The 144179-nt window shown below is 39.6% G+C and overlaps 4 protein-coding genes, 1 long non-coding RNA gene and 2 other non-coding genes across 8 annotated transcripts in view; 1 reads left to right on the top strand and 6 right to left on the bottom strand.

The window, feature by feature from the left end:
* Positions 1-2393: 2393 nt before the first annotated feature.
* On the bottom strand, positions 2394-2819 carry LOC143861317 (uncharacterized). The gene has a single exon (XM_077372255.1). The coding sequence runs from the start codon at positions 2817-2819 to the stop codon at positions 2394-2396; it is 426 nt and encodes a 141-aa protein (XP_077228370.1).
* Positions 2820-22608: 19789 nt separating this feature from the next.
* LOC143862737 (U6 spliceosomal RNA) lies at positions 22609-22711 on the bottom strand. Its single transcript, XR_013240455.1, has one exon. It is a non-coding gene; the product is annotated as a U6 spliceosomal RNA (small nuclear RNA).
* A 5266-nt stretch (positions 22712-27977) lies between these two features.
* Positions 27978-115098, bottom strand: LOC143860068 (uncharacterized). The gene is made up of 17 exons (XM_077370579.1): positions 114902-115098; positions 114488-114617; positions 100300-100344; positions 98170-98210; positions 97915-97996; positions 97406-97450; positions 84462-84518; positions 63827-63886; positions 63613-63740; positions 56556-56838; positions 56400-56466; positions 55522-55592; positions 55286-55375; positions 41321-41429; positions 35849-35940; positions 28429-28534; positions 27978-28289 (listed from the first exon to the last, which is right to left on the bottom strand). Exons 2-17 carry the CDS (start codon positions 114602-114604, stop codon positions 28207-28209), a joined length of 1476 nt encoding a protein of 491 aa, XP_077226694.1. The 5' UTR covers positions 114605-114617; positions 114902-115098; the 3' UTR covers positions 27978-28206.
* LOC143862537 (uncharacterized) lies at positions 77829-80804 on the bottom strand. Its single transcript, XM_077373611.1, has 4 exons — positions 80649-80804; positions 78655-80462; positions 78360-78564; positions 77829-78260 (listed from the first exon to the last, which is right to left on the bottom strand). Exons 2-4 carry the CDS (start codon positions 80459-80461, stop codon positions 77966-77968), a joined length of 2307 nt encoding a protein of 768 aa, XP_077229726.1. The 5' UTR covers position 80462; positions 80649-80804; the 3' UTR covers positions 77829-77965.
* TRNAM-CAU (transfer RNA methionine (anticodon CAU)) lies at positions 91035-91108 on the bottom strand. Its single transcript has one exon. It is a non-coding gene; the product is annotated as a tRNA-Met (tRNA).
* Positions 115099-132292: 17194 nt separating the features above from the next.
* On the bottom strand, positions 132293-134119 carry LOC143861741 (uncharacterized). Its single transcript, XR_013240008.1, has 2 exons — positions 133813-134119; positions 132293-132792 (listed from the first exon to the last, which is right to left on the bottom strand). It is a non-coding gene; the product is annotated as an uncharacterized LOC143861741 (long non-coding RNA).
* Positions 134120-137192: 3073 nt separating this feature from the next.
* LOC143860935 (Basic-leucine zipper (bZIP) transcription factor family protein) overlaps positions 137193-144179 on the top strand; it is a 29772-nt gene continuing 22785 nt past the window's right edge. Inside the window, exons 1-2 of one of the 2 annotated variants that reach the window (XM_077371796.1) lie at positions 137193-137922; positions 138058-138151. In XM_077371796.1, the coding sequence (XP_077227911.1) occupies positions 137487-137922; positions 138058-138151 (530 nt within the window). In that variant the 5' untranslated portion in view covers positions 137193-137486. Of the gene's footprint in view, positions 138152-144179 lie in introns of both variants that reach the window. The other variant, XM_077371795.1, reaches the window with a different exon arrangement.

Genomic DNA, 144179 nt, shown 5'->3' on the forward strand with positions numbered 1-144179 from the left:
GAATAGTTACTTCCGGGCAGAGGTGAGTGCGGGTAGTGATGCTGCCGAGGCGTCCACCACATTCCTTCCGGGCCAGGCCGTCGAGGTCACTGCTAGGGCTCGGATGGACGCCGATCCTAAATATAATATCCAGGCTCTTTACGAAGAGAATATCCTTGATGAGTCCAGGGGACAGTAGAGATAGGTATTGTATTCCCCAAAGGTTCAGGCTGAGGGCCGCGATAGAGGGAGATAGGGCCTGCAACGACAGTACCGACGTCTGTATATATGATGAGTCGTTAAGAGCCGGGCTCAGGTTCCCTTTGCATCCATTCTTCGCCACAGTCCTTCAATATTACGGCCTGGCTCCGGCTCAGGTCGCGCCGAACTCATGGAGGACGCTGGTCGGGTTCATATACCTTGTCCAGGGTCGGCTCCAAAGGAGCTTATCCATACCGCTGTTTTAGATGTGTGCGCACCTGAAGAGGCATAAGGATGGAGGTTGGATTTACATCAGCCAACGCCCTGAGGTGAAAATGATTACTGGCATTCCATCCTCCATAAACCTATGGAAGAACAGGTTCTTCTATGTCGAGGACGACGAGCCCACTGAGCCCTGACTGGTTCCATTGAAGTGGGACACCCCGATACACTCGCGTTGAGCCGCAAGCCGCTCTTGGAAGGCGAGGATAAGAGAACGTTTGCTCTAGTCTGCGAGGAGTTGCATCGGGAGGGTCTGATTCATTGTGCGGACTTTTCTAAGGAAGAGGTCCTGGTCGGGCTCGGCATGAGTACTGCGACCTCGGCACGTATGTTGCTAGTCTTGCTTTTGGGCTCCTCTTTTCTTTCTTTGTCTCTGACCGGTTTTTATTTGTCCTGTTGAAGTTCAGAAATGCAGACGAAGTCAAAGCTGGAGAAGGTGAGGCAGGGGGCCTTTGGTAGGGGCCAGGGCCAGAAGAGGAAAGGCCCCGAGATTTCAAGTCCCGCGCCGACTAAGGACGCTCCGCCCCCCAAGGGCAAGCCCACAGTGAAGTTGGTCGGCTCCTACAGCCGGGGAGCGGGGACCTCTAAGTCAGGGGAGCAGCTACCGGAGCCTGTCCCACCCCCGCGAGGTCCGGGGACATCGTCTTCCGGCCTAACTGGGCCGTTCAGAAGAGCGACACCGGCCTGGGTGACAGTCGGGTGGTGGCTATGGAGATCATTACCAAAGGCCTACTGAACCAGGACCAGCTCCGGGTTTTGGACGAGCCTCCAGATGCGGCCGATGAGGCCATTTTCTCCTCGCTTTATCAGATCAGATTGTATTATCACGACTTCCACGAGAAGAGTCGGAAGTTCTCTGCCGCGATCACTCAGTCCGAGGAGGAGAACGACAAGCTGATGCAAGAGGTTGCCGAGCTCCATAGGTCCATCAGGGATAGGGACGAGGAGATAAAGAGGCTCAAGGCAGAGATGGCCGCCCAGAAACAAAAGGCCACCGAAGCCCTCAATGCACAGAGGGAGAGAGCCCGGAAGAGGCAGATAAGGGCCGTGGCAGAGGGCGAGTAGAAGAAAGAGGACGAACTCATCAGTTTGTCCACCGAATCTCACAAGTTGGGATTCATGGATTGCCTTGAGCAGGTCAAGGGATCCAACCCGAATGTTGCTCTGACGGGCATCGTCCTACCCGATCTACCGGTGGGCAGGGATGATGACGAGCAGGACGCCCCTGCAGCAGCTGATGCCCCAGGGGGTGGGGGTCACGGGGTGTCTTGAGCTTACCACTCTTCCCCTGGCATCGTTTCAAAATTCTCTTTGTAGTGGTCCTTGGAGACCCAACTTTTTGTAATGACCCTTGAGGCCCAACTTTTTATGAATAGAAGTTACATTTTGCTGTCTACTGTTTCTGCTTGTGTGCCTTTGACTAGTATCGATTAACTCAACACTGTGTGCCTTTGACTAGTATCAATTAACCCAACACTGTGTGCCTTTGCCCGGGCCCGTTCTCGACCAGGAGTGCGCTCCCGGTCTTTGTGGAGACGAGCCGGGGCGAACCAAGCAGCGAGTACCCAAGTTTTAGTGAACTGGGTTTCTGAGACGGTTTGGTTTTTCTGCCCGGGCCCGTTCCCGACCAAGAGTACGCTCCCGGTCTTTGTGGAGACGAGCCGGGCGAGCCAAGCAGCGAGTACCCAAGTTTTAGTGAACTGGGTTTCTGAGACGGTTTGGTTTTTCTGCCCGGGCCCGTTCCTGACCAGGAGTGCGCTCCCGGTCTTTGTGGAGACAAGCCGGGGCGAACCAAGCAGCGAGTACCCGAGTTTTAGTGAACTGGGTTTCTGAGACGGAGTGTTCGGAGATTTACAAAGAAACAGTATCATCTTTATCATTCACATTCGAGCGTACTCACAACGGCATTGGCTTTTGCACCAAGTGGCCAGCTATTGATAGTATTTTCGGAGGTTCTTTGAGTTCCAAGCGTGGGGTAGTTGGTGCTCCCCAAGTGTCTCCAGCTTGTAACTCCCCGGGCGAATTATCTCTTTCACTCGGTACGGCCCCTCCCAGGTCGGGGAGAGTTTGCCTACCTTCTTCAGTTGTGAGATAGCAGCCTTTCTCAGGACTAAGTCTCCTGCTCGAAATTCTCTTGGGCGTATCTTCAGGTCGTGATAGTGGGACACTTTCTGTTTGTAGGCCGCGACCCTGATTCGAGATTCTTCTCGGGCTTCCTCTAGCAAGTCGAGGTTTGCGCGGAGCCCATCTCCATTGATCTGCTCATTGAAGTTGATGACTCTGGGAGATGGGACGCCAACATCGACGGGTATTACTGCCTCAGTTCCAAAAGATAAGTTGAATGGCGATTCCCCCATAGCAGTGCGCGGGGTGGTACGATACTCCCAGAGGACATGATAAAGTTCATCTGTCCATCGGCCTGCCTTTTCGTCCAGCCTCTTTTTTATTCCCTGGAGTAGGATTCTGTTCGTTACTTCGATCTGCCCATTCGTCTGAGGGTGTGCCACTGAAGTGAATCTCTGTTCGATCTTCAAGTCAGAGCAGAAATTTCGAAAGTTCCGGTAATCAAACTGTCTGCCATTGTCCGTTATCAAGACGCGGGGTATCCCGAATATGCAAACGACTGACTTCCAGAAGAAGGTCTGCACGTTTTGCTCCGGGATCTGGGCCAGAGGTTCAGCCTCCACCCACTTGGCAAAATAGTCAATGGCTACCACGACGAACTCACATCTCCCGGAGGCTGGCGGAAAGGGGCCCAAGATGTCCATCCCCCATATTGCGAAAGGGAGCGGGCTGATGATCAGGGCCATGGACACAGCAGGTTGATGGATGGTGGGAGAGAACTTTTGGCATCTCTCGCACCTTTTGACCAGGTCCAGAGCGTCTTGCCTCAAGGTTGGCCAGTACAGGCCTCTCAGCAATACTTTCATGGCCAGGGCCTTGCCCCCCAGGTGTTCCCCGCAAATTCCTTCGTGCGTCTCTTGCAAAGCGTATGCGGCGTTGCTTGGCTGGAGGCACTTTAGGTATGGAAGGGTGTACGGTCTTTTGTACAGGCTCTCACCATCGAGGAAAAACCGGGCTGCTCTCTATATCACTTTGCGGGCTTCCTTCTTGGCTTCAGGAAGCTTTCCGCTACGTAGGTACTCAATGATTTCGTCCATCCAGCACCGTTCGTGCTCGACCTGCTTTACTTCGACGGCCTCATTTTCGATACTGGGTTTCTGCAGAAATTCCATACATATACTCCCGAGAGTGGTGTAACCGGATGCAGCCAGCTTAAACAGGACATCCGCTTTTGCATTTTCCGCTCTAGGGATTATGATGACCTCGAAGTTTTTGAACTTGCTGGCTAACTGGCGAACCTTGGAGAGGTACTTGATCATGCGCTCGTCGCGGGCCTCATAGACTCCCTGGATCTGGTTTGCGACCAGCTGGGAGTCGCAATACGCCTTCAGCCTTTGGGCGCTGGTCTGGACTGCTAGGTTCATTCTGGCGATGAGAGCCTCATATTCTACCTCATTGTTGGACGCACAGAATCCGAACCTTAGCGCATAATCCAGAACAAAGTTATCGGGCCCAGTGAGAATCAAACCGGCCCCACAACCAACCTTGTTTGAAGATCCGTCCACATATACTTCCCAGAGCGGTTCGTCGGACGATGGGTTCTATTCTGCCGGTACAGGGATGTCTTCTGTTCTTCATGGTTCAGTCTCAGCTTCCGCTCGCTTCCCAGTTGTAGTTGCATTCTCTGCAACCGGGGTTTGGGCGACTTCCGATTCGATGCTTTGCTGGTGGATGGTGCACTCGACCACGAAGTCTGCCAGCACTTGGGCTTTTATTGCCGGCCGAGGCAGGTACTGGATATCAAATTCGCTCAGCTACACGGCCCATTTCACAAGTCGCCCTAAGGTGTCTGGTCTGTGGAGAACTTGTCTGAGCGGCTGATCAGTCAGGACCTTTATTGTGTGAGCTTGAAAATACGGCCTCAGTTTTCTGGCCGCCATGATCAGGGCGTATGCCAATTTCTCAACCCGCTGGTACCTGATTTCAGCGTCGTGTAGGACCTTGCTGACATAGTAGATCGGTTTCTGTTGGTGTTGCTCTTCTCGAATCAGCACGGCTGCCAGTGCCATGGGGCTTACAGACAGGTACAGAAGCAGCTCCTCCCCCGGCTCTGGCTTTGTCAACAGCGGTGGGGAGGACAAGTACTGCTTCAACTCCTTGAACGCGACTTGGCACTCCTCTATCCAGGGTGTTGTCTTGATTCCTTTGACGGTGTTGAAGAAAGACAGGCATCTCTCTGCGGACTTTGAGATGAAGCGCCTCAGTGCGGCTACCATTCCGGTTAGCCACTGTACTTCTCTAATGGTCCTCGGTAGAGTGAGCTCCACCATGGCTTTGATCTTTTCTGGATTGGCCTCTATCCCTCTTTGGCTGACCATGAATCCTAAGAATTTTCCCGAACTGACACTGAAGGTGCACTTCGTGGGGTTGAGCTTCATGTTACGCTCCCTTAGGACTTGGAATGTCTCTTTCAGGTCGGAGACATGATCTTGTGCACTTTGGCTTTTGACCAGCATATCATCTATATAGACTTCCATGTTACGGCCGATCTGTTTCTCGAAGAGCTTGTTCAGGAGCCTCTGATATGTGACCTCGGCATTCTTTAGGCCGAAAGGCATGACACGGTAGCAATACGTCCCCTGGTCTGTTATGAAGGAAGTCTTTGGGAGAGGGTAGCTGTCCTTGGGACAAGCCTTGTTCAGGTCGGTCAAGTCGACGCAAGTCCTCCACTTCCCATTGGCTTTCTTTACTAGGACCACGTTCGCCAGCCAGTCTGGATATTGAATTTCTCGAATGAAGTCAGTCCTCAAGAGCCTCTCCACTTCTTCCTTGATCGCCTGCCGCATTTCCAGAGCAAAATGTCTCCTTTTTGTTTCACCGGTCTGCAACTGAGATCAACACCGAGTCTGTGCGTGCTGACCTCCGGATCTATGCCTGGCATGTCTGCGGGAGCCCATGTAAAGCCGTCTGCATTGTCTTGGAGAAACTGGGTGAGGTTCTGCCGGGTGCTACTGTCCAGAGAGGAGCTGATTTGGACGACCTTATCACTATCGCCTTCACACAGAGGGATGGAGATGAGGTCTTCGGCAGGCTGATTCACCCGGGCTTCATCTCTCAGATCAAGTAGCTCAATCAGCAGCGACTCTAAGGCGTTTTTGCCTTTGAGTGCCATGGCATAACACTCCCTGGACTGTGGTTGATCTCCTCTGACTTCACCCACGCCTTTTGGTGTTATAAACTTCATTTTCTGGTGATATGCTGAGGCGACGGCGCGGATGAGGTTCTGGTCGGGTCGTCCCAAGATAGCGTTGTAGACCGAGGTGGCCCTTACTACCAGGAAGTTGACCATTGCGAAGGCTTGACAGGGCAGCTCCCCGACGAGGACTGGGAGTTTCAATCTGTCTTTCTACTTTCACGATCTCTCATGAGAAACCGAACAGGTCGAAGTTTGCTGGCCTCAAGCGGTCGTCTCCTATCATCATTTGCTTAAAAGCATGATAGTACAGGATATCGGCCGAACTCCCGTTGTCGACAAGGATCTTCTTCAACTCCTAGTTCGCGACGAGCATGGTTACGACCAGTGCGTCGTCATGAGGTAGTATAAAGTTGTCGAGATCCGCATCTGAAAAGGCGATTTCGTTCTCCGTCTTCATATTTTTGCTGCATGTGTGCACGACATTGACTCGGCGTGCGTAGGCTTTTCGGGCAGCAGATGATGTGCCCCCGGCGGCCGGTCCGCCCATAATTGTGTTGATGACCCCCTTGGGCTGGGATCGGTGTATCTTCGGCTGTGGACTCGATGGTGGGGGAGATTGATTCCGCGCAGGGGGCGGCTGTGACCGCCGAGGGCTCTGGCCCTGGAGACTCTTCTCCCTGCGCTCTCTTCTGTGACCATCATCTTTGACATATTTTTTCAAGTATCCCCGACCGATCAGCAGCTCGATTTCTTCCTTGAGCTGCCAGCATTTGTCTGTGTCATGCCCGTGGTCTCTGTGGAACCGGCAGTACTTCGACTTGTCTCTCTTGTTTTCCTTGGAGATCATCATGGTCGGCCACCTTACGAATTCTTCTCATCTGATCGCTGCCAGTATGTGTCTCCGGGAGGTGTTGAGAGGGGTAAAGTTTTCCTCCCTCCTCTGGGGGGACCTCTCTCTTCTGAGGGCCTTATCATCCCTACGCTGCTTGGTAGGGTTCTTTTCCTCGGAGGTTCTCCTCCGGTTTGAGTCTAAGGCTACCAGAGTCTCCTCCATGGCTATGTATTCCTTGGCTCCGGCCATCAGATCAGCAAGTGAGTGCGCGTTCTGGCGAGCCACTGATCGGCGGAAGTCGAGGGATTTGGCGCCTGCGAGGAGTGCATTCATGGCGGCTGAAGGATTCAAATTTGGCACTTGGAGAGCCTCCCTGTTGAAACGGATGACGAATGTTTTCAGAGGTTCATTATCCTCCTACCGCAAGGCCATCAGGGATGCTGTTGTTTTCCTCGGCCTCCGGCTGCTCATAAAATGGCTGACCAGATCGTCCCCAAAGTCTTCAAAGTTGCTGATGGAGTTCGGCTTGATCCTCGAGTACAGTCCCGGGCTGCACCGGTCAGTATAGTCGGGAATGCTCTGCAGAGGAATCCGTCAAAGGCGTCGTGGAGGAGCATCATAGTCCTGAACGTCTCTAGGTGGTCTATAGGGTCGGTGGTTCCGTCGTATTGCGGAACCGTCGGCATTTTGAACCCTCTGGGTGCTGGCGCGTTCATAACATTATCGGTGAACGGAGGTATGCTCGAGTACGTCTTCGCAGCGGGCCGGACTTGATCCTTTGCCAGCTCTTCTATGCAGTGGTCTATCTCTTCTATCCTCCGTAGCATTGGACCAGCCCTCTGGTCTGCTCGGCCTATTGATTTGTTTTTTTCTACTGAGGGGCTCGCGGCAGAGCCGGAATGACTTTTTGGACTCCTTCCATGATGCCGGGATCTTTCCCGCGGCACACGGTCTTCCTTGGCTTGGCACTTTCGCACGGAGCGAGATCATGACCTCTGGCGGCGGCGAGGCTCTGTGTGGGCATGCCCGGTTCTGGAATGATGGACTCGCCTTGTGGAGTGGTGGGTCCGGTTTCCACTAGGGCGCGCTGTCTCTTCCCTGTGCGCACTTGACCTTTCCTGTACAGGTCGTGGGGCCTCTGGGGGATGCTGGGGAGGCGCTTGGATCAGATGTTGATATTGACCGACAAGAGCGGTCATCTGTTGAAAGAGAGCTTGAACTTGATCCGGAGTGGGAGTGGGATTGAGATGTTCCGAATGAGCCGGGCTCTGCTCTGCTGTTGCAGAGGGAGCTACCACCTGCGAGGCGATTCGGTCACTTTGAATCCCACGAGGTACCACAGCGCGGGTAGCTCGGGCAGTTGGTACTCGAGTACTCTTCCGCCCTGCCATTTTGTATAGGGGATTTGAACAGCTTTTAGTTCAGGGTCCCACAGATCGCGCCAATCTGTTAGGCCTAAAATTGGTAACAAATACGGCAGTGACGTAAGAGCTAATCTGGCGGGCCCAAGGAGCTGAGCGGAAGGAACTGAAGTCCTGCACAAGAGCGCACGAGGTCAGAAGACCAACCCAGAGTCGCGCTCCGGACGGGCCCTTCGACACTCGAGTTAGTATGAGCAGAAGTGCAGAGCCAAAACTTTAAGAGTGGTGGTTCAGAAGTTTATTACCCCTGTTATGGGCCTTGAAAGGCCTTTTATAGAGGGGGACCTGAGGTGGTTGGATTACCTACCACATGACAGGTGTCGGCCCTTTTGTGGGTTTAGGTTTACCTGCTCTTGGCAGATTTACCAGACTACCCCTGGGCAGGTGTCGAGTTCGTGGTGGGCCCTTCTGGGGCCACGTGTCGACAGCTCATTAGTTGTTGTTTTTTCATACCCCATCAGAGGGCTCACTAGAAGAAAGATAAAAAAAAATCGTAGTACGAGCCATCATTAAATAACTAGGCAAAACTTGGATCAATACTGGAATCAAATGGAGAAAATCCAAGAACGAGATTAGAACTCTAAGATAATAGCTCCTCTACAACATGATAATGGTTGCACTCGTTTTTTTTCAAATCAATCATGTTTAGGGCTTTGCAAGAAAAGCTAAGTTGTTGATTTTTTAGGCCTTAATCTTACTGTTTGGTATGAGACTATGACCATGGGCCGATAGCCTTGTGGCCCTTCAAATAATAGAAGCAAATCCCCATGACCTAATTTTGGTTATAATATTAATCTTGATAGTTTATGTATCCAAAGTCTACAAGGGCAGTTGGGACATATGGAAAAGCTCATAAATATCAGCAAAAACAAAAAACCAATCCAACGAACAATTTTGCATGCTTACCAAACATGTCCTAAATTTTCAACAAAAGCAAAGAAGATTTCAAATTTTGCAAAACAAAATCATAGAAAATGAGTAAGTCAATTGTTAGAGAACTTATTTTCGAGGGTACAATTGGGAGAGTCGCAGTCAATTCTCTGGTTGTATGGGATCATCTTTGTTTATGGATTGTGGCACATCATGACGGAAAGTGTGCCCAGTACGACCCGTCAACTACGCCCAATTAATTTAGCTTAGTTTGTCCAGGCTATTAGATGGATCTGGTCTCCTGTTTCAACGTAGAATCAATCAAACACTATTTTTGCACGAATCCGTCTATTTGTTTTAATTACACGTGTCTTGGTAGAGTAGTGGTCAAGTGGTCTCCTAGTAAAATAGGAATGTAGTGGTTCGGCTCTGTTTGGTTGCACAAAAACCTGGTTTTTTGTAGCGGCTGGTTTTACTTGAGTTTTGGGTGCCACATCATTAATACTAGTTGCAGCCCCGTGCCTTGCACAGGTATGAAAAATAACATTTCACCTCAAAACTTCGATATAAACAATGTTACATGGGAATGAAAAACAATGTTTCATTTAATACGAATGAAAAGAAATTCTTTCTTACAAACAAATTAAAAACCATTACTTTAGAGTTTACCTGATCCATGCGATATTTTAATTCAAAGAATGCATTAGCAAGTCCTACGTGTTAGGTACCCACTTTCATAAGGGGCTCTTGTCATATTTTCTTCAAAGTAAAGTCTAATCCTAACTGCCACTGCAGCCGCTGATGGCTCTTCACAAATCTGTCCATTTTTTATGGGCCCTTGTAGACACCCCCATTTTGCTACGCTTTAAAAAATAAAAGATTCGGTAGTATCATCGAGTTTTGAATCCGTATTCAGCATTAGATTAGGCATCCATGCATTTTAGGGTAGATTTCATTTCATTATGAGAGTTTTGAAGTTGATTCGCGATCCTGAAGGTCTCTAGGGGGTTCCTTTGGCCTCTAGAAGATGAAAGTTCAAGTTTCCAAGCAAATGAAAAAACCTGTTATTTTTAGAATTTTCAGGGTTTCCCTCATTTTTGCCTATTTTGCATTGCAGGGGTATTTTGATCATTCCCGATGTGTCTCGTTTGACCCCCGAGTTATATTTGAGAAATTTTGAGTGATTTTACAAATTTTGAAAAAGCTGCTATTTTTAGAAACTCATGGGGCTTCCACATTTTCATCATCTTATGGATATTTCAATCATTTCTCATATGTCCAAAACCATCTCGAGGGTACGGCTGATGGATTAGGAGTAATTTCGTAAGATTTGGGAAACCTGCTAAATTTATATCTCTCAAGATTTTCTCTTAGTCTTGCACTTCGGGGGTATTTTAGACATTTCCAAACATATCATATTTGTTCCCTAAGTTGTGTCTAAAAAATCTTGAGTCCGTTCATAAATTTTTGAAAATCTGCTATTTTTAGAATTTCTCAGGGTTTTCCCTATTCTCGCCAAATTCTAGCACCTCGGGGTAATTTGGTATTTTTCTGTGTAATTCTTTTGATCCCCGAAATATGTCTGAGAGATTATGAATGATTTCCTGAATTTTGGAAAACCTGCTAAATTTAGAATTTCTCAGGAGTTTCGCTTAATTTGGAAATTCTAAGTGTTGAGGGCATTTTGCGTATTTTCAGGGGATACCAAATGATCCTGTTTAATATTGCTCACCGAAAGGACCCAATTTTAAAAGTTTCTATTTTTGAAGTTTGACCACAAAGACTTTCCATTTTTAATTTTTCCCTTTAGGGGTGAACCAATCTGAGGGTATTTTGGTCGCATTTGGATGTCTAACAGTCAAATAGGGGCATTTTGGTCCGAAAAGTTATTTTCCAAAAAAGATGGTCCGATCATGTGTGAGGGATGCACCATAAATGTCAAATGGGTTGGGTCCATATATAGAATGTTAAATTTAGAAAGATTTTATTGATTTTTTACGGAAAAACCCGAAACCCGTGGAAAATGGCCCATTGGGCTAAAGCCCGCAAAGATGGAGCTCATGTAGGTTCACCCATATGGGTCAACCACCATGACGGGCGGCCCACATGGTTGACCCACATGAGTTGAGCACCCAACCTTCATGATGTCACAATGGTGACATCATATTTGTTAAAAGAAAAATAAAAAGAATAAAAAATGAAAAGAATGAAAGAAGGAAAAGATGAATGATTGCTTAAAAATATTTTCTTCCAAAGAAGCAATGTGGAATGAGATAGCATGTCTTGATTGACAAGAAATTAAGATTAGAATCAAATCCAATTTGGAAACAAGAAAGAAAGAAAGCAAGAGGGGAAAATTAGAAACAAGCCAAAAAGGGAGCTCTCACATTGGAAATTACTATTTCTCTCTTAACCCTAACATTTTTTGTATAAAAATCAAATGAAACAATCCTAGATTGAATGGAAAAAAATCAAAATTCGTCCTTTTTCTCTCTCCTCCCAAGAAAAAAAAAAAAAAAAACATCTTCTCTCTTGAAGTGTGTTCATATCTCTCAAGGGTTCTTCACAAAAGGGATTCTTGAAATCCCTTTTCTTCTTCAACAAATCACACATCAAAGATCTTTGAGGTGTTCTTTGGGTCTTCTTCATCATATAAAAGAGTGCGACAAAGCGTATACCTCGGATCTACGCACCCTAGAGACAAGAAGCGCGATCAACAGTAGGATCTTTATCTCTGTAATATCAAAAATAGAAAAGCATGCTAGGGTTTTACTTTTGATAGATCAAATCAATGAATTTTTCCTTGAAATTCCAGTATGTTATAATATAGATTATAAGTTTTCAAAATTCAAAATTTCACCAAAAAATTAAATTTCCTCCATTTAATAATGATTTTCTTTCGTTTTTTATTCAATATGGATTTAAATCGGATTATCAAAGCAAGTGTTAGAAAACGTGGATTTCTTTAAAAACTGATATTTTTTGGGATTTCTATAAAATAAAATACTACTGGAAACTTAATTTCCAATCGCGGTTTGGCCGTTTTAATTTTCATTCTATTTTTCAAACAATAACCCCGAAAGGGGTTATTTCTTGATGAACGAATCCAAAAGTATATCAAACCATGTCCAAAATTTATGAAATCTTATTTCCAAACCAATGTTTTCATTTTCAGAACACCCAAAACTTTTCGGATTTTTTTGAATTTGTTTAAACTGGTTTTAAATTATTTTAAATTTCAGCCATTTGTAATAAATATCAAAATATTTTAAAAATTGATGAAACTCTCCAGAATTAATTTTCAATAATGAATTGAATTTCTCATCAAATTGTTTTTTCGAAAAAAGATTTTTTTATTTTTTTTCTAATCGCTTCTTCGTTTTACGTGCCATAATTCTTTTTCGTATTAAATTAGTAAATTTTTAAAATTTTTCTTTACAAACCAGTAACTTAGGTTACTGGAATGTTAGATAAAAAATTTCAATTGGTTTTGTAAAATTTTAATATGGTTTTGTAATTTATTTTAATAAATGCGTTTCAATTCCTAGGAAACAAATTCCCCTTTTCTATTTAAAAATTGATTTTATGGAGGAGATTTAATTTTTAAGTTTTGAAATTTTGATAGAAAATTTTATAAGCTATTATATATCTACTGAAATTTTTTATTTGATTTTAAGATACTATTAGGGTTGCTTTTTAAGTAATTCTTTGGTGTCATCTGATTTTTGTGTGAGTTTAAATGGGCATCAAATCATAATAAAAATCTATGAAAGTCATACAGTAGTCTAAGATCATGATTATCTTTATATTTTAAGAGTTTAAGTTGATTTGAAATTTATATGCTATAGGTTACTGTGTTAATCTATAATCTGATTTGAATTTTGAAAAATCAAAAATTGATATCTAATCTTAATGCTAATTCATGCAAATTTTTCAGTAATATTTAAACATCTATATATTTATTCTGTAAAATTTTGGAGTAATTTAAAATTCATATGATATAGGTTACTGTATTAATCTATAATCTGATTTGAATTTTGAAAAATCAGAAATTGATATAAAATCTTAATGATAATTCATGAAATTTTTCCAGTAAGCCACAATCATCCATATCTTATTACTGGAAAAGTTTCAACTGAGTTGGAGTTTGATTGCTTAGGGTTACTGTCTAATCCTAGCAATCTGGTCTTAATGATATTAAATCACAATTTAATAGCAAATCAATACAAAAGTCAGTAAAAATCTCCAAAAAATCTTAACTTTTCATCATAAATTCAATCCCTAAATTTTTTGAAACAGAAACCTTAGGGTTCATAGATTGCCTTTGTAAATTGGCTATGCTGTGATAATTTAACTGCCGAGATCGTAACCATAATCGTATACTAATTTGGAGTGCGTAAATTATAGTATGTTATTGGCTCCGAGGTCCACTGTCCACGAAAATCCTGAGAAACATGCCAGGCAATAAGATACTATAACTTACGTGTTAAATTATACAAGGGTTGAGAGCACGATTCCCTTCCATGGTTGCGATTCGAGGCTGAAACTTGCGAACTATAGAGCCTTTGGTATTCCTTAGATGTTTAGGAATCGAAAATTCTCAAAAATCAAAAATCATTAAGTTCAACAAATCAAATTAACTCGATCCGCGTTTTAGGAGCCGTTGGATTACGGTCTCCTATCGTAGGAACCTTTAGGGCCCCTTAGGAACACTTACGTCACGTTGTGTCCTAAGTTTTAGGGAGTCCTAGAGTTAAGAGTCCAGCCTCATCACGGGTGTTTGCTATGGATAGCAACCGTGCCATAGATCTAGTTACACTAGTCACCCAATTTTTCCCTAGGACAAACCTAGTTACCTAGGATGTAGGTTAATCTGCATTAGTCTAAGGGACGTCTTGCACTTAGATATGACCATATAGCATCTTAGATGAAGTCCTATGATAATAAAATCTTCAACTTGAATTAAATAATTTCTCTTAAACTGTTAAAACAATCAATCCAGTATAGGTAGGTGTCCTAGATGAGTTAGGCATAAGTAGCTTAATTCAGGTGCACCGAACTACGATCGACTCTGATTCCAGTGAGGCTGGGATACATAGGCAACTTGGATACTTGAGTGGCATACCAAGCCCGAGTTGGCTCCACACATAAGTGGTGGGGTTTTGTACATTAATCCTTAAATTAAAAGTAATTATAGCACTTAGGATTTTCCATGAAATTAGAATTTTAGAAGAACTTTTACTTAGATTGAATTCAAACAAATCAAGAAAATCAAGATACACATTTAGGAATTACACTGAAATTAGATCTTAGGATGCATGTCATGTAGTTCGCACATTAATATAGAGTTAAATGAGCAATTTAAAAGAAATTCAAAAGAGTTAACTTTTGGAATTGAAGACCGATTATCGGGCAGGAATGGTGCATGTGGTGGTAACTCCCCATACATTCCATTCTCATAACCATGTAACGAGTCTAGATTTCTGGTCAATTATGGGTCCTAGATCCCTCATCTAGGTGGTGACTCTGTCACTCTCTTTTGCGTGGAATTCGGATTGCCATAGTGATCCCAAGTTCACGGAAAAGATGAATTAAATCACACCTTGCTAGGCTCGGCGGCTTACCCCTGCCCTTATGGGTACTAGGTTGCACGTTTGTTTGCACCCTATGGCTTGGTTGCTGCTTGCTTGGTTGGGTAATTAAAATCAATAATAAAAAGCACACGCCATTCGCGTGGGTTCGAGAGACCAAGAGAGAGTGTGGCGGCTCGCAGGCCACACCCCTCTCACGGGATCGGGTCCCACAGCCCTCACATAGATAGAGTGTACACAAAAAATCAGCTCCATAGGACCATCCCAACCATACGATTTGTGGAGGTAAAATGGACGTTTATAAACCTTCACAAATCTGTCCATTTTTTGCCTCCACGGTTCAAAGGGTTAGGATGATCCTGTGAAGTTGATTTTTTGGCCACACCCTATCTATGTGAGGGCCCATCAAATGAATGCTTTGGATCACCCAAACAATGTGGGCCCCAGTGTATTTTAAGCTAGTGTGTAGATAACTTATCTACACTAGTGTGTAGAAACCGTTTTCTTTATATATATGGCGACGTTTCTGAGCTCGAGCTCAGGCTGAGCTAGAGCTCATAATACACCATCTCCCATAGTTGTTTGACTCATCCAACCCATTCATTCTACAGGACCTCACATAGATAGGATGTTCCTAACAAACCATCTCCATACCATAAGCATAACCATTCAATCTATAGAAGAAGATCTTCTAGCCATCCATTTTAAACCCCACAAATCATAAACCTAACCATAACCTACAATCCTAAGCATAACCATAAACCACAATCCTAGTCATAACCTATAGAATGAATGGGTTGGATGAATCAAACAACTATGGGAGATATGGTTTTTGAACTCTAGCTCAGGCTGAGTTCGAGCTCAGAAACCTTTTTCTATATATATATAGGGAAAACAGTTCGTGAGCTAGAGCTCATATAAGTTTATATGAGCTAGAGTGCCACAAACACATGGGTCCCACATTTTTTGTGGTGATCCGAACCATTCATTTGGAAGGCTCCATCATAGATAGGGTGTGTACCGAATCAGGTCCATTGGATCATCCTAACCCCTCCAAAAGTGGAGGTTTAAAATGGATGGTTAGAAAATGGGCTTCTATAGATCCAATGGTTAGGGTTATGGTATGGAGGTGGTTTCTTAGGAACATCCTATCTATGTGAGGTCCTATAAAATGAATGGGTTGGATGACACTTTTTGACCTCAATTCACACTTCAAGGGGTGCGAATCATCCTACATGGGGTGGAATTTATCATCTCCCTTTATGTATTAGTAAATCTTTGCTTCTAGCAATCCTAATATCCTCATTTTTAGAAATAATACATAATATTTATTTTTAACTGCAGATTTAAAGTTAATTTGAAAAGAAGATGCCTAATTATTTTGGAGTATGTTGGGGGTAAAATTGACCCTACGTCCCCTATGATCAAAACTCGTGGCAACCACGATCCGACTATCAATTACTATTCCACGTTTATAAAAGTAGAAGATTCTTTAAAGCCACGTTAGCAAAAGTTGTTACAGATTCAATCCCACGATCCCACCATCGCGACGGGGAGGACATATATGGAGTATACCTCGCACAATTATAATAATAAAATACCAATGGAAATGTGACACGTAGCTGATACACCGAACGAGAGATGTATGATTTCTTTCACTATAAATAGGAGTGTGCACCTTCATTTTAGGGATCTGATCTCAGATGAACTTTTAGATCTGAGATTTAGGAAAACCCTTTTTTACTTGTTTCCTCAATAAATCTTCTTTGCTTTGAATCTTAAATGCATGTATTAAACTTTCATTGATCGCATTGAATTTGAGATCTAGCTATTCAGACAGTCTCAGTTAGAATTTTCTTGAGTAATTCGATCAGTAAATCGAAATTTAACCACATCAGAGTAACACTTATCTTGCTTCCAAGTTATCTAGAAAATATACTAACCATGTTTCTTTGCATTATCATTCAGTCTCTTTGCAAAAAAAAATTTATTGGAAAGCTTTTTCCTCTACAAATTCAGCAACCTCTTTGACCCCTCCCATTTTCACTTTTATTGGAAAGCCTTTTTTTCCGACTCTTTCGACCGATACATCAGCTACCTTGGATCCTGGCCGATACCGAGATGTTGATATGGTACAGTATCTTCGTTGATATGCATGGTTTGATGTATCTAAAGATATATATCTTGTGAAATAAAATATGAAATGAAATGCATAATGAGTCCACAATTGGGCACAATAGTGAGATGAAATACATGATATGCCTAAATTGCACTTCTAAAATACCATCCCCTTAACTTTCTGACATTTTCAACGATAACCCTTACTTTTTGACGTCATCAACGACACCCCCTTAGTTTTCAATAATGCTTGTTACGTGACAGGGTGGACGGAAACGAAGAAATTGTGAGGGGGTGTATTTCATGAATGTTGAACTATAGGGTGAAAAGTCAAGGGGTCTATTTCATGGACAGTAAAAAGTCAAGGGGTGTCTTTGATGACTTTGAAAAGTAAGGTTATTGTTGAAAATGTCAGAAAGTTGAGGGGGTGTATCTGTATTTTTCCCAAAAATAAAAATGCACTTGTTAAATAAAGTATATTGCAAACTCACTCTTGATGTGACACACATGCCAATTGAGATACTTGGTGTGGGAACCTGTAAACTGAAATATATGATGGGCCCAATCTTAGTTTGTTGCATGTAAAATGAAAACATAGGGGGCAATCCGTGATATGTCACACTTGCGGGCTCACCTTCAATGTGCCACACTTAAAATCAAAGAATGCATCCATCGTTTCCTAAAATAAAAATAAAAGTTCATTTTTTTATTTCATAGCACTATATTTTAAGAAATTTACAGAAAGGTACAAATATCATTTTCCAAACAATAGCTACTACATTTCAAATGATATCTTATGTGATCGATTTCCTTATCTTGTCCACAAAGGTATTGTCTAATTAATTGGATTGTTTTCAATTAAGGTTTGTTCAGTTGCGTGTATTTGGAGGAAAGGAAACGGAAACAAGCCTTAAATCTATGAAAATGGGTTAAAAGTGGTAATTTTGTTGACTGGAAACGGAAATGGTGCGTCCAGCGTAGAATCCGTGATAAATGACGTGTCTCGTAGTTTTTCGCCTAATATTTTTCGCCCAAATACATCGGATTTTTTGAGGCAAATGAGTTTTATCGGGGAAACGAAAAAAAAACTTATTCATGACTCACGAGCAAACTCTTCTCTTCCTCATTTGCAAAAACCGTCTTCGTCCTCCATCTTCTCCGCCGAGACCACCATCGCCTCCGGCAAGTCATCCATTCCCTCCGGCGAGCCTCCATCGTATCTGGCAAGAATCCATCTTCTTTGTGACGAGACCACCATCGTCTCCGGTGCGCCTCCATTATCTTCGGTAAGCTGATCTCTTTCTCGATTTTTGATCTGTCAATGATGGGTTTTCTATAGAGGGTTTAGCCCTTTTTTTTGCTTTTATTCCATAGATCTGATGTACTATTTTTCAAAGAGGGTTTAACCCATTGATAGAGGGTTAGCCCTTTTTGTTGGTTCTATTATATTGCTTTTAAAATATGCTTCTTAAGTTTTTTTGAGTATTTACTTGTATTAGTAGACTATTTGGTAGGCTTAGGGGGCATAACTTGCTTTATATGTGGTAAAGAACATATTCTGTGTTGTTTCTTTTCCATTTCCCTGGCAACTGAATGCATATTCCTGCTATTTTTTTACTGTTTCTTTTCCGTTTCCTGGCAACTGAATGCACACTCCTACTGCTTTCTTACCAGTTTCTTTTCCTTTCCGTTTCCTTCTGCCACGTCATTTCCTTTTCCTTTCCGTTTCCTGCACGCAACTGAACAGGCCCTTAGGTAAATGGCTGTTGCATTTCAAGTAATATCTGACAATGAGTTATTCAAATTAAATTCATTATATTTAAACACCCGATGGAAAGCAATGTGTAAAGAGAAACAAGAATGAAAAGGGGAAGGAGGGAAGTCCTAATTTTATGATGACCGCTATAAATCCATCAAAATTTAGCTTCAAGCTTCCTAGGGCAAGAGGGGTCCATTTGCGAGCAACTATCTCTTCACCTTCCCTACAGTTGCAAATTTTGATGGATCTAGTTTGGGGAACCTAGGGCCCGTAGGTATTGGAGGTATCCTTAGAGATGAGAACACTTCTACAAAGTGGGCATTTTCAGGTCCAGTAGGAACTGCAGATTCTTATGAAGGGGAACTGAGGGCAATTCTCCAAGGTACATGTTTTTTGTCAGAAAGAGATATGGATAAGCTTATTGTGGAGGGTGATTCTCTAAACTTCATCAGATGGTTGGATGGCCGTTCCCCTCACACATGGAGATTTTCTGAGTTCCTGGATGAGATCTTAAATCGAGTCGAGGTTCATGAAGTTTGCTATTTTAATGTCATGAAGTCGGTGAATAGTGATGTGAATTGTCTCGTTGTGCAAGAGTGGCTAGAGCGGGTTTAGAATTTTTTTATTATCTTCCCCAGTGAGGAATTTTGTACCTATTTTCTTGATATTTAACTGATGTACTTGATTTCCTATGTCCTCCTTGGTCATGGGAGTCCTTTCAATTAAATAAATTTACCGCTATAAAATTATAGTGATACGTATAGAGGAATGCTAAATTGAAGGACTCACTTGCAAAAACCAAACCGTAAAGGTGTCCCAATGGATCCATGTCACCTAATTGCATTATAAAGGAATGATTAATGTAGGCAGGCGACGTTGATCCACAGGGGCACCCATGTCACCTAATCCACTTGCAAACTACCGATTTATCATGAAAAAGAATTCCTAGTAGCCAAACGTTCTCTACATCTTGTCAAGTGACCTTCACGAGAGAGAAGCTTCAATAATTCTGTAGGATGTCTTCTCGAGATAAATTTTTATTTATAAAAATCGAGCTCATGGTATATGTAGCAACCATTATTTAAACACGAAATGAGCCTTCTTTTTTACTACTTATTCTTTACTACACTAAGTCAATTTTGTGGAGAATTTTTAGTGCGAGATTAACCCCATATTTTGTTAAAAATTGAGACGGTTAAGGTACATGACTGATACGTGACTAGATAGATGGGTCCCAGTTAGAGTTTAATAAAATAGGATTTAGCAATATCTAAATTGGCTTTTAATATTAATGTGGCTGCTAGTAATATTTTTAGTACTTATTTATATTTAGTAGGATATGGAGATTTGATATAACTCTTAGTATATTGGCTACTCTTAAAATAGAAAGCTATTATTTAATTAGGAAGTAGAATTGGGTAGGATTTTTATTAAGTAGGAAAGTTGAATAGGATCTATGGCTTATAAATAAATTGTAATCTTCTATTTCATCAATGAAAAGAAAGCATTTTAAAAATTGTGTCTTTTGCACAAAGGAGGACCGATCGTTCCCTCGAAGTGGATCAAGAGGCTGATCTTCCCTCTAAGAAGATCAATCACGTTACGAACCGTTCGGGTTCGTAACAATTGGTATGAGGAGATTAAAACACTGGTTTTGAAGATGATGGAAGGACAACAACAATTAGTAGAAGGCTTTAAAAAAATCAATGTGATGATCGAGAAGCCCTGCACAATGAAAAAGAGACGGTGAAATAGAAAAAGAAGGAAGGAGAAATAAAGCAAATAGAAAAAAAGAAAAATGCAAAAAAGAAGCGTTGTCAATCTCGACAAAGTAATCACCTAAAAATTCGTCATTCGTCTCAGCCTGCACGCCATAAAAAAGATCCTCATCCTGCACGCCATCAGGAAGATCCTCATCCGCGACCATTCGTGCATCAAAATCCCAATTGTTCCAAACAAGCACGACGATGGAGCTTTGATGAAAAACAAGATCAGATTAATTTGAAAGTGGAGCTTCCTCAGTACTTGATGACCAATCGCAAGACGAAGAGAAGAAAGAGAGCTAGAAGGAAAAGAAAAAGAAGATGGAAGAATTTTGAACGGTTTTGCGCAAATCTTTCACCAACGAGCCAACGCTTAATTTTCAACCTTGAGGACAAGGTTGATTCCAAGAGGGGTGGAATGATACGTGACTAGATAGATGGGTCCCAGTTAGAGTTGAATAAAATAGGATTTAGCAATATCTAAATTGCCTTTTAATATTAATGTGGCTGCTAGTAATATTTTTAGTACTTATTTATATTTATTAGGATATGGAGATTTGATATAACTCTTAGTATATTGGCTACTCTTAGAATAGAAAGCTATTATTTAATTAGGAAGTAGAATTGGGTAGGATTCTTATTAAGTAGGAAAGTTGAATAGGATCTATGGCTTATAAATAAATTGTAATCTTCTATTTCATCAATGAAAAGAAAGCATCTTAAAAATTGTGTCTTTTGCACAAAGGAGGACCGATTCTTCCCTCGAAGTGGATCAAGAGGCTGATCTTCCCTCTAAGAAGATCAATCACGTTACGAACTGTTCGGGTTCGTAACAATTGGTATCAGAGCGGTCGATCCTTCCTCATGGCTGCGTCTTTGGAGCTTTGGAAATCCATAGGTGAAGATCTGCAGGAGATTAAAACACTGGTTTTGAAGATGATGGAAGGACAACAACAATTAGTAGAAGGCTTTAAAAAAATCAATGTGATGATCGAGAAGCCCTGCACAAAGAAAAAGAGACGGCGAAATAGAAAAAGAAAGAAAAAGAAGGAAGGAGAAAGAAAGCAAATAGAAAAAAAGAAAAATGCAAAAAAGAAGCGTTGTCAATCTCGACAAAGTAATCACCCAAACGGTTCGTAACGTGATTGATCTTCTTAGAGGGAAGATCAGCCTCTTGATCCACTTCGAGGGAAGGATCGGTCCTCCTTTGTGCAAAAGACACAATTTTTAAGATGCTTTCTTTTCATTGATGAAATAGAAGATTACAATTTATTTATAAGCCATAGATCCTATTCAACTTTCCTACTTAATAAGAATCCTACCCAATTCTACTTCCTAATTAAATAATAGCTTTCTATTCTAAGAGTAGCCAATATTCTAGGAGTTATATCAAATCTCCATATCCTACTAAATATAAATAAGTACTAAAAATATTACTAGCAGCCACATTAATATTAAAAGGCAATTTAGATATTGCTAAATCCTATTTTATTCAACTCTGACTGGGACCCATCTATCTAGTCACGTATCAATGACAATGATCATAACGGTCCCAAACCGCCTCAAAGTTAGCTCTTTTATCTATATTTTTGAATGCTAAAGCCAATAGAAAATAATGATTTGTTTTTTTACTCGAATTTTAACCCGGTTTAGACCAGTTGCTGCATAGGAAAATAAAACAACTTCTTTTTTAACTAAAATAATTTTCATGTAAAAAAATGTGTAACAAAGTATTTCTCAATTAGTTATTGAAAACCATGATTTTACGAAAAAAAATTACTTGTTGAAGAATGTGTGTGTGTGTGAATTAATAGTTTAAAAATATGTCAAACTTTTGTTGGTAAAATGCCCTCTAATTAATTTTAGATCATCTTTGTTGGCAAAAATGCACTTTAATTAATTTTAAATCATCTTTGTTGGCAAAAATGCACTTTAATTAATTTTAAATCATGTCTTTTAAGAAGAAAATTTTCAAAGTTTAATTATACTCATATTCAAAATTATCGAAGTTTTCAAAAGAGTACATGCAATTTTTTTTTCTGGGAGAAAAATTATTCTTTTAGAGTTACTCAAAGGAAAATTTTGATAAAAAAAATTCATTGTCTAATATGTCCTGAGATAAGTAAGATTTATGGGCTTATTACATTTTCTTTCTAGGTAAGTTGGGATTTATTGGAAAAAGTTTCAGATATTATTCTCAAGTACTAATTAATTGTGATATGTTCTAAGTATTAGACTTATAGATAGGAATAAGGAATCCCTTAAAAATGAGCAGGTAGAAGAAGTTAATACGAGGAAAAATGAATGGGGATCTCACTATCATAGGTTGTTGTGTTGCAGACTTGCACCTAAAAAGGCAATATGGATGACAATTTAATGGTTGGAATAAAAATGCCCCGCTGGATCGATGGCTAAGATTGGATCGCAACACAAGATGTGGGCTGGAGGGAACACCCAATTTGATTTTTTGGGTACTTGGCTACTTTTTAGTGTTAGATAAGGGTGAGAAAAATCTGAGAAAATGAAATGAAAAAAAATTTGGACCATTTCTCGATTTGTGCGTGTCATCCTTGCGCAGGGGCCATGCTAATCTTCTCTGTATCGTTCCAATTTTATCGGATGTCTCCGAAGAGACATATTCAACACAAAGGCAATGAGTTATAAGCCACCAAAGTTCATGTTGAATTAGTCGATGTGGGACTATCTTCTTAACCACATGAGTGACTATAATACCCTTATATTCATGATGTCCATTTATGCAGTTAAGAGGTCATTCTTGTGATTTGGTCTCTCTCTCTCCACCCAAATATTAAAAAGGCAAGGGACCTTCCCCTCTATAAAAAATATTCAAAAAAATAAAGGAAATAGTATCTGCGCATACTTGATTTGATAATGACACTCCTCACTTTATTGAACACTTCCCAATTGGCTGTTGATAGCTCTCTCAGAATTTTTACAGCCTTTATTAGAGAGAAGTGCCAATATTTAAACAAAGGAATGCACCCATCACTTTCAAAAATAACAATAAATGTTTTTTTTTCTATTCATAAAATATATTAAAATGAAATTTAGAGAAAGGTGCAAATATCATTTTCTAACATTAGCTACTACATTCCAAACCATAGCTAGTAGATGAAAGTGCTTTCTTATTGCATTATTTTCAATCAGATAAATAGCTATTGCATTTCAAATAATTTCCGATATTAAGATTTTCTTATTAAATTAACTATTTTCAAATGATTTTTTATTGTTTTTTACTCGACTTATCTCTAGTGAATTTGTTTTGCAAAGACAAACTCTCTAAGACCCATAAATCCTTTCAATATTCATGATCCAATGTACAACTTGATGGAAAGCAAATATGCAAAGAGAAACAACAGCAAAAAAAAGGGAAAGGAGGGAATTCATAAATTTATGATGGTTATGTTTACAACTGTAAAATAATAGTAATATTTAAAGAGGAATACTAAATTGAAGGGCACATTTGCGTAAACCGAGCCTTAAGCGGCACCCCACTGGATCCATGTCACCGAATTGCATTTCTAATGGCACTGAAATGCAAAATTAAAGGAATAAGACAAAATCTGTTGAAAAGTGGCTGCTCTCTCATGCGTAGCCGTCCCACGAAATGCCTTCTATGATGGTCCCTAGCAAATCCGATATTATAATTTTGCATGTCACAATATTTTTAGGAAAATGTTCTCAGCACAACCCTGTTTTGATATTTGCACAAACCCAGCTGTCTTTTCTTCTTTAATTGGCTAGTGAGTTTTTTGGGAAACGTAAACAGCTCTTTAAATATAAAAATATAGTTGTGCTGATATCAATTCTTTATTTTATTGTCCTCTAATATTATATTTGATTATAGGGATTTGCTAGGGACCATGGCTGAAGGCATTTTGCCGATGGGCTGTTGCATGTGAGAGCAGCCATACAGGCTCAGATTTTGTCTTATTTATTTAATTCACATGATGTGGCTGCTCTCAGATGCAACAGCTCGTCCGCAAAATACTTTCTGCTATGGCCCCTAGCAAATCCCTTGATTATATTTTTCTTTCCCTTTGAATAAACCATTGATACGTGAAAGATGGGCTAACAAAATGGCCAAAATGCGAACTTTTAATGATTACTGATATTGAATACAGGAAGCTAATGGGAGATTGGTACTGCGATGTCTGCGCCTATCGGAACTTCAACTGGCGGCGGAACTGTCGTTTGGGAAAAACAACACAATCGGGAACCTGTACCTGGAGTTAATCCCCCAAACTCATGGAGGTGGGTAGAAAAACGAAACGTGAAGAGGGCTCTAAATGGGAGATTAGACGATTGGTGTTGTCTCTCCTGTAAATATCTTAATTTTAGCTGGAGAGACAGATGCCAGAGATGTCGTATGGGATTAAAGGAAGGGACTCACCCTTTAAGTGAAGAATCCAACAGTCTAGATCTCGAAACAGATTCTAATGTAGATGATCGGTGGCCCAACTTGGGGACGATCTCCATACTCCCTAGGGGAGGTACTTCGGTCCTCTCTATATCATGCAAGGAGGTGGAATCAAGACTATCTTCACTTAGAAGTTGCCTAATTGGGAAAATAAAAGATATTTGTGGGACTCTTCATGATCTATGTTTGTGGGCCAAGAGAGTCTGGAATCTCCCCCTCCTATCATGCCCATGTTTTCTATCTAAGGACGAAGTCTTATTTATCTTCGAGTCGAAAGAAGAAGCTGCAGGGATTTTGGACAAAGGCAATGAGGCGTGGGACGACCAACTCCATGCTTTCTTCCCATTGAATAAAGACTTCTCTCTAGGGTTGGAGGAATTTTAGGTCAAATTCTATGGCATTCCTCTTCATGTATGGGCCACATCAACAGTTCAAGCTTTAGGTAAATTTTTTGGTCGAGTACTAGAAGTAAAAATGGAAGGGAGCCACAACCAATGTATGACCTCCGTATCTACTAAAATTCTTGCTCCATGGTGGAACTTCCTGCCACCATCTATTCAAATTCAGATCTTCAGTCAAAACTACACAATTGGTATTGAACCTCTAGGCAATAGGGGCTCAACGACCTTGAGCAGGATTCCCACCCCATCAGGTTTTGGTCTCTTAAACCATGGTCCTCAGATCGAGAAAAAAATTTGTGTCGGCGTCGGAATGTCTGCCCGCTCCTTCACCGGAACATCTCGGCCGGGGAGCCGTTGTCGGGGCCTACCCCATCGATTTCAAATTTCAAATCTCCCTCCATGCCAGAAAGGTCTCCTACCTAGGGTACGGATTACCCCTCCATCAGTCCTATTAAGGGGAAAGGGTTAAAGTTGAAGGGATCACTGCTGAAGAGCCACTCAGGGCATGTCAACCATTTTCACTCCTGATCAAGGAAAGGACATTTTGTAGAGGTAAGGAAATACTTAGGTACTGTTAGAAAGGGGATTACCAGATCTCTTCCGGAACGTTGTAAATCTACATTTGACTGCACAGGGAAAATCCAGCCAAAAGTGGCTGTCACAGAATTTTGTAGGGGGTCTCTGCTCAGGACAAAGGAAAAGGTAAGGCCCTCCTTGGAGACAAGTCCAAAAAGAGTAGAAACACAAATATCAAAAGGTGAAAGTTTTGGTAAAGCCGCCCTACATCTTATTGTTTTCACCTCTTGTGGATGAGGTGTCCTTAAATCTGGTAGGTTAGGCCCTATTACTGGTTAAATTTTGGCCTTTAGGTTAAAGCGGGTGGGGTGTGGAGGGTCAAATACCTGTTTACAATGAAATACTGAGTATAGATACGGTTATACTTGTGCTTTTATTTTCTAGTAGAGTGAGAGAGGAAAAAGGGATACTCATGGTTGGCTCATGGCTCAAGTAAGATATGGAAATATCTTAGACTTAAGAATATCCAAAGGAAAGGAAATGTTAATATAGTCTCCTCGGGGTTGGTGATTGAGATGACAAGTGTTTTTTAATGCAAACTTATTAATATGATTAACCTTGCTGGGAAAGGAATCTAAGATCTTAATAACTGCTTCTTTGAGATTTGGCCATGGGCTCAAGAACACGAACTTTAGGGCAGTTTCATTCTATTTAATTATATAAGGGGTAAAGAAGCTAAGATTAATCGGTCTATTAGTATTCCTCAGAAAAGGCAAGTAAAAATTTTATTTGGTGTTCAGAAGAATGGATTCTTCTCCTTCCTCCTCGGATTCTCGAACTTATAAGAGATTATCGAGAGAGTTTACTGATTGTTTGAGTGGTTTCAACATCGCCGGTTCCTAATTGTTCGGAGTGGTTTCAACATCGCCGGTGGGCCCATAACCTGAAATACAACGTTGCAAAAGCCTCGGTGGAAGCTCCCACCATCCCTGAACTAGTTAAAGGAATCATCAAATGGCAATGGAAACATTTTCAGGAGGATTACAGGGTCATTGCGGAAGAATTTTTCCCATTAACAGGTACTTATAAGTAAAGGATATATGTATACCGGTTTACAAACGTCCTTTTTTCCGAGGTTGTATGGAGTATGTGAATAACTTGAGACAGCGAGAATGGGAGGTGAAGCAAACCCTTTGCATTCGCAAGATATCAAAACTGATAGCAACCGGGATGAATCCAGTAGAAGAGGTTCCTTACCCGCAATTCGCCTCAGTTTTTTCTCCAAATATATGGAATTGGAATTAGATATTGGGATCCTATTGATGGAATTAAGCAACTGTGCATGAAAACTCTGAGCCAGAGTTAGCTTTGGTGTTTCGTTTGGAAAGTTGGGAATTAGATACTAATTGGATAGAGAAAATTTAAAGATGGCAAGGAAGTAGAATGAGAATTTTTGGGTAATAGTTTATATGAATGAGATTTTATAGGGAATTTAGTCTGATTTTTTGGAAAAAGAATGTGAATTTTGGGAAGATCCGGATGGTGGTTGAAGTATAGTATACATAAATCTAGGTTCCTACTGCCAAAATGGCAATGTAAATATGTGGGTGAAATAGTAGGCGCAAATATGTAGGTTCCTACTGCCAAAATGGCAATGCAAATATGTGGGTGAAATAGTAGGTGAGCTACAAGAAAGAAGTCAATCATCCAAGAGGGTTGGATTTTTGAGAAAAATCGTTGATAGAGAATAGTAGAGGCAGTAGTAGTACTGGATAGATATCTAGATGCCCTTGGGGAAGAATTTATGTTGGTTAACCTGTAAAGTAAGATATGCTCTGTGCAAGGGGAGGATTCAATAGTTTATATCACTGGCTCTTGGTGATTCAGGGTATGCCCTGAATTGCTTTAACTGATGCTATGTAATGATACTTGGGACTCCTGGTCCCTATTGTAATTTTCATAGTATCAATGAAATATGTCATTTTTCAAAAAAATAAAAATAAACTATTGATACGAAGATCAAAATTTAAATCCATTCCACATTCATCTTCTCTTTCGATCCTTTGTCTCACGGCCTTGCTTGCCTCGTCTCAAGCTAGAAAAGATTCAGCAAGTCTGTAGGATGTCTTCCCACAAAATTCTTAGTCTCACTCACCCTGTTTGGATGGCAGGAAAAATATTTCATGAGGAAGTTTTTTAGGGAGAAATTTTGTTTCCACAATTTATAGGGAAATGATGAATTTAGGTTAATAAAATGTTCCTGAAGTAAAACTTGAACTGTGGTGATTCAAAAGTTACTTTTTTTTTTCATATGTAATCAAACAAGGGAAAAGCATGAAATTTTGGAAAAGTTTTTCTTTTCCGATTACACAAGTTCCTCCTAGTCCCTCATCCATTAAATATAGGGTTATGCAAAGAAAATCTAAACCGTTGATTTTTGCAGTCCATCCAACAGAAGGGATTTTTTATCAGCTTGAAACCAGGACAATGTGGGTTAACTCATAATGGTCTACAAGATCACTGGTAATTACACAAATGTCTCCTTATAGAACTCAAAATTTGATTGCTTGAATTGATCCCAACAGTGAATCCGCCTAATCGGACTCGATTTTCTTAAATTTTACAGTAACAATACCTTTAAAGTTACAGAAGCTTAAGATGGGACAGCTTTGTGCTTGCCTTTGATTCAAAGCTAAATATAATGATTAAATTACACACAAGCTCTCTTTGGTGGTGGGATTACATAGAGAGAAAAAAAGTATGGAGGAAAATCTAAGCAATATCAGCTGAGGAGGTGTCCATATCATTTAGACCCAACTCTTCATTTTGCTCCCAAGATCTTTCGTATTCCTCAACTGAGATGTATACAACCAAATCAGTTAAACATCATATTAGTAAAGTAGGAATAAGGTAACAAAAAACAGTATGAAAGAACCACCAACAAGAGAGCAGAGAGAAGGAAATTTAGCTCTCTAAATAAAAAAAGGGGCATACAAACGAGCTGGTGATCATCTTCAATGGAGTCAGTTATGGGGGCAACAAAAGAATTGGCCAAAGCATCATCAAGAATTAAAGTCCATGGTTCCTCCATTTTAAGAAGCTGCAGAAAATGCGGACACAAGCATTAATGGAAGAATATAATCCACAATCAGAAAAAGAACAAATAAAAATGCCATAGATCATGAATCTTGATGAATAGGTATACACATTGACACTTCTGTAAATATGAATACTGTTGTTCACTTATTAAACAGTTCCAACATTTTTGGTGTTGTTTATACACTTTATCTAATTAATGATAGGACTCGGTGAGTAACTGATTGATGTGATCAATTTTTTATTAACTAGGGCACGACAAAGGAATTTTTTATTCTCACTAGGGCCATAAATAAACTTGGATGAAAGCTCTGCCAAGACAAAACTGAGTCAGCTCGGGCGAGTAGATTTTTTTTGAAAAGTGACATATTTCATTAATATTTAGATAGCATTCAGGACCAGGAGTCCCAGCCTGCAATACAAAATATTAGGGTGAATTGGCACGGGCATACACAAGACCAAATCAAAAAGTAACCAAAATAACCAAAAATTACAGTAGAGACCAAGCATTCATTTCCTCTATTATGCAGAATGCATTCTTTACATCTTCTATAGCCATATTTTAAAACTATCCCCCGTGTCTTTTCAAGACTGTGAATAGCTAAAGTACTCCTAGACAAAACCTTTTGAAACTCCAAGCTGATTGGATCATCTGAAAACTACCAAAACTGCCTCCAGGATCTCTAGAAATCCAGATGAAAAGAGAAACTTCCAGGAAGATATAGCAAAGTTAAAATATCCAGATAGGAAAGCCTAAGCGAAAGAATGAATCTCTCAAGCTATAGCTATGGAAAAATGACAATTTCTGGATAGTGACAGGCACTTCTCAGTGCTATTAAACGATAGAAATCCTGGAAGAATATGAAAGGGAATTGACCCTAGAAGACCTATAAATCCAATTTTGAAACTCCCTGACGAGAAACGAAACTAAATACCACCAAACATGCTAGATTGAAGAATTCTTAGAGTTCTATTTCCTTTTTCCTGCACTTCTCTGTCTATTCATTTACTATTCTCTTATTCCACCTTTTTCTATCTTCTTTTTTCCTCTTTCTCCTTCAAGTTCTCTCCTTTTTTTCTTTTTTTTTCCGAGGCCGGAAGGCCTTTCATTCAGGGTTACTACCCTCGGCCCCCTTCTCATCACCTTCCATCTCAATACCAACCTTCCTTAGTTCTTTCAAATCCCTAATAGCCATTGACCGAAACAAATTTTTTGTGGCTTCCAAATCATCATCAAAACCTATTCCAAAGACATCCCCTATAGCCAGCAGCTATTCCATTTCCTCGGAGGGAATGACTTTGTTTTCTTCTGATTCCAGAAAATCTGTCAACCTTGACTCCGCCTCTTGTCTATCCAGATCCTCTCCCATCCGAGCCCGAACCTCCACACTGACTTCCCGATCCAGGGAATTCCTTGCCTCCGGAGATACATCTACTGAGGTACCCATCAGTTTCTCCAAGCGTTCAATCTCTGCCGCTCTAACCTCCTCCCAACGCTGACGACGAGCTCGCCGCTCCTCTTCCAGGGCTTCCTTAAAGAAAGAAAGTCTATAGATTCTGAAAAAGGCCTCTTTTGGGTCGGACTTCCCTGAAACCTTTAGACGGCTGTCCTTGTTGGCCAGTGCATCCTTCTTAAATTGTTTCCATCGTCTCTTCCAAATTCCCATGGAAATTTCCTTAGGCGTTGGGCATACTTCTGCTGCCATTGGTTCATCATATTGCAGGGCCCTAGGAAACTGTAACTCATCTATTTCAAATGTGACCGCCTTCCTCTTCCAAGATGAAGAACCAGAGTCGGACGACATGGCAACTGAAAAGGCTTTGAAGGGCTTATCAAAGTCTTTGAGGCGGCGGTTAAAATTTGAGGCTAGGTTAGATTTTCTTAGTTCTTCTTTTCTTCGAGAACCCAAGATATTTCTCTTAAAAAAAGAGAAAGACCTCCTTTTGTAGCTAATAAATAGTTCTCAGGATACACACCCAGCCCCTTCTGGCCGACTTTATCTTTCTGAAACGAAGAACCCTTTTTGGAGGGATTGACACAAAACCTTTTAATGTGATTATTGATATCATCCCAAAGCTTTTAAACCTCCTTTATTCTTTTTTCTCTTAAAAAAGAGATTTTTAATCTTTACCGCCTTTTCCACTGACAGAGGTTGTAGATTACGACAGTCAGAAATATCTTTTCTGGAGTCTTCTGACACGGTACCTCCCCAGGACAGACCGATTTCCCTTTCAATGATGGGGCTAAACTTTTTAGAGTTTCTGCCGGTTTCTCCAATCTCGAAGTAGAAGATAATTCAAATTCTGGGACAGAAATGTCCAACGGCTCTTTTGACTTGGAAATTACATATTTGCTCTCAAAGCCTGCCGATAAAGGCCCACTCATGGGCTGTTCAACAACCGGCGGAGGATCAACAGAGACATCAAAAGAAGGGGCCAAAGGGGCGGAATCCCCCTCTGCTAAGGGGTTATTAAAGGACATTAAAGACTGATCCACCATCTTAACTCCAACTGGGTAAACCGTAGAATCTACCAGAAGGTTAATAAAGGATGGTAAACAATTCCACAATGAAGTTAGAACCTTAACAGAAGCGAATTTCAAGCAGTGGTCATGACTACCAGACATCTGAGTTTCCAGAACTTGTCCAAAATGCTAAACAATTTCACATGAAGTCGTTTCTTTACAAGATTTCGCCGAAATTTTGGTTGAAATTTCATTTTTGGACTTTTTAACAAAATTTCCACCGAAATTTATGAAATTTCCACCAAAATCGCCGAAATTGACACCGAAATTTTAGACATTTCGGTCGAAATTAAAAAAAATAAACGAAATCATAATCATATTTTTACATGATTTTGGCCGAAATTTCGGCCCGAAACCGAAATTTAAAACCTTGCTCCACCGTGGAAAGAGACCAGGCATGAAGTGGGATGTTAAAGAAATTAAGTCTCACTGTTCTTGCACCAGTATTTAAGGTTGAAGGGAAACTAGGTATCCACCCAAAGCCTCACCTCCCCGCCGAAGAATGGAAGTAGCCTAGTTTTGGGACTCAAAGCAAAAGAGCACCATTGAGGGGCTAATGCAGAACGGTTTGCTTAAAAGCGGCAAAGCCCATTCTCTTTTTGCCCAGGACCAAACTTCTTCCAATAAAAACCTGTTTCTCAAGGAACTTATCAAACAACTGTTTAAAGACTTCTTCCTATCATTGATCAGTTCGCTTGGTATCCATGGCTTAACGGCCTCTACCTTTTTGTTAAACTTCGGCCCCGAACATTTTCTACAGATACGTCGAGTACCATAGTTGCTATAGCTGCACTTTAAACACCTCCAATCATCTACACTCTTTAGTTTGATAATGTCTGTCTTCCTCGAGTAGATCCATTTCTGAAATCAAACATTCTTGTTATCGAGTCCAGATCCTCCTGGCTCCCTACCGATCGAGGAAAAGGTCTTGAGGGCGCCACGGAGATCTCACTCTACTCTCCCCCTGGCTTATCAAAATCAGAGCCCTCCGACAACAGCTGTTAAATACTCCTGACGAATAGAGAGCTTTCTGAGCAGAGAATCAGCTTTCTACCAGATCTCGGAAAGTTGGGGCCACCCAATCGAGGTTGGAACGACAGACACTGATTATTTGTGAAGGTATCCAGGCCCAATCGGGGATTTGTATGCAGGCGATTAAAAAACTCTCGGACGGACATCTCTCCGGCGATTCAAAACCCCCGGCTTATACTTTTAAGTTTTAGTACTAGTCAATATTCTCTACGGACAGACATCTCTCCAGCTATTCTCTAATTATCATTCAAACCAGCTCGGGCGAGTAGATGATTGAATTGGGGAGTTTTTAATAGTGGTATCCGTCGTATGCAATTTGTCCAATTAATGTATTTATACATATGTACACATAATAGGGAAATGATATTCACACCCCATATTTGATAATGGCATTCCTTTCTTTAGTTTATACTTTTCCAATCAGCTGCTAGAGGCTGTTAAAATTTCCCGGATCTCAGCATCCAATCACAAAAGTGCTTCACAACTTGAGGAGTGCTGTTATCAAACTATGGGAGTACAATATCACTTGCTTTATCTAATAAGTGAATGCAAATAACATTTTCTCACAGATATATGTGAGAAAATGCATTTGCATTTACTTATTAGATAATGGCACTCCACACTTTATTAGCTTCTCTAGTTGGCTGATGACAACTCTTCGAGAATTGTAATGGCACCCAGATACTCTGTGTGTGCGCGCGCGCAATATTATACAATAGGATTTGAGAGAAACAGCAGTGATGAGAAATCACTGCTAGTGACACGGATCACCAAGAGATGAAAAGAGAAAGGTTTGTAACAACAAGAGAGAGGGTAAGCACCGAAAGGAAACTTTCTTTCCGAATAGAAATAGGTATATTTGAACAAATTTATTCCTTCAACAAACTTTCTTCATTAGAAGAATATTTTGGGATGGGATATGACAGTATTCCTTCTCGAAAGCCCTTAAGCATGAAAAGATGGTCGGAGAATTGGCATGTCTCTACTGTCATTACCAAAATTTCAGCTGGCGGAGAAAATGCAGAATCTGCATGCACACCAGAAGGAATTCGCCCTCTTTTTTTTTTTTTTTTGGTGTGGGGGGATCTCTAAATGGAAGAGCTAAAGTACCTTGCAGGCTGGGGATGCTCTTACCTGGTGGGATAATTGTCGTTGGTGCCACCAGACTAGACTCCCTCTAAATGGGTACCCCATTCTAACCCAGCTCCTCGCCTGGAGGCGGATTATGGGGTAGGTGGTCGATGGCCTGACACTGGTAAAATTTCCTCACATGAGGAAGGAGGTGTCTTGATCTTATCCATTTCAGGGTAGGGAAGTGGATGCTCGAATGGAGACCCTCAAAGCCTGTCTGATAGGGAAGAAGAAAGAACTAAATGGATCTTTAGAAGATCTTTGGATTTGGGCACAAAAGTTTTGGGATATCCCATCCCTGCAATGTCCATGCATCCTAGCGGAGGATGAGGTCCTCTTTATGTTTGAATCAAAACTACAGGCATTACAGATCCTATCCAAGGAACCCGAGGCTCTTGGGGCTAAATTGCTTTCTCTATCACCATGGAGTAAGGAATTTCTTCAAGGAGAGGAAGCTCCATGGGTCAAGTTTTATAGTATCCCTCTACATGTTTGGGCCATATCAACGGTGGAGGCCATAGGAAATTTGTTTGGTAAGGTACTGGAAACAAGGATGGAAGGTAGTCATCAACATTGTATGAGCTTTGTTTCGGCTAAAATATTAGCTCCCAGATGGAAGATCTCAAATTCCTGTGTTAAAATTAGGATCCTAGATAATCTCTACACCATTGGGGTGAATCCAGGAAAAAATAAGTGAATGTACAACCAATCTTCATTCTTCTTCATTGTCACCGGGTAAAGACCCCCTGAAGATTCAGGGCTGTTTGTCCAATGGTCTCTCGGGCCCCTTACGGAATTCAAATTTCAAAACGATCCAATCAAACCTCTCTGGCGTGCTGCCCAAGACTGGATCTGAAATAGACCTTGAAAAAGGAGCGATGGAACCTGGAATCAAGGATTTTGGTCAGACTAACCTATCTCTGGAGGAGCCAGAGTCAAATGACTATCCTGCCCTTAGGCGGACAGTCACGTGGATGGATCTGCCCTCCAAGATGAATAGAAAAGATGGTCAATATTCAAGGGTAAGGAACAATTATTCTAGCGAAAGTTTACTTAGTATTAAATCCAGGGTGTCAAGACCAAAAGAAAATTTTAATGAGAATTTTGAAGAATCATTCAGGACCTTCCCTTGGAGGGGTAAAGGACAACATCAACAGTCAGCTCCCAAAAATTATTAAATTTCTTGCCCAATCACCCGGCGTAGGTTCTGCCTGCGGATAATTCTCTAGTAGCCTCCCCCATGTTCTAGATGATGGTAGTCTTTTGGGGTGTTGCGAATCCCTCGTAACCCAGCAGAAGTAAGGCTATAGAGGCTTTTCCGTGTTGTGGAAGTTTCCTTTATTTATTATTCTTGATACTGGGGATCGGGCCATATTCCATAAGTAAGCCATCTGTTTCAACACGTCCATGCGTTCGAGTGTTTTATAGTAGCGAGAAGTTATAAGGTCCTAGGACCGGGTCGTTAGTGCTTCATTAAGTCAGTATCTCAATAAGAAGTCAGTCGCGCATAGGAGAGCTTTACTTGGTATTAATCAAAGAAGTATGGTTAACGAATCTTCTTGCGCCGGTGGTAGGAGCAGATGACTTTTCATGGAAATTCTGGTTTTGGAAAGCATCCTCAAGAGGATGAAATTGATGGTGTATAATGAAGAGAGAGCTCTCATCAATGACCCGGCTCACAAAGAGATATCGGGAGATCTTGTCCGAAAACAATGGGAATTATTCAAGCTAGAGGCTCAAGATTGCCCCTTTACCTTGTACAGTCTCTGTGGGACTGGTTCGATTGAAGAAACCCACTCGCCGCTATACGAGCATCCTTTCTCCAAACTCAAGTTGAATGAGGAAAGGGCGGAGAGGAAACTGAACTGGGAAGCCAACAAGATAGTTGGCATCCGGAAGGTGGAGGAAAGAATTGTAAGCAGAAAAAACCATAGATATCTGGATCGAATTTCGGAGGAGTTACTCATTGAAATGCCGGATTTCCAAATTCGGTACATTATAGAAGAGCTGGAGAAATGCTCGTCATAGTTTCTTTCAAGACGCCCATGGAAAAACGTAAAAATTAGGAATTGGTTTCAGTTTTTGAATCAGTAGGAGGCGAATAGGTTGAGGTGGATAGTAGTGGAAGTATTCCTTGTTGATTCACAGGTGTGTTCTTGGTTCATGGCGGTGCCGGAACTCTTGGGGTGGATTTTTGTTGGGTTTGGTACACAGAAGAAGTCAACCAATAGCATATGTAGTTAAAAGTGGATCTGTGGGTATTTTGGTTTTGTTTTTTTGGGTATAGGGTACACCCTATCCTATCATACTATGTAAAAGCACGAGAGGACTCCTGGTCCACAGTGTAATCCCCGATGTATTTTTCATGGTATGAATACAATTGTCATTTTCAAAAAAAAAAAAACAAAAACAAATTTATTGCTCATTTTACAAATTTAAGTTCATATTTTTTTGCAATTGTTATCATAACACAAATCGAAATCCATAACGCATCAGCCAATACATTACTTAAGAGTTAAGATATTGACCTATGGTTTTTATTACCCCGAAACTCGAGCAGTATTAAGTAGATGCTTCATCCCCATTTGGAGGATAGAAGTCACATAGAAGTCAATTGAAATTTAAGTGTACCTTAGTGAGCCTTGATTGAAAATCTTGCCATTTGTTTATTTTCCAGTCATCGAGACTATCACCAAAAGTAAATCCGTGTACTCTCTCAAGATCTGCAAAAAAAGAAGAAAAAGAAATGAATTATATATGTATATATATATAGCTCAGGCCTCAACCGCTTCAAGGATGTTGCCATTTTTTTTAAACCATAGAAGAAACCTTCATTAAAACAGCAAAACAAGCAAGCTTTTAAAAAGGGCAGAGATTGCCCCACAGACACGGATCCCCTAAACACTCCACCCTCAGCAAGACGACCAGCCATATTGTTGGCACGACGACGGATGTGAGAGAAAAAAAATAGAGAATGAACAGAATTCAGAAATATAATTGACAACCCTAGCAAGTCTCCAAAAGCCGAGAGAGGATTTCATCGCCAAAGTAATGACGTATGATGAATGTCCCTCTACAAACAGGCAATCCCCAAACCTCTCAGTAAACAGCCGAAGACAGGTGAGGAAAACCCATGCCTCCACTTCATTAGAGAAAGATCGTCCCAATGGTCCGAAAATTGCAAGGAGGACGTCACCTATATGGTTCCTAAAGACGCCTCCAACCCACGCTAGACCCGGATTTCCATCAACAAGGAGGACGCACCTATATGGTTCCTAAAGTTGCTCCCATCTCTCTTTCCCACCCACATTCGGATAATTTCCTTCCACTTCCGATGAAGGTCTTGACTAGAGTAGCAATGGAATTCTTTCCTCGCCACTGCCCAAGAGAAGAGACTCTTCAATTCCCCAATCAGATTTGCTGAAGTGAATTGATTGTTGTCAAAAGTCTGCCTATATTTTCTCCTTCCAAAGAACCCACACCACCGAGAATGCTGTCATCGGCCAAAGAATATGCCCTTGTCCCCAAGATAGCGACACCACCAGCCTGCCAAAAGCTCCTTGAACATTGCTCCACTGAATTACTCTAGCCCCCAATCTATCTAACAATCCACATTAAGGACATCCTTCTCACAAACTAACCTATAGAGACTCAGGTACACATGGCATAACAAAACATGTCCTACCCAAAATCTTCACTAAAACTAATCCTATACCACTTGAAGGATACTACCATGACCAAATACTATACTCAAATCAACTCAACTCAACTCAACTCAACTCAACTCAACTAAACCTTTTGTCCCAAACTACCATGACCAAATAATGCACTTAAAAAATCTGCAGAGAAGATCATCAAAGGACAACGAGTACAAGATAAGTATATAGCAGAAATCATATTTTGCTTAATGCTACCAAAACAAATAGCTGTTTCATCTTTACTGATAAAAAATAAATAAAACTTCATCATCTTTTGAACAAGGATGGCCAAATGTAACAAAATTTGTCATTGAGGGAATCTAGGTCCTACTAGGGTGCATCGTTTGATTGGAGACTGGTGGTGGCGGTGCCATATGCATGTCTTTTAAGTGTCAAAGATTGAAGTCAAGATATTTCAAAAGGTTCAAGAGTCCCTTTGAGGTGACTCATACAACACTAATAGATTGGAAACTCACTAGATAAATGTTCCATGGAGATTAGCAAACTTTCTCGAAGAGATGTTCAATATAAGCTAGTTTTTGAGAGACAGATCTTGGACTATGTCAAAGAAGATATCCTGAGATTCTTCAAGGAGTTTTATGATGATCTTGAGCTGGATAAAGAAGCACGAGCAATGTTTATAGCATTGATTCCCAACGTGAAAGGGCCAACTAATATTGCAGACTTGCGTCCAATCAGTCTTGTAGGATGCCCATATACGGTCTTGGCCAAAGTTTTGTTGAGCAGCTGAAGAAGGCCCTTCCGAAGATTATATCTAGTTCTCAGTTGGCTTTCATTCAAGAGAGAATGATCTTGGACTATTCACTGATTGCGAACAAGTTCGTGGATTACTACAACAAGATGTGAATCACGGGAGTAGTTTGTAAATTGTATATGGACAAATCATATGATAGAGTGGAATGGGGTTGCCTGGATTATCTCCTAGAGAGAGAGAGGGTTTTGACAACATATGGAGAGCTTGGATGAAGAAATGCGTATCCTTTGCATGGTTCTCGATTCTCATAGACGGATGGCCGAACGAGCTGGTAATGGGTCGAATTTCCACAAGTCAAGGATATTTGGAATTAATACCTTGCCCAAGGTGGTGGATGAGCTAGCCGGCGTAGCTGGGTGCAAGGTCGACTGCCTTCCAACATCATACTTGGACGGACGGCCTTTGAGGGCAGGGAGACCTAAGATGAGGGATTGGGACCAATAGTGGAAACAATACAGAAAAGACTGGATACACGGAAGCGAAACTTAGTCTCTTTGGGGGGAAGAATAACAATCACAAAGGCAGCGCTAGCAAATATTCCAATCTACCCGTTATCGGTGTTCAAATGCTCTATGAGCATCATCAAGAGGATTGAGCAGATTCATAGAATATTTCTTTTGTTGTGTGTGTGTGGGGGTTGGGGGGGATTGCAACTAGTAAGCTAGGAGGAGGTATGAAAACCTATAAAACCAGGGGGTCTAGGCATAAGAAAACTGAAAGGAGTGAAGAATGCACTGCTAGGTAAGTGGCTTTGGAGATTTGGTGAAGAGACCTCTCAGTTATGGGTCAAAGTCATAGAAGGCAGATATGGATCTTCCCCAGGTCAATGGGAATTTGATGACAAATTTAAACAAGGCCTCATAGTTTGGAGGGATCTTTTGAAACAGAAACAAAGAGTATACTCTGGGGAAAGAACTAGGTTTTGGTATGGCAAATGACTTGAAGATGCACCTATAAAGGACCGGTTCCTAGACTTGTTCGCAGTGGTAGAGACTAAGGAAACCCTTGTAAAAGATTGCTTTGAATGGAGAGAGGATTGAATTTTCTGGAAAGTGATTGTCAGAAGAAACTTCTTCGGCAGAGAGAGCTACCCAGGGTGGCTAGTTTCCTTAGGAGGCTACAGAACTGCTGCATCAAGAGATCGGATGAAGATGAAAGGATTTGGATCTAGGATTCTTTCGGGGTTTTCATATACAAATCATTCTACCATCAGAAAGTATCTTGTCCTATGCCCACACAAGTAGCTAGACTGCTAGAGTGTGGGACATCCAAGTGTTGCCCAGAGTCGGTGCATTTGGATGGGACTGCTTTCCTCGACGGAATATAGATAGTGGACCATCTACGCAATCGGCATATGTTGATTATTGACCATTGTGCCCTCTGTATTGAGGGAGGAAAGTCAGTGGATCACATGTTTATCCATTGCAGATTGGCCAATGAGGTGCAAAGTAGAATCTTGGATAGATTTACTTTCGCTTCGGTATTTCCAGCCTCGCTCATAGACAGCTTGGGGAGCTGCTCTGTTGTCCTCTGGAGAAAAAAAAATCCTTTGGAATGATACCTTACTAGCTACAATATGGGTTTTATGGGAGAGAAGTGCTCGAGGAGGTTTGGTGAAAAGTGCCCACTTTTTATTTTTGAAAGTGATAGCCCTCGCTATTTCTGGGGTGAGGACCATAACTCGTTTCAGGTTTGCCTCTGCTTTCGATCTTTGGAATGGGTGGAAGGAGATTTACTTCCGCTCAGAGAAGGGAATATCGATATCACAGGAATGGGTTCCGTCTGATCTAGGCCAGCTGAAGTTGAACTTCAATGGATCTAGCCCGGGGAATCTAGAGCCAGCAGGAATTGGTGGTCTGCTTCAAGATGAGTGGAGTAGCGAGATGGGCTGTATGAATCCATGTATAATGGTGTATGTATTGCATATACCATGGGAGTTAAGCAAAGGATATGTCTAGGAGATGCGCAACTCTTGATTAATTAGAGACATCGTTGCTGTTAGAAATCCTGAGCTAGCCCCCATGGGAATCATTGATTCTAATGAGGCAGAGGTTAGAGCGATTCATTAGGGTATTACACTATTGGAGAGAGACATCATGGACCCTGTTATCGTGGAAGGAGGCTCCCTTAACATCATAAGATGACTTAAAGGGTCCAATGCCTTCCCTTCGATTTGTTGCTTCGACGAGATTCAGGACCGAGTGGAAGGATACAATATTTCCTTCCATACTGTCAGGAGGTCAGCTAATAGTGACATTGATAGGCTTACTAGAGCAGGGGAATCTAAGGAGAGCTTACAGAGATGCTTGATTATCTTCCTCCTTGCGTTCCTTTGTCTTTTTCTACCTCCTTGAGAATTTTTCTATTGTTTGGTTTTGTCGCCTCTTTATTTTCCTTTTCCTTCATATATTGACCCTCGCGGTCGAGGGGTTTCCCTGTCTTTTATCAATAAAATTTCTTACCATTCATTAAAAAGCTAGTTTTTGAGTTTTTGCTTCACCATATCCTTAGATAAGCAAAGTGGCAAATTCCTCTACAAAAAGTTAGCACTTGTAAATCTATATTTTGGGACATCTAACCCAATATATTAGTCCAGTTAAATTTTTTTCATATCATTAAAAATACTATGAATTTCTTCATCATTAAAAAATACTAATATTCACAAAAAAAAGCATCAAGACAACCAAGACACTCTAACTAACAAATATTCTTAAGCAACTAAATTACTACACTAGTCATTACTAACGGCCAATACTCAATGGTGGTAATCAATGAGCATTCAAGGTTCAATATATTAGATAGTTCCATAATTCATAACAGATAATAATCATCAAGAAAAGAAAAAGCACTATTGCAGCCTAAATAGTACATAAACAGATCATTGGATCATTCTACAATAAAAATTTGAATTTTGATTAATATGTAAATACAATACCAATAGCTTGAAATTTAAAGTCTAAAAGCCAATATGAAAGGAATTGTACGAGTCATAACTTAAATGCAAATTGCAAGATAATCATCATTGAACAAACATGAGCTAAGTAACACTAATAACCTTTTCTTAATTAACTTAAAAGAACGTATGTAAAAGAACCCATCTTAAAGAAAATTTATGTTATTAAGTTTAGAATACGTCAAACTTAAAGACAAGTATATTAAAAGAAACTTATGACTTTATAATTTCACGTTAGATACCCCATTAAACGTGTTGGACACTTGGGACTCTTTGATTTTCGGGTGTCTAGAATGGGACACCTTTAAATGAAGTGTGAAGTTTCCAACACTTTTGATGAGATCATCCCGAATCCCGGCACTCCCATCTTTAAGTGTCCAAGGGTGCCGTGACGTGTCTAGAGGTGTCCAGGAATCCAAGGTATCTGACACACACTTCAGTCAGCCAAAACACTGGAGCATTCAGGTAACACTGATTGAGAAGGTAGGTAAATGAAATGGTGTTGTGTCATGTTTAGAGGTGTCCAGGAATCCAAGGTGTCTGAAACTTCAGTCAACCAAAAAACTGGAGCGCCCAGGTAACACTGATTGAGAAGGTAGGTAAATTAAATCTTTATGAGTGCACCAACAAGTGATACAATAGGAGTATTACAAAGAAAAGGTAGAAGAAAAACTTACTTTCTCTAATTTTAGTAATCAAACCTTCAATTGTTGTAACAACTCCACCTAATGTCCCACTTGCAAGCTCCAAGTCAAGCTCTGGGACCCTAACACTTGCAGTATCTGACTGAAAATACAACCATGAATCAAGTCAGGTAGTGCATGTGAATTCTCAAGATAAAAAACAATATGGAATGACTCTATCAGTGTAAAATTACTATTGCTTTCTCCGCTTTGACTCACTTTGAAATATAATCATTCGAAGAACTAACTTAAAAATAATAGAAAAAAATATTATTGAAACTGTACCCAGCAAAAGCCAATCACCACATACTTAGCTAAAGCACTATACCAGCCATTACAGTCATTATGTGAAGCTTTTACGAAATATACCCATTATTCGAAATATCAGCCGATATGATACATATTGGCCGACTAGTATCAAATATTGTTAACCCGTGTATGGAGACTAACTGAAAATTGCACCGAGATAGAGTGTGCATCAGTCGTGTCAACAATGATATGCGGCTGTATTGATCATATCATCGTAAATCAACAGAAATCGTACCAATATGGCACCTGTGTTTGGTCGAAACCACGTAATTATTCTAGGTTGTGTAATGGGATCTGAATCCAAAAATATTTCAATCTTTTAGGCAATTTCCTTGGGGAAAAAGAGTCATATCACCATTTCCTACTTCGTATAATCAAATGAGCACCAAGAAGAATATTGAAACATGAATCAATGGTTCGAAATCAGATCAAGATATTTGGGAATTTTCTACATTTGAGTTAAATGACATTTTTTGTTTGAATGGTGAGTTAAATGACACGTTCCCTCCCTTTTGTTAAGGATTACTTAAAATATCAAAAACATATTGAATGAAAATGCAAAATAACTTGAAAATAAATGAACTCAGAGTTATCTTGACCTGATCCATGTATCTACCAATTTTCATGGCATTTATGCATGATTTTTATTTTTTTTCCGTATTTATCTTCCTTCTGTTTAATATAATATCATTTCTTGACATAGATCTAAGTGTATATAGTTGACCGTTTGTATTTTTCTTTCTTTCCAGCCTGTATCTTATTTTTGTTCTTTTCCCACAAATTTTTGCATGCGTTTATTATTTTTTCAATCACAAATACAGTTGGGGCTCTCATAATTAATGCTCCATAAATTTATAATCTCTTATATCCTATTGCTAGACCAGGAACCGACATTGTTCCTATGTTGGTAATTTATAATCACTAATTTCTAATAATTATAATTAATAAAGAAAAATTAAAAAATCTATTGATATAAGATATAAGAGAGTACCTTCTTAGAAAATGTTGCTCAAAGTACACATACTTTACAATACTATATGTAGGTACAATATAGGAGAAGGATGAGAAAAAAATTAGAAAAGAAAATAGGTGTCAAAATTCACAGATCCTAATCGCATTTCATACCACTAGCATTCTAACAGGATTGGTCGGTGAGTGTAAGCCCAATGGTTCCCACCTTGGCATTCCCATCTTCTTTTGATGATTCCAATACACAAGTGATTTTATATCACTAATGTGTTTAATTGACTAAGTTGTAGATCATGATTATATTAAGACAAGATTGCTTGGATTATGGCCAAGAAGCTCTCATTGGACTGCACTAGGAAGGCCAAAGATATCGGAGATCCAAGACGCATGAAGACTTGAAGCATCGTAATTGAAGATCGAAGTCGTTTTAGAATGTAAAGATCCAATCCTAGTTTAGGTGTTTAGAGGCATAAATAAAGTAATCTCACACACCCTAAAATGTTTAAGAGATTGTCCTTGTGGTGTTCCAACACTTAGGAACCCTCATAACAATCCCAACTTGGTGTAGAGTTGGAAGCCCAAATAAATAAAGAAACAAGAATTGAAAATCTGCTGTATATAGGCTTCTCGGAACTCCGAGAGAATTCTCCGAGCTCCGAGCTCGGAACTCCGAGAAATTCCTCGGAGCTCCGAGAAATGGTCCAGTAACATTTTTCTAACTTTTGTTTGTATTCCCGGAACTCCGAGAGAAATTCTCGGAACTCCGAGAAAAATTAAAAAATCTATTGATATAAGATATAAGAGAGTACCTTCTTAGAAAATGTTGCTCAAAGTACACATACTTTACAATACTATATGTAGGTACAATATAGGAGAAGGATAAGAAAAAAATTAGAAAAGAAAATAGGTGTCAAAATTCACAGATCCTAATCGCATTTCATACCACTAGCATTCTAACAGGATTGGTCGGTGAGTATATAGAGTACGTTTCTAACCAAATGAAAGTAAGACCGTCAACTCATCTCTCCAGCTCATGTCTCTCAAATGACAAGAATGGTAAGGTAAGACCATTCATCTCTCTCTTTTCCCACTCTTCCTTAGTATTAGATGCTAAAAAAGAAACAGAATTTAACGGGTGGTGAGATTGCAAGAAAAATCGGGTTATGACTTATTTTCTAATACTTAATATGCTCTAATATTTTGTACAAAAGGATGACACCAGGATTATAAAATATAAGAGCCCCAACTGTATATATCATGTTATATTTTGCACTATCTTCTCAATCATCAACGTCGCTTCATATTTAGGGCAATGTGAGGAAAAATCATAGGTATATCAGCCTATACTTGAGACATATCAGTTGAGACACCCAAATGCTCAATATGTATTGGTCTGCCATGGGATGATACCAATAGTCATTCAGATACTTGGTTCGCTTGGCCAAGCCGAAAAATGTAGGTACAACATACATAAGGATTTTCACGCAGTTGTTTCGGAAAGTGCAAACACCCCATTTTGTTCTAGAATGCCCAGACATTAATTGAAATCTCCGAGGCATGGTTTTAAATTTCCACTGAAACCGACATGAAATGACAGAGATGTTTCCGTTTCCATCCCCACCGAAACCGAAATCAAAATGACCGAAGTGCATAAACCAAAATCGTGAGTGTAATAGTCATATACTATCTTAGTATGTATTATATAATTATATTTATACGAAGTGAATGTAAAATGTGGCGCATGCATTATTTATATGAATTACATGTGAAATTTGGCAGGTGATAAATTGTTTGACATGCGCGACAGTGCATGTCATTATGTGTTTGAGGTTTTTAGACCATTATGGATGGTTGTCATGCTTATACGATGAGTACTACGTGTGTATTTGTGCTAATTCTTTTCATCTTTAAATTCTATCATTTGCATATGTTTCATACATTTCCTTGGTTTTACAAGATTTCCACTGAAATTTCCAACCAACACCGAAATGTTTCCATTTCCGTGGGGTCTGAAACCGCAATTTAAAACCTTGCTCCGATGTTGCTTTCTAGAGATGATAGTGTTTCTAAGTTACTGAGGTGCATAAACTTTGAAAAAATCGAAGGACTTCTGAGAATTAAACTATTGAGAAGACTACCTTAAAAGCACAACCAAAGCTTTCAGGTAGAAGACCATTCCTCAAAACCAAACTTCTAGAGATAAGGTATCTCAAGATAGTTTTAAAGATTTTTATATAAAATATGTTTTGAGATTAAAATCTCGATCGAGAGTACAGACACTTGATTGGTAAGATACAATATCGATGGATGATTTTGCATCTTGATCGATATTTGGATTGTTCTTCCACAAAACCCGATATTAGAATTCGGATTTTACAAATCAAAAACAAATTTTGATCTTCTCCATTGATTTTTCAACCCAAAAACTTACTATTTGCATCCGCAATCAATTTTTGACCCTTAGATCAGTTGCTAAGCTAGTGGTTGTACGAAGTCTAGACCTACAGTTTAGCCCGACATTGCTTCTCAAGGGGTTTTGCTCAGAAATCCTCAGTCTATATAAAGTCAATGCATTCCCAAGACAAGGCAGTGATAGACTACAATACACCATATAACTCTTGGATGAAACCATGAGGCTTCACACTTTTGAAGATTTTGTTGAAGTTTCAAGGATAAGTGAAAATTTGGACGAGTTCCAAGATCCTCAAAGATAAAGCAGAGGATTGCAACCGTAGGACCCCATTAGAGGTTAGTATTTTCAGTTTACTATATTTTTTCAGATTTTGCATATTGAGGATTCATATGCTAGATTAGTTTGCTTCTAATACATGATCATGTTCTAGATTGCATATGGATTAATTATCTTTACATATAGTCCAATTAGTTTGTGTGTAATTCATTAGCTTGCATAAATTCATTCGAATTCTTCTTTTCAAATATTTCTTTCGATTTCAAATTCAATTTAGTTTAAACCTCAAAATTCATGTTGGCTAATAACCAAAATGCTCTTTTTATGGCTAAGCAAAGATATGTTGGCTAACAAATGCATTCCTGACATTCTCAATTATGCCACCTATTAGAGTAAACATGTTCCATCTGTTAGAAATAGAAGAAAGGAAGAAGAAGAGTAGAGAAGATGGAGAGTCTCCACTAGGGAGCTCCTCATGTAAATGATGTATATTGTTAGAGTCAGAGAATGAGAATGAAAGAGTGGAGACTTGCTCGGTTGCTCCACCTCACTATGCTATTTATATTATAAAGACAAGTACAATGACTATATTGCCCTCATGCATATTATATCTAACACTCCCCCTCAAGCTAGAATGTAGATATTACACATTCTTAGCTCGTTACAAATCTCATTGAGTATAGCTTTTCTTAAGGACTTGGTAAATACATCTGCTAGCTGATCTACAGATCGAGTGAAAACAACTTGAACTTCGCCTCTCTGTATTCTCTGGCGAATAAAATGACATTCTACCTCGATATGCTTGGTCCTCTCATGAAACACGAGATTGGTAGCAATGTAGATGGCAGCTTTATTATCCCCCAAATAGGGCATCCAATGTAAAATGACTACAATACCCCTAATCTACAAGTAATGACTAAACTACCCTAAATACACGTTATTCAACACTCCCCCTCAAGTTGGAGTGTACATGCCATGAAACTCTAGCTTCGTACAAAGAAAACTAAAACAGCAACTAAAAATAACAAAAAAGAACATAATCCCATGCACACATCCAGCTTAATATAACACTCCTCAAGCTGATGTGGTAAATACATAATGAAAAGCATAAACAAAAGACAACGGCCACCATGAACAACATCGAGATCAACAGTCATCGAAAAAGAGCAGCTCCCCCTGAAGTAACATGACGAGAGCGATAAAAAAGAGGGCCTCCCCCTGAATGAGAGTCCGGCAAATACTTCTGCAAACCACGAAGGATCGAACGGTGACACCTCGGCAAGGAAATAACAGAGATCCATCGAGTAAAATAGGCACACAAAAGGAGCCCACAAGAACAACGGTGAAGCACCACGAGCAGGAACAACGACTAAGCAACATAACGCCAAGAGAAGGTAACCACATATGGGGAAACAATTGGAGATAAGGTCAACGGGGAAACCGTCGCCTGGAGAGAAAAAGAAAATGAGAAGATAAGCAACCAACAAAGGAGAAACCATCGTCTGGAAACAAGGTTGACTGTGTGAACATCGTCGCCTGAAAAGAGCCAACCAACAATGGGGACACCATCGGCTGGAAAAGAGACGGGAAAACGAAGCTGTCGCTTGTAAAAGAGCTGACCAACGATGGGGATATCATCGCCTGGAAAAGAGAGGTCGACAGGAAAAAGAAGTTGTCGCTTGCCATAATAGAGACGACCAACATGGGGAAACCAACACCGAGAAAAGAGAAGTCGACGGAAAAACGAAGTTGTCGCCTGTAAGAGAACCGACCGACGATGGGGAAACCATCTGTAATACCTGGTAAAAATAACAGTTATTATGCATAAAAATTATTCACATGTTACTATTCCCCTAAGTTTTTCCTATAAATAGAGCAGTCAGGAAGAGAAAATGAAGAAAGAGAAAGAAAAGGGAGGAGGAGAGGGAGAAGAAGGAAAAGGCTAGGAGAATCACTTATCTCTGATCATTGTCATCTTCAAGGTCAAGCATCTTCAAATTCCCACTTTTCGGGTTTGATAAGGCGGTGATAGCTAGACTCGACTGATATCTTTTCTCAATGAAAGTAGCAGGGATATGATTATATGTTGTTTTATTCAGATATTTCTTATCCGTTTTACTTCAAATATTCATTGTTTAAATTTCGGAAATATCAAATCATATTTGTTTCAAACTGATGAAATGTGTTTCGTTGTGGAAAATGAAATGAAATGTTGGATTTCATATGCACAAAAAGTTTGAACGAAAATGAGAAATGGAAGAAGTAAATGTACAATAGTCTCTCTCGTGTGACGTGTTTGTACCTCTGAGCCGTTGACTTACCCAAAAGCGGAAATGGGCCAAGTCCAAAGCGGACAATACGAGGGTGAGGCGGATCATTACAGGAAACTTCAGAAATAGAAACAGTTGGAAACTATTGGGCTTTCAATGGTTTGTTTTACTATCTGGTTAAATTGTTTTAATAAAAAAAATCATATTAGTATTAGTTTTAAATTCACATTATGTTTTATACAAAATACTGCATATTTTTATAGAACTGTCTTTTATTATTGATTTCAGCTACTTGTCGAAGCTTCTATATACCTGCTCTCCTAACCCACTGATGCAGATAATAGGCTAATAAGTGGCATATTTGCCCATTAGGATTTATATTTCCATGTTATTTAGTTTAAAATTTTATTTTTATGTTATTTTAGTTTCTAGGAATTTTATTTCAATATTTACTTTTTAGGGATTCTTAAATTAGGCGGTTTCCTTATTTTAAGGACTCCTAATTGCCTATATATAAGCCTTATGTAGTAGAGATTATTAACTTTGATTGATATTGAATAAAGATTCTTCTCCCTCAAATTCTGGTTTTCTTCTTCCCTCTTCTGATTTCTTCTCCTCTCCCTAAATTCGTCTATTCTTCTCTTCTTCTTCTACTTCTCCCTAAATTCGTCTCTTCTTCAGGTTATTTTCGTCTCTTCTTCCCCTATTCTTCTAATTCTATCCTCTTTCGTCTATTTCTCTCTTCTTTTCTTCATGATGCTGCATCACCCACTTTTTCCCATCAAGATTTGAAAATTTGGATGCGAGAGTATTTGTCAAGGAGGAACCTTAGTTATGAGAAGTGTGAAAGCAACTTAAGGAAATACGAAAATGATGAACCTAGTCAATCTCCTCAGATGTTAAAAGGTTTTAAATATGTCATACTTGGGATTTTTGTAAATTTAGGATGTACTTTATGTTGGTGGGATTTCCTAAAATATAGAAATTATAATGAATCTGTAGAGTTGCTTCAAGTCGCGTAATCGTTTTCCTTAAGACAAATTTCGCCCCCACCAGTTGTGTACAAAGGGGATCTGCGAATTGCCTCCAAGATACAATGAAGCCATGTAGGAATGTCCTACAAATGTTTGATGACACTTTGCACAAGTGGAATCAAACCCAAAATGCCTTTCAAGAACTTCAAGCCTTTGGGAAAAACACAAAACTGTTTCTGCAGAAAACAGTCTTTTGTGCACTATTTAATGAACAAAACAACTTGATAAAAACAAGACAGTACGAGATTGCTAGAGAGAGAAGAGTATAGCAATACCTGAATTTCAGTAGTATGAAAAGACATATTTCTGCTCTTTTTATAGAGCATTAGATGTTTATTCATTAAAGAAAACATCCCTTTAAGACATCTCTTGGATTGGTTTGAATGATCACCATTTGATCACATCCCTTTGTGATTTAAGTGGTTTGGATCATGCACAAGGTGTCCCTTATGTTTGAAATTATCCATGACTGTTAGGAAGCAAAAGACATGAAGAAAGGTTGAAAAACGAAAGTGAAAAGCCATGTACATTTCTTCTCAACGCATAGTTTTTCAAACAGTCGCGGTCGACCGGGCTACCGCGGTGTCCCGCCGGCATGCGCCTGTTCATTTTATTTTTCACGATCCAAAGAACCGCGGTCGATCTCTGACACCTCCCTGGAAATTAATTAAAATTCCAGTAATCTATCCGCGATCGCCCGGGATACCCCGGTCGACCGGCCCTATCTTAAAATTGTTTTATAATTTAAATAAAACTTGTGAAATCTCACTTGATTTTCTCAATATCATTTTGTAAAATCTCTAACACTTTAACCTTCCGCTGTGTAATTACAGGAATAAATATGTTTTGTTGCCCATAGCGATCCGTGCAGTAAAAATCTGGGTCGTTACAGTTGGTATCAGAGCTGTATCTCCTCTAGTAGGGTGTGTTGGTCCCACACCGGAAGCGGAGAGAAATAGTTCTCGGGCTATTTGTGTAGATCCCTACCCTCCCTGTGTAGAGGCGTCTTCTGCGGAAAAACAAAAGCAGGATGGCTGCAGTCTAGAACCAGACAATATCAAAGCCACCAGATTTAGTCTGTGAGGAACCTGGTTGCACGAGTATTGGGTATGTCTTAGGAAAGGGGTTAGGTAGATGAAACATAGACAATAGATCGAGGTTGAAAGATATCTAATCCTCCGTGTGTTGGTCTTACAGATGCAGAATGTAACCATTGCTTGTTATGATTAGGGTAGAACCATTTTCTCCTGAGAGTATGGAGAGAGGAATTTCGGGGACGAAATTCTTTTAAGAGGGTATAATGTAATACCCGGTAAAAATAACAGCTATTATGCATAAAAACTATTCACATGTTACTAGTCCCCTCAGTTTTTCCTATAAATAGAGCAGCCAGGAAGAAAGAGAAAGAAAATAGAGGAGAGGGAGAAGAATGAAAAGGCTAGGAGAATCACTTCTCTCTAATTGTTGTCATCTTCAAGGTCAAGCATCTTCAAATTCCCACTTCTCGGGTTTGATAAAGCAGGTGATAGCTAGACTCGACTGGTATCTTTTCTCAATGAAAGTGATAGAGATATGATTATATGTTGTTTTATTCAGATATTTCTTATCCGTTTTAATTCAAATATTCATAGTTTACATTTGGAAAATATCAAATCATATTTGTTTCAAAATGATGAAATGTGTTTCATTCTGCAAAATGAAATGAAATGTTGGATTTCATATGCACGAAAAGTTTGAACTAAAATGAGAAATGAAAGAAATGGAAGAGGTAAATGTACGATTGTCTCTCTCGTGTGACGTGTTTGTACCTCTGAGCCGTCGATTTACCCAAAGGCGGAAGCGGGCCAAGTCCAAAGCGGCCAAAACGAGGGTGAGGCGGATCATTACAGGAAACTTCAGAAATAGAAACAGTTGAAAACTATTGGGTTTTAAATGGTCTGTTTTACTATCTGGTTAAATTGTTTCTATAAAAATCCTACTAGTATTAGTTTTAAATTCATATTTTGTTCTATACAAAATACTGCATATAATAATAGAACTGTTTCCAATAAAGCACGGATACGGGTACGGGTACGACACGATACGGGTACGTGGATACGTGATTTTAAAATAAAATAGGATACGGGTACGTTGGGGGTACGCTGAATATAATATATTTTTATATTTTATTATATATTTATAAGAGGAAAAGGATTGTACGCTCGACCGTACCTAAAGTTAGGTACGGTCGAGTGCCAAATCACATGGGTCCCACATTTTTTGTGAGCATCTAAACTATTCATTTGCAAGGCCCCATCATAGATAGGGTGCATACCAAAAATCAGCTCCATAGGATCACCCTAACCCATCCATTTGTGGAGGCCAAAATGGACAGACAGTGTTTGTCCACAAATCTGCCCATTTTGGCCTCCAATTTTGGAGGGGTTAGGATGATTCAATGGTGCTGATTTTTTGTACGCACCCTATCTATGATGGGGCCTTGCAAATGAATGGTTTAGATGCCCACCAAAAATGGGGGACCCATGTGATTTGGCACTATACCGTACCTAACTTTAGGTACGGTCGAGCGTACAATCTTATTCCTCTATTTATAAAAATAAAAAATTAAATATTTTGTTAAAGAATTCAAACAATTTAATTAGAGAACAATCAAATAACGATAACATCACCAAAATCTAATATTACTTCTAAGTTGTTAGGTTTTTAATTACAAGATATAGATATATTATAGATATTTTGATATATTCAACCCCCCTTTTGTTAATTGGGACAGCCCCTCTATTGTAAATCTGTAATTTTCGATTTAATTTGAACCAGGTACGCACCCGATACATACACAAACCCGGGTGCGTACCCGGTACGCACCCCACCCAAGAGCAACCGCACCCGACACGAGTACGTGGGCCTCCGGAGAGTACTCGTGCTTCTTAGACTGTCTCTTATTATTGATTTCAGCTACTTGTCGAAGCTTATATATACCTGCTCTCCTAACAAACTTTTTCCCACCAGGATTTGAAAATTTGGATGTGGGAGTATTTGTCAAGAAGGAACCTTAGTTATGAGAAGTGTGAAAGCAACTTGAGGAAATACGGAAATAATGAACCTAGTCAATCTCCTCAGATGTAAATTCAGGATGTACTTTAACCTTCCGCTGTGTAATTACAGGAATAAATATGTTTTGTTGCCCGTAGCGGTCCGTGCAGTAAAAATCTGAGTCTTTACAGTTGGTATCAGAGATGTATCTCCTCTAATAGGGTGTGTTGGTCCCACACCGGAAGCGGAGAGAAAAAGTTCTCGGGCTATTTGTGTAGATACGCACCTTCCCTGTGTAGAGGCGTCTTCTGCGGAAAAACAAAACCAAGATGGCTGCAGTCTAGAACCAGACAATATCAGAGCCACCAGATTTAGTCTGTGAGGAACCTGGATGCACGAGTCTTGGGTATGTCTTAGGAAAGGGGTTAGATAGATGAAACATAGACAATAGATCGAGCTTGAAATATATCTAATCCTCCGTGTGTTCGTCTTACAGATGCATAATGTAACCATTGCTTGTTGTTATGATTAGAGTAGAACCATTTTCTCCTGAGAGTATGGAGAGAGGAATTTCGGGGATGAAATTCTTTTAAAGGGGGTAGAATGTAATACCCGGTAAAAATAACAGGTATTATGCATAAAAACTATTCACATGTTACTATTCCCCTTAGTTTTTCCTATAAATAGAGCAGCCAGGAAGAGAAAAGGAAGAAAGAGAAAGAAAAGGGAGGAGGAGAGGGAGAAGAAGGAAAAGGCTAGGAGAATCACTTCTCTCTGATCATTGTCATCTTCAAGGTCAAGCATCTTCAAATTCCCACTTTTCGGGTTTGATAAGGCGGTGATAGCTAGACTCGACTGATATCTTTTCTCAATGAAAGTAGCAGGGATATGATTATATGTTGTTTTATTCAGATATTTCTTATCCGTTTTACTTCAAATATTCATTGTTTAAATTTCGGAAATGTCAAATCATATTTGTTTCAAACTGATGAAATGTGTTTCGTTGTGGAAAATGAAATGAAATGTTGGATTTCATATGCACGAAAAGTTTGAACGAAAATGAGAAATGGAAGAAGTAAATGTACAATAGTCTCTCTCGTGTGACGTGTTTGTACCTCTGAGCCGTCGACTTACCCAAAAGCGGAAGCGGGCCAAGTCCAAAGCGGACAATATGAGGGTGAGGCAGATCGTTATAAGAAACTTCAGAAATAGAAATAGTTGGAAACTATTGGGCTTTAAATGGTTTGTTTTACTATCTGGTTAAATTGTTTCTATAAAAATCCCGTTAATATTAGTTTTAAATTCATATTTTGTTCTATACAAAATACTGCATATAATAATAGAATTGTCTCTTATTATTGATTTCAGCTACTTGTCGAAGCTTCTATATACCTGCTCTCCTAACCCACTTTTTCCCACCAGGATTTGAAAATTTGGATGCGGTAGTATTTGTCAAGGAGGAACCTTAGTTATAAGAAGCGTGAAAGCCACTTGAGGAAATACGGAAATGATGAACCTAGTCAATCTCCTCAGATGTAAAAAGGTTTTAAATATGTCATACTCGGAATTTTTATAAATTCAGGATGTACTTTAACCTGCCGCTGTGTAATTACAGGAATAAATATGTTTTGTTGCCCGTAGTGATCCGTGCAGTAAAAATCTGAGTCCTTACACCATCGCCCAGAAAAGATAAGGCATAAACCCGGAAACTAATGCGTAAAACTACGCTAAGAACATAAGGAGAACACAACAACACTCCCCCTCGGAAGAGACTACATGAGCCCGGAGATGACAAGACAAGGAAAGAAGACAACAAGGCAAACAATAACAACCACCAAGGGGATGAACAAAGAACACAAAGAGAAGACTAAAACTCTCAATCAAGAAAAACACAACCACGAGAGAAACAACAACACTCCCCCAAGAAAATTATACTAAGAAAAAGAAAACACTCCCCCTAAAGAAAGACACAGAACTACATGACAACAATCCCCCTCAAGTTGAAGGTCGAATACCTTCAACTTGCAATGAAACGAAGACAAATAAGGCACCATACCTCTCTCGGACATTTCATCGAACACTTGGTGTGCACCTTGAAGAACAACACAAAAGACATAGAAAAAAAATTGGAAAGAGACGACAAGAAGACTTTCAAGGCACAAAACCCCTTGAGACATTTCATCAAACACTTGAGGTGCCATAGAGGACAAAAAATATAGAAAAGAGAAAATAGGGGACTTTAAGTTGAGATTGGGGGTTTTGAGTGGAGAGCCAAAATGGATTTGGGAAGAATATTTCTTTCCAAATTAATTCAAAAGAGAAAGAAAGGAAAGATTTCGGTTTGGAATTGAGATTTAGGAAGCCAAAGAGGGTTCTAGGTGGAGATTAGGTTAATAAAAAAGAAGGAATAAGCCAAACATAGATAGAATCAGCATGATTTTTTATTTTTTTTTCATGTTTGGTACTGATCGTATAAGGAGACAAGAAATAATCTCATGAGGAGACAACAAGACATCAAGAGAAGGAGAGAGTTGCAATCACATAGCCAGAAAGTAATTGTGGGAGAGAGTTGTAATCGCATGGCTAGAATGGTGCAATTACCAGAGAGAAGTAATCGAAAGGTGCGATTAAGGATTTACGAAAATCTGAGAGAATAGGTGAGATTTTACGGATTTTGGGTGCCGTAGTGGAGAAAATACATGAGAGAGATATTTGAAGGATACAAAATAGGGGAGGATACGGCAAACCCTCTTTGCACGTGAGAGAGAGACACGAGATAGAGAAATGAGATGGAGAGAGATGTGTGACGGGGGATTTGGAGAAATACTTTCGAGAGGTATTTTAGGGATTTTGTTATGCAACCACACAAAAAAAGAAAGAGAAGGAGAATCAGAGATGCGTGCGAGAGTAGAGATTGTAGGGGATTTGAGCAGTGCAGAAATAGTGATAGGGTTTGTGCAAGACGGGAAAGAAAGAAAGAGAAGTAATCGGGAACACAACAAAAAGGGAACAATAGAGAGAGATGGCAGCGAGATGGCGTGGGAGAGATAGACTGTTCATCTTTCTTCTTTCTCATGGGTCTTTGCTCTAATACCATGTTAAAAATGAGCTTGGGTTAGAAGAGAGGAAGAAGAAGAGGAGTAGAGAAGATGGAGAGTCTCCACTAGGGAGCTCTTCATGTAAATGATGTATATAGGCCCCAAATAGGGCATCCAATGTACAGTGATTACAATACCCATAATCTACAAGTGATGACTAAACTACACTAAATAGACATTATTCAACACCATCTAGGCATGGAATATTGAGACATTAACCCAGAAAATGGCAACAGATGTTAACAAATAATCATAATAAAATGACAACTGCATAGCTGCAAGTTGACTGGTGTAGTTTGTAACATAAAATCGATGGTATAATATCTGGTGTTTTTTTTACTGAACCAAGCCGGGATTAAAGCGATTCGGGATTTGTTTTTCCAGTGCTAATGAAATAACTAGAGTGGCGATTAGGTAAGATATACAGTCAAGGTCCCCATCCAAATGCCGGTTAAGAGAAATAACTTCTTAATCAACAGAAATGTTAAATAGCTCACTTTGTTGCTTTTAGATTGAAATTTAGAATATTAAATATCAAGAATATAAGAAAGATGAACCTTAATCACATCCCGGCTAAGATCCTCCATGTTCTGTACATGGACCATAATCTTCTTTCCTTTCTTGAGAATTTGTCCACCTGGCTTCACCTGTTAACAAAAGTACACCAGATCAATGAAGATGCATTCTTAAAACAACAAAGAAAACCAGCCATCAAATCGTAGGACATCTATAAGAACTACCAAAATTAACACATCCTTAAAGAGCTTATAATTCAAAATTGATGGCTACGTACCTCAGAGCTCCGGTAACCACAAGCATCGCAAGAAGATGCCATTACAATTACTTCTTGAAAATATGGGATATCTAAAAGCAGCTAAAGTTTAACAAAGCCAAATTGAAGCTACAACTACGAAGAAGCACAGTGGCGCAACCAAGGGTCGCCCTCTTAAGTGTCCTCAGCAAAATCTTCTCTCTAAGAGTATCCAACTAGCCGTGTAAAAGGTAGAAAGTGAAGATGTGGGTTTTGGGCTCTAACTATGACAACATGTACAGGAACAACAACAACAAACATTGCACACTCTAAATCCAAACAGAGAATTTCCTTGTAAACATTCTCTAACCCGCAGCATAAATACACCATGATATTGAATGAAAAAGCCCTCCAGATCATGTTGAGGAATCAAAATCTCCTGAGCACTCCTAGACATTTTCAACATCTGGGAACCAACACAACTTGATCTTTTGCATATCCAGGTATGACATACAGGCCTTGAGGATTGACCTCCCACCTAAACATGGCCAAAACAAGAAGCACAATGCACTTACCTATACAAGATCACCAACAAAAATAAGATCTATCGACTGATCTCCAGGGATGCATGACAATTTTTTGTTTTTTGTTTTTTGTTTTGCTTATTATTATTATTTTTTCTTGGTTTACTAAGGTTTTCGCTGGTTAACTACAACAAGAAAGTGATATGAGTCCTCACGCAGTGGGTGGAGTGGGCCAGAATATCTACTCTGGCATTGAAAAGAAAGAAAGACAAACCCCACCTATATATATATATATATATATATATATATATATATATATATATATATATATATATATATATATATATATATATATATATATATATATTTGGTGGGGGTTGAAAGTACAAAGGATACTTGTCACAAACATTCGAGTTTCACATTTAATGCCACAAGCGCCACATGTTGACGGGAAGGTCATCACCTGTTCAACATGAATAAGTGTTTTCCAAATTGTAAACAATAAAATGAGAATCGAAATAACATGAAAGTGTCTTATAACAGCAGAGGTACCTCTTCTGGCGCAGAGTACTTAAACAAGGCTTCAGCCACTTCCTCGCTATTACCCTGAGCAATCGCTCGGTGACCAGCCACAGCTCCAATTGACCCATGTGCTTCTGTTTTCAACCCGTCAGAGGCATGGTTCCTGTCCTCGGGCAAGGTTTCACTACCAGCTTGTGTTTTAAGTTCATCTCCACCTGACGATGAATCAACAAGGAATCCCAATGATGCTTGTTGCTCGGGTGTCCGGTCGTAGAACTTAAGAGTCAATGATGGGTCCATTGCAGGAGCATATCTATATATATCAAAGAAACTAAGAATCAACAACCATCCCAATATCAAACAAAAAATGACAAAATACCTTCAGTATAGAAAACCATATCTGGCACTTAGAGCAACAACGTCAAACAACAAAGGAAAGAAAACCACCATTGACAAACAGAAATGGTAATCTTAATTTGGAATTAATAACCAATGGATGCTCATGGATAGGGAAACCAGCTATGGTATTGAATACTATTACTATCAAAACAAATTAGGTAGACAGTCATCCAGAATATGGACTGGGATGTTCAAAAAGCTCTCAAGATAAGTTAAATGACACAGTCAGCATTTTAACAACATGATAACCACGCAAAAGATAAATAAGTAAAATTATAAATATTCAGCAGCTATTGTTTCTGTTATAATCTAGGGTTTGATGGAGAAGAAAAGATAACGAGAGTATAGAAACCAGGAGTTATGAGAAAGGAAGAGTATTCAATCCTCTCTCCCACGAACAGGATAATCCATATATGTGTGTGTGTGCGCGCGCGCGTCTTTACAATATAAAGGGATGTGACTAAAATACCCCTACACACAATAATGCATTCCAACACTGCCTCGAGATGGAGATTAAAAGTCCTATAATCCCAGCTTGGAACAAATAAATTCAACAAATCTCCGAGATTAAAAGTCCTATAATCCCAGCTTGGAACAAATAAATTCAACACATCTCCGACTCCGATAATCGCCACGTATGACTTTTCCTCGTACAAAATGACAGTCAACTTCAATATGCTTTGAACGTTCATGGAACACCGGATAGGAAGAAATGTGCATAACGGCATGATTGTCATAAAACAATTGCAAAGGTAGATTCACTAGAAATCCCAACTCCTATGGCAAATGCTTCAACCAAATCAACTCAAGTGAAGTGTGAGAGATAGCTTGATAGCCAGCTTCAGCACTAGACCCAGCAACAACACTTCGCTTCTTATTTTCCATGTCATCATAAGGTGGCTCAGCCCAGTCAGCATCAGTAACTCAGTAATCTATAAGTGCCCATTATACTAATAAAGAACACCACGTCGGCTCCTTTAAGATACTGCAAAACGCAACCACAATCTCCTAGTGAGGAATTCTAGGAGACTCCATAAACTGATCGGCAACCTTCGATCATAAGGTGGCTGGCTCAGTCAGCATCAGTAACTCTGTAACCTGTAAGTGCCCATTATACTTATAAAGAAGACCATGTTGGCTCCTTTAAGATACTGCAAAACACGACCATGATCTCCTAGTGAGGAACTCTAGGAGACTCCATAAACTGACCGACCATACTTATAGGGAATGAAATCCCTGACCTGGTAATTGTCAGATTATTCAATTAATTCGCTGAACGAAAATGTCTCATTTGATCATAAAAAAAACTCCCTGATCAATTGTAAGCTTAGTATTTGGATCCATTGGAGTCTCAAAAGGTCAACCTCAATCCCAAGAAACTGCATATCCCCCAAATCTCTGGTGCAGAACATGTGCTGAAGAAACCCAACGCCTTATTGTGTCACTGAAGTTTCCAAACCAGGCAAGTGGAGATGGCTTGCGACCATAAATTGCCTTCTTCAACTGCCACACACTCCAAGACTCCCCCTGAGAAATAAACCCAGATTGTTGCTCCATATAAACCGCTTCTTGCAAATCATCATGCAAGGCATTTTCATATCTAATTGATGCAGGGGCCGATGAAGATTAGTAGAAATAGACAAAACTACATGCACAAACACAATCTTAGCCCCAAGCTAAAAGGTTTCAACATAATCAATATCATATGTTTCCATACACCCCTTTGCAACCAGTTGTGCCTTCACTCGCTCAACAGAGCCACTGGGGGGGGGGGGCGTATTTGATAGTGTATTCGTTACACGAATAGGACCTCATACATCTGAATCACCAAAGCAAACCCTAGTCAACTCGGTGAGGCGCGACTAAGTACTCAATTGACGAGGTTGAGTACTTGGTTGAAGCGGCCATAACTCGAAAGAGTCAAATGAGTTCGATTAACTTGGTAGCACAAAATACAGTCTCAGACAAGAACTCGACCAAGGTAAACGGGAGTTGACTGAGGCGAGTCAACGATTGACACGAAGAGTTTTGAAACAGTAATATGAATGAACCAAATGAAAAGGACTAGAAACATGATTATTCACTCTAGATGAAAAAGACACATGCTGATGTTTCCCAGGCTGACAAACTTCACACTCTAAAGAAACAAATGACTCAAAGATGGGACTAAAAACTTCAAACTACGTAAAGATGGGTGGTCGATAGGACAATGCCATTTAAGTGGAGAAAGAGAAGACTATAATGTCGTGAGAGGAAGTACCATCTGCAAGAGTCATACTTCAAGTATAAGTATGAAAACAAGAAAATGCACCTTGAACCCATATGACCATATGCTTCAGAATCAATGACCCAAGGATAGGAGAAGCGGAGAAAACGCAAGTATTTGAGGCACCTGTTGGCTGTCTCAGCAAGAGCAGCAGTCGAAGCAAATGGCTGAGATGAAGACTTGGCAACAAGACAAGAATATTCCTCCTTAGAAATAGGCATCATCTCACCCCATTGTCTGTATAAACTACATGATTGGCAAACCCCTCCAAGTTTCTATTGAGATTCCAGTCATTGTTTTGACAATCTTATGAATTACAATTCAAATCCTATTGAGATTCTAGTCATTGTTTTGAAAATCTTATGATTTACCATCTAAACTTAGACTTGAATCCCATGATTGAATCTTAATTTGCATGAATCTTGCGATTTTCCATTGAATCTTACGATTCAATGGTAAATCGGTAAATCGTATGATTCATGTGATTTATCCTATTTAAGTTTTGCATAGAAGAAAAATACGACTTTCTTTCAAAAGACTCCATTTCCTTTGGCATTAGAAAAAGTCATCGTAAACTCACTTGTGAGATAGAAGATAGAGGACTTCAAATAAATCAAACTAGTCAAACACAATGCAAGTGCTTGAGGACATTAACAACTATAAAGAGAATAGCATCGATGACTCAATTTTTTTATAATTGTTATTTGTCGATGTTTGAGACTTTTGAGATTTGATGTGATCTTGAGTCTTTTATTATTTTTAAGATTATTATCCAATATGCATGGGTTTAAATGAGAAATAGATCATTAGCATGTGATAAGTTTGTTAGCAAACAATTTGTATTATGATATTAAATAACTAATAATTTTAGTTTCTATTTAAATAAATGGATTTGCATGAAAAATGAATAATTGAATATTTCATTATTCTGTAATTTACTCATAATTTTTATTATTTTTTGATATATATGTATATAAATCTAAATCAATGTTTGAAAAGGTGAATGCGGATCAAAACGCAACCAAAGAAAATTCTAGTCGACTCAGCACGACGCGGTCGAGTACTCGGTTGACGCGGCTGAGTACTCAGTCGACGCGGTCATAATTCGGGAGAGTTAAAAGGAGTTTTTATTGACTCCGGCAAAACACAGATTACGGCGGCAAAGCGCGGAATGCGGCCAAGGTAAAAGAGAGTCAACTCGGGCGAGTCCACGATGACGCGGTAGAGTTTTAAAACTATGAACTAAATGAATCTTAGGATTTACGATCCGATACGATTCGACCCCTCTACGATTTATGATTCAATTCCAATTTTCAAAACAAAGATCCCAATAAAAATCCATGGTATGACCATCACATCCACAATAAGAAAAAATCTGGGTTCCACAAACTTGCCCACAACCTCTCCCTGACTCAACAATACCACTTTCACCCCTCTATCACCACTCTAGCCACCACGACCAGCCCCTCCAGCCCCTCTGGTAACAGCCAAAGCAAGTCGATTACTCACAGAAGATAAAGCAAACTCAAGCATCACATCTTGCTGAGGTTTGGAAACACATCAGGTAAAGATGGAAGTTCCAGACTGCTAAGAATTTGAGCCCGAACAAGCTCATAGTCAGACTTCAAACCAGAGAGAAATCAAGCGACATTAAAATTATCACTATGGCAATGCATCACCTCTAAATAAGAAATAGGCTTATAAGTGTTTAATTCTTCACAAAGACTTATCATCTCATAGTCAGACTTGAAACACATCTTTCGAACATGATCCCAAATGTGCTCGACTGTGTCAAGAAAAACAAGCTGCTCCTAATCTTTTTCTCCAGGCTATCCATAGCCAAGTTTGAATTTGAGCATCCACCTGCATCCACTCTGTAAAATTAGAGGCATCAGATTTTGGCTTGCCTTCTCTAGGATATTTCAATTTTCCATTGACCATAAGAAAAACCTCAACAGACTTGGCCCATTAGACTTGGCACATTGGACGTAGGTACTACCATTACGTTCAATAGAAGTGACCTGAACATTGAGAAAATCAGAAGAAAGTACATTCCAAACTTTGTCTCCATTATGGCTTAACAAAGAACACTACCACAATCAGTCCCATAAACAAACACCTGTGAAGCACTTCTAGCTATTGTATTTCTTGCAGCCACACATAAAACAACATATAGTGGTTCTCACAAGGCAAAATTCAATCAAAATTTTCAAACACAGGTGTCAAACCAGCAGATATGGATTGTTCCATGGTATCAATCAACCACGAACTTCAATCGAAAGTTGAAAATAACATACCAGACCTTTTTGGTCTTCTCCAACAAACAACCACCAAACCAGATCTCTCATTTTCTCCAAAATAACATACCAATCCTGTCACCTAGCATTAGAACACCGCCAGATCCAATCGCCTAGCATTAGAACATCACCACCATTGTGCTGCGGTGTCCAGAGCCGAACAAAGGCGGCTGTGAGGACAGTTTATCTTGCAGGTTTCGGCTGAGGAAAAGGCGGCTTCGGGACAGCCAATGGAAGGTTGTTTTGGCAACCAAAACAATCAGAAAGTAGCTAAAAAATGGGCTTGTGGCTTCAAGAAGGGGAAACAAGAACCAAAAACTGGTTCCATTGAATTTCTGGGCAGCAAGGCGTTGGGTTTTGGCTATAGGTAAATCAGTTAGCACGGACTTTTGGAGGGGTAATCGGATGAGGTTGAAGGCAATTAAGGGAAAGGGTTTAAGAGATAGAGGTTGGGTTTTGTTTTTCTTTTTCTTTTCTTTTTTTTGGTTTAGGGTTTCAAGGTGGGAGTGCAGAAATTGGAGAATTTGAGTTTTGGGTGTTGGGTGTTTTCCCTCGGATTGAATGAAAGTTACCCATCGATCTCTTCGGAGTGCTTGAATCCTTCGCTCTAATACCAAACTGATGATGGCCAGGGAAGAGAAATAGGAGAAGGGGGAGAAGGGAATAAGAAATGGAGAAGAGTAGGAGAAGAGTAGAGGAAGAAGAATGGAAGGGGGAGGAGGAAGAAGAGAGAAGAAAAGATAATGAGAAGAGAAAATGGGAGTAGTGAGAGAATAACAGAATTCAATCCTCTCTTCCACAATAATCCAAATATGTGTGTGTGTGTGTGTGTGTGTGTGTGTGTTTACAATATAAAGGTATACGACTAAAATACCCCTACACACAATAATGTATTCAAACACATTCCTAAATTTCTCGTTCAGTTTTACCAAAATGAGCCCCCAAACACTATTCAACAGATTGTTTGATGGCCCAACAGGCCATAAAGCACAAATTTGCATCAGTGAAAGTAAATTCTGGACAGAACAGCGGGCAATTAAATTATATAATTGTGAATGATTACCCACTCTACCATATGAACAGGACCAAGTGGGAAGAGATGCTTGCAATTCTAAGATAAAATAAAGGGCCAACACAAAATATCAATAAATGAATAAAATAATATCCGACTGTCTATCAGTTACAATTACCTACCAAATATAAATGGACAGTTCCTAAATCTTCATGAAATACACAGAAAAAGTCCCTTATAACCTTCTGGCATTGTTCAAAATGAATAAATGCACCAATAGAAATTTCAGCTTCACAACATGAACCTGATGAAGAAAAAAAAACCCGACAATAGGAATGGACAAGTAAGTTGGCGTCCCTTTGGCTGGATAATGGAATTGTTCTACTCAAGTAGCTTACACTGCATTTGGTGCCTGGATTTAAATAACAATGACAGAAAAGCTGTTAGGTATTCTTCATGCCTTCCTAGTCACCTGTTTAGTCTAAAGAAAAATAAAAGAGAACTATAGTATTTTGGCAGGCTGCAAACATCTGGCCTGTCTCTCTACAAAAGGGAAAACAGAATGAAATATCTGCAATGGAGCAATCACACAGTCCGAAACTTTGTCACATGCCATTGTCGACCACGCTGAACCCCAAGAAAAAGCATGTCTTATCTTTCTCCAATGTTTGCCTGGACATGGGAGAGATCAAAATAAAGGGACGCAAACTTTCACCAGCTCCCAAGAAGCATAAACATTATTTAATACACGAGAAATTTCGACTTGCTAGAGCAGTCTGACCACTTAACAACCGTAGTTTTATGAAGGATATTTAACAATGATTTTCCAACTTAACATAGTGAGAACTGTTCAAAATCGGTTGAACAAAGTTGTTTGGAGTCATTGTACAATGGATAAAGAGTAATCAGTGAATTGTAAGCCAATAAAAAGACTACCAATACAGCATACAGAAAAAAAAATTTACTACCATTAAGGACAAAGCAATAAAACAAGCACCAGGAAACATCAGTTTATGCAGTCTTTCAAACCATGAATGAACTATATAGCGAATAACAAGAAACTAGTAGTTCGGACAATTAACTGACAAGTCTTGCCCTAAACTGAAATCTTACGGATTTTCAATGAAGCTGTTGCCAGCTGGATCATCAAGAATGAAGGTGAAGGATACATCTCCAGTTGCAAAGGATTTCAATTTAGTCAGAAACTGATCTAAAGCCTCGGCTGTCACAGGGTCCACTTTCTGCAAAGCCCAAAAGACAAGTCAGAAGATATTGACACAATAAAATGGGCATTCAAAAACAAAGTATTCAATGCTTTAGATGGCACCTTCCGTTCCTCTTGAAGGGCCTGCAATTCATCCGCAGCTCGCAACAATGTTCCTTCCACCTAGAAGTACGGAAAACATGGGTAGCGTGCCCAGCAAAAAAATCACAAAACCCACTAGAAGCAGGAAAGTTGGAGCTACAACACAACATAAGGCTCTACACAAAACTACTTGTGTAGAATATTAAAATCAAGAAATTTTGGTTCATGAAATTATTTAGCTCTTTTCTCATCTACATTGAAAGTTCTGAAAGCGCATTAAAACCAAAGCACAATGCCCGAGTGAACTGTAAAGTTAGTAATATTAGAAATATTTTTAAATCATCCACATAGGAATCCACGTTTCATAAACTCTCACTACCAGTTTCACCAGAATTTTCATGTGTTAAATATTTCCTACTATAAAATATGGCAGGAGCTGAACCTAATAAGTAATAAGTAACCATATAGTGGATGGGGGAACAGGGGCATAGATGAAATGAGGGAAAAGTGAGAGTCACGGGCATCCTAGTAAGACACCTGACCTGAGGAACAATCTCGTATTTCAGGCCACTTCCCTGGCATCGTTCCTTACTAGGATCATTAGCTATGTTGCACAGGTAAAGGGAATGATTGTCATAAATCTATCACAGATACAGCGTTTCAGACTGGGTAGACCCAAAAAGTAGGATCCGAGGGTCCAGCAATATATATTAATCAATTTTAAAAATTTAATGCTTCATAGAAAGCATGAAGAACAAGGGAATCTTTTTCTTCACCGACCGCTCACATAAATAGTTTGGAGGTTGGTGATGCGTTGCTTTTGTGTTTCTGGGGTTTTTACTTTTTCCTCATTCGTTGAAGGATCTATTTTAAAGCTGGTGGAGACCTCTTTGGTACCAAGGCTCCACGCATGATGTCAATGGGATCCGATGGCCTCTAAAAAAGATTCTTTGGGAGGCCAAGTTCCTTCTTTTTTCTGAACTGGAGGTACCTACGTCATCTCTCTCCCCGTCTCTACTCTCTTTTATAGTCATTGGAAAAAAAACCTATTTATTCCCATTTTTTCAGGAAATAAAAGGAATAGGGCCAATCATTTGCCGGCAAATCCTATCATTCAAAACATTGAACCTTCAAACCTTGAAATTTGAAATCCAAACCGTCAAACCCTTGAACTTTTAACATATCCAAAGCGAATTACAGGTAGACCGTAGACTTATTTTTAAATTTTTCTTGTAACTGCCCCACCCCACCATCATTCTCAATAGCTCCCTCATTCATTATTGATTTTTTGTTTCATAGACTTGCGGGATATATATATATATATATATATATATATATAAAGAGAGAGAGAGAGAGAGAGAGAAGTGTTGATGCGCTTTAAGCGCACCAAAAAATCGTGCGCTGAAGGTTTTTAAGTAGCTCCCCATTGGTCGTTTGAAGTGGGCCCAACATCTAATGAAATACGTTATCTCGTACGTGATAAAAACCCAACACGCATACTGTTTCGAAATTCTAGGGTTTGCGCCTCTTCTTCTCTCTTCGTAAAAAACCCAAAACGCTTCTCTCGGGTTTGGTGGTTTGTAAGCTTCCCTCTGACGGCTTCCATCCTTCGCCGACGGCGTCCCTCATCCCAGGTTAGTACCATTTTATTTTATTTTTCCCTTCAAACCCTTTTTTTTGTTTTCATTCCGTCCATACAACGGAGAAGGAGAAAATCTGATTTTTTTATGAAATATCCATGAAAAAATTGAGGAAGGAGATGATGGTGAAATCAGATGGGGTTTTTTTGTGGGGTTTTCTTGGTTTTTTATTTTTTTTTTGTTTGGGGTTTTTATGGTAGCGGAAGGAGATGATGATGTTTTCATATAGGGTTTCTCGTTTTACACATGTTTTTTTTTTTAATTTTTAGCTGAAATATCCATGAAAAAATTGAGGAAGGAGACAATGGTGAAATTTGATTTTTTTTTAATTTTTCTTGTACTTCCCGTCATGTATTTGTCTTTAGCCAATAGAAGATTAAAGTTGATAATGCTTCAGGAGTTTTTTTAGAACTTCTTTTTTTTTTTTTTTTTTTTTTTTTTTTTTTTTTAGAGACTTGTGAATGTGTATGCTTTAAAAAGGCTGCTCTTTGAAGTCCTATTTTGAACTTAAAAATGGAGTTTTATCTCCATTTTTTTCATCTAGTGTTCTTTTAATCCAAATCTGCGTACAATATTTTCTGTGATTTATTTAGTGAATCTGATACTTTTGTTCTTGTGTAAAGATATGCATATAGCCTATAGTTTACCCAAGGTACTCACTATTTTTATAGGTTAATTGGTCCTTTATTTCAATATTGGGTTCCTATGTTATTGGTGATGCTAAACTTATCCCAACATCATAGATAGAACCCATGAAACCCAAATCAGAGATGGTTGTAGATGGGAAATTCTCTCTTCTCAACTTCTTCACTCCAATTTCATATGAAAATAACCATTCCTTTAAACAACTTTGAATTTTATTTATTTTATTTTTCAATCGACCAACGAAGGACTTTCTTAAAAAAAATGAAAAAAGCACCAATAGACCGAAATCATTTTTGAAATGAATGAAATAAGAACGGATTAAAATCATTGTATTACTAGTTAGCCACTGTTTCCAAGCATGTCAGGTTAACATTGCTTTTGCAAAGATAATAGGGCTTTTCTGTGTTTGAAAAATAGGAGGTTTCCCAATGCCGAAGCTTACACCCGTGGTGAACATCTTATTCTTGTGACTCAAGTTTGTATTTTATGATTTACATGCGCCGTTTTTTCTTAAATAGCTTTCTTGCATAGTTATTACTGGAGTGTTATGGTTAGGACAGATGGGGATCTAAGGACCGATAGGGACATCGGAATTTGGGTAAAAATCATTTCAAATGGGAACACTATCATTTTTACCAGGGGCACCAAATAGGTGCATAAATAAAACAAGGGCTCACAGACCACTCTCATCCACGCATATATTATCCTGTTTTGTGGTTACTTTTTAGGACCGGTGGGGACATAGGAATTTGGGTAAAATTCATTTCAAATGGGGACTCTATCATTTTTACCAGGGGCACCAAATAGGTGCGTAAATAAAACAAGGGGTCACACACCACTCTCATCCATGCATATATTATCCTGTTTTGTAGTTACTTTTTGCTACGGTTTGTTGTGGATATGATATAAGCTGACCTATAAGGGGTACTATGAGCAGGAGCCGTGAGGGCTATTCCCGCCTTCTAGAGCATCACCGCACCAGTAGTACACTCAACACTTGGACACTTCGTGTGTAAAACGGACATAGTTTGTATATTGGAGGGAACTCACAAATATACAAGTAACTAAGCACCCGGCCAGGCGGACCTCAGCCTTACCCCCTCTATATATTACATTTGTCCTTTGTTTGCATATAGGGACGGACATGTGTTGCACACACATGTGGAGCCTAGAGTTGGGGGCCCTGTCCTATTTGTAAAATAAGGTAGCTCACCTCGTGTGGCTACAAACGCGGTCCTAATACACTCACCAGTCAGTTATGAGTCGAGATCTTCTTGACTCCGCTAGTTTAGACCAGCTCCATACAAACCATTTTCTTATGGTTATTTATAATGTGGGTACATTTTTATATTTCTCTTCTTTCAATTACTAGGAAAATGGAACCAACCTCTTCACAACCGTGTGGGTTACGTATCGAGGATAATGACCGTGTACAGTCTGGTTTTGTTAATGATGCTTTCTCGCAAGCCTCCGGGTTAAGTATTGAAGAAGTTGACGCCCATGGTCTTATTGTGGTTGATGATGGGGTTAATCTAAATGAAGATAATATAAAATGGCCAGACACTGATATGAATGACGAAGATGAGGGTGGTAGTACGCCCAATAAGGCTGCTTGTGAGAATAGTAGTGTGAATAAACCGTTTCTGAACCAAGTGTTTGATGGTTGGATGTGTGCCTATGAATTCTACAATTCTTATGCACTAGCTAGTGGTTTTGGAATACGAAAATCCAGTACAAATAGTTCTAAAAAAACAAATGATGTGACCTCAAGGAAATTTGTGTGTGATAGAGAGGGGGTGAAAAGTATAAGGTACTTGAGAAACATACTCCCTGTTGCTCCTAAGACTTTAAGCAAGCTGTTTTCATTCTTTAGGAAGGCGATCTCATTCTTGAGGAGGGCGACCTCACTCTTGAGGAAGGTGATCTCATTCTTCATGAAGGCGATCTCATTTTCCAGTGCTTTTATGCGTTCTTCGTTTATCCCCTTCTCGCCACGATCTGCACATCCGTTGTTGGACCTTACCTCCCTGCATGTCTCCGCCTCGTCTTCCCAACGAAAAGATTTGCAATTCCGGGCCTCCATGTTATTTAAACATTACATTTCCACTAGTGTTCCAACAACTTTTTCAAAAAAAAAAAGAAGATAACAAGTATGTGAATTGCAAGTTTACTCACAACACATGTCCAAAATGGCCGGCCTTGGTTATTGTTTACGTTGGTCGGAGTGATTCTTCGAACCAGTGGCTGTTTACAATCCCGTAAGTTCGAGTCCAATCCATGGCATGACGTACCACTTGCGTTGCCGGAGGATGCCATGACGTTTCAATACCTAAGTCAATCCAAACAGGGCATTAACTTATGTGATTTTTTTTCTTTCAATCCAAATACGGCATTACAACCTGACCATAATAAGAAGAAGAAAACCAATTTTCTTCACACAGATGGTGAGTTTTAATCGAGCAACTAATGGTGAGTTTCAATCAAGAAACAAACAATGATTAAAGAACAGATACTTAGCAACTTAAGAGTATGTAGATAGTTCTAAAAAAATACAAAATAAACTAACCTGGAAGATCTGACCTAAATCAGATTACAATCACTTAAAAAGGTTAGATGTTCAGTAAACCCCTGCTTTTTTAACAATAAAAAAACCCTATTATCCCTTAGACATCAGAAACAACAATAGGGGGTTTTTATGAAGGTTGAATGGAAAAAAAAATAATAATAATACAAGAAAGGTAGAGAAACCCTAAACAGAAACCTTCAATTGGATAGTATTGACAGGAAAAAAACAGAAAATAATCTAACCTATTTTCCCTCAGAAATCAGAAATAATAATAGGGGGTTTTTATGAAGGTTGAATGTAAAAAAAGAAAATAATACAAGAAGGGTAGAGAAACCCTACACAGAAACCTTCGATTTGATAGGATTGACAGAAAAAAATAAACAGAAAATAATCCAACCTGTTTTCCCTAAGAAATCAGAAATAGAAAATAAACAGAAAATAATCTAACATAAACCCTCGGTTGGAGAGGTTTCAGAGAAAAATAAGACAAAAAATAAACTAACCTGGTGTTTCGTCCTTTTTGGAGACACATTAAGGGTGAAAAACCCATTAAGAGATTCTGAAAAAAGGGTTCTGAAAAACCCATTAAGGGATTTTTTCAAAAAAGGGTTCTGAAACTACTAATAAATCAGAAACAATCTATAGATTTTCTGAATGTTGAATGTAAAAGAAGGGAAATACTATAAACCCTAAAGATAAACCCTCGTTTGGAGAGGTTTCAGAGAAAAAAAACAAAGAAAAAAACTAACCTGGGCCGAGGTGGATCGGAGGGGAAGATACGCACGGGGGCAAGGGGAAGGATTGCGCCTGGTCGAAGATGAGAGAGCTTAAGCAAGCGCGCCTCTTTTTTTTTTTCGTCGAAGAGGATAGGGCGAAACATGAACAATAAAAAACCCTAACTTCTTATCTCGTATACGTTGTAAAAGTGTAACGTAAAAGGGCCCACTTCAAACGACCAATGGGATGCTACTTAAAAACCTTCAGTGCACGAGTTTTTGGTGCGCTTAAGCGCACGTACAACATATACGAGATAAGAAGTTAGGGTTTTTTGTTGTTCCTGTTTCGCCCTATCTTCTTCGACGAGAAAAAAAAGAGGCGCGCTTGCTTAGGCTCTCTCATCTTCGACCAGGCGCCATCCTTCACCTTGCCTCCGTGCGTATCTTCCCCTCCGATTCACCTCGGCACAGGTTAGTTTATTTATTTTATTTTTTTCCTCTGAAACCTCTCCAACCGAGGGTTTATCTTTAGGGTTTATAGTATTTTCTTTTTTTTACATTCAACATTCAGAAAATCTATAGATTGTTTCTGATTTATTAGTAGTTTCAGAACCCTTTTTTGAAACAATCCCTTAATGGGTTTTTCACCCTTAATGTGTCTCCAAAAAGGACGAAACACCAGGCTAGTTTATTTTTTGTTTTATTTTTCTCTGAAACCTCTCCAACCAAGGGTTTATGTTAGAATATTTTCTGTTTCTGATTTCTTAGGGAAAATAGGTTAGATTATTTTCTGTTTATTTTTTTTCTGTCAATCCTATCAAATCGAAGGTTTCTGTTTAGGGTTTCTCTACCCTTCTTCTATTTTTTTTTATTTTTTTTTTTACATTCAACCATCATAAAAAGCCCTATTGTTGTTTCTGATTTCTGAGGGAAAATAGGTTAGATTATTTTTTGTTTTTTTTCCTGTAAATACTATCCAATCGAAGGTTTCTGTTTAGGGTTTCTCTACCTTTCTTGTATTATTTTCATATTTTTACATTCAACCTTCATAAAAACCCCCTATTGTTGTTTCTTATTTCCGAGGGAGAATAGGGTTTTTTTAATGTTAAAAAAGTAGCGGTTTATTGAACATCTAACCTATTTAAGTGATTGTAATCTGATTTAGGTCAGATCTTCCAAGTTAGTTTATTTTGTATTTTTTTAGAACTATCTGCATACTCTTAAGTTGCTAAGTATCTATTCTTTAATCGTTGTTTGTTTCTTGATTGAAACTCACCATCTGTGTGAAGAAAATTGGTTTTCTTCTTCTTATTATGGTTTGGTTGTAATTCCCTGTTTGGATTGAAAGAAAAAAAAATGACATAAGTTAATGCCCTATTTGGATTGACTTAGGTATTGAAACGTAATGGCATCCTCAGGCAACGCAAGTGGTACATCATGCCATTGATTGGACTCGAACTTATGTGATTGTAAACAGCCACAGGTTCTAAGAATCACTCGGACCAACGTAAACAATAACAAAGGCCGGCCGTTTTGGACATGTGCTATGAGTAAATTTGCAATTCGCATACTTGTTATCTATTTTATTTTTTTTTTGAAAAAGTTGTTGGAACACTTGTGGGAATGTAATGTTTAAATAACATGCAGGCCCGCAATTGCAAATCTTTTCGTTGGGATGACGAGGCGGAGACATGCAGGGAGGTAAGGTCCCACAACGGATGTGCAGATCGTGGCGTGAAGGGGATAAACGAAGAACGCATAAAAGCACCGGAAAATGAGATCGCCTTCATGAAGAATGAGATAACCTTCTTCAAGAGTGAGATCGCCTTCCTCAAGAATGAGATCGCCTTCCTAAAGAATGAAAACAGCTTGCTTAAAGTCTTAGGAGCAACAGGGATTATGTTTTTCTTGTACCTTATTCATGTTAAAGCATGAAATGTACTTCTTTCCTTAGTGGACTTTATATGTTTTTTTTCAACTTTTTTTGGAATGTACTTCTTTTATGGGACTTGGCCTTATCCTCCTCTATTTCGTATTGTTGTTATTGTTGTATCCAAGTTGATATTTGCACCCATAAATTTAATTAGCTAGTCATTCCTACCATGTACGTTTGTCGTATTTGATTTTCCTTTGTCTCTTATGCAATTTTCTACATGTATGAATGTTTTTGGTTCCAGGCTTATGATCTATCTTGTCTGTCACTGTCTATGGATGTCGATACTGTGATAAAGTTTTTTGTTTGAAGTCTTATTATTCAGCTTTTTATTAGGGGATGTCAAGGCTGATAAGCTAGCGAATATTATCCTTGATGTCTTTGAGAACAATGCAAGGAACGATGCAGAGAACAGATTATATTAATGTCTTTTAGAACAATGCAGGGAACATATTATATTGTCCTTGATGTCTTTCATTATATTAATGTCAAGGCTGAAAAGCTAGCAAATAAGCTAGCAAATATGATGGCCACCAGAAGTGTAGAGACAGGTTGGAAGACAGCAACAGAAAGGGGTCCTCCTCTGTCAATGCATGAATAATAATTAATCCCATGATAAGGAACATTAATTTATGAGGTGTTGATGGTTAATGGGTGACCTGAAGTACTATCCAACCAGACCATGCACAGCAATTCCCACAGCATAGTGGGTCTCACCATCGCAAAGTGGGTCTCACCATCAGTTGATCCAAACCATTCATTCAATAACCCTGGATTTAAATCAATGAAGTCCCAGAAATAATGCTAAACACACCATCGTAGCCCTAAATAATGTGCATTGTATGTGGTTGAACATTTGCTTATAATAGATTTTTACAGTCCCATCAAGTGGACGGTTCAGATCAATCCAATATGGGACCTACTAACGCCATAGTGGAGGCGCCACATTTAATTACAATGGCTCTGCAGTAGTGGATAAACACACTTATGGGGTCCATATAATTTGATGATCCAAACCGTTTATCTTTTACTTCCCTGCAATGGATGGTCCTTACTCATGTCAAATCCATTTTTATTTTAAATTCTAATGAATTTTTACCAATACAAAACCATAGCGAGGGGCGGATGGACATATTATATGAGGGGGGCTATGAATTGCAACATCCCTTTTCTGGGGCATGGTTGCACATGCATGCTTATATAGTTTAATGGCCCTGACATGCATCCAACTTCTTCGGTAATATAGTCCCCAGTCATAATGAAGGTAGAACAATCTCTACAAAGACACAACAGTCCGAAAGAAGACACCACAAAATCAAGCTTACAGAGAACATATTACTAGACAGATAAGTCCTCCATTCCAAATTTCTTGCATGCCCTACTTAGTTGATTCACAATAGAAAGATACAGGACAAACAGTTTAACTCAATGCCACATGAAACATTTCTCCATCAGGTTACATGTAAGCACAGCATGTTACATCAACTATTTCCTCAATCAGGCTTCTCTTCATTAGGTATTTGAAGTACCTGGATCATTACAACAACAAAAAAACGGAGTAATTACTTATGCTCAGAAAGTAAGAAACTAAAAACGGTTCAAATAAATACATGAGATAGATCATAGTTTACACGTACTCCTCCTATGCGTCTTCCTCTTTCTTTTCGTCGTCATCTTCCTCTTCCTCTACGTCACCTCCCTCTTGGCGCTTTCTTTTAGTCTTCTATTTGCATTCAACATAACAGAATCAATATATAAACATTAACAAATATCACGCCATGTACACATACAAATCGGCATGTAGGCAACAAAACAAACCTAGCCTTTATTTTCACATGTCGACTTATAATGTCCTTTTCCGCCGCAGGATTTGCACGTCTGTTGCTTTGGTTGGGATACAGATGTCTCTAAGCCAGATTTCAGGCGTGTTGGCTTCTTTGGACGGCCCTTGGTCTTCGCAAGTAGTGGGTCTCGAATTGTGATTTCAGGTATTTGACTCACGCACGCCATTGTTTGAATATACTTTGCTACCAACGATTGGTAACTCACTAGCCTCAAATGTAACTTGCTTTTCTTTCTGCTTTTGATTTTCAGCGAAAAGATCACAAAATTCAGTCATCCTGTTAAAAACGTTCTCATCTCTTCCAGGTCCATCAACCAGTCGTTGCCATCTTGAGATTAGGCACCACTTCTGAAACGGATTCACGCTACCACCCACTTGTGGCGATGGACATATTGTACCCCCTACTTGATACATTGCCTGAATAGACCATCTCCTCAACATGTAATGGTCGGGGACCTTTTTCAATTATTTCGTATCCATAATACAAAGGATATGTTTACATAAGATCCCTTCCTTTCAAACTTAGCACAATCGCATTTGACAGTCACTCCATCGGAATCATCATAAAATACCCTACACCATCTGCTCTTCACATCATTTCTGGTACCTACCAAATATTCTTCCACAGCCCCATCCTTGGTCATACTTGCTTTTGAATATTTCGACTTGAAATCTTCTTCGGCTTCCGTTTTACGACGTTGAACCAGTGCCCTATCACATGCAACTAAGTACTCATGCAAGCCAGTTTTGCTATTCAAATATCCATCAAAGAATGCATTCATGCTTTCGCTACGTTGACTCGAAGTCATTCCTGCAGTGAATGTGTTTCGCCAATATGCCGGAACCCAGTGCTCTCGCTTCTCTCACATCCTAGATAACCAATCACTTTCCCCGATTTCATATTTACAAACCAAATCTCGCAACAACTGCTCACAATCCTCAATATTTAAAAAAAAAACCACCGATTATAATCGCGGCTGAAATCACTAGTCGAATCCCTCATCTCTGCAACATGCTCAACCAGATGCCTGTGTATGTGCCACGAACAGAACCTATGACGGGTGTGTGGAAAACTCTTCCAATTGCATTTTTCATGGCTGGATCCATATCAGTTATTATCGCATCATGTGCTTTACCATGAATGCACGTCAACCACTGTTCAAATAACCAACTGAAGGTTTCCTCTGTCTCCTCAGCTAACAGCGCACATCCTAATATGGTCGACTGTCTATGATGATTCACTCCTGTAAACGGTGCAAATGGCAGAGATAACCTATTGGTTTTGTAAGTGACATCAAATACAATGACATCGCTAAATGTCATGTAAGCATCTCTAGCCCTAGCGTCAGCCCAGAACATAGATCGGAAGGTCCCATCCGTATCCAACTCCATCGAGAAAAAGAAATTGGGGTCTTCTGATCTCTTCTTTTGGAGAAGGTTGGCCATTAAGACAGCTTCTTGGCCTATATTGTTCACCCTTTTCCTTCTCAAATAGGAAGCAACTTGATTTGGTGTTACCACACCTGATATTCCATCGTTTGTTGAATTAATGGCCTTTGCAATCCTCGCAGCCGGCATCTGGGTCTCATCGAGACAGTCAATCAAAGTCTTAACACTTTCACTCTTACTTAATCTATTATGGGAACGGAGCATTTGCCTCTTCAGTGGGGAAGTCAGAATGTGAGAATGAATGTCATCAAAGGTGGTCACTACCCACTTCCTATCTCTTAGTTTTATGATCATTTTAGCTTTGCAATTCAATCTGACAGCTCGTCATTCCCTCCTTTCCTTACCATCATCCACTTTCTTCGCCTTATACTTTTCACCCCCTCTCTATCACACACAAATTTCCTTGAGGTCAAATCATTTGTTTTTTTTAGAACTATTTGTACTGGATTTTCGTACTCCAAAACCAGTAGCTAGTGCATAAGAATTGTAGATTTCATAGGCACACATCCAATCATCAAACACTTGGTTTAGAAACAGCTTATTCACACTACTATTCTCACAAGCAGCCTTATTGGGCGTACTATCACCCTCATCTTCGTCATTCATATCAGTATCTGGCCATTCTATATTATCTTCATTCAGATTAACCCCATCATCAACCACAATAAGACCATGGGCGTCAACTTCTTCAATACTTAACCCGGAGGCTTGCGAGAAAGCATCATCAACAAAACCAGACTGTACACGGCCATTATCCTCGATACGTAACCCACACTGTTGCGAAGAGGTTGGTTCCATTTTCCTAGTAATTGAAAGAAGAGAAATATATAAATGTACCCACATTCCATTTCAAAAAAATAAATGTACCCACATTATAAATAACCATAAGAAAATGGTTTGTATGGAGCTGGTCTAAACTGGCGGAGTCAAGAAGATCTCGACTCATAACTGACTGGTGAGTGTACTAGGACCGCATTTGTAGCCACACGAGGTGAGCTACCCTATTTTACAAATAGGACAGGGCCCCTAACTCTAGGCTCCACATGTGTGAGCAACACATGTCCGTCCCTATATGCAAACAAAGGACAAATGCAATATATAGAAGGGGTAAGGCTGAGGTCCACCGGCCAGGTGCATAATTACTTGTATACTGTGAGTTCCCTCCAATATACGAACTATGTCCGTTTTACACACGAAGTGTCCAAGTGTTGAGTGTACTACTGGTGCGGTGATGCTCTAGAAGGTGGGTATAGCCCTCACGGCTCCTGCTCATAATACCCTGTATAGGTCATCTTATATCACATCCACAACAAACCATAGAGAAAGTAACCACAAAACAGGATAATATATGTAAGGGATGAGAGTGGTGTGTGAGCCCTTGTTTTATTTACGCACATATTTGGTGCCCCTGGTAAAAACGATAAAGTTCCCATTTGAAATGATTTTTACCCAAATTCCTATGTCCCCATCAGTCCTAAGATCTCCCATCGGTCGATTCGGTCCTAACCATAGCACTCTAGTAATAACTATGCAGGAAAGCTATTTAAGAAAAAACATCGAATGTAAATCATAAAATATAAACTTGAGCCACAAGGATAAGATGTTCACCTAACTGGTGTAAGCTTCGGCATTGGGAAACCTCCTATTTTTCAAACACAGAAAAGCCCTATTATATTTGCAAAAGCAATGTTAACCTGACATGCTTGCAAACAATGGCCAACTAGTAATACAATGATTTTAATCCGTTCTTATTTCATTCATTTCAAAAATGATTTGGGTCTATTGGTGCTTTTTCATTTTTTTTAAGAAAGTCCTTTGCTGGTCGATTAAAAAATAAAATAAAATTCAAAGTTGTTTAAAGGAATGGTTATTTTCATATGAAATTGGAGTGCAGAAGTTGAGAGGAGAGAATTTCCCATCTACAGCCATCTCTGATTTGGGTTTCATGGGTTCTATCTATGATGTTGGGATAAGTTTAGCATCACTAATAACATAGGAACGCAATATTGAAAAAAAAAAAGACCAATTAACCTATAAAAATAGTGAGTACCTTGGGTAAATTATAGGCTATATGCATATCTTTACACAAGAACAAAAGTATCAGATTCACTAAATAAATCACAGAAAATATTGTACGCAGATTTGGATTAAAAGAACAATAGATGAAAAAAATGAAGATAAAACTCCATTTTTAAGTACAAAATAGAACTTCAAAGAGCAGTCTTTTTAAAGCATACACATTCAGAAGTCTAAAAAAACTCCTGAAGCATTATCAACTTTAATCTTCTATTGGCTAAAGAGAAATACATCACAGCAAGTATAAGAAAAATAAAATAAAAAAATCAGATTTCACCATCATCTCCTTCCTCAATTTTTTCATGGATACTTCAGCCAAAAAAAAAAAAACATGTGTAAAACGAAAAACCCTACCTGAAAACACCATCATCTCCTTCCCCTACCATGAAAACCCCAAACCAAAAAAAAAACCAAGAAAACCACACAAAAAAACCCCATCTGATTTCACTATCATCTCCTTCCTCAATTTTTTCATGGATATTTCATAAAAAAATCAGATTTTCTCCTTTTCTTGATGTATGGAAGGAAAGAAAAAAAAAAAAAAAAGGGTTTGAAGGGAAAAATAAAATAAAATGGTACTAACCTGGGATGAGGGACGCCGTCGGCGAAGGATGGAAGCCATCGGAGGAAATCCGTCGGAGGGAAGCTCAGAAACCAGCAAACCCTAGAGAAGCGTTTTGGGTTTTTTACGAAGAGAGAAGAAGAGGCGCAAACCCTAGAATTTCGAAAGAGTATGCGTTTTGGGTTTTTATCACATACGACATAACGTATTCGTTAGATGTTGGGCGCACTTCAAACGACCAATGGAGAGCTACTTAAAAACCTTCAGCGCACGATTTTTTGGTGCACTTAACTTTTCTCATATATATATATATGTATATAGAGAGAGAGAGAGAGAGAGAGAAAGAGAAAACATTTCCTACACACTTGTGTAGGTAAGTTACCTACGCACTACCCATAGTTGTAAATTCCGTTTCGGTCGCCATTTCGTTTTGGCCACCGAAACGGAATTTCGGTGGGATTTCGGTCATTTCGGTGCATTTCGGTCGAAACTTTTCGTTCACACAAAAAATATATTAAAAAATATGAGAAAAATCCAAAAAAATAAAAAATCAATAGAAAAAGATGAAAAACTAATAAATAGTCCAAAATATGTGTCCCAAAAGGCATATTCATTACTTAAACACATAAAGTCTTGCACAAGTGCAACTGATAGTCTGATACATAGAAAAACATTAAAAAAAAAAGATACATGAAAATGAAACATAGACAATAGCTAGTAGCAACAACTCTCAGTCATCATAACCCGGATGATCATACTCAATGTCTTCTTCGTCGTCGTCGTCGTTGCCGCCGCCGTCATCACCACCTGGACCACCAGTATGGACATCTTCTTCAAGAGGCATGAGAAAGTCGTCGTTGTCGTCCCCGGCCCCAACCACAACAGTAGGTGCTTCAAGATTTTCCCACCCAATGTCTTCCGGCGTGAATATGACATCTTCTTCTTCTGCAACCCAATCCATCATGACATCCAGATGGTCTATACTCAAAGGGTCACTAGTGGTAGATGATTTCCTCAACAAGTCCCTGAAAAGGAAAACATTAAGTTTAATCAATGTCAAAGGTTGAACTTAAAAGCTTAAAGTGATGAGGTGAGAGTTGAAAACATTATATTACGTTGTATACCTTTCTCGAAACTTAAGATTGTAATGGACAAACACCAAGTCATCTAATCTCTGGTGCTCCAACCTATTTCTCTTTGCAGAGTGAATGTGTTCGAAGGTGCTCCAATTCCTTTCACACCCAGTCGCACTGCAGGTCTGACTGAGAATTCTGATCGCAAATGTCTGTAATTCTTCCACGTCACCTCCAAATTGATTCCACCATGCAACTGTAAAGTAACAAATAGTAAATCATTATTTGTTGAGAAACTGAAAGTTAAAATGAATTATACTTAATTAAACAAAAAACTCAAATATACCTGGTCCCAACTTCGTTCGGTTGCGGATTGCAAGCTTCATTCCAAACATACCCTTAGCCTCTCGATAATCCTCAATCTGATTGGTGATGAGGTCTTGTGTACCTTCATCAGGTACCAGTCGAGTGATGCATGCCAACAAGCCTCTGGAGACTTCATTGTGCCTAGAGAAGGTAGGAGTGAAAAAGAGAGCAGGGTTAAGAAAATATCCTGCTGCATGGAGGGGACTGTGGAGTTGCCTATCCCATCTTTGGTCGATGATCCTCCAGATGGGATTGTAATCTAATTTTCTCTTCAACCTCTCCTTGATGTTCTCTTTGGCCTTATCTATAGCCTCATATAGGTAACCCATCGCCGGTTTGTCCTGCCGATCTACCAAGCGCAGCACTCTCACTAAAGGCTCGCTGATGTTTAGAATGTACTTGCATTGGTCCCAAAAAGATTTATCCAACACAGTACTAACTACCCCTTCACTCAGTGGGTGTTGGACAAACCTACTAGTACTATACTCATCAGACACAAACATCTGCTGAAGTGCTTTCCGATTCAACACCAGACTTTGTATGCTAATGAAATTTGTAGCAAATCTGGTTGCAGCAGGGCGGCACAACTCCTTCCCTCCTGTGAACTTCTTCCTCATCAAATTCAAGAGGCTTCCATGGTTGTAGATGAACTTTGTAATCGTTCGAGCCCTCTCAATTGTGGTTGCTATGTGAGGAAATACAGTCGGTTTGCACAGATGCTCCAAGATGAGATCTAAGCAATGAGCTGCGCACGGAGTCCAGAAGAATGTACCAAACGCGGCTTCTAGTCTTTTCCTAGCAGCTTTGTAACTTGGCTCACTGTCAGTTACAAATTGCACCACATATTCCGGATTCACCTCTGCGACAATCTTTGCAAAGATATTGTATAATTCATCGGCATTCTTCACTATGCCAGATGCATCAACGGATTTGAGGAATATGACTCCTTTAGGGCAGTACACCAAAAAGTTGATTAGGGAACGTTGTTTGGTGTCTGTCCATCCATCTGCCATAATGCTACAACCAGTGTATCTCCACGACATCTTAATTTCCTCCAAGTAGTTGTTTACCTCATCCACTGTATTCTTCAAAATGGGACCCCTTAAAGCATGATAAGTAGGTGCCTTATAACCCGAACCCACGGCATTCACAGCGTCAAACATAGGTTGCCAGAAAGGTGAATTGGCAACGTTGAAAGGGAGATTGGCATCGTAGCAAAGCATGCCAACCGCCATGTCTGCTCTATCCATTGTTTCTTTAGTAGCCAAAGCACTTTTAATGCTTGGCTGGGCTCCAGGGGTTGTTCGTGCTGCAAAGAAATTCCTGATCCCTCCTGTGATTCCCTTCTTCTTCCTTTTTGTACCACTCGGTTCTACAAGAACTTCCTTACCTCTTCGTTGAGGGACTTGAGGCAATTGTGTGCCAAGGTCTTCTTCATCCTGCTCTTCTTCTTCGTCTGGTGTGCCATAAAAACCTCCAACCTCTGCTCTGGATATGCTCATCCTAGCCCTTTCTTTTCTCTTTGCATCTAAAAGGTGCTTCATTCGATATTTTACATCTTCAGTCACTTTTTTGCATGATGCTACTTCACCAGGAACAGCCGCTAAATGTTCTTTCAAGCGGGTTATACCTCCACCCGATATGACTTTGCCACAGAATATGCAAGTTATTTTATTTCTTTGACCCGGAACCAATGTACCGTAAGACCATGCCGGGTCATCCGATCTAGCGGGTGCCGAACCAATAGAGGATGCTCCTGCAGAAGGTCCCGAACCCGACCCACTCATTCTGAAATGAAGTAGAAGAAGGGGGAAAATGAATTAGAAGAAAGAAAATTGAAACAAATTACAAAAAAATGAAGTAGAAGGGGACAAATGAAGTAAGAAATAAAAGAAAGGAAATGGAAAGAAATAAAGAGAACCTTGGGGTTGAACTTGAGTTGAAGAGAAGAAGAAAAAATTAGCCTTCACTCACTTGAAATAAGCCTTTGGAAATAGTTCTTGACTTCTTGTAGTGGTAAGTTGAATGTATGCCTTCCCTTTGCTCCAAAATAGACTTGGATTGAGTTGAAGAAGAGGGTAGACTTGTAGGAAATTTAGTAGAATAGATAGTGTAAGTGAAAGTAGAGAAGAGAAGGAGCATCACTTATGTGAAGGTGGAGGAAAAGAAGGTAGGGAAAATGCTATTTATAGAGTTTTTTATTGATTGTGCATTTAAAAATGACTAAAATACCCTTCCCAACAGCTATAAACGGTCACATTTTGAGGTTAAAATGGTCAAAAACCAAAAAGAGCCGTTGCAGGAGCATTGTCGTAAATTCTGCAAGTCAAACTAGCCGTTATGGACGATTTCGGCCGGAATGGAGAATTTCGTCCATTCCGGACGAAATTCCGGATTTCGGAAAATTTCGTCCGGAATGGACGAAATGGAACGAAATTTCGTCCGAAACGAAATTTTGTCAATTTCATTCCGGAATTTGAACGAAACCGGTTCGTTTCGTCCATTCCGGACGAAACGAAACGGTATTTACAACTATGGCACTACCTTAAAATACAGTGGGGGCCCACATTGTTTGGGTGATCCAAACAATTCATTTGAATGGTCCTCACATAGATAGATTGTCCACAAAAAATCAGATCCATAGGATCATCCCAACCCTACGATTTGTGGAGGTAAAATGGACGTGTATAAACCTTCACAAATTAGTCCATTTTTTGCCTCCATAGTTTGAATGGTTAGGATGATCCTATGGATCTGATTTTTTGTGGACACCCTATCTATGTGAGGACCATTCAAATGAATTGTTTGGATCACCCAAACAATGTGGGCCCCCACTGTATTTTAAGGTAGTGATTAGGTAACTTACCTACACAAGTGTGTAGGAAATGTTCTCTCATATATATATATATATATATATATATATATATATATATATATATATATATATATATATATCAGTTATGGATTTTACTACTTGTATGTTTTGTTGTGTCGAAGTGTGCAAATCAATGTTTAAAAACTCATGAAAACTCGGCCAAGGTAAAACAGACTCGACTCAAGTGAGTCAATGATTGACGCAGTCAATTTTCATATAACTCTGGTGAGCCAGAGGAGTATCGATTGACTTGAGGGGGGAACTTTTGGTCTCGAATGAGAACTTGGCAAAGGTAAAACTTAGTCGACTCGAGCGAGTTGATGACTAACTCAGAGAGTATTAATAATTTAAAACAATGGTGCAAACAAATAAGTCACGACACACTGCTATGCATATTGGACATGACACGTGTTTGTGCGTGTGTGTACGCGCGCGCGTCCGTGCAACACTTGCCAACTCAGCATTTCGGCCTCTCATTAGTGGCCATTAGCCATTTGTGATCCATTATCCACTCATGCCAGCATCATTCCAACCTTCAAAACCACTAGACATCTTAGTTTTGGACACAATTTTGTTCTGTCTCTAGTATTGATCAGTGAGATCAGTGGGATGCGACGTACCCATGTTTCGTCACTTTGGGTGCTCTATTTTGAAAAGGAACTACGATCGGAGAAAAAATAATAATTGAAAATTTGAAAAATCAAAAAAATGAAAAATATATTTTGTAGTGAAGAAAATAGGGCATTTAATGTGTGTTTATAGCTTCTATTCAGTTGGGAGTAGAGAGAGAGAGAGAGAGAGAGAGAGAAATCCGTTCACAATGCTAAAAAAAAAAAGCCATTTCAGGGCGGATCTGTAGTTTTTCCATAAAATAATGTGGTTCTAGCCAGAAAATGATGTTTCGCCTTGTTTCGTCCAGTACAGAAGAAACATGACAAAAAAAAAAACCAAACTTCTTTCCAGAATGTTCCAACGGCCCTTCACCAGTACGTCAATTCCAGACGAAACGAAACAGATTTCATAAGTAAGTTATACATGCATGACGGGGATGTAATTCTATGTATATGTCTCTCTTCATGTCTGGTCCCTTGAATGCCTTATTTCCTTCTTTTTTTATGAAATGGTAAACGAATATATTGATAAGGACTGAGATGGTCAAGATACAAGGAGGAGCGAATTATACATCAACAAATCGATATACAAGATAAAACAGAAATCATGGGAGTGGGGAATCAAAGAGAGCTAGTGATTGCTTCAATACACCCTCTCTAGCTAACCCATCCGCTAGTTGGTTAGCTGAGCGCCAAACATGATGGCAGTCAACCTCCAAAGACTTAACCCAGTCATTCATTTCATCAAACCATCACTCAAATCTCCATGGCGGTTTTTGTGGACCTATAAACCATCGAATAACATTCATAGCATCTCCTTCTATCACAACTTTGTTATGATGATGTTTCATAATAAGCTCCAACCCTTGATGAACCGCACGCACCTCCGCTTCAGAGGCATCTGCCACCCCAATTGACCCCACAAAAGCCCAAAGAACTTCGCCACCTGCATTTCTAAGAACACCCCGCACACCTACAGGACTAGGGTTCTCCAAAATTGAGTGATTAAAATTAAGCTTTACGAAATCTTGTGGAGGAGGCTCCCATTCTTGTGAAGGCTTATGCTTGCTTTCACCACTATCACATAAATCCTTCCACCTTTCCCATAAGTCGTAGGCTGACACAAACTTAAATTGAGGTAGCGATTTTACCCAAGAGATCACTAGAGCAATCATTTTGATAAAAAGATAAGAAGGGCTCTTTGATTTGCCTTTAAAAACCCTAGCATTTCTCTCCGTATTTCCTTTATTCCTTCCCTTTTTCCATTTGTGTTACTTTTGTACACTTTTGTGAATTGACTGGTGATTTTAGGGTAGATTTACAGCCTAACCATGACCATGTCGTCCCACATCAGTCACTCTTGACTATTGAGAACAGTAATCAAATCATTGTCACAAAATTCCCCTAAAGCATGGTTTAAAATTTTGGTCGAAACATTTCGCTACAGCCGAAATATTTCAATTTCGTAAGTTACTGAAACGAAATCCACTTGGAGTTGGAAAATACAAAATTTCGTCCGAAATTTTGGAATTTTGCCCAAATCATTCGGGATTTAATTAATGTTTCGGTCGAAATATGCGAAACATACAACTTTTCTGATAAAAAAAAAATCTTTTTAATAGAAATCTTGACAAAAATCAACTTCACTCGTAGAAAAGAGAAAAACTACGAGATTCCTTTAAGGTATTTCTAAAAAGACAAAAAAGAAGAAGAAAAATCAGCAGTGAAGATTCTAGTTGGGATCTCAGTCGTGATTCATACTGAAATGTTTTCATGATTTTAAAAGATTTTAGCTAAAATTTCCTACCGGAACCGAAATTTAAAACCTTGCCCTAAAGCCCCTTTCCAACAATTAGAGAAGCCCATATGATGACTGATCACACCATGATCTCTTTCTCTTCCCTATCCTTGAGTTCAAAAAAATATTGATTTAAACAACTTATGTATTCTTATAATGACCCAAAGGTAAGGGGGCATAACTTCCATACAAGACTAGAGGACAATTCAAGCTAATCTAGTTGGTTATGGAATTGTAGGATACTTCTGAGTGGGAACTTTCTATCGACTGGCTTCTACAAATGGGAAGAATCCCCATAGAAACATACAAAACTTCAACAAAATGTAGACAGTATGAAACATTGAACGTTAACAAGCAAAAACAATTATAACAACAATGGATTTACAAGGAAGACAACATCATTCAAAAAAGAAAAGAAAGAATATCACGAATACAAAATTTCTGCCTTCTATTCCACAATTAAATAAAATTAGGATGTCAGCCAAAGATAACCAAGGAGATACCGTAGAAAGTGTGCCGCGTTGAGCTTCTGGAGGAATCTCAAACTCTAGTTCTGGAATCTGCAAATTTATAAATAAAAAGGTCAAAATGGTCCACCAAATACGAATGAAAGCAATATGGAGAGGAGAAGAAAGATAAGCAAGTTATCAACAATCTTTCAAGTTTAATTGGAGATTAATAAAAACTAGTATCAAAGAAGAAGAAGAAATAGAGCGAAAAATGGATCCAAGAAGAAGATCAATTAGAAGATGAAGAGAAATACGATAAACCTTAAATCACAAAGAAAACAAAAGCAATAGCCAAGAAAAGTCCCCTTTTCTCTCTTTTAGTCTTTTTTAGTATATATGAATGTACTACGTTCAATGCCCTCTCCACATGAATTTCCGTATAAACTAAAGTTACTGAAGTGCACCCGTAGGTTCAATGCCCACTCCCCTTTGCACCTGTTTTTTTTTTTTGGGCGGCCCAGTGCACGACGCTCCCGCCATTGCGGGGTCTGGGGAGGGCTAGATGTACGCAGCCTTACCCCTACTTTGCAGAGAGGCTGTTTCCGTGTCCCCTTTGCACCCGTAAGTTATTTAACTAAAAAAGAGAAAGATGCCCCTACTTGCAATCATTAACAAATTAGCCCTCTTTTAGCGGCCAAAACCACAGCAACCACGACTCATTTCACACCAAATTTGATACATAGGTAGGGACTACTTGGTGATGATCTCCCACTCCAAGTTTCAACTCATATGCTCCAACGTGGGTGCCACAGTGGTATTATGAGGTTAGGCCAGATTTTGGGAGTGCGACGTAAATCAGCCCTGTATTTCTCTTCTTCTTCCTTTATTTTTTTTGAAAGGTTGGATTGTGTTTCTTCTTGCCTTGGTTGAAGGCATGTATTAGCTTAATTTGGGTCAACCAATTCCACAACAAATTTAGCCACCTCACCACCACTATCTTCAACCTTGCCTTCTCAACGATGCCCTGATATCCTTTTCCGAATGAGTAAGACAAAACTAAAAGACCAGGCTAGCACAGGCATAAAAAAGAGCAAAGAGTAAAGAAAATGGAAAATAACAAAAATACAATATAGGTATCGCATGCCAAACCATCATCCTTGTGCAATATACACCATAATAAGCTAACGAGTCGATGGAGGAGTCTACTTGATGCAGGTGTATCCGTTGAGATGCCTCAATATGTCCAGATCATAGATCCGAAGGCCCAGAATGTCGATCGGATTGACGAAATCTCTGAGGATTATCTTAAAAGGACTGATCACCCTAAGGTTGATAGGAGATCAGAAAAGGATTCGAAAATAAAAGTCTGTGAGTGCTTCATGAAGATTAAGTTCATGGCTAAGTTGTAATTTTCCCTTTCTTTTTGAGCATTTAGTTAAATTAGGAGTTGAATTTTAAGTTGGGTTGGAAGTCCAAGTCATGGAAGATTGACTTTATTAATTTAAATTTGTAAGTTCTAGTCAAAGTAGGAAAGCAGTCCTAGTTTCAATAGGACAGTGTTAAGTTGTGGTAGAGGTAGGAAGTTGACGAGTTTTCTATAAATATGGTATTTGTAGACGTTTCTCTATCATCATCTTAATTCTGAAATAAACATTGCGAAAATAATATGTGGCCCTAGTATGGCAACCCGGGAAGAGAGGGAGGGGGGTTGAATTGGGTTTTATAAAAACTTTTGCTCTCGTTAATTAGGAATTAAAACTAGGGAGCAAATTAAACAATAAATCCACAAAGAAGATAAAAACTCAAATGCGCGGATAAATGAGAAATAGAGAGAGGAAAGTGTGCACTGGGATTTATAGTTGTTCAGTCCAAACCGGTCCTCCTCCACTCCACCAAGACACCTTGATGGCTTCACTACGCAATCTTCTTAAGGTGAATATGAACCCTTTACACAGAACGTGGCTCCGCGCCTCATCACTTGCCGACGGAGAAGGGTACTGCGTCTCCCAACACTTCCCTCAGGAGAGGCTATGCGTCTCCAAACACTTGCCAAATACAATAAGAAGAAAGGAAGAAATACCTCTACAATAGGCTAATACACCTCTTCAAAACAATGCTTCTTCTCAAGGATGAATATACAAATTTTCCCTATGAATATGTTCTTCAAAATAGAATGCAAGTTGTAGGCTTTGAAGAAGAGAAAACAAGTAAACAGTGGAAAACGGACTCTACAAGTATGATTAAATTTTCCAAGTGTAAAAAATGATTTTTCCAAGTGTAAAAGTTGAGTAAAAACGTCATTTTATGTTGTATATATAGCCACAATCAAAATATGACCGTTTGGTGGCATCTAGGTAATTTTTAGGGAAAAACAAAAATGGCTGTTATAGCCTTCAAAAGCTATATTCATGTGTCCAGACGTCTGGCCAGATGTTTGAAACATGAACCAGAGAGGGAAATTCTATCCGTTAGAAACAGATGATGTTACATATGTCTGGGCCATCATGTGTCCCCCAGAGCTTTTTATTCTTTGGGCCATTTTGTTTCCCACTTCTTGAATTATTCAAAATAAGTTTAGGGGGATATCTTAAACATATTTGAGACTTTGAAACACTTCAAAAAAAGTGGTTTTGAAATCACTTGAAATTTTTGAATTTGCAAACCACTTGAAGTTGATCTCCAATACATTCTAACCATTTGATCTTCTACTTCTTCTTTTCAATTCTCTTCCATTCGTGGATCTTCTAAGGCATCTTTAGCAATTTATTGATACTCCATTTAGGCTTTGTTACCTTGATCCAGGCTCTCTTGACATTGATCAAATGTACACATCTACAATCTTAATGAACAAACTCATTAGTACACAAAATCACTTTGGAATCATCAAAACAAGATGGGATTGCCAAGGGTTGAACATTTGGGCTTACACATTGATTGCAAGTTAAGCTTCCTGTGCTGTTTTTTCTACGTAGAAAACCAATTTCAGTTCCTGAGAAATCAAAACGATCTTCTTCTTCATCCCCTTCCTGCTGCTTGGATTCAACAGCAAAAACCACTGCAACCAGCTTTTCCTTAATTCCTGCTTCTCATACATCCAGCCGATTAACCCCAAACCTCAGCCAAGATCATCACCTAAAAAATCAGCTAACAGTCACTGTATTTCACCACGTCCAAAACCGATCAGACCCCTATTTACATCCCAAACCAGATGCCCATCCTTTTTTCAAAAACCCACCACTCGAGAACCCATCTTGGTGCCCTTTTATCAACAGATCACCAACACAAACCAGCCCCTTTTCTGCCATGAAACGTCATGTTCTTCTAACTGAGAGTCCAGCCATCACTTCCAAGTCCATCCTAAACCTGTCGATCGAAACCTTCTGCTTCATCGCAACAAAACAAACCCAGAGGATCTGCAGGTTTGCGCAACAGCAACCTGATTTACTGATTCTAACACATTTTTCCCCAACCAATTACAAGTTAGTTTTCTCCCAGCCCAAACCGCAATAAAAGCAGAAAACCTCTTTTCTCTAATCGATCACCATCACATCTAATTTCAGACCCTTGAAACCGCCCCTTCTCATTCACTGTAACCGATTCCCATCGTTCCCCCACCCAACCTTTTCTTGCTTCACCAACCACTTGCATCCTCCAAGAATCCCAACCACTCCAAATGATTCTTGGCTTTTTAAGAATCCCTTATATTGCCAACATTGGCGGGAGCCTCGTGCACTGGGCCGCCCTTATATTGCCAACCGCAACACCACTTTAACCGATTCATGCGTCCCAACAGCCACCACAAGTTCTTCAATCCTCAAGAACTTCAACCCAGCCGAATACTCCTAACTCATCTACATTGTTGGCACCTTCCATCAACTTCACCTTTACACTGTAAAACCTTCCACCCCCATATGATCCCTAATTATATTGTGTACTTTTCTTTAGAAATCGTCACTTCCAACCATTCCAACCGCACTTTCATCCATTTCAACTGCCCTTTCTACAGTCCCAACTGTCTTTTTCAACCCTTTTCCCTTAAAATCATAACCCTTTCTTCCCTTTCCCTCCATTCAATCTTTCATGTGTTACCAGGAACCTAAAAGCTTCTGCTACCTCACTACTTCCCTATGATTATGATAGAAAGAACATCTAACACCAAGTACGTGTTAGGTTTTCCACCCAATAGCTTAACACTGCTCCGGATAGCATGAACTTCAACCTTCGCTGCATCAGGGCCAATACAGGAACCCACAAAAGACAATATAGTTATGTCGTGAGGATCAAAGAATTTCAATGTTAAACAGTTCCCAATCCACTACCCATACAAAGTGGAGAAAATCATGGATTCAGAAGCTCAAACCTTGTTGATATCATCTTCTAGTTATGAACTCCAGCCAACACAACTTTGATCTTGAAATCTTGGTGCGGATTCCAAAAACTTATTTACACTTCAAGAGGCCTGAATCTTCAGCCTCTAATGTGGAATGGAACGTGGATTCAGAGTTCAAACCTTGCTGTGAACTCCAGCCAACAAAAGTTTGATCTAGAAATCTTGGTGTTGATTCCAAAAACTTATTAACACTTCAAGAGGTCCGAATCTTCAGCCTCTAAAAATAATTTCCGAGGCCACTCTCCCCTGTTCAAACAGGGTATGTGATGATAAGCGTAGGTTTATTTCAAGAATCTTCTGTATCCTGAATCATGTATCTTTCTCATTCTTCTAGTATGGATTTCTGAGATGGAATTCAACACCAAAAGAAATTATGGATTTTGGATTTGCAACCCACGCACTTTGCAAACAATCCCATGGTCAATAAATCACAAAAAATCATGCTTTGGTTGTTGAATCAGATAGAAAAGAGTTCGACTCTTTCCTGTTTGGTTCAGAATTTCAGATCATGTTCTTGATAAGATTCAAGCCCCGCAAACTTGATTGGATTAAGAAAAATGAAAATCCAAAGATCTAAACTCATGGATAAAAGGCAGTATTCTTTAAATTGTTGAACTAAATCAACCCAAAAATTCGATGAACGGCCTACTCTAAATTCCTACGATTTTTATTTTTTTTGAATGGTAAAGGTATCATTAGATAAAGAGGAAGACCGAGATGATCCACGCCGAAAAGGAGAACAAGGAGAGAGAACAATACAAAAGGCTAGGAAAAGAAAATACAATGAGAAAAGTAGAAAAAATTTCAAGGGGGGCAAAAAATTAAACATCTCTAGACCCAATCTTCCAACCCCTTCCCGCGCTAAACTGTCGGCTTCACTATTAGCTGATATCCTGACATGACTAAAAGTGATTGAGGTTCCTTCTATCTGATCTTGGATCTCGTCAAAAAGATGCGCAAATCTCCAAGGAGGCACAACCGTCCCTCTAAGCCAACGAATCGCATTTAAGAGTCCCCTTCTACAATCGTGGTGTTCAGTAAGGCTCGACATAGGGATTTTGTTCCTTGAAATGCCGCTCTAACTTCTGCTTCACTGGCATCTGAGGATCCTAAAGGTCCCGAAAAAGCCCAAATGAGTCGTCCACTAGAATCCTTCAGTACCCCACCAATACTTACAGGGCCGGGGTTACCCAAACCTATGTCACAAATATCGTTCTCGGGATTTTCTCGATAAGGAAAATCTCGGGATAGATTAACTTTTTTTATATATTTTAGGGTTTATATTGGGAAAAAGGTAAAGTGATTTTTTTTTTTTTGGGTTAATTTTCCCCAGCACTTTACCTTTTGTCTCCCATGGAATTCTCACCCAACCTAGCACCAACTTGGGAAATTTGGATGGGAATACCCAGGAAATGCCAAACCTGGATAAGATGCAACCGCATACCAATTTGGCTACCTTACAATGCATAAAGATGTGGTCCATGGATTCTCCATCTTGGACGCACAAAGTACAATGATTTACTAACCACATATGACATACCCCTTTTACGTAGGAAGTCGATCGTCTGAATTCGACCTCTACAAACCGACCAACTAAATAGGCACACTCTTGGGGGAGCCTAGGTCTTCCACGCTTTTGCTTCAATGGAGGAAATAGATGAAGGCACTAGTTGAATGTAGAATATATATATATATATATATATATATATATATATATATAGAGAGAGAGAGAGAGAGAGAGGGAGGGAGGGAGGGAGGGAGGGAGATGGGGGGATTTCACCAAATGGCATTTCGCTGCTAACTTTTGCACGAGAGAGCAGCCACCTAAGATGAATACATGAATAAGATAAAGGTATGAATAAGTCAGATACTTGTGACTCTCCGTGAAATAGTATCTCTCTTCAAAAAAAAGATGTCGTTTTTACCTACACAGAAAAAAAAATTAAATTAACAAAGAAAAAAAATATTTTGTTGCGAATGAACAAGATATTGAGGAATTGTCGATATGTAAGATCATGAATATTGATACGGGTCTTTTCTGCATAAAAAGGGAATCTTTTGTAACAATTGTTACCAGAAGTGATTATTTCTCCAGACCCAAATAATTCTTCTTTTTTTATATAAAGGTCGTCGATTTGACATTACTGTATTATGATAAATAATTCGGATAGTTGAGCCCCATAGTGTAGTGGTTCTATCTTCCCTCTTCTTTTCCTCCCATCCCAAAACAAAAGATGTTGCGAAGACGGGATTTGAACCCGTGACCTCAAGGTTATGAGCCTTGGGAGCTACCAAACTGCTCTACCCCGCACCGAAGAACTGGGAACTAATAGATGAACAGGGATTAGATCTGCCCCTCCACCATGTTCTATACAAATAGAATAACCCATTTATACAGGATGGTAAAGGGGAATCGGGGGAATAAATATGCGTCTACAAATAATTGAAATTCAATTTCTTGCTCTGTATCTTCAATTTTTGGAAACTTCTGAAGTTCTTCCATCAAGTCTTGATCAATGAACCTAAAAAATCCCTCAAATTGTATCTGACTACATAGTTATAGTTATATTCTATATATAATTATTACCTATGCATATGGTATTATTTTGCATTTTTGAAATTTGATTTGAATCAAAAACAAAATTGTAGTGCTAATGACTACTAATAAATAAGGGCGGCCCAATGCATGAGGCTCCCGACAGTGCGGGGTCCGGGAAGGGCTAGAAGTACACCCAGCCTTACCCCTACTTTGCAACAAGGTTTTAAATTTCAGTTTCGGTACCCATTTCGGACCCCACCGAAATCCGAAATTTCGCATTCTCAAAATTTCGGACCGAAATTCCAAAATTTTGCAACATTTTTTTTTTTTAAATGGCATTTTGGAATTTCGCGAAATTTCGAATTTTTGGAAATTTCGGATTTTGGCCTAAATTTAAAACCATGCTTTGCAGAGAGGCTGTTTTCGTGACTCGAACCTGTGACCACCAGGTCACAATGGAGCAACCTTCTCGCCCTCTGTGACTACTAATAAATGAAATATTAAAAGTCACCAGTACCACCATAGATATTCTGATCGTTATCAGAAAATTACCATACATTTGCCTTTTCTTGAATGAATACCAGGATGATGAGGATTGTAGGTCCTAAAATATCCCTAAGAACAATTAAAAAAATATCCCTAGAAGTTCTATTGGGCAAATATGCCTCTTATTGGGCCTACAATCCTCATCACAGGATCCTCTGTTGATTCTTCCTTATTTTCCGCCTCTTGTTCTTCCAAATCCTTCTTTTCAGCAGATTTCTTCTTATTCATTATTCATCTTAGGTGGCTGCTCTCTCGTGCAAAATTCAGCCATGAAATACTTTTCCACGAAATTCCCTAGCAAATCCCTATATATATATATATATATATAAGAAAAGTGTAGCTACACGTACGGGTAGCTAACTTAGCTACTCCTTTGGCTTAAAATACAGTGGGCCCCACATTATTTCCGTGGTGCAAACCATTCACTTGATGGGCCCTCACATAGATAGGGTGTGCCCAAAAAATCAGCTCCATAGGATCTTCCCAACCCTACAATTTGTGGAGGCAAAAATGGACGTGTAAAATCCTTCACAAATCTGTCCATTTCTGCCTCCACAGTTTGAAGGGTTGGGATGATCCTACGGAGCTGATTTTTGGGCACACCCTATCAATGTGAGGGCCTATCAAATGAATGGTTTGGATCACCCAAACAATGTGGGCCCACTGTATTTTAAGCCGTCGGTGTATCTAAGTTAGCTACACGTATGTGCAGCTTCACTTTCCTCATATATATATATATATATATATATATATATATATATATAGAGAGAGAGAGAGAGAGGAAAAGGATTGTAAGGTCGAGCGTACCAACCTTACGGTACGCTCGAGTGCCCAATCACATGGGTCCCACATTTTTTTGTGGTGATCCAAAGCATTCATTTGCAAGGCCCTATCATAGATAGGGTGTGTACCAAAAATCAACTCCATTGAATCATCCTAACCCCTCCAAAGTGGAGGGCAAAAATGGGCAGATTTGTGGACAAATAGTGTCTGTCCATTTTGACCTCCACAAATGGATGGGTTAGGATGATCCTATGGAGCTGATTTTTGGTACACACCCCATCTATATAAGGGCCTTTCAAATGAATGCTTTGGATCATCCTAAAAATGTGGGCCCACATGTGATTGGGCACTCGAGCGTACCGCAAGGTTGGTACACTCGAGCGTACCGCAAGGTTGGTACACTCGAGCGTACAATCCTTTTCCTCATATATATATATATATATATATATATATATATGAGGAAACTGTTGGTGAGCTTAAGCGCACCAAACTTATGGTGCGCTTAAGCTCCCCAATCACATGGGGGCCCACTTTTCTGTGGTGATCCAAACCATTCATTTGCAAGGCCTTATGATAGATAGGGGGTGTACCAAAAATCAACTCCATAGGATCATCCTAACCCCTCCATTTGTGGAGGACAAAAAATGGGCAGATTTGTGTCTGTCCATTTTTGTCCTTCACAAATGGAGGGGTTAGGATGATCCTATGGAGCTGATTTTTGGTACACCCCCCATCTATGTAAGGGACTTTCAAATGAATGCTTTGGATCATCCTAACAGAGTGGGCCCCCATGTGATTGGGCGCTTAAGATGACCATAAGTTTGGTGAGCTTAAGCGCACCAACAGTTTCCTCTATATATATATATATATATATATATATATATATATATATATATATATATATATATATAACGAAGAAAACAATCCAAGTCTATCACTGATCACGATAAGACTTTGAATTCATCCAACGCACTTCCTGAGAATTCTTGTGAACTATATTCACTGCACATATATAACGAAGAAAACAATCCAAGTCTATCACTGATCACGATAAGACTTTGAATTCGTCCAACGCACTTCCTGAGAATTCTTGTGAACTATATTCACTGCACATTCCAATTCTACAAACTTACACCTTCAAAGAGGAGAAATCAACAAGTCAATTTCAAGAAGATAAAATTTTCTTTTATTCCAAATGCTCTGTCATACTTTCTTTCCTATTTATAACAAGTCAAAACAAAACCCTACAAACCCATGGTTTCCTATAAAGGAAACAAATACTGATGGCAACCTATGATTTGTGGACACGCCCATTTCTTAGCATAGACCCGTGTCGACACGGACACATGTGTGGACACATATTGAAACGGTTTTAGACACTCCCAGCCCCTTTTTCGTTGAAAGTTATATCTTTTACGATTTCTTATGTATCACTATATAGTTTTAGGAGGGATGATAGATGCAAGGGAGCCCTTGCATAAAGAGCCTGAAAAGGGCCCTTGATTGGTTCCAAATCATTAAGTGTAACTGAATTTACTTTTTCAACTGATTTGAAACGGTTACACTTAATGACGTGGAACCAATCAAGGGCCCTTTTCCAGATCTTCATGCAAGGGCTCCCTTGCATCTATCATTGCTCATAGTTTTAGATATTTTACCTCATTAATTTCCTTACTTTTTCTGCTACTAGTGTTGTTGAATGCTGACTCATGAACTACTTTTTCTGCTACTTGCTGCTATTGACAGACTGCAAAGATACTTTTACCGCTGCAGACTGCTTAATAATTACTTTTTCTGCTAACTTTTACTGAGTGCTGACTGATGCTTGTCATAGCTGTCTGTCAACTGCTGCTCACACAGAACCGCAAACTCCCCATCTCTCTCACAAAAACCCACGCTTCCCATCTCTCTTACCCCCTAACAACACTTACTTTAATTTTCTCCCGACACAAAACCCAAATGCTCTGTTTGGTTGTTTGAAGTTGGGTGGGCGATTAGTAGAAGTGGTCAAAGGGGAGAAGACAAGCATGGAAGATTGGGAGAAGAAATGCGGAAGATTGGTACCGTGGTGTTTGGTTACACGGAAATCCGCGAGAAGATTAGCGGAAGATGTGGGGTGCCATTACCAAAATGAAGGGTGGAAGAGAGGGAAAGGGAGAAAAGAGAATAAGACAAGAACTTCTTGAGATCTTCTCCTCAAACTCAATCAAAATGGTGAAATTTGGGGAGAAGATTATGGGGGGAAACATCTCCGCCACGTAGGCGCCACCTAGGATAAAAAGCAATGATGTTTAGAAGTTGTCTAGTGGTCAAAGGTCTAAATGACAACCAAACATGCTTTGGGGAGATCTTTGGAAGATCTCAAGCATTTGAAACTCCTACAATCCCCCCAAAATGAGCAACCAAACAGAGCAAAAGGGAATTATATCAGCACTACCATGTTTTAATATTTCCACTAAAGCATCTTGTCTTTTAGTATTTGAAGAGCTGTCGAAAGAATATTACAGTTCCTATAAGCTTTCACAAACCAATTGAAAAAGAAAAGTCAAGCTTTGACCGTGCAACTATTAAGTTGTGCTGATATCATTTACCAAACCAAATTGCTTTTTTTCCTATCTAGTTTTTTTTCTCTTTTTCATGTTGCATGCTAAGTTTTTCCTATTTTTCTAATCGTGTCCCCGTTTCTGAGTTTTGAAGGCTCGCCATGTCCGACACTTCGTGTCCGTGTCGACACGCGACACTCGTGTCCGTTTCCACAAATCATAGATGGAAAATAACAAAAAATTTCAAACAACCAACAAAATAAAAGATAGCACATCAATGCTAAATAAATCAAATAATGAAAGGTGTAAAGTAAGCTAATTGACCCAAGGGCCCACAAATATGCATCTCAAGCTCAACCTAATCTCCACAAGGGCCCTCAAGTCCTCGATCGGATTTGGGGAACATGAAACTTTGTTTGGATCGTAGGCATTACTATCACATATATTCTTCCTATTCATATACCCGCTTGAAGAAATCTAAAATCTCTTTCGATATCTCCTCTTTCTTTTCTATTCTCCCCCCACTAATATTCAAAGATTCTATTCGATTCCCATGCCGTCTAGCACTAGCAATGCCATGGAAATATGCAGTGTTTTTGTCCCCCTCTTTAAGCCATTTCACCCTATACTTTTGTCTCCAAGTGATTTCTTCATGAAGTAACAAATGCTTATATTCTTCTTTTAATTTTCCTCTCGTCCACCTCCTCTGGCGACCCAAGATTATTTTCCACTTTCAGTTTAATTTATTTAATTCTATTTGACAACCACCTTTTTCTTTCCGATGTTAAATTTTTCTGATCCACGTTCCATTCTTTAAGCTTCTTCTTTACATAACGAAGTTTGACCCCAAAAGCTACGCCTGACGGTCCAGACACCTCTCATTCTTTCCACCATCCACCCAATTTCTCCTCCATTTTTGGGGATTTCTAGCCATGCAATTTCAAACCTGAACGGTGGGGGACCTCAAGATTCCAATCTAGGATCCAACAGAATCGGACAATGATCCAAAACAGTATGATGAAGAGCTATTTGGCAAACCACAAGGAATCTCTCCAACTGGACAAATGAGAAACCGGGCAATTCTGCTCCAAGCCTGCGACTTTGGTTTCTAGCAGACAAATTTTCAAAAAATCTTGTCACTTCAGCCAACCAATCGAGTACATGCTCCGAGAGTTCCTTCCTATAAAAATTAGAAACGTCCACTCTAATGTAGGAAGCCCTATCACTTATGCCGCACCCATGTTATGGGAATTGTGCTCCTCCATGCCCAAAACCTAAGAATTCTCATCATCGTGCAGCTCATCACGCGGATCATGGAGGTTGATGAGTGGTCCAAGGATTTTAGGGTTTCCAATGGCATCATTGGTAGCAAAGATTCCCACTTGCTGGTTTTGTGGATTATTTTCCACCACCTAACATGGCCCATAAAAACCATTGACCAAAAAAGCTTTGATAACAATTAATGTAAAGCAGGATCAAAGACCAAAAAAAATATAGTAAACAATTAATCCATCCAAGAAGTAAAAGAGGAAGAGAAGTAGGGTGAATCCTAATAGTTTCAATAGAAAACAAAACAATAACCACGAAAATACCCTTTTCTCTTCACATGCATTTTGTGAAAATAAACTAAAATTACCAAAGTGCCCCTAATGATTTATTTAAAGGAAAATGATAAATCTGCCCTTATGTGAAATTATTAACAAATCAGTCCTCTTCTAGCTACCAAAACCATAGATCAAAATTGATCCATAGGTATATAATTTGATGATGATGCTCCACGTGAAGTTTCAACCCATATGCTTCAACATGGGGCGACAGTAGTAATCTGAGGTTAGGCCTTTCAACTCATATGCTTCAACATGGGTCCACAGTAGTAATAAGAGGTTAGGCCAGATTTTGGGACGGCGTACACAAATCAGCTCCATTGGCTATTTTTGCATTGATTTTTTTTCTTCTTTTTGAATTTTTTGACACAGAATAGTACATTTGCATCGAAGGTGCAAGCTACCTAAACTTGAATGACTACTAGAACACCCATAAGTAGATGTTTTTCAATTAATTCGGTTGAAAATAATGATAGGTTTCAAATGCCAATACAAAACTAGGAACTTACGTGTACAATAATGAACAAAATAGAAAAGAGGAGATACGGAATCTCACCTTTGAAAAGTATTACGACAAGGACTTAATATCTTACCTTAATTGAGGCAGAATCAGATTTTACCACCTGCCGGTTAAGTATCTGCAAAAAAGAAAGAATTGCTGCATCAGTTAAGCACTCCAACCAAAACTTTTCAAGAGACAAGAATTTGAGCAAATTGCAGTCATTTAAAGATAAAGACGTAATATCATGTTACTATGCTCCAAAATGAATACCGTACCTTCACAAAGCAAAAAAGAGAATTGGTTCTCAATTCTCCAGCTACAGCTTATGAAACTAGTTTAGAAATATAAGATTCAACAATGATATTTAAGTTCACTTCCTCTTCCTAACACTTTTTCTGTTATCCATCAAAAATAGAATAAAAATAAGAAATGTTCAAGTGATCTAATATTTGTTGACGTGATATTTTTAAGATAAAACTGAGGCTTAGAAAAGGTACTTGTGAATGGGTAATAATGTGACATTAAAATTTATTAGAATGAGATCCAATAATATAACTTCAAAGATTGCAATCAACTAAAATCCTATTGCATAAAAACAACCTTATAGTCACCCGACAGAACCTTCAGACTGTAGCAACACCCTCGAGGTTGGAGCTGTCCAGCAAACTGAACTTCATTGTTCCTAAAGTAAAAAAAAACAAATGATAAACTGAATGGAAAAATCAAAACTGCCTTCAGGCAACTTGACACATACTAGAGACTAGAGAATACGAGGTCATGCAATAACATAAAGTATAAACCACAGTAAGAATACTGCCATCATACCGATAAAAAAAAAAAGAATACTGCCATCACCTTTCATTACAATAAGGACAGTCAAACGCCATCAACACAACCTGAAGCAATACAATGAAAAGCAAATGATTACGACAAATAAGATAACAAACCCCCAATTCAATGGGTTCACTTCACTAATGTAAGAACAGTGACACAAACATCTGGACAAAAAGCAAATGAAAAGTACACAAATGCATGACTTACTGATGCCAGTATTGCAAGTAAAATGAAAAAAAGAAATAAGAAAAGAAATCGCATCAATCCAATTAAACAGAATTGGATCAACACTTTTAAATTTTTCATTAATTGGTAACGATGAAATTTAGACCCATGACCTCAAAGCTACACAATATAAGGCACCACCAGTAGCAGCAGAGGAGCAACCTAAACATGCATATGCAATTGAAAGTTTGAAACAAACTCTAATCTCGACTAAACAAACCTAGTGTTCCAGATGTGCGTGGAATCCTCTTCTATCCAACCCCCAACATTCTCCCCCCTCCCCCTCCCCACCCCCGTGGACAAAAAAAAACAAAAACAAAAAAAAAAAAAAAAACCAATCCCACTCTTGAATTTTTGCTTTTTCTGATAAAAATGCTTTGGGTGATCTAGATAAACCCCCTGCATCCAATCACCGCATAATTCCTTTAAAACGACGCAAGGCATATCATGCTCTTTATGTTACACACATACTGACCTTCTAAAGAGTATGAGTTGAGTTCAAAATCATTAGATTAGCAATACAACCATCCATAATGATTTAAAAACATCAAACACCTAATGACCTGCACTTTCGCGCATGTCAAATAATTTAGTACCTGCCAAATTTCACATGTAATTCGTATAAATATTTATAAATAATGCATGCACCACATTTTGTATTCACTTCATATAAATATAATTATATAATACATACTAATATATTATACGACCATTACACTTACGATTTTGGTTTATGCATCATCTCGGTTTCGGTTTCGGTTTCGGTGGGGATGGAAACGGAAACATTTCGGTCGTTTCGGTGGAAATTTAAAACCATGCGACTTCACATACTCGAGTGTGTTCTGCCATAAAGTGTCTTGGCAAAGTTATCACTCAAAAAAAGGAAGAATCTTGGCCAAGTATCACTCAAAAAAAAATGAAGAATCTTAGCCAAGTTCCATGGAAGATGGTTAGGGTGGAGAGTTTGCACATGAAAAGACAATGACTGCATTTCAAAAAAAAAAGGAAAGAAAGAAGAAGACAATGACTTGCTGAAGAAATGTATCTTTGGCCCCATATGCATCAGAGCAATTTGTAGAAAGATTTCAATATTTTCAACTTGCTAAGGGAGGATTCACAAAACGATGGTTTGTAGCATGAGTTTCCCAGTAACAAGTGTACCTTTGGAAGATGGGCGCTCTGTTGCAATTTAGTAGTTGTATCATCCTCAAAGGGATGACCAAACTGAGGTTGTTAATTAGAGTCTTAGTAATTTGTTGAGGAATATCATGGGTGAGAAGGCCTGAACAATGAGCAAATCTCTTTTCAAAATTGTCTATGGGCATGCACCTAATCACATATTGAAAATAATACCTTTGTTGGCCACTAGGAGGCATAGTTATGATGCAAAATAATTGGATGAAAAATTCAAGAGTTGCACAAGTATGAGCAAAGCTTCAAGAAACCAACACAACGTATAGGATACAACAGTTAGACATGGTCATGGTGTATCTTCATCAAGAATGCTTTCCTAGTAGTACTTACATTAATTTCAAGTACAAGGATTGGCTCTTGTAATGTAAGTTCTTGAAGAAAATCGATGACAATGCATATAGGTAAAGATAAAGCTACCAATGGAATAGACATCACAGTGCCAACTTAATTGACTAACATGGTGAATCAAGCATAATACAATCGATGAGTCCTGAGTCAATAAACTAGCTTTCAAATTATGCTTATATGCCCAAATGAGGAACTGAAAAGGTGTGTTTTGTGGATTCCACCACAAGAGAACCCTCATTGGAGTTCCTTGTTTGAATCTTCTTTTTTCTTTGTGATTTCTTTTGAAATTATCTCTACTGCAATTATTTGTTTTAATTATTGCTGTCAAGCTCGCATGAACAACAAAATACCCATAAGAAAATAACATGGTAAAAAATTACATACCTCCCTAAAATGTGGGATGCGAGTCAACAAAACCTTGGTTATGCCCTGTAATGATAACCAACATCAGGATACCAATATATATATATAGCAGAAGAACAGGCACACATCTTCAGATCCTTTCTTTTTTCTTCTTTTTTCTTTTTTTTGAATAGAACCTTTCATTATGTCCACATTCTTGTTTTAAAAGAAGAATTTGCGAGATCTTACACAAACCTAACCTTTCGATGATAAAAATCTTCCCAACAGATTACAGATTTACAATCTTATAATACACCACATATGAGATCCACGATTACTCCAAAAATTCAAGCAAACTAACACCAGCAAATAAGGGGTTGTTTGATTGCCACATAGATTTTCATGGATAAGACCCTTGTCTTTCATTACCTTGTATTCCAGGATATGCTGTTCTGGATAAGTTCTATCCATATCCTTTTTAATCCATGAAACACTATCTTCAAAAATAAGGATAAGCGGAATTCACTTTTTGGGAGAAATTACATTTAGCGTTTACTTTTAGGATAAAATGTTTTCTGGGATAGATCTTATCATGGATAGTTGTGCGACAAACTATACAACTCTTATTTTGGAATATATCTTATCCAGAGATTCTACAATCAAACAGCCTCCAAGAGTTCACCGCATGACTGAAAATGGCCACATTTTGAAATGTAACCGTACCAATAAAATAGCACACAGGGTACTGGAAAGTAAAATGATGAAATTAAACCAGTGGTTGCAAAAATGAAACTGGAAACACAGTTAGCACAAATATAGGAAAATATAAGAATTATAAACATCTAAACGATAAGATTAATTTTCAAAAAAGAAAAATAAGAATTACAAACATGTGTATGCATGCTTGCTACATAAATACATAATATGAATAGGGAAATGATATCAGCACAACCATGTTTTGATATTTTCACTAACTCCTCTTGTCTTTGAGTATTTAAAGAGCTTTCAAAGGTTATTACAGTTCCCAAAAGGCTCTCGCGAGCCAATTAAAAAAGAAAAGACAATCTAGGTTTGTGCAATTATTAAAACATGGTTGTGCCGGTATCATTTCCCTATGAATAATATGGGATAAAACTAAATAAATTAAGGTTATCTCCTAACAGCAAAGACGATAGAAGTAGAAACATCAAGCCTAGCTCATAATCCCATTTGCTCCTTTCTAAAATAAGTAGATAAACAAAAAAATGTCTGGTTGACTGTATGAATATAGTACAGCATAGGATTTAATTTAGATCTATAAAATAATAGCCTAAATTGCACCCACTACAATACCATGGTGTGAGAAACGGATATAGAAGATAGCTGGCGGTTTGACTTCCAAACCAGGTGCATGTCTGTCATGGCAATTTTGAAAATAGTGTGACCCTGTTATACAATGTGTGTGTGTGTGTGTGTGACCTTGTCTGTCATGGCAATTTTGAAAATAGTGACCTTGTTATACAACGTGTGTGTGTGTGTGGGTGTGTGTGTGTGTGTGTGTGTGTGAGTGCATTTGGAAATTGTCCAGGGTTTAGCACACACTGAAGTACTGAACAGTTGTATCCATCATTATATGTATGTACATATGTATATGTGCACATAAAATTTGACTCAATATAACTGAAACCTAGTAAGAAAATATAAAATATGCAAATCAATAAAAAGAATAAGAGAATTTGTACCATTCAAAAAAAATAAGAGAATTTTATAATATTTTCTTAGGCCCTGTTTGGTTGCAAGAAAAACATTTCAGACGGAAAAAAATTTCATTCCACAATTTAGAGGGCTATGGCGTCATTATGCTTAATTTAGAAGGATATTGTCTTCTTCTTTTTTTGAATGAACAAAGATTTCATTGAAAGACTGAGATAGTCAAAAAAGATAAAAAGAAAAGAAATAAAATATATACAACAAGACTCATGCAAAAAGTAAAGTGAAATGAAGGAGGGAGCAAATCATATCACTCCAACGATTCCAGAATAACTCCCCTCTCCCCCCCCCCCCCCCCCCCCAACGCAAACAACCTCACCCCCATTAGCCAATCTCCTAATACGGCGATAGGAAATTCTAGAATCTCCCTTGATATCTTTAATCTCATTGAATAGGTCCACAAATCGCCAAGGAAAATGATGAGAGCCAGCTAATCATCGAATCACGTAGAGAGAATCCCCTTCCACCACAACCCAATTTCGATTTTCCCCCACTAAAAGCTTCACACCTTGGTGAATGGCACGTAGCTCCACTTCACTAGAATCAGAACACCAATAGGTCCCGCAAAGGCCCACCGCACCAACCCCCTCCTCATCTCTTAGCACTCTCCCAATACCGGCCGGACCCAGGTTGCCAACACTAGACCCATCAAAGTTAAGCTAGAGAAAACCCCTCTCTGGAAGCTCCCATTTCTGAATTATGTAATTCCTCGACTCAAAGCAAACACACCTCCCTCCATCCATTCTATAAATCAAACGCGGAAACAAAATTAAAGCTGAGGAGGATTTAGCCTAGAATACCGAAAGCACCACCACCTTGGTGAAAAGGTAGGAAACGCTTTTAGCATGGCCCTTAAAGATTCTGGCATTCCTCTCTTTCCAAAAGACCCAAATGACAGCTAGGAACGAGATATACCATAATACCTTACCCTTTTTCCGCCAAGGGGACAATTGCCAACTCTCCAAAAGCTCTATAAGGTGCTTAGGGAAAACCCATGAGATACCGAACCTTTCCAATATGCTACCCCAGACCGCCCCGACCACCTCAAAATGAATGAAAATATAATTAACCGATTCCCCCATCAAGATAGAAGAGAACACAGTGGTCTATGATCAAGATCTTCCTCTCCCTTAGAAAGTCCGTTGTTTGGATGCGTTCTCGAATGGCGGCCCAACCCAAAACACCTACTCTGGGAGGCACAGGGGTAGACCAGATCCTAGCAATTATAGGGGATGCAGAACAAGGCAGGAGATGCTGGTAGAATGATTTAGCGGAGAACTCTCCAGAAGAATTCCAGACCCATACCCTTACATCAAAACCGTCCTTCTTAATGTAGCAACCCTCCAGGATCTCGAAAAGCCTAAATATCGATTGAAGCTCCCTCTCCAAAAAGTTGCATCTAAAGGAAGGACCCAAACAATCCTGCGCAAGGACCAAGAAAAACAATCCTTTACTAAAACCTCCTTTGAAGAAGCCATTACAAACAAATCTATAAACATATCTTTCAAAGGGGAAGGAGAGCACCACTTGTCAATTCAGAATCTCACACGATCACCAGAGTACTCTATATCTTATCCCTTCTCGAAAAAGATGCAAAAAGCTCAAGACGTCTCGCCACACCGGTCATCCCTGCAAATTGAACCGATCTATTGATTCCCAATGCCATACAGTCGTTCCATATTTGTTATCGATGACCTTGGCCCAAAGTGAAGATTCTTCCTCCCCGTATCACCGCCATGGATATGAAGTATGAAATGTGTTGAGAATGGTCATGTTATACCTCTCTCGTATAGAGGGGCAATTATGTCTTTCTATGTAACACGTGTGTGTGTGTGTGTATCAAGGTGTGAGAGAGATTTTCAACTCTCTCATTCACGCATTCTCCTCTCCATCTTTTCTCTCCTCTCTTCTCCACTCTCAATACTTGAATGTAGATTCTAACATGGTATCAGAACGAAAGATTGAAGATCGAGATTGGAGATCCCTAACCCTAACCCTAAACTCATAAACCCTAAAACAATAACCCGAATCAGTACCGTGCAACCTACCCTAACCCTCATTGCACTCCCGCTTATCCATTCTCCTATTGCCGCACCACCTTAAAACATCTTTTTTTTTGTGGTTTTCCTTTCCCCAAGCCACTTGCACCCTGCCACTGCCACCCAAACAGTCCCGTAGCACCCCAAAACCTTTTTTTTTTCTTTTTGTGGATTGTTACCCACCAGCCACTCGCACCCCACCCTTTCTACCCTTAGTATGTCGTACCACCAATAAACCCACTTTCAACCTCCGAATCCTAACCCTAACCCATAGCTCTCTTCAAATCAGTCCCTAAACTTGCTTTTAATTTACTTCCATCTCTTTGTCTTGATGTTCTAAATAGCGATTATTTGATCTTTCTCAACTCGTGGATGGTTCCGAGCAATTCTTTGGTCATTTTCTCATATTGGTGGTGTATGTTCGTGGTGTTGTTTCCCCTTTCTATCCCGAAACCGTGCGTTAATGTGTGAGATAGCATCTGTAGATGCTTTTGTTGGTATCATGTTCGCGATTTGATGGTGATCAGTCGTTGGTGGTGCTTGTCGTTGGTTTGGTGTTGGTTTTGGTGATATTGGCGGTCGTTTGTTGGTAGCTTGATTTTTCTGTGCTCTTCGTAGTTGCTATTCGTTGGTGGTGGATGTTAGTCAGATTGGTGGATCTGTCTGCGATTGTTCATGTTGTTCATTGGTTTCTGATTGTCCCTTTTCCGGTTATTGTCATTCGTTGGTGTTGATAAGTGAACACCAACTATTTGATGAAATGTCTCAGAGAATTTATTGTTGGCTTTGGTAGTGATCGGTTGTCCCTCATTGCTTGGTAGATGTTGAGAGCCTCGTTACATGTGTTGTTGATGGTGATTAGGTTGTAGTTGTTATCGGTGGTGTGTGCTTCAGTCGTGGTGACCTCCTGGTGGATCTACGTTGATCTGTTTTTGGTGATTTGATTTTATGGTCTTGGGTGCGATTTGGTGGTTGTTGTTTGGTGGAAGTTAGTGGAGGTTTCTGTTGATGTTGTTGTTGTTTGGTGGATGTGGTTGTTTGGTGCTGATAGTGGCTGAGATTTCTGTTGATAGTGGTTGTTTGCGATCCATATGTTGGAGTATGTTGGTGGTTTATGATTCATCGTGAATTGTTATAGGAGATTTCTTAGTGTCTGTCTTTGCCAGTGATCAGTTCTTGTTGGTTGGTTGTTTCTATTGTGGTTATTCAGTATGACGATCCCTGATGATTCATCCATTGAGCATTCTGCTCTTGCCATGCATAGCGGTTATGGTCGTGGTGAGCGCGATGGTCTTGGTCGTGGCCGTCGTGGTCGTGGATCTAACAGAGATTCAGGGGGAGGCTGAGTTGTTGGTAGTCGTGGATCCCATTACTGTACTTATTGTGGTTTTGAGGGCCATACTGCTGGCTTTCACTATGACCTATATCCGGAGTTACGAGCTTAGGGCCCTCCCGTGTCGCTCATCATGTTTCTAGTACGACTGCTGCTAGCTCATCTACAGCCCCTCTCCCACCTCCTTCTGCCGATACAGTGGTTGTTTCGCATGCTGAGTATGAGGCCTTATTGAGATCCCAAAATAGAAGAAACCAAGCGGTCCAAGCCACTGTCACACTAGCAACGGAAGGTAGCAATCCATCCTGCCCTCTCAGTCATTCCAGTTCTTGGCTCATTAACTATGGAGCCTCTCATCATATGACTGAACAGTAAACTCCTTGGTTCCTTTGCGGCTCCTTCTACATCTACATCGATTACCTTGGCCAATGGAACGATGTGTCCTATTTCTGGTACGGGGGACACTTCGCCCAGCCCTGACTTGTTTCTATCCTCTGTTTTATGTGTTCCCAGTTTTCCTTGTAACTTACTTTCTGTTAGTCAACTTACTCGCAATCTTCGATGTTCTGTAATATTCTTTCATTCTTATTGTATCTTTCAAGACCTAGCAACTGGGAGGAGGATTAGTTCGGGCCATGAGGTAGACGGCCTCTACTACTTTGATAGTAAACCTTCGCATTCTGCCTTGAGTGCTTCCACTGATTCATTTATGTGGCATTGTTGTCTTGGTCATCCTCCAGCGGATCAAATGCAGCACTCATCCGTTGTGTCTAGTCCTATTAGTCCTTTTCGATGTGAGTATTGTGAGTAAGGAAAACACCAGTGTGCTTTCTTTCCGTCCAGGTCGCCAAGTCGTGCATCTAGTCCTTTTGAGCTTGTTCATTCTGATATTTGGGGTGCCTATACAACTCCATCTACATTTGGATATCGTTATTTTATTGTGTTTGTTGACGACTTTTTCAGAATGTCTAGATTAGATGTAAAAAAAGATCATTCAGAAGTATTTGATGTATTTCGTTCCTTTTATGCTGAAGTTTCTACCTAATATTTATGTTATATTAAATGCTTGTGCACTGATAATGCACGTGAATATTTTTAGTTTCTAATGGGTTTTATCAGTTCCTCCCTAGTCATGGCATTATTCAGCAGTCATCGTGCGCCCATACCTCTCAGCAAAATGGTATGGCTGAGAGGAAACGTCGATACCTCTCAGATGCGTGTCCCAAAGACCTTTTGGGCCAATGCAGTTCTCACATCTAGCTTTCTGGCGAACCGTTTCCCTTCGTTTGTTCTACAGAATAGGTCGCCTTTCTCGGTATCACATACATCTGGAAATCCCTTTCCTTTACTTCCTAGAGTTTTTGGCTGCACTTGCTTTATTCATAATCTTGTTCCTCGTCTAGATAAGCTTGATCCACGCATCATTAAATGTGTCTTCCTAGGCTACTCTCGCACTCAGAAGGGGTATAAGTTTTATAGCCAGCAGCTTCGTCTTGTTTATGTCTCTGTGGATGTTACCTTCTTTGAGGATACATCTTACTTTACTGAGTCTGTTCCTACACCCTCACCTGACCCTCCACTTCCGCTACAGGTACTAGTTCCAAGTATATCTCCATCTCTTCCACTGCCAGTACCCCCTGAGGTGAAGGTTTATTCGCGTGGCCCTCGACAGGTTTTATTACGCACGTGTGCAGATGGCCCCTCATGCGCACCACCACCTCCTCAGCCCGTTGGTCCACCCACTGCTCCTGAGGTAATTGTTTCTTCTTCTGCACTTGATAATGCTCCTGTGTCATCTCGTACACGTTCTCGTTCTACTCATCATCCATTTCTGATGTGGTTTCTTATGCTTGTATGTCACCCTCTTATAGTTCATTTTTATCATCTGTGTACTCTGTCTCTATTCCTCGTTCTATTGTCGAGGCTTTGGCTCATCCAGGTTGGCAAGCAGCAATGGATGCAGAGATGGGTGCTATGAAGTTGAATCATACATGGCATTTGGTTCATCTTCCTCTAGGGGCGTAGGTAGTCGGCTGTAAGTGGGTGTTCAAAGTAAAATACCTACCAGATGGGACAGTAGAAAGACTGAAGGCTCGATTGGTTGCAAAATGGTACACACAGAGCTACGCCATTGATTACACGGAAACTTTTTCTCCTATGGCGAAAATTCCTTCAGTACGAGTTTTGATATCTCTTGGAGTGAATAAGTCAAGGCCTATCTATCAGTTAGATGTCAAGAATGCCTTCTTGCATGGTGATCTGGAGGAAGAGGTATACATGGAGCAACTTTCAGGGTATGTTGCTCAGGGGGAGATGAAGCATGATGTATGTAAGTTACAGAAGGCTATATATGGTCTTAAGCAGTCTCCTCATGTCTGGTTTGGAGGATTTAGTGAGGCGGTGATACGTTTTGGAATGAAACGGTGTGATGTCGATCATTCAGTGTTCAGCTCTCAGGGTAAAGAAGGTAGGATCTTCCTGATTGTTTATGTTGATGATATCATCATTACAGGGAGTGATAGTGCAGATATACAGAGACTGAAGGATTTTCTTCAGAAAGAATTATGTACCAAATACTTTCTAGGGATAGAGGTAGCACATTCACGTGGAGGGCTATCTTTATCACAAAAAAGTACGCACTGGATATATTGGAGGAGACATGTCTTCTGGGAGCGAAGCCAACTGAGACACACATTGACCCAAATATCAAGCTTTTCCCTGATCAATGGGAGTTACTAGGGGATCCAGGCAGATAAAGATGTTTAGTTGGGAAGTTGATTTACCTCATTATCACACGTCCATATATCTCTAATGCAGTCGGCGTGGTTAGTCAATATATGAGTGTACCACGGACACCTCATTGGTCAGCAATTATCCCGATAGTAAAATATCTGAAGAAAGCTCCTAGTAAAGGACTCCTCTTCAGAAAACAGTCACATCAAGATTGAGAGATATGCATAAGGTCTACAAATGGCTATTGTAATTTTGTTGGAGGCAACTTGGTGCCTTAGAAGAGCAAGAAACAAGAGGTTGTATCAAGGTCAAGTGCAGAGGCAGAGTATACAGCCATGGCTTATACAGGCTGCTAGTTGATCTTGTTGAGGTCATTTATGTCAGAGATTGGGTTTCCCTACTCATCACCTGCTTCGCTCCACTATGACAAAAATCTGCCATTCATATAGCCATGAATCCAGGGTTTCGTGAGAGGACAAAACACACAGAGGTGGATTGTCACTTTATTCGTCATAGGATTTAAAAAGGGGAGATTTGCACAGTGTTCACAAGGTCAAACGACCAGATAGCATATATGTTTACACAAAATCCCTTCACAAGGCTAGATTGAGGATTTATGTAACAAGCTGGGAATGTATGATACACGTACTCCATCTTGAGGGGGAGTGTTGAGAATAGTCATGTTATACCTCTCTCGCATAGAGGGGTATTTCTGTCTTTCAATGTAACACGCATACATACATGAATACATATATATATCAGTGTGCGTGAGAGATCTTCAACTCTCTCATTCACGCATTCTCCTATCCATCTTTTCTCTACTCTCTTCTCCACCCTCAATACTTCAATGTAGATTCTAACAATATGATCTCATGAGAGGTTCATTGTGACAAAGGAGAACTTTCCCAGATCATTCTGTAATACGAGCACGAGGTCCTCACCCTACAACAAGCAACAATTCTATCCAAACTCAGGTCATTCACTTGCATTTTCCTCAGTTTGGTGCTACCAAACCGATGGGGCGGATTTACAAAGTGGAACAGCTCTTCTCCTATTATAAGACTCCATTCAAATGGCAGCTAGTAATCGCTTCCTTCCACTTATAGCTTCCTCCACTTATCGCTTCTTGCCACTTAGAAGGAATGGCACAACAATTGTACAGATGGATGGATAAATCAAGAGCAATAGAAGGATGGTGGGAATTCACGCCAGCTTGGAAATTAGATTTGGGTCCACTGAATTTGAGAAGCCCACAGCAGCATTGGTAAAGGTTTGTCAGACTACAATGGTCCATGAATATCAATGCCAATTTGAGGCTCAGCCCAACCGAACCGAATATCTTAATGAAGCCTTCAAGACGAGTTTCTTTGTACGAGGGTCTTAAGGAAGAAATTCGATTGAACGTGCAAATGTTTAGGCCCAATTCATTGTCAGCCATCATTGGGCTTCCTCAGTTACAAGAAGAAAAATTGGAGTTCGTCGGCGATTTTCTAAACCTCGCAATGACAAGAACCTAGAAGAATCCAGTACGATTGCCCTCGAATCATCCCACCCAACTATTATGTGACTTACTCCAGCCCAAATTCAGGAGACGTGTGCCCAATGATTGTGCTATAACAGCGACGAAAAGTTCTCTCCATGACACACTGAAAGACATAAAAGTTGTATCTGATAGAGGGTTCCGGGCTGGAAGTGTTGAGAAAATCCACAGGCTAAAATCCGATCATGCACAAGTTCGTACGACGTCCGTACACAAGTTCATACAAAAGTTTGTATGAAGTTCATACACAAGTTCGTGCACAAGTTCGTACGATAGTTTGCACACAAGTTTGTAAGACGTTCGTACACAAGTTCATACAAAAGTTCGTACGAAGTTCGCACACAAGTTCGTAAACAAGTTCGTGCACAAGTTAGTACGACGTTCGTACACAACACAAGTTCATACAAAAGTTCGTACAAAGTTCGCACACGGTTCGTATCGTACACAAGTTAGTACGACGTTCGTACACAACACAAGTTCATACAAAAGTTGGTACAAAGTTCGCACACAGTTCGTATCGTACACAAGTTCGTGCACAAACACACACAATGGAGCCGTAGACAGTCAAGTGAAATCCAATCCACAAAATAATTTGATCTACGAACAGCATCATTGTGGCAAAGGTCGTAATGCATGAGGAATCATTACCGCAAATGATTGTGTTATAACGGCGACGAAAATTTCTCTCCATCACACAGGTGCAAGACATAAAAGTTGTATCTGATGGAGGGTTCCTGGACAAAAGTGCTGAGAAAATCCATAGGCTAAAAGCTGATCTGATGGGAATCGCGATTCCCACTCTATGGAAAACACGTTTCCTATCTAGCCTCCTTGTCTCTTGGTAGTCCTCTTGTTGGTGGTCCTCTTCTCTCCCTCTTCTTAGTACTTACATGTAAATCCACGTAAATAAGGGAATAACCCATTTGAATCTATTAAAAATAGTTTCAAGACCCAAATCTAAAAGGATAAAATGTCAACTTTCCAGTTCTAGTACAAAAAAAAAAAAAAAAAACGGGTCAGGTCAAAATCTTAACTTCCAAACGATAGGGTATTTATCTAATTTTAAAAATTCATAAATTCTATCATGTGCAAACATTATTAAATCTCAAAAGTCCGGTAAAAAATATCTCATGATTTGGTCTCTAAAAATTTTACATCTTGCCAGGCATTGGTCAACGCAGTGGTCAACATACTAGTCAACACAGGCATTCCAGCCGATAGTGATTTTCCTTTAAGTAAATGTTGAATCTTTTAATAAAAAAATGTTTTTTTAATATTTGGTTGGTTCTTAGAATTATTTGTTATTTTTTGTAATTTTTATTTTTTTTAATTTTTTAAATACTTAACTATAAAAAAATTCGCAGACCCTTAAAACAACCTAATATTAGTCATATTAGAAAAAAGAGAGCAACCCATGATTTTTCCCAATTTGGTTTCCCACTTAAATAAGGCAACTACACCAATTGGAAAACAAGGCAACTTTTCCAATAAATTCCACCTTCAGATTTTTCATTGATGTCACAATTAGTCCATTGTCGTTGCAAACCACCACTAGTACTCTAAAGTACCAGTTACAGACCCTCAAATCATCCTGGTTCTGACTCCGCCTAACTCCATCAACATGGTTATTGCACATGTTTAGCTGTCAACTCGTTGACTCGACCAATCAACCCTAGAGAGGGATCTTGATCAGTCCTCCCTGTCGCATGTACAGTCACCTTCTCATCATTGTTCGCAACCTGGAAACCCGTCTCTGCACCAACAGCGAAAGAGACCCTATGTGTGAGCACGCCACCACTATGTTTCCAATTAGCCATTGAGATCTTAGGAACACTAGTCATCGTGTCCCAAACCAGACAATATAACCTGCCACACTTCCCTCCTTTCATCATAACCATACAACCGCGTGTGATTTTCATGGCTTCACCTGCAGCTAAATACCTGTAACCCTTTATTCCAACCAACCAAATTTGGTTCTTCCATGTCTTTGGGACATACACCAAACCACCCAAAGTATGAAGTATTCCATCGAACATCTTGATCTTTACCGTTCCAATTCCCGTAATATCACACGTAGGCCCATCACCTATGGACACAATCCCTACCCTTATCTCCCGGAACGTATCAAAAGATTCCCTCCTTATCTCCCGAAACGTATCAAAAGATTCCCTCCTAGAGCATACATGAACGTAGCACCTCGAATCTAGAATCCAATCATCATGAGAATTGTAATTACCTATGGAGACTGTAAGAACATCCCAACCTCATCGCTCTACTCATCCGTTACTGTCACCACCGCATTTGTAGCACCATTCTATTCGACACGTAAGCTTACTTTAGACAATCTAAGAACATCTCCAACCACTTTGCATTGCTCATCTTTTACCGCCACCACCGCATTTGTAGAACCATTTTATTCGACGTGTAAGGTTACTTCAGACGATCCCACTTGATGTGACATATTTCTTGCAACGATAACATTGCACGCCCTTTTCGCTGACCTTGAATCTTGACCTACCTTTTCTTAATCCCCTGTAAGACGACCTTCCTCTTCGATTATCCCCATGAACAACTAGCTCATGGTCTTGACTCCCATTAAGAACAAGCTTCTTTCGCATCTCATTCGATAAGATCGACGTCGTGAATTCCTCTAACTTCACTGTATCGTTATCATACAATAAAATCCTCATCAGGTTGTCACGCGAATCTTTGTGGAGTTGATAATTTATGTAGTTTTTCTTCTTCCATAACGCTAAACATAATGTTATCTGCCAGACATAGCAAAATTGCGTTGACCGCTTTCAACTCAATGCCTTCCCACCCAAAATCCATCATCTCTCTAGCTTCCCATCCTTTACCTTCAACACCTCAGTTAGGTCATGTTGAACAAAGATGTCCTTTACTCTCATCTGCCATAGGATGAAACTGCCCTTTTTGTCAACCCGTTGATGTTGAACTGAGTAGAAGTCGGCTTTACAGCCATCTTATATCACTCCGCAATTTTCGTTACGATGCTTCACCTCAAACGAGAATCACTCTGCTAATCTCTCTACCCTCTAACCGCTATCCAATCACAACACACACAATCACTCCACTCGACCTCAACGATCATTCCAACCACAGCTCCGATACAACTTGTTGCCACCATCTTATATCACTCCGCACTTTTCGTTGCGATGCTTCACCTCAAACGAGAATTGCTCAGATAATCTCTCTACCCTCTGACCGCGATCCAATCACAACACACACAATCACTCCACTCGACCTCAACGATAGTTCCAACCACAGCTCGGATACAACTTGTTGCCGCCATCTTATATCACTCCGCACTTTTCATCACAATGCTTCACCTCAAACGAGAATCGCTCGGATAATCTCTCTACCCTCTGACCGCGATCCAATCACAACACACACAATCACTCCACTCAACCTCAACGATCGTTCCAACCATAGCTCTGATACAACTTGTTGAGAAAATCTACAAGGTAAAATCTGATCCAATCATGCACACATAAACGTAAAATTATAAATAAACACAAACCACGAGATGAACACTGAGATTTTACATGGTTCGGACAATATGCCTACATCCACGGGGGAGAACACAATCTTCACTATGAGAAAACAATATACGAGGATTAAAATAGGATTAAAGCACAAGCCCGCAAACCGTAACCCTTTCCCTTGCTTCTCAACCAAGACCGTACACAAGAAACCTGAGAAAGAGCCTAAGAAGAAAACCTCTCCTCTCTCCCTTTCTCTTTCTCTCCCTCCTCTTTTTCTCTCAAGCTCCCCTAAGACAGTCGTGGGTTTTTTACTCTTTAAACAGCCTAACACTAGTCATTGGGAAACAGACAGAAACCCACGATTTTCCCATTTTGGTTTCCCGCCTAAACTACACAACCACACAAATCGGGAAACAAGACAAGTTTCCCAGCAGGAAGAAATAGACGAAGAAGAGACCTAGGATGTTGACGCTTTTAATTCGGGTGCTAACCTAGAGGTCAGGTTCTTTGGAGGGAGGTCAATCAATACGGCACATCCATGGTTAGCCGCATGCTTTCGTAGGTAGGAGTTCATTTGAGGAATCTCTACGATTTATTAGAGATGGGAATTGATAGGGATTGGTAGTAGCTAAGTAGAAAAGGAGATTGATTGATTTTATTGTGCTTAAAGAAGGTTGTGGCACATTCATGGTTAGCCACATGCTTTCGTAGGTAGGAGTTCATTTGAGGAATCTCTACGATTTATTAGAGATGGGAATTGATAGGGATTGGTAGTAGCTAAGTAGAAAAAGAGATTGATTGATTTTATTGTGCTTAAAGAAGGTTGTTAATAAGAATAAGCAGGCAAATTTTCTCCGAAAAAAAAATCGTGTTTGCTTTAGGAGGTTCCAGTTCCACTCCAAGCAAACTGCCTAAATGCCACCATTTCACAAGGAAGGCGAAATCACACATCACAGGAATGAAGATATTCTAAACTGGAGAAGGGCAGTATTTAATCTTTTATACTTTAACACTCCTCCTCACGTGTGGCCCACATGTGGTCCCATCTTGACCCGACCATTGCATGTGGATTTATTTTTTTATTTTTTTTGGAAGTCGGAGAGGTTTGAACTCGAGACCTTTGGCTCAGATACCATGTTAGAAACTTACTGACTTCTGTAAAAGCTTAAGCTGTCAGAGAAGGGCAGTATTTAATCCTTTATGCTTTAACATATACTATGAGCAACACAGAAACCCCAGATCCGAGGGCGCGACCAAAAATAAAAAAGAAAAAAGAAAAGTTATTTTTTGGGACAGATTGAAGGAAAAGCATTGAAGGAATTCCCCTTACATTCTCTCCACAACGCATGCAGAGGCTCTCGATCTGCTGAAGAGGCGTTGCATCGTCCTCAGCTGAGACCGCTTCTGCGGCCGACCTTACATCCACAATCGGCTCTGCATTCTCCATTTCCTCCGAAACCCTAGAAACAACAGATGAAGAATTTCAGAACCAGTAATTATCGTATAGTGCTCGAATCGAATATAATATAATGATTTCATGAATCATGATGGAACTTCAATCTAGACAACAAAGAAGACATAAACAGAAAAAAGAATGGGTTGTTTGATTGAGAAAGGAAGAGAGATACTCGAATTTTCGTTGCAGAGAAAGAGAGACAGTGAAACCCCTCTCTGGGTTTCCACCAAAAGTAGAGAGAAACCGTTCTCCGGCTTAGCCCAGAGAGAGAGAGAGAGAGAGGCATACCTTGGTTGTTTGGTGTTGATTTGCACAGGACGAAAGAGGAGAGATTGAAGTTGAGAGAAGAAGAAGGGTCGAGAGAGGGAAGTTTTAGCAGAGGGTATGATAGGGTAAAAAGAATCGAATGTAATATTGGAAGCTTGTGGTGTGGGAATGGAATGGAGTGCAGAGTATGACGAGACTCCACTCGAGAGTTTATATGGTGTAAGCCTTTATAATCAACCTAACAAAAAAACAAAGCCCTTATAATCCCACATCATAGGATGATCCAAACCGTCCGTTATGTGACAACGTAAATAGGTTGTGCCCCAAAAATCATTTTCAGAGGAACCCATCACATGAATGGTTTGGATCATCCTATAGCGTGGTCCGCATCATCCTACAGCTTACACCATATAAGATCTCTTGAGTGGCTTTCAAAGTCTGTTACAGTTCCCGGTGTTCGGCTTAAGGCAGGGGTAGCTCTCCCTAGAATAGTATGGAGAGAAGATTTGTAGCATTGCCTTTCAGGGTTTATGAGAAAATAAGAGGAAGGAGGGGAGAGGACGGAGAGGAGAAGGGCAACCTCTGATGGAGAGGACAAGATGAGAGAAAAGAAGGCAAGAGAACTTTAGAATTTACACGTAACACCGGATGATATCAACTGTTGTTTGTCATGGTAGAAGATGGTACAACAACGACCGGAAAGCAACTAGTTGGTTGCAATTTTTTTTGTTCCGATTTTTTGTTTAAGGTGGTAAGAGCAACCATCGATTTCCCTGTTTATCTTCTTTGGCACATAGGAAAATACCATATTTTTTAGGAGAGAAGTTTTTTTACTCCCCCGAGTAGATAACTTATCTACTCCGTGGGCTTAAAATACATGCGTCCACAAAACGAGGGGTTAGGATGATCATATGGAGCTGATTTTTTTCGGGACATCCTATCTGTGTGAGGGTGTGAGTGCCCATCAAATGAATGCTTTGGATCACGAAAACAATGTGGCCCCCACTGTATTTTAAGCCCACGGAGTAGATAAGTTATCTACTTCATGGAGTAGAAACTCTTTTCTCATTTTTAGATATTGAAATCTTAACTCACAATTGAGATTTTTAAACCATTGTCAAACTAGGTGTGTATTCACAATGATCGTCACTGTTTGACCGTGATCACGGGAGTGGAAGATGATCAATACTTACACAAATCGAGTGTTAATAGCATCACACGAATCAAAATCAAGTCGGATGATGGTGAATGACCGAGATTGAAACTAGATAAATATAAAAAGTTGGGAAAGATAAGAATAAGAGATTATGATTTTCTCACTTCTTGACTGAGCGGAACTCTATGTATGATTTTTACAAACATAACACAGTATTTTTCTAAGCTCAATTAGTGTTTAACTACAAAAAAGGGTCATAATCACACTCGAATTGAGATTATTTGTAATTACAAATGTACCTACAAAATCCCTACACTTTAGAGTTATCGATTAATTCGTGCTATTATTAATTATTACAATTATGCCATGGGTGAGTAAAATTGCTTACTCTGTCTCTAAGATATATTTGTAAAATATTATAATCTTACATATAGTAAATATTAAGTTACTTTTCGGCAAAAAAAAAAATAGACATCAAAACCAACCTTAACAAACTCATGGTTAACATCTAACTCTTATTCTCATTACTGAACTTGAATAGGCGAGACCTTTGAGATCAAGGATATTCGTAATACTGAGAGTGTCATACCAAATCTTCACGTATCCAGCACAACAACATCTCACCTTCACCTTTGTCTTCTTGTCTTCTGTAGGCTCTTATTATATTCATTGAAGTAAATTAGCTCTAATATAGCATGTATTGGTTCTTCAGGAGCTTAATTCACACAGATGCTTATCAATTTATTGAGTAAATAGATATTTTATAAGCTCACTTGTATACCATAAATATAACAAACTAAGTAAATGCATTTAGTAAATAGTTTATACGTCTTCGATTAAACACTAGACACTATCGGCGTATAAGAAATATATGTGCATGCTTAATGGGTTGTTTGGGGGTGTTAGGGATACGAGGTTTACCTACAAGACCGACTTCTTTCGTGGTAAGAGGAACATGAATCAATCATGTATTGTAGGTGATGATATACTACATCTATACGCACTTCGTACTGTCATTCTAGAAAGCTTAAAACAATCTTAAAATAGGTATGCCCTATTTACACCGTGCATGATAAGTCACCATGGACCTAGGCGGGTTATCTTACTCATCACATCATCTAGAAAATGAATAGATATATTTTTATGTTGAGAAAACTAGGGGTGAGCATTATTCGGTTAAAATCGAATTAACCGACCGAACCGAAATAGTTCGGTCTTTTTGGTTCGGTCATCAGGTTTATCGGTTCGTTTCAGTTGTAAATTTTATAAAATCCGGTTTCCGGTTTCGGTTTTTCCAAAAATTATTTCGGTTTTACAGAAAACCGAAGTTCTACAGTCCTAGGAAGAGAAAAATGTATCCACGTGCCAACTCAAGAGTAGAGAATGAACTCAAATATTAGCAAAGAAAATTAAAATAAAGGAAAATTTGACCACTGAAATTCGAAAAGATTTTGAAATTACCTATCTATGGTGCAAATTTGACGGACTAAATTTCTAAAAGATTCTGAAATTACCTATCTATGGTGCTGAATATTAAGGCCAATGTGACAGCTGGATGGTGCGAAGTGACGTCTTTAAAGGAGGTTGTGCCAGGTAAAAGTAAAAGGGGTGCAAGTACCGTGGGTTCCATCACGAAGACTTTTTTAAAAAAATGGATTCACATAAAGAAGACTCAAAGGAAAAATGATATCTCCACCCCTTTTCTTTTTGTTTGCAAAAAAGGGTGAAAATTCTGAAGAGTGAAGAAGACTCCACGGTTGATGGCTCAACTTCCACGCGCCTCTGCCTCGTGGCCCTCGTCTCCAAGAGATCAAGAAGAAGACGAAGAAGTTGATGAATCAGGTTAGTGGTTTAGTAACTTTAGTCTGCTCTTCTTTCTTCATTTTCCATTCTTTTTTTCTTTTTTTCCCCTTCATTTAACACTCATTAGGGTTTTTTGCGTGAATCTTCGTCGTTATTCGGTTATGACTGAACAATTGAATTCTTTTTTCTGTTTCGGTTCGGTTCAGTTTCAACTAAATTCGGTTTCAGTTTCGGGTCCAATTTTGGATAATCGAAATAATTTCGGTTTCAAGATTTCAATTTTTTCGATTCGGTTTTAACCGAATACGCACCCCTAGAGAAAACCCTCTGGGCAAACTCAATCTGATCGTGCAAGAGTAAACAGAAAAGTAGAGATAAACAAAAGCCACATGATAAACACTGAGATTTTATGTGGTTTGGCCAAGACGCCTACATCCACGGGTGAGAACATGATCTTCCACTATGAGAAAAATAATATACAAGGATTGCAATGGATTACTCCAAACCTACAAATCCGCAACCCCTTTCTTGTCTTCTCAACCAAAACCACACACAAGAGAAACCCGAGAAACACCCAAGAGAAAACTCGAGAAGGAAAACACTTTCTCAAGAAATAAAACACCTTCTCCCTCCCTCCCTCCTCTTTCCTTCTCTCTCTTATCTCCTCTTTGCAGCCGCCACACAAAGATCCTCCTCTGCGAAAGAGAAAAAGGCCTCTCTTTCTTTTATACAAAGGTTTTCCCAAAACCTAAAATACAATTGTTTCTAAATTTCCTTTCCACCACAAGGAAACTGAACACTTGGGAAACAAGGCAACTTCCTAATAATATCCACCTTGGTTTGTTTCCCAACTAGCTGAAGATTTTTCGTTGATTACGCCATTGGTCTGTTGTCACCACGAACCACCATTGGCCTTCCGAAGTACTGGCTACACACCCTCGAATCATCCTAGCTCTGATCACTCCTCTTGACTAGTTGGACACGGCCATTGCACATGTATAGCCGCCAACCCGTTGACTCACCCAGTAAACTCTGGAGAGAGAGAGAGAGAGAGAGAGAGAGAGAGAGATCTCGATTCGTCCTCCCCACCGTATGGACTGTCACCTCCCCATCGTCTACAACCTAGAAATGCATACCTGCACCAATTGTGAAAAAGACCCTATGTGAGGGTGCCGCTCCGTTTCCAACCAATTATCAAGATCTCATGAACACTAGTCACCGTGTCCTAACTAGATGATAGCATCTAATGCACTTGGTATCTGTCCTCTTCTCTGGCTTCCCATCCGTTCCCTTCAACGCCTTAGCTAGGCCCTGTAAAGCAAGGATGTCCTTCACCATCATCTATCAAGGGTGAAACTACACTTTTTTGTCGAACCTGTCGATGAGGAACTATGTAGAAACTGATTTTACCATCATTTCAAACACTCTATGCTTCACGTTGCTGGGCTCCACCTCGAACAAGAATCTCTCGGATGATCTTTATGCCCTTCGACGATCATTGTGCCTGCGATCTAATCACAACATCTAAGGTCACTCCACCCCGGCCGCAACGATCACTCCAACTTGAGCTGTGATACCACTTATTGTTAAAATTCGCCAAGCAAATTTGATCTGATCGTGCACAAGTAAACAGAAAAGTAAAGATAAACACAAGCCATAAGATGAACACTGAGATTTTACATGGTTCCGCCAAGATGCCTACATTCATGTGCAAGAACATGATCTTCCACCGTGAGAAAAATAATATGCAAGGATTGCAATGGATTAATCGAAACCCACAAATCCGCAACCCTTTCCTTGTCCTTTTGACCAAAACTGTATGCAAAAGAAATCCGAGAAAAACCCAAGAGAAAACCTGAGTAACCCGTGAAAAAAACAATTTCTCCTTCTCTCTCTCTCTCTCCCTTTCTCCTTCCTTCTCTCTCTTGTCTCCTCTCTGCATCCGCCACAAGAAGAGCTTCCTCTGCCAAAGATAAAAACGCCTATTTCATTCTTTTATACGTAGGTTTTCTAAATACCTAAAGTACAATTTTCCAATTTTGCTTCCAATCACAAGGAAACCGAATACATGGGAAACAAGGCAACTTTCCCAATAGTTTAGCCTGATCTACTAAATGAATCAAGGTGCCTTATCACCATCGCATGTGCTTGGTGTTAGAAAATTGATGTGCATATCTGTAATTTAGGATTCGAGAATACCTTATAACAAATTACCTCACAACTTGAAGACAAAGATCAATAATACTATTTTCTGCAATAATAATCTGTAAAGAAAAAAAATCGTTAGATCACTTATCGAGTTGAGGCACGAAGAATCTTCGTTGTCCTTAAGGCAAATCTTGCCTCCACTATGACGAATCAACGGTGCAGATGGGCGTCTCAGCGTATGCCTCCAGGATACAACAACTCTCGCTCCAGGGGTGTGCACTCACGCAGCCCGGATGCCTAAGAACTGGCTTATATTTGCCAAAAGCCTTGAGCAGAAAACCAGAGAGAAAACCAGAGAAGAGAAAGAGCATAAGAAGAATATGCCAAGGATATCTTTCTGTTTTCTCTAAAATCAATTTTATAGAAAGGTAATCGACATGTTAGGGTGAAACATCGCACTCTTTTAGTGCGTGAGAGACGTTTTCCAAACGGTCACTAAACCACGATTAAGGAATCTCAAACGGTAAAAAAGAGTTAAAACAAAATAAATAAATTCTTGACTGTTAAAAGGAAAAATAAATAATAGAAAAATAAAAGCCTTAGGTCCACGCGCGCGGCCGGGCGGCGCGCGTGTGTGGTAAGATCAAAAGCCCACCGGACCTAAGTGGGCGATCCGTGCGCGTAGGATCCCCATGACCTCTTGCTCATTCACAAGGCTAAGAGAGTGAAAGTATATATATGGCTACTCTCATCCTCTCACACTTCCCATCTAAGACTAAAGTTTTCTCTTGACTTTAGTCTTTTTGGAGGGAAGCCCAAGTAATTTGAATGAGAAGCCCAAAAGCATACATATAATGACTAAAAACACCCCATTGTAAGTTTGAATTACAAAAAGACTTTTTTCACATAAAAAGTCAACAATCCCCTACTAATTCAAAATTACAAGAAATAAATAAATCATAAATGTAAATAGATTTGATCAAGGCAAGATGTGTTATGCATCAGTAGAGGTGTCTTTTGGACTTGAACCTTTACTTAGTGTAGGTATATCGAGTTTATCAAGTACTCGGTGAACATACGTCTTGAACCAAACACTTTTAGTAATAAACTGAGACAACATACCACACACACAACACAGAAGGCATAAGCAAGTTCATACGGTGTCGCACTTTTCTGCCATGTGCTATGTCCTGTTTTCATGAGCGCTCTAGAGAAATTAGCCCATTCTCATAGGAAGCGGCCACACTTCCACACTCATACAGGTGTATCTATCAGAGTACCCTGTAACTACGCACCCCACTGACAGTCGGCTAGTCAGCTATAGATAACATTAAGAGTCCTACAACCCATCCTCCTTTTGTTACAAGTTGCACCCACACCATATGGATAGGCTTAGTGAACTTAATTCACATACAACTTGGTGCAAAACAGATCACTCAAATAACTTGTTTTTCCCATTGAACCTACTTCTTGGGATCTCCAGTCAGATAGGTTGGGTTCCTGTTATAGGTGATCTAAACAGTGGGCTTCAGCCCCATCCCCCTCGATGTGCTCATGACTAAATTTTTATTTAGTCCTTTTGTAAGATAATCTGATATATTATTACTTGATCTTACATAATCAATGGTTACCACTCCATTCTCCAACAACTGTCTTATGGAGTTATGCCTCCGATGAATGTGTCGGGATTTACCATTATATACATTATTACCTGCTCTTCCAATAGCAGCTTGACAATCACAGTGGATTGTAATACCCGGTACTGGCTTATTCCAAAATGGAATATCAGTCAGAAGGTTTCTAAGCCATTTAGGTTCCTCACTTGCTGCTTTCTCTAAAGCAATAAACTCAGACTCCATAGTCGATCTGGCTATACACGTTTGCTTGGTTGATTGCCAAGAAACTGCTGCACTTCCTAGAGTGAAAACATATCCACTCCTTGATTTGGTCTCAAATCTAGATACCCAATTTGCATCGCTATACCCTTCTAGTACAACATGATATTTAGTGAAATTCAAACCATAGTCTATGGTTCCTTTAAGATATTTCAATACTCTAATTAAAGCTTCCCAGTGATCAATACCAGGATTACTGGTATAGCTACTGAGTCTACCCACTGCATAGGCTATGTCTGGCCTAGTGCAGTTCATCAAATATATTAGACTCCCTATAACTCTAGAGTATTCAAGTGGATTTACTCCACTTCCTTTATTCTTACATAATCTTATACTAGAATCATATGGGGTAGCCATAGGTTTACAATCAAATTGATTAAACCTTCTAAAAAAAATTTCTACATAATGAGACCGAGATAGAATTATTTCTTCTGGGTTTCTTTTAATTTTGATACCCAGGATTACATCTGCCTTTCCCAGATCTTTCATATCAAAATTATTTGATAAAAAAATTTTAGTGCCTTTAATTACACTAATGTCTGTTCCGATGATTAACATATCATCTACATACAGACAAACAATAACACCACTATCCCCACTAAATTTGCTGTATACACACTTATCTGATTTATTTATTATGAATCCATTTGGTAGCATCACACTATCAAACTTCTCATGCCATTGTTTTGGAGCTTGTTTCAAACCATATAGAAATTTTATAAGTTTACACACCTTTTGCTCTTGGCCTTGGATTACAAAGCCTTCAAGTTGATCCATATAGATCTCCTCATCCAATTCACCATTCAGAAATGCAGTTTTGACATCCATTTGATGGATTTCCAGGTTATAGATTGCAGCTATGGCAATAAAGATTCTTATTGTAGTTATTCTGGTTACAGGTGAATAGGTGTCAAAGAAGTCTATTCCTTCTTTTTGCTTGAACCCTTTAGCTACTAATCTAGCTTTATATTTATCTATAGTTCCATCAGTTTTTAATTTCTTCCTAAAGATCCACTTGCAACCAATAGGTTTGCAATCAGGAGGCAGATCTGCCAAGATCCATGTCCCATTACTCAAAATGGAGTCTATTTCACTATTGACAGCTTCTTTCCAGAATGAAAAATCTGGAAGGGACATTGCCTCTTTATATGTCTTTGGATCTCTTTCTAAAAGATAGGCAATGAACTCTGGTCCAAAGTTTTTCTCTGCTCTTGCCCTTTTACTTCTTCTAGGCTCTACTGATTCTTCAGACACTAGATGGTCTTTATCTTAGATTCAATGGGTCTTTTAAGTGTGTTTTCACTTAGACTAGTCTTATAAGGGAATAAGGTTTCAATGAATTCAGCATCTTTGGATTCTATTATGGTGTTAGGTTGCATATCAACATGATCTGACCTATAAATCAAGAACCTATATGTACTATTGTTTTGTGCATATCCAATGAATGCACAATCAACAGTCTTAGGACCTAACTTAGTACTCTTAGGATCTGGAATCCTAACTTTAGCTAAGCACCCCCACACTTTAAGGTATTTAAAATGTGGTTTTCTATTCTTCCATAACTCGTAAGGAGTTTTGTCAGAATCTTTAAAAGTTATCTTGTTCAGAATATAACAAGCAGAGAGAAAAGCCTCTCCCCATAAATTTTGAGATAATCCTGAACTTCCTAACATAGAATTTACCATGTTCATTAGAGTTCTATTTTTACGTTCAGCAACTCCATTTTGCTATGGAGAGTATGGTGCAGTAACTTGATGTATTATGCCTTGGTTTTCACAAAATTCACTAAAAGCATTAGAAGTGTATTCATCACCTCTATCAGATCTTAAAATTTTGATCTTCTTTTCTAACTGATTTTCTACTTCAGTTTTATACGTAATGAATTTATCAAAAGATTCATCTTTATTTATAATAAGATAAACATTACAATATCTAGAGAAATCATCTATAAATGTAATAAAATACCTTTTACCTCCTCTAGTTAAAACATTGTTTAAGTCACATACATCACTGTGAATTAAATTTAATAGTTCTGTTTTTCTTTCTTCTACTTTGTGAAAAGGCTTCTTAGAGTACTTTGATTGCACACATATTTCACATTTCTCTACTACTTGATCACTTTTAGGAATTAAACCTATGGTCATCATTTTCTTTAAAGATGCATAGTTAACATGATCTAGTCTACCATGCCATAAACAAGAAGAATCAGTAATATAAGCAGAAGAAGATGAAGCTTTATTCATAATGTTCTCAGTTACATTCAGTTTGAATAAACCCTCACTAGAGTAACCATTTCCAACAAATTCACCACTTTTAGTGATTACAAATTTATGAGCCTCAAAAACCAGTTTAAAACCTTTCTTGATCAGAAGTGACCCAAACACCAGATTCTTTATTATATCTGGTACATGAAGGACATCACAGAGCTTTAGAACTTTTCCAGATGTAATCTTCAACAGCACTGTTCCTTTACCCGTCACAACAGATGATGACGAGTTTCCCATGAAAAGCTGCTCTCCATCCCCTACAAGCTCGTAGGAAGAAAATACACTTATGTCACTACATGTGTCTGGTGGCACCAGTGTCCACTCACCAGTCATTCACGTTACTAACCAGGTTCACTTCAGATACTACGGCCGACAGATATTGATCTTCAGCCACATTAGCCTGAGGCGCATTGTTTCCTTGAGGATTTTTCTTCTTATCTTTTTTTCGACAGTTTTTAGCATAGTGACCTGCTTTCCCACACACAAAGCAGTTACCCTTCTTTTTCTTGAAATCCTTATTATTTTTCTTGAAATGACCTTTTCCTGATCCAGATGCAGGTTTAGAAGAAGTTTTCTTTCCAGATGAAGATTCAATGAGATTTGCCTAAGAGTTAAACTCATAGGCCTTAGATTTATGTTTTCTGAAACGATTTTCATCTTCAGTTCTAAGATAAACAAACAAGTCTTGAAGAGAAAAATCATTTCTGTCATGCAATAATGTGTCTTGAAATTTCTCCCATGAAGGTGGTAGTTTTTCAATAATTGCACCAATTTGGATTTGTTTTTCTATTTTGATCCCTCTAGCAAGATTGTCAGAAACAATCAACTGGATCTCATTCACTTGATCCATAATGGATTTTCCATCTACCATCTGATATCAAAAATATTTTCTAATTAGATGTTTTTTAGAACCCGCTGCTTCGACTAGGTATTTCTGCTCTAGAGTTTCCCTCAACACCTTTGCAGACTCAATTCTAAAAAATACATCAAACAATTGATTGCTGAGACAACTCAGTATATGACCTTTACAGAGATAGTTATCTCTTTTTCTTTTCTCAGTGATATGAGTTCTAGCAGGTTCTTCCTCATTAGGTAATGAGTCAGGATCATTCAAGATATAGTCTAGGTTTAGAAAAGTCAGAAAGAATCGCATTTTTTCCTGCCATTTACCGAAATCCGATCCGTCAAATTTCTCCGGTCGTTCGGTTTGGGAAGCCATGATGATTAATTTCTAATAATCGAAATCCCAAAAATTACAGATCACAGATCGTAGATTTGCCTTAAGATTGTTAGAAAATTGATGTACAAATCTGTAATTTATGATTCGAGAATACCTTATAACAAATTAACCTCACAACTTGAAGATAGAGATCAATAATACTATTTTCTGCAATAATAATCTGTAAAGAAAAAAAATCGTTAGATCACTTATCGAGTTGAGGCACGAAGAATCTTCGCTGTCCTTAAGGCAAATCTCGCCTCCACTATGACGAATCAACGGTGCAGATGGGCGTCTCAGCGTATGCCTCCAGGATACAACAACTCTCGCTCCAGGGGTGTGTACTCACGCAGCCCGGATGCCTAAGAACTGGCTTATATTTGCCAAAAGCCTTGAGCAGAAAACCAGAGAAGAGAAAGAGCATAAGAAGAATCTGCCAAGGATATTTTTTTGTTTTCTCTAAAATCAATTTTATAGAAAGGTAATCGACATGTTAGGGTGAAACATCGCACTCTTTTAGTGCGTGAGAGACGTTTTCCAAACGGTCACTAAACCACGATTAAGGAATCTCAAACGGTAAAAAAGAGTTAAAACAAAATAAATAAATTCTTGACTGTTAAAAGGAAAAATAAATAATAGAAAAATAAAAGCCTTAGGTCCACGCGCGCGGCCGGCCGAGCTGCGCCGGGCCAGGCGGCGCGCGTGTGTGGTAAGATCAAAAGCCCACCGGACCCAAGTGGGTGATCCGTGCGCGTAGGATCCCATGACCTCTTACTCATTCACAAGGCTAAGAGAGTGAAAGTATATATATGGCCACTCTCATCCTCTCACACTTCCCATCTAGGACTAAAGTTTTCTCATGACTTTAGTCTTTTTGGAGGGAAGCCCAAGTAATTTGAATGAGAAGCCCAAAAGCATACATATAATGACTAAAAACACCCCATTGTAAGTTTGAATTACAAAAAGACTTTTTTCACATAAAAAGTCAACACTTGGTCTTACTACGAGGATGGCAAACCGACCTATAAATGATAATTAATTAACTACATATTATATTAACTACTTGCGCAGTCCATGAACATGCACCATGAAAATCATACAATAATAAGCAATAAGAACATCTCATATGGTAGATAAATGATAAGCAAGTATTCAACATATCTATGTGTTGGGGTAAAAATTAGTACACAATCCTGGTCAAACACGTGGCACCCATGGACAAAGATCAACTAGGAGTATAAGGGTCATTTCTCACCTCTTTTAAATACCCTAACCTTAGAAACCGACCCTTAGAAGGCAATCTTACTGGCAGCAAGATAAACTTGGCAACTAGTTTCTTAGGAAATTCAACCAATCGCGAAGACTCCCCACGAGGGCAAGTTTCCTAAACTGCCTAGGATTCTGAAGTCTACATAAAGGGACCAAACTCCAAGGTATGCAACTCTCATAACCACCCATAAGCTCCCCATGTCCTTGTTTGGATTCTCTATTGTTGAGCTATGTTCTGACTTAAGTGTCGAAGGATTCTTGGGAATTAAAACTCTGGGTCTCCATAGCGATTTTCTCTCTGGGTGCAAGTCGTATCCAAACGCCGAGCTCAACATCAACCGCGCATCCATAATTTAGTACAGATTTCAGCATCAATAGATTGGCACCGCCCGTGAAAATTATAAAAATAAGAATATGGGCGGTATGGCAACAGGGAGGAGCAATCGCACTCACCTGGGATCGCCTTATGAGGCAATACCAGTTTGATTCAGGGGCTAGGAATTTTCTAGAATCGCAGAGGGGAAGTTAGAGAGGGTCAGTGTCGCACGATTTTAGAAAAAAAGACTTATGCTGGTCTTTTAAAAAAAGATGATGAACTCAAAACATGTTGAAGAGCAGCATTTGCGAGTCCAGGATCTCTCTTGGTTTTTATTACGAAACAGAGATGGTAGAGTGTTTGACGATTTAAAAGAGATGAGTTTTCCTTTTCGTTTTAGCAGAGGGCATTGTAAGGAGAAGAGAGCTCTCCATTTTACTAAAGAGAGAGGAGCTCTATGTTTTGTGGAGGTTGTATGTAAAAAGGGGATATATGAGTAAACGAAAATAAGAAAGCGGGGGGGGGGGGGGGGGGGGGGGAGAGGTCAAGTAAGGTTTTATGGTGGAATGTCACAGTAGAATTTTGGTTTCAGAGAAGAAGTTCATGGCATGATTTGAAGGGGAGGATTGGAAAGTTTTGCCAGTAAAAAAAATCAAGTTTTTCTTCAACTCTGGTGAAATCTATTGCACGAAGATCTTTTTTTCTTCCTGTAGTTTTCAACTTATTTCACGCTAGGAACATCCACCGCCAAGCACCAAAAGTCTAGTTTTCATCAACTACTTCATCAAGCTTTCATTAGAAGTGAGAAGTTCTTGATCTTCCAGCAAATTCTTAACTCCTAAATTGCAGAACTTAGATGGATTTGCTAGAATTGTAGAACTTTTGCTCCCGTGAGGTAGAAATTAAATGATGGAGTTGATAATTGTGATTCTGATTTTGAAATCACTCCAAAGACTACGAATTAATTCTGACTTTCAAAATGAGAATCACTAGAATTTTTAAAGAACACAAACCTTAGTCTTTCCTTCCCCTTATTCCCTATTTCTTCGATTCAATGGTGTACTATGAGACATTCAATGGACGCTACCTTGAAAAAGGTATTCTCTACTAGACAAGCTATCAAGTCATTGTTTGCAAGGCGATTGAACCAGCACTCATTTGATTGTAGGCGACACATTACTCAAAATCAAGTTACATTTTTATTAATTGGAAAGGCATTTGAAAACTTCGATCGAATGACTCCTCTCTCTCTCTCTCTCTCTCTCTCTATATATATATATATATATATATAGAGAGAATAAGGTTCCTGCGCTTAACCTCAGAAAGGGTTCCTGCGGTGGCAATGTTATTTGCAGATTATAACCAACCTCATTGGCTGAAAGATGAGGACCCACGTGAGAATAAAAAGCTCAAAACGAAAAAAAAGAAGACACCGTCGAACCCTTCTTCTTCTTCTCTACGTTTGGGTTTTTGGGTTTTCCTCCTCTGCGTGAGAGGGTTTCAAGCTCCCCTTTGTCTCGCCTCTCCTCTTCCGCCAAAGGGATTTTGGCGCCTCTCTCCGTCTAGCATCTCTTCTTCTTCCAAAGGGTTTCTCGCCTCTCACTCTCGCTCAAGTTCTCAGGTAAGTGGTTCGAACCTCTCTGTTTTTTTTCTTCTTATAATCTGTGAGAGGGTTTTGTTTTTTTCCCCTCTTTTTTCGTTTTTTCCCCTCTAGGGATGGGTTTTTTTCTTCCCTAGTGAAAAAAAAGAAGACACCGTCGAACCCTTCTTCTTCTCTACGTTTGGGTTTTTGGAGCTCTTCTCTGCTTCTCTCTGTCTGCCAAAACGAGGTTCTCTTCTCCACACGGCGGAAACCCAACGACGTTGCTGCCACTTCTTCAACCCAAAAAGGTCGGTCCCCTCTTTCTTTACTCCTTTTTTTTTTTTTTCCCTCTTGGGTTGGGATTTTTTCCTTTTCCTCCTCTACGGTTGGGTTTTTTTCGTTTTTTTCCCTGGTGTGTTTTGATTTGTTTTCCTTTTCCTCCTCTACGGTTTGTTTTGATTTGGTTGGGTTTTGGTAAATTCGAATTTGGCATTTTGCCGCCGTGTGGAGTGGGAGATTGTAGAGTTCGTTGTTTGTACGCAAATCTGCAAATTGTTTAAAACCCAAATAGAACCCTAATCAAATCATCTTCTTTGATTTTTCTTTTTTTGGGTTGTCAAAACCATATGGTTCAGATTATTAGGGTTCCATATGGTTTTTTTGAATTTTTTTCTTTTTTGGGTTGTGAAAACCATATGGTTCGAACCCTAATAATCTGGACGAAAACCAGATTTTTTTTCTTCCATGTTTTCCTTCATTAGGGTTCGAACAACATTGTTCCCATTTCATTTGATTATTTGGGTTGTGAAAACCAAATTGTTACTCTAGGTTTTTTTGGTTTTTCCCCTCTCTAGGTTTGTTTTGATTTGGTTTGCTTTTGGTAAATTGTTGATTGGCATTATTTGCTGAATTTTTCATGTGTTTGCTAAAACCACAGTTTTAATTGTCAAGAATTAGTACCAGAAAATCAGCAAGAACTCAACCGCTTCATCTTCAAATTCCAAGAGGCAGCCGAGCTTGATAAGCTCAGTCTTTGAAAACATGACTATGCTTTGGGAAGCAATACAGTGATGAAAATGACCAAACCCCCCATCCGATGGAAACAACAAAAGAAGCCCTATTTCAAGGTATTCCCCCTTCATTGATACAATTGGGTTCAAAGTACTTAAAATGTTGGCAAAAAGTGGATCTTTAGCTCAAATGGTAGAGCACTTGGGAGAGAGGGCATGACCCCAATTTTTCTCAAGAGGATGGTGGTTCGAATCCACCAAGATCCTTAACTTTGTCTCTGCGAGTGAACTGAGAATGCAGGATCTGCTAAGAATCTGGTTTTATATTTTCATGCACTATGTCGAACTTCCATAATTTTTGAAGTTGAATTTTTGTGGCAGCTATTTGCAAAATAATCAGTTAACCGGTGAAGTTAGTGTTCTTGGGGGTTTGCCTATAAATACTCTGTAAGGCGAAATGAGAAAAAGATGGAAAGGCTCTTTGAGATCTCTTTCAGTTAGTACATATAAAGGTAGTTATTGCTTAGTTAACTTCTTGTTTTCCTCTTCCTTCAAGCTGAAGTCCCTTGATTTTCTGAGATGGCAAGCTTTAATTTTGCCTGAGATGGAGATTTCTGTTCTCTAAAATATTGAATTGTGATGTGCATCATACACAATTGAGAAAGATTTTTGAGGCACGATATATCCAACAAATAAATGTTTTAGATCATCCAAATAGGTGGCCCCAATATACTTTTTTCTTCAAAGTGGAATCCTGCCAGTACACAAGCATATATTAAGTGCTCTAATCTTTCTATGTACTACAAATTCTGTATACACTAAACATAACCAGAGGTGTGGCAGCTAGTTCAGGAAACATGGCTCAATTCCTTTGTTCCTGAGGAACGACAGTACATTGCATTGAGTCCCATTCAAACTCTCCTTCAAAGTACACAAATGTAGTGTCCACATCTTCTGTAAGAAAAGCATGGTATTTCCACTGAATGACAATAATGAAACTATGATACATCAACAGCTCTTTTTTAGACAATTTCAGCTCCACCTGAATCCAACTTGGGGTAGCATAAATTTAAAAAAATCTATTACACTTGAAGTGACATGGCAGTGACATGGTCCTTTCTTTATCCCAAGTGTTGCAGATGGAAAATAAAGTGGCTGACTCTGTCACTAAGGAGGGTGTTGGCAAGAAAATCCTAGTTACATGGATATTGTCATTATGATGACCCTGGCCGTTGCTTCTGCTGCTGTGTCACAAAACTCAAGCAGCCACAAAAAATCTGCAATGAAATTTGCTAATTATGACTAACAAAAAGAACACAAAATCAGTTCTACTAGAGTGCTTACATGTGACTAAAACATGGACAGCAATATCTGATGATTCAACCTACAAAATGCACCCTTAATGTCACAATAATACTTCTCTCAGTTGATGCGCAGAACTGTTAAGCTTTTTCTTTGTTAACAGCCTATAATATTTTTGAAGTGGAGAAACTGTCATTTTGAAGCTATTTTGAAGCTGGCATTTGATAATATCACTCCACCCCTCTTTGAAGCCACTTAAGATATGGTAGGTATGTTTTCCAAAAAATTTCATGCTTTATAGGAAAAGCATGTTTAGTAATACTGAAGTTCAGTACATGGACGGCCCTTTGTTGAATTGCTCTATTGGGGCATGTCAGTATGATAACCAAATGGATGTGCTTGACTGAGTATACCGAAAAGAAGAAAAGAGGAACCTATGTACTTGCTACTATGGAAAACATAAAGTCATGTCCAAGGAAGGGGGAAAACGACTGACTACCCTGGCTTCATAAGCAAAATCTAGAAATAGATCATCTCCTGGTTAAACAGCAACAAAATAGCCTTTTACAAACCACAAAGAAAACACTATGTAGAAATCCAACGGGCCTAATCTGATCCAATCGATTGCAAAACAAACAAGAAAACAACAAGCACAAAGATAACACAAGTGTTTTACGTGTTTCAACAACGGTGAAACAAACGCAAGAGATTACAAAGAGATAAACGCTCAACACTCACAACCCCAAAAGATCAAACCTGAGAGCACTCAATGTCTCTTTCTCTCATCTCCCAACTTACCATTGAGCAAAAGCAAGTTGGGGAAGCACAAGACAGCAGTGACTTAGTATTATGCCTACCTTTCTCTCCATCCCTGCCACCAATGACGAGAAATTAAGAAAAAATTAAATAGTGCCAGTTCCTCAACCAAGATTCAGCATTGACAGTCAAGTCATAACAATATTTTGACAGCTTACCACACCATCCTGCAAAAATCTAAGCCATTGAATTTTCAACTCCTGCTGTATGGGCAAATTTGCTTTTACACAAGATATCTTCAAAAGATGTACAAATTGGAGAACATCCTTCTGAATGGCATCTTGCTTTACGCCAAACTGATTTTTTTCCTTTTAACCATTACACTAGTCGGATTGGCCTACAACAAGTTGGTAAGTTGAACTATGAGAAGTCCCTATTCGAGATTATTTAAGGGATATTTAGATGAGTTCTAGGAACCCTTTATGCTTCCAAAACCACAAAAAAAGTTGATCTGCAATCCAGTAATTGTTATTGGAAAAGCAAAACAAGAAAAGTCTTGTTCCAGTGACCCACAAAATCCCTAAGATCGTGTGAAACAAATATAGCAAAGAAACAGGATTAAAATGCATCATCACGGTGGTGTGATTATGTCCACAGCCAAACCAGCAATAAAATATAGCCACCATCCAGAAAGAAATTATATGGAGTTACCTCCCTTTCATTAATTTTATTCTCTCACTTTCACATAGAGGAGAAACAGAGACCCCCTACTTACACTAACTACAACCATCATTGATACAAAAAGCCCGAAATTCCTTCAATGACTGTATTCCTTTTTGGAGTTCCCTTGATACAATCGTGTCCACCGATCCAAAACACCTCTAGTTCACACCTTCCCAAAATTGTTCTCAACTAAGTTATGAATTCCATTCCATTCGCCATTTTGTTTTGGCCAGTGATTTCGTACCGAAATGTTTCTGTGAGATTTTGGCCGAAATTTTGTACATAGGCAAATAAGAAAATTTTGCATAAGCATGTTTTTCGTACATAAAACGGACTTCAATTAAAGATGAACAAATGTATCTGCCCTTTGCTTCTGGGCATTCAAAAAGGAATATCTGTGCAGAGGCCACATCGTCTATATGCACGAGTGTTGTCTTCTTGAGTACTTTGCAATACTCCTGATCACCTGGAATATTAAGGCAAGGTAAACCAATGAATGCCTGAATAAGAGTAGAAGATGAAGTAGTCCTGGAGATTCAAATCCAATAGGGGAATTTGGTAATAAAGAAACAAGGGTGATTACTCTAAAAACATATGTAATTTTATAACTGGAAATCTAGTTTCTTTCATGGGAAGGAACATACAAAAGAAAGGACTAAGGAAAATACACAGATCAGCACTACATGCCATGAAATCTTGAGATTTAAGCTTTGAAAAAGAGAGAACAAAGCATTGACATTCTACAAGGTTGCATATTCTCTATTATATGGCTTTACTGATCTTGTGAAACCACCAATTACTCGAAAAGGTTGGATTCTCTCTACTCTAAATTATACAAAACAAGTGAATAATCCACTAATCCGAGTCATTTTCATTGAAATAGCCTTCAGATAGCCTTCAAGGAGCCTTCAAAACCAACCCTCAAGCAACCTTGGAGCTTCATCATCCATTTATGAAAAATTGTGTTTTAAGTCTAGGATTTCTTCACTTGAAAACCATGAAGCCCTAAAGCCTAAAACGAAAATCAGATTTGGTAAGAATCTGATGAAAAAACTTAAATCCCATCTTTAAAAACCCATTCTTTAAAAAAAGATGAAGACCCTAACCTAAACCCTAAACCCCTAACATCTTAAAAGCCAAATCATAAGATCATAAACCCTAAGATGAAGAAAGCCAAATCATAAGATCATAAACCCTAAGATGAAGAAACCAATAGCTGTAAAAAAAGGGTGAAAACCGTAACCTTACACAGATTAAAAGAAAAAAAAAACAGAGGGAAGAAAAATGGTTGCAGAGAAGCCATCAAGCGGTTGAAGAAAACCTGAGACGAATGGGGGAGCTCTAAACCCTCTCACTAGGGAAGAAAAAAACCCATCCCTAGAGGGAAAAAACGAAAAAAGAGAGGAAAAAAACAAAAGCTGTAAAAAAACAAAACCCTCTCACAGATTAAAAGAAGAAGAAAAACAGAGAGGTTCGAACCACTTACCTGAGAACTTGAGCGAGAGTGAGAGGCGAGAAACCCTTTGGAAGAAGAGGAGATGCTAGACGGAGAGAGGCGCCAAAATTCCTTTGGCGGAAGAGGAGAGGCGAGACAAAGGGGAGCTTGAAACCCTCTCACGCAGAGGAGGAAAACCCAAACGTAGAGAAGAAGAAGAAGGGTTCGACGGTGTCTTCTTTTTTTTCGTTTTGAGTTTTTATTCTCACGTGGGTCCCCATCTTTCAGCCAATGAGGTTGGTTATAATCTGCAAATAACATTGCCACCGCAGGAACCCTTTCTGAGGTTAAGCGCAGGAACCTTATTCTCATATATATATATATATATATATATATATATAAATGGGGTTAGGCAGACCCCAACCAGAGACAAAGACATGGAATCACAATCGAGCATAGGGGACTCCAGAGGAGTCTTCATTTACAATATCCAAAAGGGGTTGAGGGAGAAGATTAATTGGAATGCTTGCCCCTTTGACGGGACAGTCCCATTTTGATGAGTAGTCAGCTCCTCTATTCGCCTCTCTCCAAATGTGGGAAATCATCAGGTTGGTCCTCATTTCATATGGCATTCTCCTTTTCTTCCAAGGACAGCTGAAGTGTCCTTTTATGATATTTACCGCCAGCAGGGAATCGGATTCGATCCATAACTTTTGATGGTTCTTTTCCATGGCTAGGAGAACCCCTTGGTGAATAGCTTCCAGTTCTAATTCTTGGATTGGGCTGGGGCTTCTTTCAATCGAGAAATCAGCCGCAATGTTCCCTGATGGGTCGCGAATCAGGCCTCCAGTGTTGGCCAAATCCCCGACAAGGGATGCATCGGAATTTAATTTGACGAAACTGCCTGATGAAGGAATCCAAGAGCAAAACTTGTTGCCTTTGTTTTTCTGGAAACAAGGGAGGTTTAGGAGCTGAGCCAGATCCTGCCCCCTCGCGATATTCTCCTCATCAAGACCCAAATGGAGGCATCTAGATTTTATGGAGCTAATGATATCAGCGATATTCTTGTGATTGCTTCTGCTACTGTGCATCCTAAAATTTCTTTCCTTCCACAGATTGAAAAATAGCAGAATTGAAAGCAACCCCCATGGCAATTGTATAAGTAGTATGTAGGATTTTTGCTCCAACACAAGCCAAATCTCTAAATCTTTACAAAAAGATGTATTATTTCATTAATCTTATCTTATGTCTGTCGGTTATTTTCTTAAAAACAAAAGGTTTTCATTCTGCATTCATAAACCCACAAGCATGATTGTCATTCACTGACAAGGAGTTCCTTATAAATATCTACAATCGTACATTCTTCTAAATATACAAGTTAAAACTAAGATCAATTCGTTGTGGGTTTGGATCGTCAAAATCAAGTCTGATTCCGACCTTTGGTTCAAAATAAGAACAGAATCAAGGGGTGGAATGGACATCGGGCATAATTAGAGGGGGAACAAATGCTAGAATATGTTTCCCGCCCCAATAGGTGGTATTCTAATTCTGCTCCGGTCAGAATAAAAATCGTACTAACATTATTATTATTATTGTCATTTCATTTAAGGGAGAATCAGAATTTGAATCGGCATATGATGTCGATTCTAATTCCTGGTTCTAACAATACAAATGCAACCAGTAAGATGGACTCCTTCCTTTTAAAGCCCTAGGCAAGAGAGAATGCGAAGCATGGAACCCAACGGACTAATCCAATGGAAGGTGAGCCCAACATGAGGTAGCAGTAACAAAAGACTTTTTCGAGATATGTACTTATAGGGCATCGCATGAGCCGAAGTGAGGTTCATTCGGCTAAATAGTCTTAACTTAGAAAAAGGGGGCCAGGGGGAGGGGTTGTATTTAGTATCACAAACAATGCATTAGAAGACACACAAAAAAAAAAAAAAGGCTTCAATCGTCGGACCAAATATGAGTTTTATTATAACCAAATTCGAACTTTATTATAATGATCAAAATACCTCAAAATTAAAGGTGAATTTTCAAAGAATTACTTAGCACTTTTCTACATCCGAATGGTGTATGTCCATTTTGCCCTCCACTTTTGGATGGTTAGGATGATCCTATGGAGCTGATTTTTTGTACACACCCTATCTATGTAAGGGCCTTTCAAATGAATGCTTTGGATCATCCTAACAATGTGGGCCCACATGTGTTTGGGCCCTCAAGCTCATATACGCTATATGAGCTTCGAGCTCACAATCATTTTCCTAAAAAAATTAATATGTTTTTTTATATTTCAAACATAAAATCGCTTTTTCAAAGTCTCAAAGTAGAAATATGACTTACACCTTAACTATCATTTTATCCCAAAGTAGGGTAAGTCGCACACATCCTTGGAGACAATAATTGAAAATAGTTAAGTCACATGCTTTCTCTCTCACACACACTCTCTCTCCATGCTCCCCCTTCCCTTCCCTTCCTTCCTTCTCTATCTTCACTTCTCTCTAGTTAGTCTAATGCTTAGGAATGGATCATGCAATGAGGCCCACTTATTTTGATGATCTAAACCGTTCATTTAGCAGTCTCTGATGTATTTGGTGTAAAATGGATCGACAAAAGAAGTTGTACATTTACCCCAACAATGGTCACACCCCAACATTTAAGATCAAATACTCCCCCTAATTTATCCCTCACATCGGAATTTTGTTAGAGGGGTAAATTATTGGAGAGAAAGCATATTCCTCTAGAATAGTTGGAAATGGGTTACTCTCTTATTTACGCTCACTCACTCGGGGAGAGACCCTTATCTTATAGTACGAGCATAGTTTTCACTCTGAAACGACTATATCCGAATGGAACGACTAAACCGAGAGGGCGAAGGAAGTAGGAAACAAACATCTCCCTCTGCGCTAGAGTCGTTAAAGGGAGGCTTCCTTAGATTAGAATGCCGCTCTTTTAACGAGCAAATGAGACTATATCCGGCCTAATTCTTGCAAATGAGATGTCTCAAAAATCCATGGAGAGACGCCTTGTGATGAGCAGATGAACGGTTCCGATCACCCAACACATATACCACGTGTATATTGTTTGGGGTCCACGAGAGAGAGAGAGAGAGAGATTCACATTCATCTGTACAATAGAGAGAGAGAGAGATTCACATTCATCTGTACAATACAGAGCGAAGACTAACCGTTCCTAGAAATTTCGAAAATAATAATAAGCATTTAATGAATTAGATTCTTAAAATATTTTTTCCATTGAACTTAGGAAAAGCAATTGAAATAGACACGATAAATTCGCACCGCTGCAGGATAATTCGCATCCCTTTAAACGGGGTATGTGGCAGCAGACTTTAACCTTTTTAACCTCCCAGTGGTGCGAATTATCCTACAAGGAGTGCGAATTTATCATTGAACTCTAATTTTGCCTTATTAAACCATTCAATTTCTCCTTTCTCAGAGCTTCAAAATCCCTCTCCTCTTTTGTCTGTATCAATGCTCTGACTATTTATCAATGTAGCAATCTCATCCTCCCTTCGAGGTTGAATTTGAAGAAGAATCGTAGTCTCTCTGCTCATTTCTCGAAAAATCAACTTAGCTTGTGGCTAAAGCTAAGTTTCTTGATTTACAGATCTTAGGCCATTAATTTCTAGGGTTTATCCTTTTGTAATGACCCTAAATTCCCTCATTTTTCTAGGGTTTTGTTAGGTTTTGAAGTTCCTATTCATGGAGAAGGATAAGTCACCTGGATCCGGGTTACCACCTCACTCTAACCGTTACCCTGCTTTTCCTTCGACATCAAACCCTTTCGGTTTGAAATCCGACCAATCTTCATCTCCGGCTCCTGCCACACCGGATTCCGGCCATTTTGGTCCAGATTCCGGGCATTTTGGTCCGGATTCTGGCCGATTCAGCCATGACATTAGCCGGATGCCGGATTTTCCGCCGAAGAACCGTGGCCACCGGAGAGCTCACTCTGAGATCCTTGGTCTTCCTGATGACATTAGCTTCGATAGTGATCTTGGTGTTGTAGGCTCTGGTGATGGTCCCTCATTTTCGGATGATACTGAAGAAGATCTTTTGTCCATGTACCTTAACATGGAGAATATGGAGAACATGGAGAATTTCACTTCATCTTGTGCCACTTCTGGGTTACAGCTCGGTGAGCCTTCTGGGAGTGCTGTGGGTGCGAATGAGAATATGGGCACGGTCTCTAGCGAGAGGTCAAGGGTTAGGCACCAGCATAGCCAATCCATGGATGGATCCACTTCTATTAAGCCTGAATTGCTTGTTTCAGGTGGAGAAGGTTCTTCTATGGCAGATACAAAGAAAGCCATGTCTGCTGCAAAGCTTGCTGATCTTGCCCTCATGGATCCAAAGCGAGCAAAGAGGTAGTTTTTTTTTTTTATTATGGAAAATGGAATGCTTCATATAGTCATCTAATTCTGGTCTGTTAAATGATGCAGCTGAATATTCCTTTTAGTCGAATTCACTATTGTTCCAAAGACTGCATTTCCTTGTACATGGACACCACTTCTTCATTTTTTTTTAATGATTGGACACTTCTTTAGGACATTTTTTATTGTTTCTTTCCCCTTTAGAGTAACTTATCAAATCTTACTTCTACACAAGTATGAAATTAGGTCTCTTGGTGTGTGTTGTGGCTAAAATCTTTACTGGCTCTTGGAAATGGTCTCTCTCTGAGTTGGATCCTGGAGATGACCTGCGCTCATGGAAAGGAGGGTTGGAGTGTGACTCCCGGGGGCTCTCCGATGGTTAAGTCAGATGAGGCAACAATATGAACTGAGCTAAGTGAGGAAGAGTAATGAGAGTGACTTATGGGATGTGTACCTCATCTCGAGAGCCTTTTGGAGCCTCTTCCCGGGCTTCCCGTCGGCACTCTAGGCAGCTTGGGCGAGATGGTTGTGAATGCTGACCTGGTCCTTCCGATCAGGGCTTGAAATGAGCCTTGCCATCTAGAGTGGAGGACTTAGCTTGAATTAGGGCCACCTACTACATACCTAGCTCGGTAACAATTAGGTTGCCTAGGCCCAGGGAGTGGACTCGCTTCAGACGACCCGTGTGTCTATGAGGACACCTTAGGGTATGTTTGGTTGCACAAGTGCCATTCATTGGAATTTCAACTGCCAATGAATAGAGATACATTAGCACGATTAAATACGGCTTTAGCTTCTACCTCTTGCCCCCAGCCTGTTCGTCTGGGATTGTGCACTCCATGATGAAATCGGTGAGGACTTGGGACTTTATTGCCAACCAGGGTTTGTAGCGGATGTTGAACTCTCCCAGCTTAACCAACCAATTAACCAAACATTCTGAAGTGTCTGGTGTTCGGCTTCTGAAGGACTTTCCTCAGCAGTTGGTCGGTTGACACATTGATGATGTCAGCTTGGAAATACGGCCTTAGCTTCTCAGATGCGACCAACCCGGGCATATGCTAGCTTCTCAATCCTATTGTTCCTTGTGTTGTAGTCGTGCAACACCTTGCTCACCTAATTGATTGGCTTTTCGACTTTTTGCTCTTCTCGGACGATAACTACGCTTTGGGCTACCGGGCTTACTGCCAAGCACAAGAATAGTTCCTCCCTGGCCTCCAGCTTTGTGAGGAGAGGTGGTGAGCTGAGGTAATGCTTAAGCTGTTCGAAGGAATTTTGGCATTCCTCTATCCACTGAAACACCTTCACATTCCTTAGTGCTTTGAAGAAGGGCTGGCAGGCACTTTGCGCCGATTTTGACAGGAATCGGCCTAGTGCTGCTATGTGAATAGTGAGCTTTTGTACTTCCTTGATGGTCCGAGGAGGCGACATGTCCAAGATGGCCTTTATCTTCTCGAGGTTAGCTTCTATCCCTCCTTGGCTGACCACGAATCTGAGGAACTTCCCCACTATCACTCGGAAGGCACATTTTATCGGATTTAGCATTTGCCCATAAGAGTAGGTCGAGCTTGTTAGATTTGAGGCTAGGGTTAGAATATAGGAAGAAGAAGAGGAGTAAAGAGATGGAGAGAATGGAAGTCAACTTAACTAACTATTTTGTATCTTAGGTGATTTTCTATGAAAGAAAGGAACAAAACCTATTTGAGTTTGCTCATTCTCTGACTGAGAAACATGGAAGTCTGTAAAAAGCGGAAGTCTAATTGTGAGCGTTCTCGGGGCGTGCTAGGCGATAATGCATGGAAGTCTGTAAAAAGCAAGAACCTCCGAAGATTCGAGCGAGTGAAGGAGCGGAGATTGGCGGAAGGGTTGGGGGATTGGAGCTGTATTAGATGTAAGTACAGGAACTTCAAACGGAGGGTTGTAGGCGGTGTTTGTGAAAAGATCTGGTCGGGTTTAGGTTATAATTTCCCAAATCTTACATATGAATCATATGTGGCTGGTGTGGGGAGGAGTTGAAGAATGGCGGTGCATCTATTCCTTTGAATAGTTCATCTGAGGAGATCAATATATCCACTGGAATATCTGTTAATCTGGTGTCTGTTCCTCTAAGGTCCATTGGTATTGCTGACCTCAGCCTTTGGGGGTAAAATCAGATCCGGTTGGTTCGGTAATGTAAGAGCTTAGGAAGGTTGGCTTCGCCGTAAATGCGGTGCCGGAAGACCTCTTTCGGTTTACAAAGTTGATTCTGGGGAAGTTATGGTTTTCCCTCCTATGGGGGTAAATCTCCTCAAGATTCAAAGGACATGGCTAGTTGTCGCTAATTCTCCTTTTGTGGATCTGATTCCATGGGTGGTGTCCAAGAGATGGTCTTGTGCATTGGTGGCGAGTCACTGGAGTTCCTTCCGAAGCTTGGTGTGAGGAAAATTTCAGATTGTTGGGTGAAAAAATTGGAAGAGTACCCATCCTGTTCGACAGGAGTTGGGTATACTTCAGCTTTGGTCCAGATTTCATCTTTCGGAGATGCTGGTTCCTCCATGGTTATCCCCTCTGCTATTGATGGGTCTATCCTACGGGTTCGTGCGGAGAAGGTATCCAGTATTCGTGAATCTGGGGATATGGAGGATACTTCTCTGGATGATAGCAAGGATGATTCTTCTTTTTCTGGTGAAGATGGAGCGGAATCCACTGATTATGGCGATGTGTCGTCGGCTTCCGGTGAATCTCTGAGAATCGTGCATGATAGCGAGATTGGATATCTTGTGCTAGGAGAGGTGCAAGATAGCATTCCTGTATCTGGCGGAGATTTTGAAATTCAAAATTCAGTCTCGCCATGAGAAGTATCAGAGGCTTGAATAACACATGTAATGATCATAGGGCAGGGACTCCTGGGGTTTTTAATGATTTTTATGACATCATTTCGACTCTTTCACCGAGGAGGTTGAATAGTCATAATTTGAGCCTGGAAAGTGGGCCTCGCGCGATACTTTCTCCGGAGCAGCATATGGTGATGGGCTTGATTTCCCTCTTATTATGGGCCCTGTTTGGTCAACAGTTTCTCGGCCCATTGGTGGAACATTAAATATTTCTAATCCTAGTTTCTTTTTATCCCCATCTAGCCCTAGAAAGGGGGGTTCTGTGGAGGTGGAGTTCATTTCTGGAATATATGATTTTCTGGGCACCGAAGAGGTGTTTCTCAAGTTGAGGAGAGGATCCTCATCATAGATCGTCGGACCTTGGAGTTTCTCCTGTGCGGCTTGATTTTGACGATGATGTTGAAGATGATGCACTGGATGAGGTTATACAATCTCCTCGGTTCTATAAAAGGGCTGGTGAGAATGAGTGTAGGGAGGTTGTTGCAAGTTTCCCTCCTCAATGTCTGATTGAAGAGGCGCCTAATGTGGATGTGGATCTTTCGTTCTGTGCTGTGGATCCCATCAATGTTGAGCTAGTGTATGATCGTGCGGGTACTGTAAATGATTCCATCATTCGTTCTTGTCGTCAAAATTGCCGTGAGGAGTCTGTTGTTCTGGGCTGCCTTAGTGATAATGGTGGTGGAGTTGGGGGTTCTGGCTCAGTAACTGGATTTATTGAGGGTCTTGATCGCGAGGCAAAGGAATTACAAATTGTCCCATTCATGGCTGATGAAAATGAGAATCAGGATATGGCCTTGGTGGAAACATTGCGGGGGTTCTGCTCTGATGTGGCAATTGCAGTGGAGGGTAGGGTATCAGAGAACACAACTTCTATGGTGAATATGGGTTCAGGTGGAGGGAGTGTTGACCCGGAGATTGTTGAGATATTTATTAATCATATTGTTTCTACTGGTAAGATATTCGGTTTATCATTTATTTTGTCAGAGGCTGATTTGAAAAATATGTCGACACAAAAGGAGGAATGTGAGTGTAATTTGAGAAATCGAAGCGACATTAGTTGTCTTGAAGCCTCTAAGATGCTGATTAGGGAGCTGCATAAGCTGAAATCTGAGCTGAAATTCCATTCTCCGGTTAGCAAAGAGGTGGAGGGGAAGATCCTGAAGTCGAGTGGATGGGAAGCAAAGGTCAAAGGTGAAGTCCAGAAGATCTAGTAGAAAACAAAGATTGCAAGCTGGAATGTGAATGTGATGGGGTCTTTGGAGAAGAAAACTCATATTAAGAAATTACTTAGCGAGTATAAGCCGGATGTGGTATGTATTCAGGAAACCAAGTTGTCTGGGATTGACTGATTTGTCTTGAATGGTTCGTGTGTACCTATGCATTGGGATTTTTGTTCTCTTGATGCGGTTGGAGCGTTGGGTGGTATTCTGATAGCATGGGATGGGAACAAGTTCGAAGTGGTGGAGTCCTGGGTAGGAGTCTTTTTTGTATCTGTAGTATTAAGTGATATTCGAAAGAAAGATGTAAAGATTTTTTATGGGTTTATGGGCCGGTGTTGAGGGGGGAGAAGAAGTTGTTTTGGGAGGAGCTGGACAGTGTTAGGGGTAGGTGGGTTTTTCCTTGGTGTGTGGAGGGAGATTTCAATGAGATTAGATGGGTGGGTGAACGGGTTTGTTGCACTAGGCCCAATAGCAATATGAAAAGATTTTGAAAATTCATTGCGGATTGGGAATTGGTTGACTTAATTCTTGTAGGGTAGGAGTTCAGTTGGGAACGAGGGAGTTGCAAAAGCAGGATTGATAGGTTTCTGTTTTGTCGTAGGTGGTTGGATTTGTTTCGAGGCGCGAGACAAATTGCTATTGATCATTCGGTTTCGGATCACTGCTCTGGAATTCTTGATCCTCAAATGGAGTCATGGGAGCCTTCTCCATTCCAATTTGAGATTGCTTGGCTCATGATTCCAATGATGACGGAGAAGCTAGGAGGTTGGTGGGGAGAGTGTTGTGCATCAGGCTTGTCGGATGTGGTTATTGGGGCTAAATTAAGATATGTTAAGAAAAAAATTAAAAGAATGGAAAGTGGAGAACATTAAAGCTTCCGAAGCTAGAATGGTATGGCTTCGTGAAAAAATCAGGGAGGTGAAACTTAAAATCATTGTGAATAGTGCAGCGATGAGGAGGTTGTTAACTTACCAACTTCTCCAAAAGCTTAAGCTATTGGAGAAAGGCGTTATTTATCTTTTATACTTTAACACTCCCCCGCACGTGTGACCCACTTGGCAAACACGTGGCACATGTGGTCACACTTTCGGCCGACCATCGCATGTGGATTTTTGCTATCCGGGAGGTTTGAACTCGAGACCTTTGGCTCTGATACCATGTTAACTTACCAACTTCTCCAAAAGCTTAAGCTAGTGGAGAAAGGCGTTATTTATCTTTTATACTTTAACAGAGGTGTTAGAGTTCGGTAAATGTAAGGAGGAATTTAATAGTTTAATTTTGCATGAGGAAATCACATGGAGACAAAAGTCTAGATCCAGATGGGTCAAAGAGGGTGATAAAAACACGGCTTTTTTCCATAGTGTCGCGAGTGCAAGAAGGAGGGGTAATTGGATTCATTCTTTGAATGTCAATGGGGTTAGATGTGATGAGAAGGGGGTTATTAAGCAGGAGGTTGTTGATTTTTATATAAAGTTATATTCCTCGGAGAAGGAAGGGTGTATTATTCCGGAAGGTGTAAATTTTAACAGTTTGATGGTGGAGGATGCTAATAATTTTGAAAGGCCGTTTACGGAGGAGGAGGTTGAAAAGGGTTTGTCTTCTATGGTGGGAGACAAAGCTCCTGGACTGGATGGTTTTTGTATGGCTTTCTTTCAGTTTTGTTGGGATTATGTGAAGGGGGATGTCATGAGATTTTTTCGTGAATTTTTTAGTGGTTTGGAGCTTGATCTTGGAACTTGTTCGACTTTCATTGCGCTCATTCCGAAGATTAAGGGTGCCTCATCTATTGGAGAGTATCGTCCTATTAGTCTCGTCGGGTGCCTTTACAAGCTTCTGGCAAAGATTCTGGTTTCTAGGTTAAAGTTGGTGATGCCCCTCATTATCTCAAATTACCAGTCTGCGTTCGTCAGTAAGAGGCAAATTCTTGACTGT

Source organism: Tasmannia lanceolata, unplaced genomic scaffold (genome assembly GCF_043159265.1).
Source record: "Tasmannia lanceolata isolate RefF3 unplaced genomic scaffold, GAP_Taslan_0.1 ptg000037l, whole genome shotgun sequence".
Lineage (NCBI taxonomy): Eukaryota > Viridiplantae > Streptophyta > Magnoliopsida > Canellales > Winteraceae > Tasmannia > Tasmannia lanceolata.

Excerpts from the sequence above, each read along its gene's own strand:
- LOC143861317 (XM_077372255.1), bottom strand. The coding sequence starts at position 2,819 with ATGGGGGAATCGCCATTCAACTTATCTTTTGGAACTGAGGCAGTAATA.
- LOC143862537 (XM_077373611.1), bottom strand. The coding sequence starts at position 80,461 with ATGAGTGGGTCGGGTTCGGGACCTTCTGCAGGAGCATCCTCTATTGGT. Across the intron at positions 78,565-78,654 it reads CCGAACGAAGTTGGGACCAG|TTGCATGGTGGAATCAATTT; the intron begins GTATATTTGAGT and ends GTTACTTTACAG. Across the intron at positions 78,261-78,359 it reads AATCTTAAGTTTCGAGAAAG|GGACTTGTTGAGGAAATCAT; the intron begins GTATACAACGTA and ends TTTCCTTTTCAG.
- LOC143860068 (XM_077370579.1), bottom strand. The coding sequence starts at position 114,604 with ATGGAGAATGCAGAGCCGATTGTGGATGTAAGGTCGGCCGCAGAAGCG. Across the intron at positions 63,887-84,461 it reads AACGCGGCACACTTTCTACG|GTGGAAGGAACATTGTTGCG; the intron begins GTATCTCCTTGG and ends CCGTACTTCTAG. Across the intron at positions 35,941-41,320 it reads GATTACTAAAATTAGAGAAA|ATCTTGAGAGAGTACACGGA; the intron begins GTAAGTTTTTCT and ends CTTTTTTTGCAG.